Raw genomic sequence first — 118,705 nt, 5'->3', positions numbered from 1 at the left:
GCTTTTTTAACTTTTTTGGATTCGAGCGTCACTGATGAGTCTTTTGTAGACGAAACGCGCGTCTGGCGTATATACTAAATTTAGTCCTGGTATCTATGATGAGTTTATTTATTACAATATCAAAATCACTTAATATTAAACATCAGAACATTCCCTGTTGTAATTCTCATCTTTATTACATAATGTCATATATCTTAGGTAGGGAAGAGCTCAGCATATTCAGAAACGGTTCTGTCTGAAAACTATGCTCATGCTAGATTATGGTGCTATTTGTTACAGTTCTAATTACAAATGTAATTATCTTTTTAATAATGGTAGACACAAAATTCAACTCATTCCGTCTCTTTCCAAATGAATTACAAATTGCATATTAATGACAATCATTGCATTAAAATGTAAAAAAAAAATAAAATATGCCATAATTTCTAATTAAATAATAACGTTTATCTAACACGTAAAACATGTAAATGTATGTTAACTAATTGTTTGTGTATACAGTAGTATGTATCATACTTTTTATGTTTAACCAATTTCTTTTTTTTAGGCCTCAGATCATTGTTTGCATAGACAAAATATTTGATTTGAAGTTAGAAATAAATATATTTATACGTATATATTAATGTAGAATGAGACACGCTAATAAACATTAAAAAACAAAAATATTTTCTTGTGCTTTATGCTATTATTTCTGTCAAAATAGGTAGCTTCTTATCACAAGAGTATATCGTTCAAACTTAAATTGATTTTGTAGGTTTTTTACACTACACTTATTCTGTTTGTTATAATAAAACACCCATGCAACCACGCATCCCATATTGCAGATAGGACCCGACACAAATATCAATTTCGTGTTTCGGTAGTTAAGCTTGGGATGGTCATTTTAAGATGCATTATTTGAATATAATCAAATATGAAAATTATTCATGTTTATATTGATACATTTATATTTTAATTCTTCTTCAATATATCTAGTTGTTATGACAGATCTACCATCATCAGGGGTCCAACTGTCAATTTTATGTTACATTCTTTAACTTTGATCTACTAAGCATATCTCCAATACTTTTATGTTTGCTATACACAACTATTGGTGCTGTATTGAATATTTGTACACAGTCTTCGTCGAACTGTAATAAATGCCAGTGTTTCATTATACGTTTCTTTATTTTCCGTATATATGGATTATATTTAGTTATTAAAACTAACGGAATACTTTGCTTCTCTTTAGATTTGTTTTGTTGTAATAAATCAGTACGGTCAATTGATAAAGCATCAGTAATACTATCATCTATTTCAGCGTTATCATAACCCCTATCTAATAATTTCACTTTGAAATTAGTTAGATTGTTTATTAATTTGTTGTGGTCACTTGTATTTCTAATTTGCCGTATTGCTTCACCTTTAATAAATCCTCTGAATACATGCTGTGAGTGACAGCTATTTCTGTGCAGAAACAGATAAGAATTTGTTTCTTTAAAATGTATTTCAAGGTCAAGAATGCCATATGTTGTAAATCGTTGACCTTTAATTACATCAACATCCAAGAACGACATTTTATCGTTTTTGATTTCATAGGTGAACTTTAATAAGGGGTTATAATCATTTGCTAGACGAAAAAAATCTATAATTTCATCTGATGTTCCATCATATATTATGAATCCATCGTCTCTATATCTGCCATGATAGAATATTTTGTCTTTATATTGAAATGCAGAAATAATTTGATTCATTATTTCAAACATAAGTATGTCACAGATTTCCGGTGAAGGAACTGCACCAATTGCCGTACCTATTACTTGTTTGTAAATTTTCCCATCAAATTCAAATACATTGTTTTCTAAAATAATTCTCAACAAATGTATCAATACATTGACTGGCGGAGCATTGACTTTGAAGTTTGATTTGTCAAAACTGTCATAGGCTCGTTCAACCGCACCCAATAACGCTTCTTGAGGTAGATTAGTAAACATCTGTGTTATATCATATGAAACCAAAAGGCTGTTTGCCATAGGTTTTAATTTCTCAATGATATTAATGAACGAGGTAGTATCTTTTATATATGTAGACTGATTTTGAACTATTGGTATAAGAAAATAGTCAACGTAATGACCTATAAGTTCAGTTACAGAACCACACTGTGATATAATTGGTCTGCCAGGTGGAATTATATTTAATTCATTTAATCCATCATGTTGTATTTGTTTAAACGTCTCTGTTTCAAGACGGTGAATTTTTGGGAGAATATAAATTCTCCCTAATCGTGAATCTCTTAATTTTTGACCATTTGTTAAAAATTTAAATATTTTGTCGATTATGCCTTGGTCGTATAATGATTTAATATACTCAGTGACCTGGATTTTCAGTTCTGCCATGTTAAATGAATCTAATTGGCAGTAATGTTGAGTATTTAGTTGTCTTGTGACTTCTGTTATGTAGTGTAGCCTGTCTAAAATAACACAATTTGAATTTTTATCTGCCTTTTTTATTACTATTGTTTCATCATTTTTCAAATTGCGTAGCGCTATTCTTTCGCCCTTAGTAAGATTGTTTTTTACATTTCTTTCTATTGGTAGAAAAGACAATTCAAGCTTGGTTAAATCTATATAATTTTCCAACGTATGGCACGTAGAGGCAGGTTTATATCCTGTATTGCTACGAAATGGATGAAGGTCAGTTTTTTCTTGACTGAACATATACCGACATCGTAATTTTCTAGCAAATTCATTGTAGTCTTTTAGTATAGACATTTTTGCATTTTTGCTTGATGGCGTTGGTATAAATTTCAAGCCTTTCGCCAACAGGATATATTCCTGATTTGATAATCTGCGTTTTGATAGATTAATTACATGCTTTTTTGCATGTGCAGTTCTTTGCTGCATATTGTATTTATTCCGTTCTTTTTTATTGTAGAATCGGAATTTTTGCTTTTTAGCATTTCTATTAAAACGACGTGCCATTTTTGAGTTCACATTGGGTGATTCTCTTAGCTACGTGCCTTTGTTGAGCTCACATTGGGTGGCTGAAGAATTTTTAGGTTTACACATGTTATAAACCTTGAAAGAAGATCCGCCCACATTCACGTGGGTTGATAGGCGGGAATAAGATAGCAATGAGAAATTGTCCGTGTTGATGAAAGTCAAGGACTTATAAAAACCGACACAGACGATCAGCTATACATTAACACATAATAGTAAAGTGAAGACTGCTTATTGTGGGAAATGATTTAAAAAAAAAAATAATAATAATTTGCATCCTGTGTTAGTTTTCACATACAAAAAAAATGATGATCCGTTATTGCAGTATTGTTCTAGTTGTTTTCCGATATTCAAATTTTGTAATTAGATTAGGAAGAAAGACACAAAGGTAAAATCAGAAACAGAGGAAATAGAATGAACTCCAAACTCAGACTCCAAATAGGCGTCGTCTTTTGCGACGTACGCATATGTGAACAGATATTAAGCTTCAATCAACAAAATCAAAATGAAGACGTTTAAAAGATGAAAAAACACGTTAAAAAACGTCATGCGTTCAAAGCTTATTCTGGAAATATACCTTTAAACTCTCAAATCCGAAAATATAATAGCCAATGATATATAAAAAATGTTACTGTAACAGTTGAAGAGATAAATGACGAAAAGGGCCTAGAATAATTTCCAATCCAATTAAAGTCAACTTTGCTTGAGGAAATTGAAACCTAAGCATATTATCATTTCAAAATTTAATTGATATAAAAAGCGACCTTAATTTTATTAAGAGAGCCACCGGTTAAATATCGTCTGTATTCACTTAACGTTATAAAAAGGAAATCCTATTAAAGAATTAAATACTAGGAAAACATTTTCATAATGTAACTGTTGCTTCTCTATATAAATAAATTTAAGATGTGAAAATGAAAGTCACCGTTTTTGTAGGAAATACATTATTCTAAAAAGTCAAAATCAACCAAATTATTTATAAAAGGGTCTCCCATATCATTTGTGGGATATTACATTTATAGTTAAGGTATTTCATAGCAAATTCCTTTCAATTTAATGTTAATGTTGCATGTTGAAATGCATTTATTTACGTGAAGGTGGCGATTGGCTTTGGATGGATATATAATAATTTATATGTTAAAACAGTTTCTTTATGCCTTATACAACTTATCGATATGTGTCCACCATTACTAGACATCACAAAGATTCCTGTAAATAATTAACGTCATACCACAAAATGTCTGACGCCACAATGGAAAAAATATTGTTGAATGACGTCAATAGTTCAAGGGAAGTAGATTCTAGGGTCAACCGGCGCAGATTTTCATATCGCCATAAGGTGTATTAGATAGCCTCATTTAAAATATAATTCAAATAATAATTATCTGTATGTTTCATTACATGTTCTATTGTAAATGTTGTTATTATCATTATCGATGCAATCTAAATTATCATTAGCTGCCACTGTGTACTATTAATAACATTGACTTTGTAACCAACAGCACATCGCCTCATCAGCAGCTCTACCGCTGCAAAGTCATTCGGTACCTGTGTACTAATCAGCATCATGGAATATGTAACCAAGATGTTCTTTTGTCGTCTTATGCTTACTGACATTTGTGTAGCGGTGTCACTTTATATCAACTTAATATCTCATCCATGATAAATTCAGGTGTGTTGAGGTTATAAACGTCAATAAACTGTCAGACGTTGCAAATTGACAAATGGTGTATCTATATTGTAAAAGCAAAACGTCTTGGTTTGTAAAATAATATTCTTTCAGTAACATACACATAGGTAAATAAAAGACGCGAAACAAGACTTAAAAAAGTATACCGGATGTGGATTCTTGAAGACAACCTGAATGTGATAATTTTTTTTGAATAGCAGATTGTTACATTTCTCATGAGTTCTGTTAGAATATACATATTGATAAAGATACGCACTTGATAAAACAATCTTTTAGGTGGATGGAGGCAAATTTTTGAGAGTTGAAAAAATAGAATCTAAACTTATGTAGGTGACAACCCGACAAGAACTGCTCCAATTCTCCATGATCAAATCTTTCAATAGTATCATTTACAAATTAGATAAAATTTGTAAGTAGATGGATATAGGAAGATGTATTTATCTGAATACAATTTCAAAATTATACATATTTTTTTTTATTTAACCATCACAATGAAAAATCGAAGAATTTGGTTGAAAAACAGTGATTAACAATCAATACAAAAAGAATTCGGTACTTCAGTGATTTTGTACTTCTAATTTTTGTTCTTGTTGAAAAAATAAATTGGAAAAATAAGCAATGAACCACTCAATTAACAGATAAAACATTGTTCTTCTGAAGAAGAAAATCGCGACGTTATCATTGTTTGTATAAAGTCCAGTGAAAATACTGAACTCTTATACAAATTCTAAACGAAAAGTCCTCTATCAAATGGCAAAATGAAAAGCTTAAACACACTTCCTGACTTTGAACAGGCATGTCATTATGTAGAAAATGGTATTTTAAACCTGGTTTTATAGCTAGGTAAGCCTCATACTTACATAACAGTCGCAACAGTTCCATTATATTAACAAGAAATATGTGAAAATCTACACAGACATAAAAGGTAAAATGTCAAAAATAGGGGTACAACAATAATAATTGTGTAATAATCTTAATCATGATAAAAGCAAGCAAATAAGTAAACAAATAAAACAAAAAAGGCAAATAGACAAAGTACATAAGCGAAATGAAAGACAAGAACACAAAATGTCATCGGTATCTGTACAGATACCGTAAATTAGGGCACATGCACCTTTTAGTATTACATAACTTACCGGGTACATCCCCCATTAGATTAATTGAGACAAACAAGCAAAGGCCATGGGTAGCTGTGGTACGGTAAATATTAGTCATGTCTATCCGTCTTTTCTTTATGCATTTAGATTCTGCCAGATAACGTGTCTAGTGTTTGTGTGTACAGTGCTTCGTAGATCAATGTTTTCCTCTGCCTTTCGTTACATGGCCCACGTGGACAATCCTTTCATAAGACCAGCCGATAATACTAACGTCTGAATACATAACACCCCGACCTCTCTCCCTATTTATACCCCGACAAACACAAACGGGTTCAGTGTATCTATGATACAGTGCATAATATAGATAATGCCTACCTCTACCTATGTGAAAATATTCCACTTGGATAATCTGTGGAGAAAGCAAGCAGGTGATACTTATTTTGCACTACAGGATATAATGGTAACTTCCCCATGCTGTATGTAAACAAACAATTAACGATCTAGTGTAACTGTAATAAGATTCATAAAAAAGAGGTTATGCCTTAGTCTTACTTTCGAACCATATCCTACATGCAGAATATCTTATTAAGTTCATTGAGCAACTCTTATGCAAAGAGTCTTTCTCAATAATGATTTTAACAATGACCCGGATTTATTTTCTTAGTTTGTATATTTGAATTGGATTTAAGAGGTGAATATCGGTAAACTACTGTTGCTTTTTTCTTTGTCTACACACTGTCATTGATTCCAATTTGTAGGACAGGAATAACAATAGGAATGTTAATTATTTGCGTCGTATAAAAGTATGTATGGTGCACCTAATAACAATGTTGAGAATGTATTAATTCTTCCAGACAACTGTTAAAGTGTCCCCCACTTTTATCCCACTTGTGTCATCGTTTCATGAATTCTTGTAAAAAAAATGTAATATAATGTTGCCAATTTGTGGATAAACCGCTAAAATAGTTGTCCTTTTCCATAGAACTTCTTTAAAATATGAACGTCGATATATTGTAAATTGATTTAAACAAAAAACAAGGAAAAGGAAATATAAAAGTAAAATTTATTGTTTAAATAACTTTGAATTAACGAGCAATTCTTAAAAAAATGGGAAAGTCGGAAACAGAAATTTTAGCACTCCAAAAGGGAATGTCAACCTAATGTTTTCTTAAATTCAATATAATTTTGAAAATAATCACTTAGTTAAAATGTATCATTAAATGTGAATTACGTTATTTGAAATTATCATGGAGTTGCGTAAACTGATATACTCTTTTTGAAAAATTTGAATACTAGTATTGTTTTTATAATGTCGGTCAGATTATTTCATAAATGTCTAATCTATGTGTGGTATTCTAGCAGTTACATGTTGCATGTAAATATAAAAAAAATGTATTGCCATTCGTTTGATGTTTTTGAGCTTTCGATTTTAACACACTTGATATGGGAATTTTCGATTTGAATATTTTGGAGTTCGTTATTTCTGTTATATAACTTTCCGGTAATCAAAGTTCATAGTCAGATGAAATGTGGAAGTGTTAGGAATAGTAATAGCCTGGTGCCCTTATTGTTATGACACCAATATAAAAGATAAGAAAGTCAATGCACTTATTTATGTAGAATAACAAACATCGCCACTGCATGCGCAATTGGCATTACACCAAACATGTCAAATAAAAAATAAAGCACTACACAATATAGATATGTATGAATGTTTGTCTTACTTGTGAACTCTGGTGAACAGGATTTTAGCTCGAAAATTAGTAAGTGAGCTTATACGATAAAAACTAAATTAAGTTTTAATTATTTGATTGTACTTAATTTATCCAATGATTGAAAGTTCATTTGTAAATTTGATTCACTCATGTAGTATATATCGTTTAACATTTGATTTACAGCGTTAAGCCTATGTAGCACTTTCGCGGTAGTTTTCCAATTTTAAATTGCAATGATAGATATATTAATATCAGATTAAATAAATTGCATTCCTCTAACAATTGAAGACATGTATCCAACAATTCTGTGGTCGACATAATATGCATTGAAGGATGTAAATAAAATTATTTTTAACAAGTTTATACATTCAAGAAAAAAACTGTTTTTAATGTGTAGAAAGAGTACTTTAATTATTTTGTATATTTGCTAGGTCTATTAATATCGAGTCAAAACTAATTTCGTTTGCTACATTTTTAAAAGTAACAAAAGGATTATTGTAAAACCTATGTTGGCCAATATGGTTCCGTATTTTAAACAGGTATACAGTTTTGATAGTGCAGCTAACAAACAAACAAACGTATGTGTTATGCAAGTACGCATTCAAATAATCCAAATGTAATGCAAACATCATTAAAACAATTAGGGTAAGTAATACGGCCAGGTAAATACTAAATGTGTTGATGGCAATATCTTTAGTGACGGTACTTGAACTGTATCTAATGTACATGAATATTCTAGATAAAGCTGGTTTCTCATAAGTGTGTATAAGTATATTTCAAAGGGCCATTCAAATGCTGGTATATAAGTACATTTGAGAAAGTATCATTTAGATTTTAGTATAAATATGACAGTCATCCGAATTTGCTTAAAAAAAAGTAACTTTTGTAAAAATTATCAAACTGCTGTATGTTTCCTTTTGTAGATTAAAATCAGAATGTCAAGTAATGACAGTTTTAAAGATACAGATTCTGTAATCATGGAAAAGATGGAACAACCACCTGTTCTTAATACAAAAGCACGTGATGGTTGGCAAGGAAGAATGGATTTTCTCCTGACTTGCATCGGATATGCAGTGGGATTAGGAAATATTTGGAGATTTCCGTATCTATGTTATAAAAGTGGAGGAGGTTAGTGATTAAATACATTCATCCAGTAATGCATTGCCTAATTCACAACGATTATTTATTTGATATTATTTGTAAATAATAATATTCATCATCAAATAAGTCGAATACAAGAAACGCAAAAATTTCAACTGTATCAACAATTATGTAATGAAGAGATGAAATAGGAAAGAAAAATCACATGTAATATCCTTTTATATATATATAGGCAGTCGCCTTTGTTTATTGGATTGAGTCAACATTCGACTAATATGAATTGTTGGATAATCCTTTTACTTTGCGAGTGATAAAAAAATGCTAAATCAATCGACATTGATGTAATGAATGAAATATAGTATGGAACGCCACAACTGTCTTATGTGGACTTCTGATATTACTTAATGTTGTTTTATCATTACTTAATAATAGTTTGTCTTTTTGTATATGGTTTTGACATTACGTAATGATGTATGATAGAAATTATTATAAATTAAGGAATGTATCTCCCTCATGCAAAACTCTGATTCCTTTCACGGATTTGGCTATACTTTTTGGACCTTTTGGATTATAGCTCTTCATCTTTTATATAAGCTTTGGATTTCAAATATTTTGGCCACGAGCATCACTGAAGAGACATGTATTGTCGAAATGCGCATCTGGTGCAAGAAAATTGATACCGTTAATTTTATTAATATAACTCAATATGAAATAGTCATTATATTTCGATATTACACGATATGGTTTCGTATTGACTTGATATCGTTTTGTCATTACTCAATTTGGTTTGTCATTACTCGATGTGGTTTCACCATTATTTAATATGGTTGTGTTATAAGTCAATGTGGTTGTACCATTACTTGATGTGTATGTGACTTAACGTAATGTAGTTGTTTCATTACATGATGTGGTCTTGTTATTTCGTGATGATGATTTGTCTATTCTTTATATGGTTTTAACATTACGTAATGATGTTTCAAAATTTGACCATTTTACACTACTTGATATATTTGTTTCATTATTTGATGTGGTCTTGTCATTCTTTGATGTGGTCCTGTCATTTTTGATGTGGTTATTCCATTACTTGATGAGGTAAAACTACGTGACCAATTCGGAAAAACCTGTTCTATTTTTAGATAGATTTCCATTGTATGTGCCTTGAATGCGTTTGGCCATCCATCTTATTAGTGTTCAAATTAAAGTTCGGGTTACTGTTTGAGTTATACTTTGAGTTAGTTTTCGAATGAAAGTCATACTTGTAATTAAAGTTCTAGTTAGCATTGAGTTTCGAGTTGGACTATCGCGGAACAAGTTGCCGATATATGATTTCTTACATCCACTGCAGTTAAACTCTGGAGGATAGTTGTCTTATTGGCAATCACACCACATCTAACTTTATTTCAACTCCTATGTTGCGCTTTTTTTCCTGCAACATTGTTTATTTAGTACGCATATCCCGGAGCCCTCTTTTCGGAAGCCCGAACATAAGCCCTTGTTCTGCGATAGAAAATTTAATAACGAACTCAAAAAGACATATAAAAGCTCAAATTTCAACTTGAAATCTTAATAAATCTAAATGCGACTTAAATTCGAATCAAACTCAAATTCAAAGTTGTAACTAGAACTCTGCCTTTAAATGTTAATCAAACTCGAAGTCCAACTCGAAACTTCAAAATCATTCAATGCGTAGTGGAATTAACTATTTGTGGATTCTTATAAATTCTATATATAAATTTTGGACTATTTTAAATCTCGGGTCTATTTCTGAAATTTATTCTTACATACTTTTGATTTTTTAACCCTGTATGCTAACATTGCATATGAAAATTTTAAATTGTTTGTATGCACATTGAACGACAAATCTATGTGACGTATAAAATTTTCTGACGTCAGATACACAAATCAATGAATGAGTTTATAGATAGATGTTTTTGTGATGTTAAATTGTTCCTTTTAAAATTGTTATACGATGATGACTGATATACCCATATTTTGACTATTTTATGTATTGTGTCTGTTTAGTTAACGCATCAATGTAAATATAACGGAATTTGATGAGAGGGTTAGCGCTATAAAACCAGGTTTAATCCACCATTTTCTAATTTGAAAATGCCTGTACCAAGTCAGGAATATGACAGCTCTTGTCCATTCGTATTTGATGCGTTTTGTTATTTGATTTTGCCATGTGATTATGGACTTTCCGAATTTATTTTCCTCTAAGTTCAGTATTTTTGTGATTTTCCTTCTTAAACGAGAACAGAAGTGAAAATGTATGATCATACTGAACACTTATCATAGCTGGTATATATTAAAAATAGAGAGGAGAGATAAAACGCTAAATAAATAAACATTACATATCTAAAAAAAAGTTGTATCAGCAGGTCAAATTAACACGAAAGTAAGATTTGATAGTATTCACAGTTACTGAATTATATATATTTTTTAATCTTTATACTAAATACTTGTATTATCATTATTTTTCAGGTGCATTTTTCATTCCATATATCATATTTCTACTTCTTTGTGGATTCCCCCTTTTCTTTTTGGAAGTATCCATTGGGCAGTTTTCTAGTCTGAGCCCTGTTACGATATGGCGATTCTGTCCATTGTTTAAAGGTAGGATAGTATTATAGTGTAACAGTTCCTAAAACAAATGTCTTCTGAACATTTTATCAATCTTTTGGAACCACCTACAATCAATTTACTCACTAGAAACAAGTCTACTCTGACACATATCGATATCAAATGACGTCTTGCAATGTCATGGCCATAACAAAGTAATTGGATATGACTTTGATTTTACGAGGCAGATGATGTGTTTATATATCGTTTCTTGATATAGCCAAGTTTAGCGTCATTTAGTAATATGCACGTTACAATTTTGTGTTACTGTGAAAACACATAAAAAATACTAGGCTTTATATTTAGTTCCAAAGCTCGCGATTCATCTACATCAGAATCACTAGTTTGGCTCAAATCGAATAGTTAGAAAGCCAAGTAAAGTAAGAAGTTAAAGAACTTTAAAAGCCGAAAATTCCAAAAAATTGTGACAAGTACGACGATGTCAATAGTTATCATGGGTACCAGGCTTATAATTTGATACGCCAGACACTCTTTTCGTCTACACGAGAATCATCAGTGACGCTCAGATAAAATAAGTTAGAAAGCCAAAAACAAATACAAAGTTGAAGACCAAAACATTTTTTGATTTTTAAAAATTTAAACGTGTGAAAATTTTTTTTATGTTGTCACATTTTGACAATTGTAAGGCATGTTAGCATAGTGACGTCAAAAGTATAACGTTGTGCAAAAGAAAGGTGTTTTATAGGATATGTAACTGAATGAATCTTTTTATCTTTTGATATATGTTAACCATTGTATCTTTCACTTTTTGTTAAGAATTGAATTCTATGCATGTTCATTTATATTTTCATTAATGCGTTTTGTAATTTAAACAGGTGTTGGAATGGGTATGGTTGTAGTTTCAGCAATTGTCTGTATCTATTATAATGTGATAGTTGCCTGGACGATTTATTATTTATTCATGTCATTTAAAAATGTACTACCATGGAGTCATTGTCAAAATTTCTGGAACGATGAAAGATGCGTTGATGGGCTTGAAGAAGTATTAAATATCACATCATTGAATATAACAAGTGACAATCATACAAAAATGACAGCCAGTGAACAGTTCCGGGAGTAAGTTTTTCTGTTTTTAAAAGACACAATTAATTTTCTTGTCTTCTTTAAACGGATCTATAAGAGTTTTATATTTATTATTCAAGACAGACTTAAATTACAATATTCCCTGGAGAAAGTTTCAACCTATCTTCATTTCATAGCAAATTTATTTGTTTTAATCGATTACTCTTTTCATTTTTTAAAAATCAATTTTCCACATGTCTAATAAGATTTTCTAAAATGGAGAGGAATAATAGCAAAGGGACATTCAAATTAATATGTCTGACAACGCTATGGTTAAAAGAAGAAAAAGACCAACACACTAACCAATAAAGAAACTAATGACTGAACAACACGAACCAAATTTTAATACTTATCAATTTTAAGGGAGTTCGCTTCTCAGTTTCAAAATAATTAACTTTTCAAAACACTAGTTTATATTGATAAGGGATAGATAAAGGAATCCTAAAAGTAAAAAATATATATATAGGTCATTGTGCTTGTTTTCGAGATATTAGCCATTGAAATTTTGACAAGTTTAAGTTCTAAAAAACTATTAAAAAATAATTAAAATTTTATAAGACTTTTAAAGATGGCTTATAATTATACATGTAAAAGATTTACAATTACAAAATTGGGGGTCACCGGGCAAATTTTTTCAAGGCATTGAAATACATAAAACCAGAGGATTCCGAAAATCTGACAAAAAATCCAAAACATGACAAGCCAGCTTCCTTAAGATACAACAATTAGCTATTTAAGTAATAACTCATGTGTAAATTATATGTTTTATAGGAATCACGTACTTGCTATTACTGATGGTATTGAAGACAGTGGACGTTTAAGATGGCAGCTCTTTATTTGTTTGTCCCTAGCATGGTTATGTGTGTTCTTATGCTTGTTCAAGGGTGTAAAAGTTCTTGGAAAGGTGAGAAATAAATTTATAGTACAAATGAAGAGTTTATTGATCTCCTTTTAGTTTGCATATAGAGAGAATGATAATGTTCTTCTGCATAAACAAATTTACATATAAAAGTACTTAACGACAATGTGCAAAATATACAAATTATTAACTTTTCCATACAGATTAATAAAATCTACATTATTATGTATGACTTCATCAATTTTCAGTGAGGTACATTTCTTTCCCTCGTGGAACAATGTATATGTAGTAGACTATCATTGTTTTGACAGCTTAACTTATTTTTTCGGCAACTGTCAAGTAATCTGTTATGTTTACACTTGTATCTTAACACCAATTGACAGGAAATGATGCATCAGAAAGGTGCTTTGTAGTATCTTGATCATAATGTCATAAAACACTACTATGTTAGTAAGACCACAATCATGTCAGTAGTATAAGATATGAGAAGGTAGGAAAAAAGATAGTCGTGTTGTTTTCATATATGCTTCAAGACACTTGTCCTTCTAAAAATAAATTCAATATAGCAACAAGAGAAATATTTTTGTTGCATATTTGCTTAGTATGATATTGTCAACAAACGCGCAGATGTGTTCAATTTCTTACCTTCGAGATAATTCAAAGAAAGTAAAAAGGAATGTTATTCCGAATTTCCGAGAAAAAACAACAACATTCTTTTCAGAAAATAAAATGATTGATAAACTTTCCTAGATTGCTTCACACAGTTTTACATTTTATTTGTTGATAACACTATAACATACGCCTCGGTTATATATGGTTAGCTAAGGAAACTGCTAATGTCGATGTTAACTTACTATGTTGTTCCTGTTGTGCAGTCATACATTTTTCTCAATGCATTAGCTTTTATTCCATTCATGAAGACGTCATTGCAACTGACAAAACAAGGACAGCAATTAAAGTTCAGTTCTTTTGGAGGATTTATCATTTTCCAGTTTATTTTTAGAGGCTTGATGACTCCCAACTCATACATATCTTTTCCTTCTTTTTATTTTGAGCAAAAAGAAAAGGAAAGTCCTTTGTCGTCTTTTTATCAGATTATAATAGATCTTATTTATTTGTATTAACTTTTTTGGTATTTTTATCTTTGTAGCGCTACGTTTTAAAGACTTAAATATTTATAGTTCTAAGTGATAATATGTGTTTAATATGTTGACAATGGTATAAAATTTCTAAGTGTGCCTTTCATAAAATATTTACTTGTTTGTAGATTGAAAAGACACACCAAAATATTCAAATGTCTTCCAAACCTTATAAAACACTATGTTCTGATTTGTAAAATTATCTTCCACTACTTTTCTTTAAATAGATATGGATGTTCTGAAATATAAAGGCAACAGTAGTATACCGATGTTCAAACTCATAAATCCATGGACAAAAAACAAAATCGGGGTAACAAACTAAAACTGAGAGAAACGCATTGAATATAAGAGGAGAACAACGACACAACACTACAATGTAACACACACAGAAACGGACCAAGCAACAGACAAAATCCCACGAGAATAACAAATATAACATCATAACCAAATACATGAATTTGGGATAGACACGTCTTATCGCAATGTGAATTTACACTCAAAAATAAGAGAAAACAAACGACGCAACGTTAAAATGTAACACATACAGAAACGAACTATAATATAACAATGGCCATATTCCTGACTTGGTACAGGACATTTTTAAAGAAAAAAATGGCGGGTTGAACCTGGATTTGTGGCATGCCAAACCGCCCCTTTTAAAGCCATGTGAAATATAACATTAAGATGACAACTCAACACTACAGGACTACAATGAAAAAGATGTATCACGTTTTAACATTCTTTATACTTGAAACTGAAATTGATAAGTTATTTTTTTTAAACAGGTGATGCATTTTGCTGCTCCTTTTCCATATCTTGTTCTAATAGCACTATTAATTAGAGGCATACAGCTACCGGGAGCTGTAGAAGGTATCAAGTTTTACATTATTCCTAGATGGGAGAAATTAGCAGATTATCAAGTAAGTTTTCATGTGTTATTTTCATGTAGCAACATCAGTTTCCTTATTTTAAATGAGAGGTTTGCGATTTTATAACGTGGCCTGTCTTCCTTAGATTATAGTATTTTACTTTTATTAAGCCCAATGTGAAAAATACAATGGAATGCTAACTTAAGTTGTAAATTAAAGGTATGTTTTAACATAGCTAAGGTTATATCTCCCAAAGGAACAGCTGGCCTTAGAATATTTGTGTGCTGTTCTCTTAATCTCCCGATGGTTGTACTGACATTGAATATTTCTGAGCTTCTTTTATCTTGCAACAGTTTTAAAACATTGGACTTTTCTTCACTTTTCACAAGTGCATGTATTCCTTATTCTTAACTAAGAGACAAATTAAAAGAGTTGGTCCTGCTTTTTGGGCAACATACATACAACTATCTTGTCTGAAGGATATATACATCGAATTTTGTCCCAAAAAAATCACTGAAATTATAACTACTAAGATGATTGATTTCTCGATTGATAACATATTGTTGAACTCATCAGTGCCATCGAACAGAAAATGAAGGATACAAAAGATTCAGTTCAGTCCGAATCATATCGTGAATAACATCAATTAAGGTCGGTTTAGAACAAAATTTTACTACAAAAGAGATAATTCAGCTTCCTAATTGTTAACTTGGCATTTGTATGTTGCCACATTCCGGCAGCACCTTAATATGAAGTATGTATTTCCAATTTGATACCATATTAAAGGGCTTTCGTTTCCCTGAATGATTTCCAAACAAGCCAATTACTTCTTTCAACGAAGCTTTAAAACCTTGAGTTTCAAGTTGTGAAGCTTAATTTATCCCTTCGAAAATTTTGCAGACAAACATTAAAAAAAAACATAAATTGTTTGAAAATTTAGCGTTATTTTTTTTGTATGTAGACTAAAATTGGTATTGTTTGAATAATATTTGACTAGCTATATTGTTATGGCGATTGGTTATGTACTACACACTGTAAAACATTTGTCTATGTTTGTTGTATGTTGACCTCTACATAGCTTTTGATTTTGTTCTGTGTTATTAGTAGTATAGCTTGAATGTTAGATTTATTATGCAACCATATACATTTCAAAATATTACTTATAACAGAACTGCCAACATAAACTAATTTTGAATATTTTGTAATAATGTACTTTTAGGTATGGGGAGATGCTGCATTGCAGATATTTTACTCTGTCGGAATGGCATGGGGTGGTCTGATTACGATGGCCAGTTACAATAATTTCCATAATAATGCGTACAGGTAAACATCAATGGTTATTATAGGATGTCGGTCAAATATTCAAATCAATTAAACACCACATAATTTTTGTCACGCCTCAAACTAATTTTTTTATTAACTTTTGTTCAAGATGAAAATTCCAAATAACTGTAAAGGTCATTTACACATTAAGACTCGCAATAATGATTTAATTTACATATTACCTATGGTATAGCAAATTAATCTATTGCAATAAAAAATCATAATATCTTATAAAATGTGTAGATTTAGCTAACAAAGTCCGTATCTTTGTATACAGTCACATTCGTTTATAGTGGAAATTTGTTTTAACGTTGAATAAGCTACAATTAAAAATGGCTAGCTAGTCCCTCTATTTGATTACCATTAGATAACTCTGGTTCATTTCTTAATCAATCTATCATCAAGGGAAGATAAATAATTCGATTATCATTCATAGTCTTTTTCAAAAATGATGAACGGTTCTTTATATTGGTATGTAATCATTTTAAACGTTTCAAATTTATGAAATTATATTCGTACATCAATGTTTTTGATACACCAATAACAAAAACTGAGATATATTGAATTGATACATTTTGTAATTATTCAAAATTATATCAGAAACCTAAACTTAATTATAAAATAATGAACCTGTTAAAGGGAGACAATACTCGCATAAATTTTTCGAATTGGCACATAATACAACGGAATGTCACTCTTGCATACAAATGGCACATCAATATAATAAATTAACTGTGCAATCGTGTTCCACCTTCAATGATGATTCTAACTTATAAATATAACCAAAAGTTGTTAATCTATACTTAGTGAAGACTAATGAAAGCCAACCCACTGAAAAAATATTTCTTTAGCTCATAATAAACGTTTTTACACAATATTTGAATAAAGTAGTTAAAGATTATTCGCTTCTCAAAGTGTAAGACGCAATAAAAATCGTATGCTTGCACCATCTTACCAAAATACGGATTTAATTAGGTCCTGAACATTTCGACATTTCTTCGTTTGTTTTTATCGAAACCGGTTTTAAGGTTCATCATAACCTTTTGGCTAAAATGACCGTATTTACACCCCAAATTTTACTCTGAGTACAGACTAACCTATACACCTGAAACAGTTTTAAGGGATGGCAGGAACTAGATATATAAATTTTAAATGCATTTTGTGTTTCAGAAAATTATAAACTTTTCTAGATTTTGCTATCCATTTTTTTTCGTTCCTGCAGAAGGTGCAAAAATTAACTAAGTAGTGAAAACGATTGAGAAGCTCCCCTCATATAATCAATGTTGTGAGTAAAATTGATTTAAATGGACAATAGACACCTGTAAACAATAGGTGATTTAACAGGTTTAAACTGTGTAACTGAGTGGACCGTATCAAATGAAACTCGGGTGTTTGTTTATTTTGCTATCTTCTGCAAACTGGAAAAAAATGAACATCAAAATCCAGGTAAGTTTTTAATTTTCTGAAACGTAGACTTCATATAACTTTTATATATCTAGTTCCTGCCATGCCTTAAAACTTTCCTGGATGTACCAGTTTGTCTGTACTCATAGTAATTTTGGAGGTGTAAACACGGCCATATTTTTCAATTCCTTATGATGAACCTTAAACAAATCACAAGTACGTGTTAAGATCCGACTAAATACCTATTTCCCGATATGGTCAGGTAAATTTGCTATATGGTATGTAACAGAAAGTAGAAAAGAAATTAGCACAGTCTTTTAATTTCACCTTTCGGTATATTGATGATGTACTGTCTCTTAATAATAATAGATTCAGTGATCACTTACATTTAAAATATCCAAGTGAACTTGAAATTAAAGATACTACCGACACAGATAAATATGCTTCATATTTAGACCTTTTTCTCGAAATGACTACAGATGGTAGGTTGAATACCAAAATTTATGACAAACGCGATGAATTTAATTTTCCTATAGCCAACTTTCCATTTCTGTGTAGCAACATCCCAGCGGCACCAGCATATGGAGTATATGTGTCTCAATTGATACGTTACTCTAGAGCTAGCTCAAAGTACGTGGATTTTGTTGAACGAGGAATACTGCTTTCTCAAAAGTTGCTAAGACAAGGCTATGAATAAATCAAAGTAAAGTAAAGTCATCACTCAAGAAATTTTACGGTCGCCATCATCAGCTGATTGGTCATTATGACAAAAGTGTGTCAGAAATCATATCTGATATTCTTCCTCAGTCATAATTACCTTCCATCGTTATCGAACTGAACAAAAAATAACACGACGGGTGCCGTATACGGTGCAGGAAATGCTTACCCTTACGGAGCACCCAATTTCCCTCCCGGTTTTTAGTGGAATTCGTGTTGTTTCTTAATTATTATTTATAACTGTTGATGTAAATGTCCTTTGGTTTTGTGAGTCTTTGTTTGCTCCTTGGTTTTGATTGTTATTGTCTTTAATGCTGCAACGTTTTGTTTGTGTTTTCGTAAGACAATGTTTGCTATGACCATTTTAAATTAGTTCCATATATTTGCACTATAATTCAAATTTTTTTGCTGCATTGGAAACCCTTATTGGGTACTCACATATTGTTGTAACTATTAGTAACTCTAAATAACATGGTATCCAAAATCTATTTCATTGATAGCGTTTTATTCCATCAGCTTTTATGGACTTCCCGTATTTAAATTTGATTTGTGATTCTATATTTTTGTTATCTTTTATAACTTAATTATACTTTGATTTGATTCCATAGTTTGAATATGTCAGACTAATATATTTTGTATTTCCTTTTATATGTGTTCAGAGATGCTATGATAGTTCCCATTATCAACTGTGGTACTAGCATATTTGCAGGATTTGTAATTTTTTCTGTTTTGGGATTTATGGCACATACAGCGGGTACAACTGTAGACGAAGTTGTTAAACAAGGTATTTATAGTATATTTAAAATTTTCAATAATATCCATTTTAATTGCTTTATATTTGTTTTTAAGAGTATATTTGTTTTTATGCAAAAAATATTCACTTACAAGAAAAATACCACACTAAATAATTAAGGCTGTTAAAGCATAATAAAATCCCATTCAGGTTATTATGTTAAAGCTTTGTTGATGGTAGTTTATTTATCTATGAAACTCTGGTCACTAAACTATTTATAAGAAACAAAACTGAGGGAAAAGCAACAAAACCGGATGCTAGACAGAGACTCTTGCTATGCATGAATCACCTGCCATACTTATCCACATGTAAGGGGTCTCAATCGGAAACAAAATGCAGAATCGGAAATATTACAGATTAAAGGCATCGTAGTCAGGGAATCATCAACCAGTTTATACAATACATTTTTTTCAAAGATTTCCGTTGATAAATTTAGAAATTGTAAAGGTATCTAAGTTCCAACATCATCAAATAACTTGACCACAATCGAATTTATCTAAATATTTAGATAAATTCTGCTTTTTTGAGCTCCCGAAGCATATGTTCAACCTTGGCTTTTATTTTATTTGTTTTAGACGTTTTTGTCAACGTCGAATATAGAAAATTACTTCGGACGCACCAAAGTCATAAAGAATTATCTGCATTCATGTTATTTACAATATCGTATTTGACATGAATGTTAACTTCCTCGAATTATCCTTCTGTTTTACCATCCACAACAAGGCTTTCCCATACTTTTGGGGCCAAGATCTTTTTAGTTAAATTGTGTAGATTAACATCTTTTTAACATTATCATTTTATAGTAACTCTCTATTTTTTTGTAATTGATTTTTTAGGTCCTGGTCTTGCATTTGTTGCTTATCCTGAAGCTGTTGCTAAACTACCTTTCTCGCCACTCTGGGCAGTTTTGTTCTTTCTAATGTTATTCACCATCGGATTAGATAGCCAGGTAAGATTTGCATTTTCATCTCGCGATAAATGTCAAATTCTCAAATCATGTACGATAGAAATGCTGGGAAATATTGAGAGCAGGTCCATACTTTTGTATGAATCTTTAATTTATATAACATAAAAAAAACATCTTCGGTGTTATTTCCATGCTACAAATTCTGATTATTTTGAGAAAGACAAATTTTCATATGCCTTAAATAATGAAACTTTGAATTGCTATAAGTTACAAAAGTGTTTCGAACGTGTAAAATAATAAACCAATATGTGCATTTTGGAGTTGCGTCCCCCCAAAATGTAATTTTGACATTGTTTAATAGAAATGCTATGCAGCCCAGTAATTCACACTTTTGTGATGACTTGAAATAGCATTGATATAATTATATTTATGAATTCTTTGAATTCTTCGAAATACTATGGATTTTCTAACTCAACAATAGATTATTTGGCAAATCTGTTCTCCAATTACAAAGAAATCTACTGTTGGTTTTTATATGATTCAACAAAAGAAAAATTATTGGTCGGGTCACGTTATCTACATGCCAAAAATTACGCAAAGGTACTTTTATTGTGTAAGGGTGTGCAAAAAAACATGAGTTGGCTAGCGCTGAGAATCTTCCGTTTTTATTAGTATTGGCTGTCGCTTGTGTCCTCACACTATTACTATCTTGTTTAAAAGGATGAATTATTAATCCAGATTTGCATGTATGAAAAGAGCCGAAAAAGAAATCCTTTTCATTGTGGTAAATCTTATATTTGTATGAACAAAATAATCAGATGTTACGACTGTCATAAATGCTTTCAACTTTCCATCACGAAAAATTACTATCAATACGTTTACAAATGAATTAAGAAAGTGGAAATTTAAAAAAAGTTCTGAATAAATTAAATATCCTTTTTTATGATATTGTTCATATTTAGCTAGCTGAACCTGCCTTTGCAAATTGGAAAATAACAATGTCCTTGTAACCTTCATGCATGTGATCCTGTCCAATATGCACGTTATTGTATGCAGATATTGAAAAATGCATTTATTCTTATCTTTAATACTACCGAGAATTGTCAATGATTTAAATCCTTCTTCGCATCGTATGCTTATCCATACATTTGAAAAATCATACAAGGTAGGCGCTAACATCAATAAAAATCTGACCTGAAAATATTTCGTTTTTGATGGACATTTGAATAACTGTATTAACAAACGAATAACTTTCTAATTTTGAGCCAGTTTGAAAATTCTCGCAAAACACAATTTTGTCTGCCGTTGAGATTTTAAGAAAGCATCAGTAAAAGAAATAACCACTGTATATATCTAATAACACCAGAGTTCTTTTAAATAACCATCTTAGAATAGTTAATGTTTTTAAAAGCATTTATAAATTTGCAGATTTGTCACTGTATGGTGAAAAATCGACATAAGTAAAAAAAAAATCCTCAAAATTGCTTAATATTTTAAATTGGATAAAAAGGTTTAAAATAGAAATACGACATTTTTCAATTTCTCTTTTTCATTATTTTAATCTAATTTTTTTAATTTTTTCTTTTATCTTTTGTAAACGCAGATTAAACCTTAGAAACCTATATGTTGAAATGATTTTTTCTTAATTGTTATGAGGATATAAATCCGGATTAATATTGATCATGTTCTTAATTAATTCTTCAAAGACAGGTGAAGCAGACTCATCTATGGTACGTTGACTGACGACGGACAACAACGTCCCAAAAGTTTTTTTATTGTTGTGATGAGGTATTAAAATAAACAAATAAATTTCTACTAAAAATAAAGGTCTGGAAAATAGAAAATTTATACACTAGAGTTTGTCTTTTTCATTTATCAACGTCATTCGGACAATTATTGAACTATTTGCTTTTAATGCAAACAATTTTCCAGTCCTTACATAATACACATATTAGATTTAGAATCTTGATGTTATTTCATACATTTTTTTATACTGTCATAAACTCATCAAAGATACATATCATTCTTTGATCAATGTTATACAGAATGTGGTTTGCAATACACTATTTCTGTTTAAAGAATTATACTATGAAAACTTGTCCTGTCTATTTTATATTCCTCTTTTATCTTTAGATAAATTAACTTTTTTCTCTCGTTTTTTTCTCTCTCGGTTGTAATCTAGTACAAAACCAGGTCTGTGTAACATACATCAATAATGTAATGGACAAACATTAAGCCTAGTTTTCAGGAACTTGTACCACCACCCTCCATTAACAGTCTTTTTTATTTTACTGCCATAATTCAATCATTCATTTATATATGTATATGTATATATACCATGTTTTTAATATGTAATCAAGATTTAAAACTTATTCAGAGCTTTAGCATTATATTCTTTCCTTTTAATCTGTAGAACTAAGCATTCGACTTACACAGTTTATATATTTTTTCTGGTTAAATTTATATCAAACTGATCCTCTGCATATTGTTAGATATTTGTCATTTCTATTTTCTAACATTGGTAATTTATTTCTACTTTTAGTTTGGAATGATTGAGACTGGCATAAGTTCATTTATTGACGAATATCCAAGCTTACTTAGAAGTAAGCGAGTACTTCTTGCTGCGGTTGGGTGTTTCGTTGAGTTTCTTCTTGGATTACCATGTATTACACAGGTAATTTGACACGTGAGCTGCGCCGGATAGAAACTACCCTAATGCAAATGAATATCAAAACATCTGTTCACATATTTCGGGTTAAGGAAAACCTGTGCGGAAAGTCTATAACTATTTGAAATTTGAGTTGTAATAAGAACCATCCAAAAAACAAAAGTTATCTTTTATTTCCTATTTGATTGTTTTGACCTCCATCAAAGACTTATACATGAACATGTATATTTGCACTTGCATAATGTCGAATTCCATCTGACGCATCTCAGATTTCAACATATTATTGATAAAACTTGATATTCCTGATTATGAATTAATTTCTTGTGTCTCGTAATTATGTAGAAATTATAATAAATGTTCATGTAGGGGCTATCGAATTGAAAGATGCCATCAATATAGTCACCAATCTTTTGACCTCGTATGTTTTGCGGAACAAGATGATGAGGAGGGGAGCATAGTTGGTACCCATAGAAATATCAATTGTTTCTAATACTATTATCATATATCATGTTTACTGGAATAGATTTCTTTAAAATAACAATATTTTGTAAGTCTGATAACTGCTAAATTAGCATATGTTTATTTATTCCAGGGAGGAATATATGTTCTACAGATTATGGACTGGTATAGTTCAAGTTTCTCTCTGATGATGATTTCACTTTTAGAATGTGTTGTTATTGCATGGATTTATGGTAAGCGTACATTATTTATTCATATATCAGCTGAAAACATTCAGTGGTAACATTTTCTTTATAACGAAAGAAGTATCTGAAATTGAAAAAAAAAGAAGTATGTGATTACTTTTTCATTTATTACTTTAATGTCAATAATCAAAAGTGTGAAGCTTATATATTCAGAAATGAATAAGTGTTAAATCATGTATGTAATAGAATCCGCTGTAAAGTGCTTACATTAAAAAAAAAGTAAAAATAAATTAATTTAATTGACATTTTTCTTCATATCAATTTAGGAACAGAAAGGTTTTTCAAAGACATTGAATTGATGATTGGATATAAGCCACATGCAATCTGGCATTATATGTGGAGATATGTAACACCAGCTGTTATTTTTGTAAGTTAAGGGTTTCTTTCATTATTTGTTATTCTATTAAAACTATATAGACATAACCAACAAGGTCATTTCTTGAGATTAATATTTACTACCACGCTTTACTTGAAAAAAATAAAAACACAATTCGAATATACATGACCATTCATATATTATACAACGCCAAAGACATGTAAACTGAAAACACCTAGCAGTGAATGTAATCAAGACGGTCAATAACTAGAATGCCATTATTTTGGTTAAATTTGTAGACTGTGATTGGTGAAATCTATCCAGGTTCTTCTAGAACTGATTGGAAAGAAGGCTTTTTATTTCCAATGCTTTAAACATCTACCTTGAGTTATATATTTTTTTTAAATCATTTATATGATTATGTTTATTTTGAACATACTATTACTTCATTATTATTTATCAAAATAGGTTTGTCATATATCAACACTTTTTAATAGATTGGCATCACATAAACAACATTTAGAAGAAAATGACACATCTTTTTTTTATATCTACCAGTTTTAACATATATGGGTATATAAAAACTGCAGTAAGCTGTATTTGATATTCATTTTTTTTTATTATCATATAGGGAGTATGGCTTTTTAGCATAATAACATTAGGTCCAGTGACTTATGACGGAAAAAGTTATCCGACTTGGGCGATAGTGTTGGGATGGATATTAGGAATGGTTTCACTTGTCCCAATTCCTCTCATGATGATTATTCAAATCATTAACACTGATGGGGATACAATAGTTGAGGTAAGCTTTTTAGAACACATTAAAACATTTAAACAATAGTAAACAATTGTGTCATTATATTGTTGTAAAGAGAATGCTATTTAGTTATCGGTTTGTTATTTTCTTTTTTGAGATTGCAAGGCAAAAAGTTGAAGTCAATGTCAGTTAGACAGTTTCCACTTCAGTTAAACATTCTGGTAGTTTAAATGTTAACCAATAGCTATTTCAGTTATCCAAGTGTGCAGCATATTATTTATAACTTACATCTGTATTTGTTAAAACAAACGAATAAAAAAAACCCAGAAAAGTCACAATTTAAGTATATTGCATCTTAAACGTGCAGATATTCATAATTTTAAGAGAAATTCTTAATCAAAATTGTGTTTTTTAGAGAGTCAAAAAGTTGACAGTACCTGCAAAAAATTGGGGCCCAAGTAAGGAAGAGGATAGAGAAAGATACGTACAGTCATTGTCAAATGATGAATCCACATTTTCTAACATGAACGGCGGTCCAGTAGATTGTGAAGTAGCCTTATTACAACATAAACAAAAAATTGGTAATGATATATTCAAATACCTCACAAAGAAATGTTAAATAAGATGTATCAGTAAATTTTAGCTTGTTGATACTTACAACTTGGAATTTGATAATATAAATATTGCTGATCAATTCATTAGATATAACTATATATATAGTGTAATAATAGAAATATGTGTCCACATCGACTTCGATAATTTTTTTGTTGTTAATTTCTTTGGTTCGGTCACATACAATTAAGTGTTAAGCAAGCCTCACTTTTTTATGTTAAATATCTACATGGTTTTTTTTTCTCTATTTCAGAAATGAATGGTACATCCTTATAGAAGATAATGAGAATTACGTAGACATTCCAAAGAAGTTGTTGCAAGGTTAAGAAAATAAATGTTTTGATGGATTAGACGATGTTTGACTTTAAGACTGTTTCCATGAATGAATGAAGTAAATGTACTATTGTGTTGTTTTTGACTTATTGTTTTATTGTTATAACAGTATGACATTTAGTTTCATATCCTTTCCAAATCTCATTTTACTTTTTTTTAAAAAACTGTCAAATTAGTAAAATCGCATGTGAGATTTTTTTTAGAAAAGTGTTTGTTCTGAATCATAATGACGAATGTATATCATTTAAATAATTAACGACCGTACAAGACCCTCATGATAAGTCAAGGTCGTAAAAAAAATCTAGAAGAATTATAGAATTAATTAACAATAGATGAATTTGTTTTGTGAAATATTGAACTGTTTTAACAATTATACTTTATCATGACAATCATTAACTAGTTTTATATTTCAACTGTTTGAATCATTAGTTTGTTAAGGAGGGTCAAGGTTGATCTTGAAAATTTATGTAATTTTGATCAATTATTCCTGTCATAAATGAACGAATTGTATATCATTAATATGCATAGTTTTCTACTTTTTATTTGTTTGGCTTCCATTAGTTCAATGTCTTAACGAATTTTATGACAATCTTTTTACTTCATGGTGCAATAATCTTTTCACAATACTCATCTTTTGAGGAAGAATGTGCACCAATGGCCTTAATTAGTCTGCATTTAAAGCATTACAAAATCATGAACGTTTTGCAATATGATCATTGATAGATATGCGCAAGTTTTTAACTGTTGTATGAATATATATTACAAAACTGGCATGTTTAAATAATCTAAACAATATTTATTTGCGAGTGGAATATGATGCTGATCTAGCTACAATTTTTATTTGTTCATATAGACACATACTATGGTAAACTATTTAGTAAGAGCTTTTGAATGGTTTAGTTTGCCTTTCCAAAAACTAATTGAAATTTAGAATTTTTTTTCACAACTTTTGTATTATCTGATCTTTAGGAGAAACTTTGATATTTCATAAATAAAAAAACACCAAATAAGGCATTATATAGAAATCCAAACTACCAATTGCTTAAATATGTCTTTGAAAAGATTGTGTTCTAAAATGAAATTCAACTCAAAGTTATGAGAAATATAGCAATTGTAATTAAGGAACTTATATTTATTAAATATCAATGTTTCTGTCAATAAAATATATCTAATATGTATTTTCATGTATTTTTTTAAATTGTAATCAGGCAATCAATTCTCTTAGACTTCAGTATTTCTTAATTATATAAATAGTGGGCAATAAGCAGTCACACTCAATGTTATTTTTGTCCTAGCAAAATGATTGTTTGTTCAATTATACATATTCATTTCTTAATATTATACATTTGAACCTTTTTTTACTTTTCAAAAATATTTATGGTGTAAACAAGTAGCACCAGGACAATTGTACATGACAATATTCAGAAGTGTAAATATACACATATGTTTTATGAATTTGCATTACACACCACCTGCTATCAGTATTTTATTAATACTCTCTCAAAATGAAATTCCATTAAAGACGTAACTCAAAAAATAAAAATGTTTTATTAAAACTCATAAGAAAAGGGCTCATTGGCATAACTAACTCTATAACATGTATATTGACAACAACTTATTCATTATTAATTTTAAAGTGAAGGCAATTCAATTAATCCCTATTAGAATGCGTTAATACGTACTTGTATTACTTATATACATTTATCTATTAACTTAAGGTGAGTTTGCATTTTATGTAGATAATAGTGAGTAACTTTAATAACATGACTGGCATTTGTTGAAAATTAATTAAAAGGATAATTTCTGCCATATTTTTTTATATCTAGTAACAGAGAATGCGAATAACATACTTGTTTATTTTCTTTGGTTACATTTTCTCACATCAGACTCGGACTACTCTTGAACTGAATTTTAATGTGCGTATTGTTATGCGTTTACTTTTCTACATTGGCTAGAGGTATAGGGGAGGGTTGAGATCTCACAAACATGTTTAACCCCGCCGCATTTTTGTGCCTGTCCCAAGTCAGGAGCCTTCGGCCTTTGTTAGTGTTGTATTATTTAAATTTTAGTTTCTTGTGTACAATTTGGAAATTAGTATGGCGTTCATTATCACTGAACTAGTATATATTTGTTTAGGGACCAGCTGAAGGACGCCTCCTGGTGCGGGAATTTCTCGCTACATTGAAGACCTATTGGTGACCTTCTGCTGTTGTTTTTTTCTATGGTCGGGTTGTTGTCTCTTTGACACATTCCCCATTTCCATTTTCAATTTTATTGACCTGCAAGATGATATTTCTAAAAACTGTTTGTCAGCAGAATAATTAGCAGTCGTCAATAATAGAAACTCTGCAATATATGTTTTAATAGTTACTACTAGATAATTTTGATAAAGGGTAATTAAACAAAAGTGAAAACTAAGTGACAATTAAAGGCAACAGTATTATACCGCTGTTCAAACTCATAAATCCATGGACAAAAAACAAAATCGGGGTAACAAACTAAAACTGAGGGAAACGCATAAATATAAGAGGAGAACAACGACACAACACTACAATGTAACACACACAGAAACGGACCAAGCATCAGACAAAATCCCACGAGAATAACAAATATAACTTCAAAACCAAATACATGAATTTGGGATAGACAAGTACCGTGACACGTCTTATCGCAATGTCAATTTACACTCGAAAATAATAGAAGACAAACGTAAAATTGTAACACACACAGAAACGAACTATAATATAACAATTGCCATATTCCTGACTTGGTACAGGACATTTTTAAAGGAAAAAATGGTGGGTTGAACCTGGTTTTGTGGCACGCCAAACCTCGCACTTTAATGGCAATGTTAAATATAACATTGAAATGACAACATAATATTATAGGACTACAATACAAATAAATAGGAGAACGTATTAGACAAAGTAACACATGATTAATGAATAACAAAAAGCATCAGGTTTAAAATTTAATACGCCAAAAACGCGCCTCGTCCACACAAGACTCACCAGTGACGCCCAGATATAAAAGATAGAAAGCGAAAAAAAGTACAAAGTTGTACAGCACTGAAGATCAAAAGTTGAAAAAGGTTGTGTCAAATACGGCTAAGTTCATGTTTATATTATTCTAAATAAAATCTCGGGAACAAATAGGACAATTTTCAAGCAAAGTGATGCCACTACTGTCTCATATCAAAAATACCTACATCAATATGTATAAATGTTATTGCTTAACTTTTTTAAAGATTGAGTAGTTAAATCTTGTGATAGGTGTCTCGTTAGAAATCATACTACATCTTCTTTTTTATAGTTTACAGAAGTGAAAACAGAAAAGAAATGAGCATTCGTTGAACATTATTCTAATATAATTCAAAGTCCCCAGGAGGGGAATATGGACATCGTCTATCAAGTTCACATGCCTTTCATATTGGTGTACTATTAATTTGGTCAGGGTTTTTTACGGTAGATTGGGGTACAAAATTAAAGTCGATAGAATCTTTTTACTGTTTGAATTTTTTTTAGTTTATATCATGTTTTGAACAGAAAAGGTATGATTTAAGGGGCTTTTTGTGTGATAGAAACAAACCAAAAACTATGAAATTTTAATATAAGATATAGTAAGATAGTATGTGTAATGTGCTTTCAGAAAATTTAAAAAAAATCAGTTTACCGGCATCATTTTCTTGTTTTGAAACAAAATAATAAATTTATAACACATTTTTTTATAAAAGTTACATTTTCTGAATCCGAATCTTTGTTTTATTTCAAGTAAAAACAATCTGTATTCGTAAAATCTTAAAAGTTATGAAAATAAAGTAGAACACATTATTTTTGTTAGATAGACGAATTATTAAAAATGTATTATAATTCTCTCTAAATTTGCACATTTCATTAAAGATCTAGACTGATTGTTTTATGCTATTTTACCTTCTAAGAATACACCTGATCTACTTGGTGCAGAAAATTGGTACCCTTCATTGTATTACCAGTATTATCGAGGTTTTTTAATTTGATGTATTCTACCTCTTTAAGATATTTATCTCAAAGATCTTTTTATGTGTGTATATCGATGCATGAACTTAATTTTGTCAAGTCTAAGGTATATCTCAACAAATCCAAATACTTATCTATCTTTAAGATACGTCCATGTTAGAACATGGATTAAGATACTTTTTGTTACAGGGCTAGTTGGAAAGGTATTATTTCTTTTAGAAAACTCAATTTATTTAGTAGAAAACACTAACTTCATCTGCATCATTCACTTGCCAAACAAATTGTTACAAATTGTATATTAATGGTAACTGTTGTATCAAAATCAAAGTAAGATGTTATTATTTCTTAATCAATATGAAACGTGTATATTTGACATTATGTTAACAATATATGAATAAAAAGGAAATATAAATATAACATTTAAATGACGTATGGTCATCAATTGTTTGTATATATACTTAAGTAGTATGTTTACTATTTTTTCGGCCTGAGAAAATTCCCGTTGAAAGCTTCATATCATTGTTTGCATATTGAAGGTATAACTATAAAATTGAGAATGGAAATGGGGAATGTGTCAAAGAGACAACAACCCGACCAAATAAAAAACAACAGCAGAGGGTCACCAACAGGTCTTCAATGTAGCGAGAAATTCCCGCACCCGAAGGCGTCCTTCAGCTGGCCCCTAAACAAATATATACTAGTCCAGGGATAATGAACGCCATACTAATTTCCAAATTGTACACAAGAAACTAAAATTTAAATAATACAAGACTAACAAAGGCCAGAGGCTCCTGACTTGGGACAGGCGCAAAAATGCGGCGGGGTTAAACATGTTTGTGAGATCTCAACCCTCCCCCTATACCTCTAACCAATGTAGTAAAGTAAACGCATAACAATACGCACATTAAAATTTAGTTCAAGAGAAATCCGAGTCTGATGTCAGAAGATGTAACCAAAGAAAATAAACGAAATGACAATAATACATAAATAACAACAGACTACTAGCAGTTAACTGACATGCTAGCTCCAGACTTCAATTAAACTGACTGAAAGATTATGATTTCATCATATGAACATCAGGCACAATCCTTCTCGTTAGGGGTTTAGTATCATACCATCATAACATATATGAGAAGAACATAACCCGTGTCATGCCAACAACTGTTTTTAAAAAAATAATGTGTTTAATTCCGATGCAAAGACCTTATCAGTGACTCAATATTAACGCCAAAATATGCAATCTTTAATGACTTGACAACAGTATCGTAATTATATCCCTTCTTAATAAGTCTATTCAAAGGTTTTGTAAGTTTCTGAGGTGAATACTGACACCTTTGTGCTTTATAAAGAATATTACCATAAAAAATTGGATGTGAAATACCTGAACGTATTAGAAGTCTGCATGATGAGCTATATTTACGAATGATGTCTTTATACCGATGATAAAATTTAGTAAATGTTTTGACTAGTTTGTGATATCGAAAACCCTGGTGTAATAATTTTTCAGTAATACATAAATTTCTCTCGTTAAAATCTAAAACATTGTTACATACACGAGCGAATCGTACAAGTTGAGATATATAAACACCGTAAGATGGTGACAAGGGAACGTCACCATCTAAAAACGGATAATTAACGATAGGAAATGAAAAATCATCCCTTTTATCATAAATTTTAGTATTCAGCTTTCCATTAGTGATATAGATATCAAGATCGAGAAAAGGACAGTGGTCATTGTTAGTATTAGCTTTATTTAAAGTAAGTTCAACAGGATAAATTTCATTAATATACATACTGAAGTCGTCATTATTGAGAGCCAAAATATCATCCAAATATCTAAAAGTATTATTAAATTTGTTTATCAGATGTTGTTTCAATGGGTCTTTGCTTATTTTTGTCATAAATTGTAACTCATAACAATACAAAAACAGGTCCGCAATAAGTGGTGCACAGTTAGTCCCCATTGGAATTCCGATAATCTGACGATATACGGAATCCCCAAAGCGAACAAAAATGTTATCCAGTAAAAATTCAAGGGCATATATAGTATCAAAGCATGTCCAATTCACATAGTTTTATTGTTTATTGCTACTAAAAAATGACCTAAAAGAGTTTGAACATATATATTCACATTCTGATTTTTTGAATGCCCATTTAATTAGGTGTGTGAATTTTTTCTTAATGAGAATGTGAGGCAATGTGGTATACAGGGTAGAAAAATCAAAACTTTGAACTGATTCAAAATCACCAATATAAGCATGCAATTTATCAAGTACTTCCAACGAGTTTTTGACACTCCAAAAGTAATTTATTCCACTATTTTCGAAGGCCTTATTTGAACAATTTATTATCAGGTTTTTAATTGTACCAAGTGTGCTGGTAAGAAGAATAGACAATTTAGTAGTTGAACAATGGCTTGAAGACGAAATAAATCTATATTTGTAAGGGGTTTTGTGTAGCTTCGGAAGCCAATACATAGTTGGGACTTTCATTGTATTTGGCTCTGCTTGTAAAACGGTGGCTAAAAGTTTATGTTTGTTACAGATTTCGTTTTCTGAAAATGGAGTCAGTAGGAATGTTGGTGAATTGGTGATTTCCTTTTTCAGAACCTCAATGTAAAATTTACGTCAAACAATAATAATATTATTAGCAGCTTTATCTGCCGGGACAAAAACAAATTCCTTGGCTAGTTCTTTTAGTTTATGTTTGATACGAGAAATAGGTTTATTGTGGTTATTGTTTATAGTAAAATGTTCTTTAAAATGTTGAATACGTATATCAACTATCTTCATTACTGAATTAAAAAAAGAGTCCAAAGATTTTTTGTCAGCTTTTTCCCGTTTTATCCATTTCATACAGTAAGTATGGAGTGAGTCGTGGATGATATTACGACACTCATTCCAATTAATAATTGACGGGGGACGATATTTAGGTCCTTTACTTAGGAATGATTTTAACTCTCGGTCTTGAACGATGTTAAGATCTCCTGTTATAACATGGGAAATGGGTCCATAAATATATTCGGAATTACTGCAATTACATGAAGTAGGTGTATTTTCACTGATATTAACATCTTTACACAATTGACTATAATTAAACACAAATTTCCGGGTAGATTTCTTGTAAATATAACAAATAAGAGGTAGCTCAGTATTGTCAAAATATCCAGGAATTTGTTCTTTAACAGAATGGTCGTTAAATATACCGGCAATATTTACAAAATCAAAGCCTTTATTGACATACTTAATTTTAATAAAATGTTTTTTATGATCTAAAGGGCGATCAATTTTGGGAAATAATTTAGAATAACAATATGCCATAATAATTTGAACAATTTCATACTTAGGACTGCTATATGAAATTGTGTTGCAATCCTCCAAAATTTTATTTAACTTATTAACAGGTAACGAACAGAGTTTTGTTAACAGATAATGTCTGCCGTTGTTTTTTGAAATAGAAATTAGGTCCGAAATATTGGTATGATTGGCCCGAAATTTTCTTTGATTGCGATTTGTTCTACGACCGTGAGAACGTTTTTTACGAACAGTTTTAGAAACTATATCCAAAATGTTAACGGAATTGGTTCTAGATATATTACCAATTCCCATGGTATTATCATTTAGACCGAGAGGGTAAACTGTCTGTAATTTTTTAATCCAATTTAATTCAATTATTTTCCGTGATCGTACAAACTTTGAATGCGATTCACCAGGCTGCTTATTTACTACTTCTAAAGGTTGAACTGCTAAATATTTAAAAGGATGGTTGTGCTTCTTAAGGTGTTGGTAAATGTATTTTATATGATGTCAAAAACAAATAAATATATAAAAATAAAAGCTTAAAAGCTGTGCCGTATGTAATTGTTTCTGTTTAAATGAGTAGAAAGTAGAATAACAAAAATACAAAGAAAATACAAAACGGAAAGTCCCTTATCAGATGGAAAAGCAATCTCCAAAACTCCAAACAAATGGAAAACGACTGCCATATCCATGACTTGGAACAGGTATTTCCTAATGTAGAAAATGGTGGATTAAACCTGGTCTATAGCTAGCTTAATCACTCACTTGTATGACAGTCGCATATAATAGTAGATAATGCTTATACTATTCTTTGTCTTTTTGTCGTTTTTCTTTTTTTTTTGCCATGTCATTGTCATTTCGTTTTCAACTTACGAGTGTGAATATCCTTTTAGTATCTTCCGCCGTTCTGCTATCGAACTAGTATGTCTTATAGATTCAACTTTGTTTTTTTCTTAAATACAACAATGATTGTATTTGAACTATTTCGATTGTTCGTTTCATCGATTAACATTGAGAACATAATTTGGAAAGTATTAAAGGACATCCTCTTTCCTACTAGCATCTGACTAAGCACGGTGTGTCTCTATTTTCATCTCGGATCCCAAAATGGTTTGCATTCGTATAGCTGTATAAAAAAACCAGTCAAAGATACATAGGAAATATAGGTAGGACAGTTATGAAAAACACTCAAAGATACATAGGAAATATAGGTAGGACAGTTATAAAAAAACAGTCAAAGATACATAGGAAATATAGGTATGACAGTTGTGAAAAATTATGATACCGATGTCAGTGTGCATGGCAGATGTTTTCAAAAACAAAAGGTTTGTGAAGCCGAATTATTGTTGGAACCGTTACTTGAAAAAAGGTACAAACTGATACTGTCAGATCATCAAAAGCAGGCAAAGTTTATCCTGCAAATCTACTTAAATCACCATTTCAAAATGTGAAGAACAATAATTGTGTACGAAGTGTTAAATATAAATTTTAATTTTGTGATCAAAGTGTACGCTTAATTTTAAAAAGGGACTCGTATTCAAATGCACACTCTTTCTGTTAATGTGATACGATGTCATATTTAACATAATGTTAAATTAAGTAACATTATAAAGGACCTGTTTAAATTCCTCAAATAACAAATGACGATGAAACATTTTTTTTAGTTGACGAACTTCCTTGTTGTTTGAATTGTCTATAACACCGGAAATTCCTTGTTAAGCATGTCAATTTGATTTTCCTGTCATAATACAAACTATATACTTTCCGCTTTAAAAAAAATTACATTGTTGAAATTGCAAATGGCGTGTAGCGCACAGGTTCCTTTGTGTTGTCAGTTCTGTGATAACATTAATGAAATTAAATGGAAATGCTTTGATTGCTCGTTGTTACTTTGTGATAAGTGTAAAATCAAGCTGCATTCAAAAGTGTCATTTCAAAAAGAACACAATATCGTAGACATACGGAATGTAAGTCAAATAAAAGTTTCTTCAAATGAGAACTTGGAAAAATATCTGACATTATCATGTCATCTGCATCCGTCCAAATCATGTTGTCTGTTTTGTAAAACATGTGACAATCTAATATGTCCAGTGTGTCTTCTTAAAAACCACAAAGATCACGCTTTAGAACAAATTCACGAGGCTTTCGAAAGGAAAAGGACTGCATTGGAAACAATAGTAGATAAAATTGATAAAGAATGCCTTGGAGTTGTACAGAAAGAACAACAAACCTTCGATGAACTCTGGTCTAAGCATCAGCATCAACAACAAAAGACAAAAGAAAGCATTCAAGAACAAACGGAAACATTAACAAGTCAAATATTATCTTACAGTTCGAAACTACTAGAACAACACAACAGCTTCAACCATGGACTGAACGGCATGTTCGAGTCAAAGAAAAAAGTCTTAGATCAACATGAGCAGGATTTACTAGACAAAAGAAATAAGATTGAAACAATTCTAAATTCAACAAATTTGGCAGAAGTATTTGAACATTCAAAAGGTTTATCTAAAACACTAGAAATCACAAAACCAGATTTATCAAATGCCATGTTGGGCTTTCTTGAAGGACAAACTTTGGATGAGAAACATCTACAACAGATGTTTGGGTCTTTAGTAGAAATCCGTCCATTCAAAACTTACACAACAGACTTGCCAGATGTAGGAGTAATCGCATGGCATGGTGATTACTTATGGGTTGCCAATAAGGAAAGGAAAACTCTTCAGAAAATTAAGCCTGGTCTCGTTCTGGAAATTGAATCTTGTATGAATGACATAGAAATAAGTGATTTTTCTATTACAAAATCTGGAGATTTGGTACTAAAACTTTCAAAATCGAACAAACTGAAAATTTTATCACAAAATGGGAAACAAAAGATACTTCGAGATTTTTCCTCAATGAAACCAACGGCTGTCTATGTTTCTGGAGTTGGTGACGTCATTGTTGGTGTTAAAGAAAACGGACCAAATTTTGTTCTTTCTGGAAATAGCAGACGACAACTTGTTACCCTGACACCTAGTGGTAAGAATAAGACTACATTTGAATATGATCAAAATGATAAAAGGTTGTTCACCTACGTGTGGAATATTACGTCCACTATGTCAGGAGACATATGCGTCATTGATCGGCTTTCCGACGAGTTTGATGGAAGGCTAGTTATGATTGACCCCAACGGTCATTCAAAATGGGTTTATCATGGACAATCGAAAGATAAATATATAATTGATGCATTTAAGCCTCGTAACATAATTGCAGTTGAAGATGGGAATATAATAGTAACGGAGAGACTAAATCATTTGCTTTATGTTTTTTCATCATCTGGGCATCTTCTTGTTCGCATGGTGACATCGGGAATTGATATTTACCTTCCACAATCACTCTGTGTTGACACTCTTGGAAATCTCTGGATCGGCTGTGGTACTTACAGAGGAGAACGTAATCATGCAAAAATCCATCGGACCCAACTTTGTCTCTTAAAATAATATTTTACATTGTCATTTAAATGTGCATAACTGTGTAAGGCGATCTGTAAAATTACTGTTATATTTTATTATCAAATTTATGACAGAAAAAAAATTCTCCCAATATTACTGCCATCAGAAAAGCTTTTTTTTCCGAATTTTGAAATCTCCACGATCCACTCTTCCAAAAACTGATCTAAAAAACTAATAAAAACAAAAGAATGCTGAAATAGTTGTAGAACTGATGAGAAATGGGCATCTTTCTATATTAAGCCTAATATAAGTAAACATTTCGAAATAAAATCATATATTACTGTACAGAAACAGTTTGTTTCGTCGAACACTAGACTTCGTACATGATACAAGTACAAATGTAACAGACCAAATGTTTCTATTATTTCTGGCTTGATGTCATACGTTATCACAATCAGACAGATATGATTCTTGTCTTCCAACAAATGTTCATGTCATTATTGAACTTTGACTGATAATATTTGACCACATGAATACACATAAATAGAAATATGGCGTGTAGGTCAATTAGACAGTTATCCAGCGACAAAAAAGGGCATATTCACAGAGGGCAAAACACAGTCTTCAAAAAGTTTACCGGTGTCAAAATAATATGTCAGTGTTTTAATCGTCCCGAGCATTTAGAAGATAACAAAAAATTAAAAATCTGCAATCGATTCTAATTTCTCTAGGTAACAAAAGTACAAAAAGGTATCACATAACACAACGATAACATATATGTATGTTCAGGAATGCATGTACTTATGTTAAGGATACAAGTTCATCTTGTTATATTCCTTATTGATAGCTATCTGGTCTACTAAAATCGCTACAAATCCTACAATATAAAATCATTGTAATTAATACAAAATTTATGTAACGGTTCCTATCTTATCGATACAATCACTTATATAAATAATGTATCTATAGACCATTCCTCATACGATGTAAGAACATCATAAAAATGGGAAACCATTCTAGTTGGACATGTATTTGTGTTCTTTTGTCTTTAATATGTAAGTACATTTTGTTTTAAAGGCATTACAGTCCATATTTAATATCTAAAACGACAGATGGTGAGATCTAATTTCCCAATTTAGAGCTATTTGACACATGTTTATCATCACGACCTTTAGAATTTGGTTCATGTCGGGAATATGATTGATTATTTATGGATCTGTATGTAAAGCTACGTTTCAAACTTTGCCTTTTTGTCGGTTACTTGTACAAGGACTAAATACAATTCTTACATACTATAAGGACGATTGTGGGCGAGCAGGCTTTGAAAATTGTACGCGGGCGAGTAGGCTTTGAATAATTTTCACTGCAAACTTAGTTTAGCCCTCCATTTTAATGAAAAATTATCCGTAAGTAGAACAAGGATATGAAAGAAGTTTTCTATAGTTGTTGATATGCCAATATGTTTCAGTTTTCTGTGTAATTTTGTGGATATTGAACTATGACCTTTGACCTTTTATGTACTATATGCATATATAGTGCATTCGTTATTTCTCATGGTCTCTTATCATGCTTATCTTTATAACTTTGTAACTTTCAAAAAAGGTCAGTAAAGTTTTATCTTTTTTTTATTAAAAAAGTACGAAGCTACCAAAAGGGTAAACGATAACCAAAAATGTAACACAACCAATATCAAAAGAAAAAAGACTAGAACAAAAAACACGGACTATTGCACCGAATATTTAGTTTGTCAACTCAAAAACTTCAAATGCTAATAACAGTTTACTTTGTCTGCATCCATAGCAAATTGCAACTGTTTCGGTTCTTTTTCGTCCTTGGATTTTGAATACTCGGCTTAAAGCGTTCCTCATGATGATAAATCTAGAATAGTGTCCAGTACGTTGGTTTTCTTCTTTTGTCTTCTAATAACAGGTTAACTTTGTTAGTCTTGTATGATTTTTAATTTAAGTCTCTTGTGTATAATTCGGAGTTTAGTATGACGTCCATTATCCCTGTACTAGTATACAAATATTTTAAGGGGCCAGCTGAAGGACGCCTACGGGTGCGGGAGTTTCTCGCTACATTGAAGACCCATTGGTGGCCTTCGGCTGTTGTCTGCTCTATGGTCGGGTTATTGTCGCTTTGACACATTCCCCATTTCCTTTCTCAATTTTAACATTCTGTAAAAATATAATAGAGACAAAGTAGTTTACCTATATTCAAAATCTCATAATATGAAAAAAAGATAATGTGGTATGATTGTCAATGAAACAAATATCCACCAGGGGTTAAAATAAAGTGGTAGTAAGCAATAATAGGCAACCTTCGACAACTGTATTATTTTTTTCAGAAAAATGATTAAAAAACAATACCGTATTGCCGACTATGAAAGACCCAAAGATGTAAAAATTGAGAAACAAACAAAAAGCGAAAACTAACGCCAAATTGAGTAACAAAACAATTTATGAAAATCAAATATGACAGATATTATACCTCTGTTGTACAGGTTTCTGATTTTGGATAGGCACATAAAAAATTTGTTGAGTTTAAAATGTCTGTGAGCGCTCAACACTCTCCATAACATGAGAGAGCGGTGTAAGAACAAACATTTTAAGATTCATTAGATAGATACAAATCAAGGTAATACCGGTAATCCAAAACTAAGGTAAACCCATTAACTAATAAAAGAGTGAGTCTAGTTGCATAGGCAGTCTCCTTCGATGCATGGATCTCCAGCATTTGTGAATCCGATTAAAATGAACGAGGAAATGAAGATGTTTTTGTGAGATCGACAAACGGAACATGTCCATGAAACCGCCGGTTAAGTAGCGTCTTTGTTAACTTAACCTTCTAACAAGGATAACCTAAGTCAGAAGATATTATTGTGAGATCGACAAACGGAACATATCCATGAAACCGCCGGTTAAATAGCGTCTTTGTTAACTTAACCTTCTAACAAGGGAATCCTAAGTCAGAATTTCATACATTGTTACTTAAGAAGAAAATGTATTGTGCTGCTTCAATGCTATTACGGTACATGTGAATAAAAATGTACATGGGACAGTGGAAGTTGTGAATTTGGTTAACAAATTGGGGAGTAACTTTAACAAAAATTCTTGTTTTCCAACATTTTTATGTAAAAATTGATATAATGATGTTTGATCACTGTAAAGTAAAATTTCAAATGAAGTACAATAATCACAGTTAAAGTTCAAAATATAGTTGAAATCTAGGTTGAAACAGCATTATTTATAACCTATACCTCTGAACGAAGTTCAAAATCATATTCCTTTTTAATAGTGTCAGTATTCTTCTTGTCCAATATATGTTGACGATCTCTATCAGTGTTAAAAAAAAGTGTTCCTTCATAACTAGCTCATTAACCCAATCATATATTGATTTAAAAGTAGTGTGGACTTTTATTATTTGTAATAATAAGTACTTACGGTCCAGATAAAATTCGAAACAATTCGGAATGATCAAAACAAAACTTAACAATAAAGTATCTTACTTGGGGATTCTTAAAAACAAACTAAATATGATAATATTTTGTATTGTAGGTCCGTTACATGTCATAACATTTCTTGTGAGTTCTGGTGGTATGTAAATATTTTATATTCTTTAATCAAAAAAAAAATACTGATCGAGTGAATATAAATTCAAATAGAAAAAGAGATGAATGCATACGAACAGACAGAAAATCAAACAGAAAAACAGATTTATGAAGGCTACTATCCAGCGAGAACTGCTCCAGTTTTTTTTATCACTACTATGACAATATATTAAAAGTTATTTTTGGTTTGTTGAGAATAAAATTTACAAATATTAATTAATAAGTGTGTCTATGTAATGGAATAAATAAAATTTCACACTCAAAGTGTATTCATGCATGTCGGTTATACCAAAGCTGGACTATGAAATGAACAGGGTATCCAATATATATGTTGTCAGAATCGAGTGCTTTTACATAGAGTATATGTGTTAGTCATATAGGATAATATAGGAGAGGGCACCCCTACCTCTAAAAAGAAAATATACTTTAAACATCGTATGTGAACGACGCGCTTTTTGAGGTTGACCTTCATCCGAAACTCTCAAGGTAAAAACAAATAAAGCCAAGGGTATATGCATACCAGGACACTTAACGAGCTATATGACCAAACGATACTTTTAAGTAATAGCCAAGTCCATTAAAGATTAACTTTACTCGAAGTGGTTTGAACTTCAGTTTCTCAAGAATTTATGTTATCAATTTTATCTGTAACGACACACTGATTACTACTGATGATCTTGGCTGAAGTTTAAAATAAATTATATGGTCATGGCAGGTTTTGAGTCGCTGATGAATTCATCAAAATCTTTCTGTGTTTTATTTTTAGGACAGGAATTACCAGAGGAATGTAAATATTTCGGATCATTTCAAGGTATGTTTGGTCCCCTTTATAAAAATGGTTAAGATTATATTGTTTTCCTACCAATTGGAATTGTGTTCTTAACGTTTATACTACCCTCCTTTCGAAGTAGCCTAGTCCTGCAGACAGATAGATATGTTATCTGTCGGATTAGTCTACTCTAAAAGGAGGGTAGTTTACCTAACTTACAATGACTTCACGGTTCAGCTAGCAAGCAAGCTAACCAAAGATATAACCTTCATCTACATACTAATTGAAATCGGCTGTAAAACGTTTCATATATTTCGACTTTATACCGGAGTAGTCAATATTATGGACATTGGTATTCTATATTGTCTGCCTCTTTTTGTAGATAAGAAAATTTATTCTTCATTTCTCCTTTTCACATTTTTCTGTTCATTCCTGGTGAGAGTGATTTCAGAAATTAACATTTTGAAAGAACTAAGCAAGGTTTATATTTCGATATTTTGACTTTTGTTTTTAAGTCAACAACATATAACAATGCGACTAAAATTCGTCAATGATACTACGCTAATAATGTAAATATCATTGACGACCGTTTTTTCGATCTTGCAAGTACATAAAAGCAACAATAGTATACCGCTGTTCAAAAGTCATAAATCGACAGAGAGAATACAAATCCGGGTAACAAACTAAAACCGATAAAAACACATCAACTATAAGAGGAAAACAACGGAACAACAGAAACACTGAAGTGCAACAAAAATTAACGCCAACATACATATAAACGGACTATTCGAAAACAACTGTACTATTCCTGACTTAGCACAGGACATTTTACGAAAAAATGGGGAGTTGAAACTGGTGTAATTGCTAGCCAAATCTCCCGCTTATATGACAATATCAAAAATATCGCTGGAATGACAATACTTCGTTAATGTAGATTTGGACTTCTGAAATAATCTTGAAGTTTTCTGTGTGTGACTATATTGGTTAAATAAATACATTTATTTAGATATGTGAATTGTTCCTATTATGTTATATAGATGCAGTTGAAAGTATAAAAAGACTATTGAAAAATAATGAATATTTACGTAAGTATATGAATAATTTATTCATCACCGATTTGTATATGATTTTTTTAAATCTATGTTATTTCAAAGTTTTAATTGTCAAAAAAAAGTATAAACTGCAATTGTTATGTGTTTCAAGTACAAAATATATTCAGCTAACATGTCAACTTTATACCTGTTATAGAATTGTCGGACATACATGTTAGATTGTAGATTATACGTAAGAAATAAAAAGAATCCGGATAGAATAATATCATTTTATTAAATTTTTCAGAATTACAAGTAGCCAGTAACTTTGCAAAATCGCTTATAGATTTACCTTTAGGTGAGTGTATAACTATATAACTAGTCGGTCGAATCTTACGATTTGAAGGAAAATACTCATGAAACTCAAACTTATTGAAATAGTTCTATAAAATGAGCTAAACGTCAATTCTGATGAACTGAAACACAAATAGACTCACTGATAAAAAAAACTGTTAAAAAAAGTTGTCCATGCAGTTGAAGTTATACATGTAAGTTTGGTTTGTTCGACATTATTGTATGAAATTACCAAAAATTCGGATCATTAAGATAACAGACATATGTCTGTTGTCAATAAGATAAATCGTCTTAGTGAATCCGAACATTATAGTGATAAACCAGTTGAATTGAGCCTTAAGTATTACATTATAATATACATGGTTTGTCCAACTATGATAGAATGTGCGCAATAAGGTATACATAACAAGATATGATAGTACTTTATATTATCAAGATTACTGCTTAGTGTATTCATTCGTTCTTTAAATGAAAATATGTTTACTGTTGATTTGTTTACTCTTTGTAGAGACAGAAGAAACAGAGTACAACAGAGCAATTATCGGTATAGTACATTTCACTTTTGTTGCCATATATAAAAGAACACAGACACTTGTTAGACACTAAGCGGTTTTTTTTTCATTTTTTTTTAAACGTCACACTTCACAATATGATATTCCAGAAAAATATTGTTGATTGTAACAAAGATTGAAGTTGTTTATATATAAACTCATCATAGATACCAGGACTAAACTTTTTATATACGCCAGACGCGCGTTTCGTCTACAAAAGACTCATCAGTGACGCTCGAATCCAAAAACGTTAAAAAGGCCAAATAAAGTACGAAGTTGAAGAGCATTGAGGACCAAAATTCCTAAAAGTTTTGCCAAATCCAGCTAAGGTAATCTATGCCTGAGGTAGAAAAGCCTTAGTATTTCAAAATTCAAAATTTTGTAAACAGTTCACTTATAAATATAACCATATCAATGATAATTTATATATCACAGTTTACGTTGAAGTATGTATAAGTATTCTGTTTCATGTCAAGTGCCTTTAATTTACATTTTCACTTTAGATGGAAGTATTTAAATTTATATATTCCCCCTGTGGGGAAGTATTTAAATTTATATATTCCTCTTCATAAAGAACCTAAATTCACTTATTCTATCTCATTGGGTGTGTCTTTATATGAACACAAGGAAATATTATATGATTGCAAACTTGAATATCCAACAACATACATACCAATGACAGGGATTACACAATTGTATGTCACCGTTATGCCTGAAACGATGCACAAATCCATACTGTATGGTTACTGTATGGTTACGGTGGCAATATGTGATACAATACAAAAGAAGAAAATACCATTAACAAAAACAGTTATGACATGCTACAAAGGAGAAATACTAAACAGTTGGTTTTTGGTGCGGGACAGGCAAATAAACTTTTCAATAAATATAAAAAAGAAGATGTGGTATGATTGCCAATGAAACAACTCTCCACAATAGAACAAAATGACACAGAAATTAACAACTATAGGTCACCGTACGGTCTTCAACAATAGCAAAGCCCATACCGCATAGTCGGCTATAAAAGGCCCCGATATGACAATGTAAAACAATTCAAACGAGAAAACTAACAACCTTATTTATATACAAAAAATGAACGGAAAACAAATATGTAAATAGTTATCAAAGGTACCAGGATTATAATTTAGTACGTCAGACGCGCGTTTAGTCTTCATAAGACTCACCAGTGACGCTCATATCAAAATGTTTATAAAGCCAAACAAGTACAAAGTCGAAGAGCATTGAGGATCCAAAATTAAAAAAAAAAGTTGTGCCACATAACACATAAACAGACGACAACCACTGATTTAAAGATTGGTACTTGAACGTGATTCTAGGAGCTCAACCCTCCTATAACAGTGATGTAACAGTACAACATTATAACCAACTGTAAAATACTATTCTGAAAGAGCATGACTCATCAGCTCATTATTAAGAATAAAACAGCTAGTCAGATACAAAAGACCCAAGGTAGACATCTTAAGAGTACTAGCAATCACTGAAAGCTAGTTCGAAGCCATTTTTGATAAAGAAATGAACCATGTACATCTCCAACGAATTTAGTATTATGACGTCATAACAAGTATAAAAAAAAACATACGTTATATATGTTTTTTATAGGACCATTAGAATTAATAATTGAAGAAAAAAAATGAAATCAAAATCGATGTTAATACAGATAAAAGCGTACTACTATGCACATAGTCCATCTCATGTGAAGTAGCTTATATAAACTTATTCAGAGGCAACCGTGGACGAGCGATCTGTGTATTTCTACAAATATAGTAGTCTCTAGCCTGTCAAGACTGAAGTTGTTCGTTCGACTCGTATCTTTTTCGTCGAGGATTGCCAGTTTGTGCCAGTAAACAAAATAATAAGATATGACATCGCCTACCACGAAGAAGAGTTGGATATAGAATAATTCATCTTTCGAAACTTATAGAACCAAATTGACTTTACCAGTAAAGGCAAATAATTTTCATTGAAAGTACCAATTTTTAATTTATAACACATCTATTGAAGGTTCAGCTGCCATTGATTTCAATACATTAATAGAGGATATAGAGACTATCCACAATTATAGACATGATACATGTTTACGATTGCTAATAGCAGAATTGTCTGTTTGTAAGTATTAAATAAATGTTAATAATGTTTGCTAAGACAATTGTATGTCGTAAATAAAATACAGTACGTCATGCACTTTAGATGATGAAATTGTTTCATACAAATATCTGTCTTCTAGTCGCAAAATGTCTGTAATAGTGCATTATAATTCATTGACCGAATACAATATTTATTTTTTTTACTAAGAGGTTACTGTCGTATATGATGGTAATTATTACTCGTAGACCTCATAGAATTTTATGTTCGTATAAGGATGTTCATATCAGGATCAAGAGATTAAGTATAATGTCTTTACTTATGTTTTCTATTTGTAGATGTGAAAAGATACCAGTATGATATCTGCACGCAGTATAAAACAGAAATGTCTGGTTACTTTTCTACAGATAATATAAACTGTCTACCTCCAGGTAAATACTCAGTTCAAAGAGATTTTGCTGACAGACATGTCTTTTTCCAGTAAACAAAACGTTAAACAGTAAACTGTCAGAAGCATATCTAAACAGTTACATAAAAAACGGGGATAATTCTAAACTTCCAAAAACAGAGATTGCACATGGGACTGATCCTTTACCTATTGATCCGAAATTGCACGACCTCAATATGTCTTTGTAGTTTATATGAAAAAAATAAATTAACAAAAATACCGAAATCCAAGGAAAATTCAAATCGGAAAGTCCCTTAATAAATGAGAAAATCATAAGCCATAACACATAAAACGAATGAAAAAAATTGTCATACAATACAATCATTTCTGTGAATGTGGTGGATTAACCTGGTTTATAGTTAGCTAAATAAAGGCAACTGTAGTATACTGCTGTTCAAAAGTAATAAATCCAGAAAAACTTTCTTGGCAGTATCTTGTAAGTTTTAAGAAGGCAAGACAGTATGGTTTCATAATCATTAATGTTTTGTTCTTTTAAGAGTTTTATTTATCTTTATTATTAGTTTTGTTATGCTTTTCTCAAAGAAGAGTTTAACAATTTATTCGTTAATAAACACATATAAACATCGTTGTTTCATCAGTCTACACAACTTATCTAACGAATCTGTAATCAATTGGCAAATCCAGTGATTAAACACATCAAACGAATGGACAACAACTGTCATATTCCTGACTTGGTACAGGCATTTTCAAATGTAGAAAATGGTAGATGTAACCTGGTTTTACTGCGCTAAACCTCTTACTTGGATGACATTCGCATTAAATTCCATTATATTTATAACGATGCGTGAACAAAACTGACATAATAAGTAAATTTGTCAAAATAGGGATACAGCAATAATCACCATGCCATAATCTCATTCAGAACAAAAACAAACAAATATTTAACAAAGAAGTAAAAAAAAAAGGGTATATGAAATTTAACAACCACATGCATTGCTTACTTATATATGTATTTAAAATCAACCCAAATACTTGAAGTCCTGTGACTGCATGACAAGGTCCACATCAACTCTAGTTGTTAGAATGTTACGTACGCAGGAAGAGATGTAAAATAATTTTGTCGTTCAAAGTATTTTCAATATTATAATAGAACAATAACATAATGGCATTATAATAGAACAATAACATAATGGCATTACAATAGAACAATAACTTCAACTTAAACTTAAAAAGCCATGTCTTATGTACAAAAGAAACACAAAAAGTAGCACGTACAAAGCACACCATCAAAAATGAAAGATATTAAAAAGATATTACACATTGATGTAAAATATTTTTGTCATTCAAAGTATTTTCAAAAATATGCAGGCGTCGCAGATTGGTCAATAAATTTCATAAAGCTTACCTTTTGTAATATATCATTTACTATCTGAAATATCATTATGATGATTGACAAGAATAAGTGCAAATATGAATTATGAAATTCAAAACTATACTTCAAGAAAAACTGTTATTTTTTTTTTATATAATCTAGTTGATTCTGTTTTCAGCTTCATGTTCACAGTGTACATCCGGAGCTGATTGTATCAATGCATCCATAGCAACGCCGTGTACAAATGGTGAACGATTCTGTATAACGTCTTCTGTACAGTCAAATACAGAAAGAAATGTAACAAGGAGGTATAGGCATTATTTTCAGTTTTAAAAAAAACCCTTAAAAAAATACAATGATTATAAACGCTGCATCACAGACATCACAAAGAGCAAGATAATATACGTTTTACCAGAATAGCCTTGTGTACTGTAAATTCAGAACGAAATGGGTATCCTAAAAACAAACCAAAAAAATGTTATTTTCATTTTTTTGCATCAGAGACATATGTCTCTGTTTGCATGCAGCATTTACTGAAATCATAAAAATAAATGCCAGTAGAAAATTTTGAATTTACGGTATTTGTATTCCGTCTTGGTACATGGTACATAGGAGTGAAGGAAATGAAGAAAAAGTGATACGGTGTATTAATTCATGACACGATATCCACATGACAAATTCAAAATCAAAGTTCTTGTATCACTTATGTCTTTCCTTTTTTTATTTCCAGATGTTCAGATGAACCCGAGTGTAGACTTAACCATCTATTAGTACTAGATTGTCTCCTTATTAACACTGGATCTCAGGGGTTTTCCTATGACTGCCATTTTTGTTGTGCTGGATATAACTGTAACAAAGGGCCTCAAATTGTACCCCCAGCTAATACACATTATAATAGAACTTTGTAATATTAACAGCATTTTGTTTTTAAGAAAATTTGTAAAAAAAGAGCGTCATATAAAGACATTTACTGGATCTTTTTGTCTAACATTTTACATATCCAATGTAGTTACCAACAGCAGAATACGTATATTTGTTTGTGTATGATAACCACAAATGTTATTCTAAATCAACGAAATAAAGTCAGTGTGTTAAAGGCAATGTGTGTCAATGAGGAAAAAAACTAAAACATTAAAAAGACATTAACAGGTATATAGGTTGTCTTCAATAATACACCACTGTCTATACCATAAGCCAATCTCTAAATCACCCAGAAAAAAGACAAATGTATATCACAGAAATAGAGCAACCTATATCTATACCTTCTGTCAACGACAAACAGATTAAGAAAAAAACTCCTACAATATGCTGTAAATTCAGAAGTTATTGTGTGCATTAATAAATGCATTTGGGAATGGACAAAAATGCGAAGATTAATTATTGATGTTTCAGATAAATCTAAATACAGATATATGTATCAGATGTTTGAAGGTGTTTTACAGTTCTCACCTAGTCGAAGTATTCACATTTATTCATGAGTTTATAGTATATAAAGACCTCTATTAAACTAGGCTACTGATTTAGGAGTCATAAAGAGGTGTGTGCGAGATTTTTACAAAGTTGAAGACATCATTGTGACCTTGAAACTAAGAGCAGCAATATAAGTGCTATTCCATTTTGGTTTCATGAAGCACATATTAGGACTTTGTTTAATTTTGATATAACACCATATCCTTTTTTTCTGTATGTGTTCTCATTTATGATCACATCAACAACAAATAAATTAGATATAGCCATTAGATGTATACTCTGCATGATCTAACATACAAGAGTCATATTATTTATCTATTTATGTATTTAACGTCCATGGCATTGACATTCTGGTGCTATGTTAAAATAATCACAATGAAAACTTTAGCTTATGACCTTGAAATTAAGAATATTATTGTGTCTGGTATTAGGATTATGTCCTGTTGACACTGTCAGATCATCTCTTGTTAATGTTCATTTGACTTAGATAAACCACACAGTTGTTGATATAGGTCAGCAAACAACTTTTTGTTTTTAATTATATCACTAATCACAGCGGTGACAAACTAGACTGTAAAGTCAGCAATTTTAGTCTGATATCCATGATTTATCATTGTTTGTTATTGGCTTCGAACTAGGTGTCAGTAACTGCAAGTACTCTCAGATTTGTACCTAGTGTCTTGTTTGTTGTGGGGATGTATAAATATGCTCTATTTTAGTTTTCCGTTTCTTGTTTTGTGCTCTTACACCAGTGTCACAGGTTAGGGGATGGTTTGCCTGTAATACAGTGGTTGTTGTTAGTTGCTGTATCATTTTTGTTTTTCTTTCATTATTTTGTACTTAGATCAGCAGTTGGTTTTCTCATTTGAATAGTTTTACATTTGTCATTTCTGCGCTTTTAATAACAGACTCGTCAGTTTGGATTTTACTGATAGTTGAGAGCTGTACAGTGACATATAGTTGTTAAAAAAGAGGGACGAAAGATACCAGAGGAACAGTCAAACTCATAAATCGAGAAAAAAAAATGACAACGCCATGGCTAAAAATGAAAAAAGACAAACAGACCAACAATAGTACACATGACACAACATAGAAAACTAAGAATAAGCACCACGAACCCCACAAAAAACTAGGGTTGATCTCAGGCGCTACAGAAGGGTAAGCAGGTCCTGCTCCACATGTGGCACCCGTCGTGTTGCTCGTGTTATAACAAATCCGGTATATAGTCTAATTCGGTAAGTCACATTCATGAAAGGGAAGGGGATTGTAGTTACAACTTAAGGAACATATCCGATATCATTTGTTAAACGGCTATTCCATATCGGTCAACCAACTCGTGATGGTGTCCGTAAAATTTATGAAGAGATGATTTCAACTTCACCATTTGGAAGTCTTGGTTTAATAGCTTCCTTGTGAGCAGCAACCCTCTATGTTAACGTTTATGTCATTTAGTCTCTTGTTGAGAGTTGTCTCATCAGCATTCAGATCACATCTTCTAATTTTTATATTAAATAAATACATGAAAATGAAAGAACTAGACAGGAGAAACATTTGTAATATTGTGGCTGAAAAATTGTTGCCATGATTCTAAACAAAATACTGGTCTTACTAAACATTAAGGACCCCTTGCAAAATCTCTGTTTGATGATATTTTTGCTGAAATTAATGGTTAAAGACACTTGACAGAAATGGATGACTTTCATGTATTATCATTGTGATGTTAGGGACATCAAATGTAGAAGAGCAGTACATTTCTCAGCAATAGCTTGATAAACATTTATTTCTGTCACTTCATTTAGCCCTTTAGAATTTTAACTTTTCAGAAAGTTATAGCTAAAGGTTTCTAAAGATATCTAAAAACAAAATGGTGTTCTTGAAATCAAATCACTTTTGATAAACACATGATAAATCTATTCTGAACACCTAAATCAAATTGTTACAGCTTTTACCATTAACAATACCACATCTGGTATTCATCTACTTCAACAGCATACATTAACCCTTATAATTAAATTTATTTCTCAGTCTGTGAAATTGTGTTGACTTGGAAACCAATATAACTCAATAAGCTCAAAAATAGATGACTTTACCACATATGTAATAGGTGTTTCATTAAAAAATGTGTTCCTTTTTTTTAACCAACTAAAATGCATTCACATACTTAATGGGTTTTTTCATAAATATTACACTGGGAGGTATTTGGGACATACATTAGACGAGACGGTCAGCCACACTATACTGTACTGCTCAATAACAAACTGTAACTATAGTATAAAGTCAAGAAATAAGACCTAAACCCATGAGCTCTAAGCTTTTATTCTGGAATAGAAAACCACAATACAATAGTCTTGGTAATTACATAAATGGTCACAAGCTTAAGTGCTTTTTTTTAATCAAATATCTTTGGTTATAAACTTCATATAATTTGAATATCAAAATTTCGGAAACAGAAATGTATCACAGATTTTTTTCCGAAACCTTCAACTGTGAATTAATTATTCTCTTATTTGTAACACAAATTTCATAAGAAACCTCAAAATGGATATTTTGTATAAATAACAAGTCAATGTTTTTTTCCCCAAACATGACCAAAACATTAAAAAAAACCACTTGTTTTAATTGTACTTTACATATATCTTAAATGTAGGACTCTAAAGGGGAAGAAAATTATGGTTTAATATCAACATTAAAACTGTATGTAAATATGAAAGGTTTGCCTCAAAATTGGCTAAACCATGAAGCAAAAAAATCTTAAAAATTGTTTCTAAAATCAATGGTCCATTTACTGATGATATATAATAACCCCACAAACCACATATAAATTTTAATGCTATATTTTATGAAAGATTTTCAACTAAATAGATTTTCCTAAAACCATAAAGTACTATCCAGTACAATTTCTATTTTTTTACAACAAATACAACTTAAAAACAACAATGTAGAATAATCCCACAAAAGAACTTTATATAAAAGTAAGCACCCAATGTAGGAGACGTAAATATGATTAAGAAAAAAATATCTATTATGAACATTAAAATATCAACAACATTGATACAATGGCAAAGGATTAAATCTCACTACTTAAAAAGAGAAAGGATAAAAACTGTACCTTGCATTCATATATATCAGATTTCATTATGTATTTGTGTGCAAGAAGGCATATTTATTTCTCAATGTCCATCTCCCAGTAAATATAATTCAAGATAAATCTGAACAACATCCAAGGATAATGTTTTTCTTAGAATGATTATTAACAACTCTTATATAGTTTAATATGATTATCAAAATTTCTATCTGAGAATGAATATCAAGAATTCTATTATAAAACAGCTCTGCAATTAATGTTTTAAAGAAATATTAACCCTATCATAAAAGATTTTAATGTGTGTTAACTTTTTCACAATTCTATAAAAGACGGGTAAAAAAGATCACGTACATAATTTACACACTTTGAATATCTCTTTCAAAATTTGCAACTGATGGTACTTATTTTCAATTTAATAACAAAAAATTAAATTATTGAAAAGGCAATTCTGTCCATACAAACTGTGAAATATTTTTTGCAACATTCCACATCATTTGAATGGAAAACCCCTTAGTTCATAACCTTGTAAATTTGATAACATTCAATTAAATCTAGACCTTGACATAAGTTTTCTAAATAATTAGAAAATTACTACTACACAATCAAAGGGTACCAATTTTACAAAGTTTGTCAATTTATAAAGTGAACATATATCCTCTCTGTTGCCTGGATCTATGCCAGTCATACTTTACTTTAGCATAATGGATAGCTCCTCTCAAGAATACAAACAGACCTGTAAAAAAATATTTTTTAAATATACACAATGATAGATTAATAGCCATAAACTAAAATTTTGTTAGCTTAAACACTTGACTGAGAGAATTTCACAACATGATATCCTACAAAAGCAATTACTGTAGATTCATTTATTTTTCGGGTACAACTATTGTGGATTGAGGAACAATTGCATTTTCATGGATATTTGATTTAGAGGTTTTGGAAATGTCTGCATACATTCTTGTAGAAAACTTGTAATTTGTTGTTCATTAGAATTCATGTTTCTAGGGTAACTACAAAATCCACAAAAATTGGTATCCAACAAATAATGAATCTACAGTAAAATAAAAATAAATATAAAACATGAATAAGTAGATTGTTCTTAATTGATTGGGCACCTTTTCTTCTTGCATAACAGTACTCTTATGCTTTTTTCCCTTAATACATTTTTTTGGGCATATGATTGTAATATTTGGTTGAAATATATAACTGTTTGAAACAATAAATCATGTAAAGTTTTATATAATTTTTGCAAATAATTGTAATACTTAGTTGAAATATAAGTGTTTGAAACTATTAATCCTGCAAGGTTTTATAACTTTTTTTATGTAAATGGAATAACTTCAAATTAACATACCACATAACATTAAAAGCCACCAGATAAATGAGTCTTCCTGTGCATACCCCTCGGCCCATTTGTTGTGCTGAAAGTAATAAATTACAATAACAGATAATCAATATACTTTTTATTCATGCAAAAGTTGAACATATGTTAAATTTTACAATAAAGTCGGTAGAATTATTTCTTTTGTTTTCTGTCATTCTCAAATAAGCAGTAGATTATAAAAGCGTAAGAGTTATAAATAGAAGAGCCCTTCATTGGCAGTTTGGGAGAATGATGTTCAAATCAATCTTAATCCAACAGATTTGTCACTAGCTCTTTGACTAACTTATAAACTAACAGTTTTAAAATGTCATGTCATAGTAAAATTCAAAGTTGCAGAAAACTGTAGACTAAAAATAAATAAAGATTCAGAACCTATAGGGTTTAATTTAGAGCAAGTTTGAAGTATGGGTTCTGTCTTTTCATTTTCGACTACCTATTCTTTACACTGGAGCTTTACATAAAAATGTAGAATTCTTTATGTTGACCTTTCACTTGATAATTCAAAGGTCCTGCTGCAACTTTCATTATTTAAAGCAAATGTGAATCCCATGGACTGTATATACTAATGAAAAAGCAATCCAATACCATAATAGAACCAGAAAAGACATATTCAAGTTAATGTATTTGTCTATTCATAGTCAATTGGACCATCAATAAAACTAGAAACAATCATGTTTTATTTAATATTGAAAGCGTACAAAGGGAAGTAATCTTTGATGTTTTTTAATTCCCAGGCAAATTAATTCAGGTTTAGGAATGCATAAATTTCATTACAGCTTTTCTATAAAAGCATACAAAACAAAACTTTGGTTGCCTAGCTTGCTATGTTTGCTTGGATGTTTGCGAGTTTCGGTCTGTTTGATATATACTGGGATTTGACTGGACAATAAAAATTGAGATACAATGTGGAACTTAACCTTCAAAATTCAAATGAAGTTCATGTTTATTGTCCAATCATATTCCAGTTTATATTAAACAGACTGTCACAGACTACCTACCTGTTGTTTACAAACATCCAAACAAACATAGCAAGCAAGTTGATCAAATGTTTGCTTTACATGCTTTTATAGAAAAGTTGTAATTGAGGTACTTAAGTTGGTTTGTGTGCACTTGAAATCATTATTTAATTATGAGATGAGACAAAAATACAAATTTCATGTAACAGTAGATTTAGCTGTGAATTTCCTCAAATAAATAGGATACTGGTTGTGTAATTGAAGAATTTAGTCAAGTTAGTGAGTCTGTCGCATGTCAGGAACGTCTATGATCATGTATGTGTTTAAACCTTTCCAGAATAGAGCATTGGTGGCAGTTCTCTGAAAGACTCATGTACTCACACATTTTCTGAACACTTAGTGATTTAGACTTTGAGATATGGTATTAACACTTTTTAATCATTGAAGATTTTATGCTAACTTCTTCTTATCTTAAACTTGTTGTTTTGAGATGCATAGGTAGATAATACTTTGCAGTATAGCTAACTTCAAATCTGTTACTTTCTAAAATTCCATTTCTTATTTTGTTAAAAACTAAATGTCTCAAAAATTAGACAAACCTTGAAAATTGCCACCCATTTAACAATGGAAAGTCCTAGTCCAGACAATGCTCCACATCGTCCTGCTATGGTGTTGAAGAAACATATAGCAAATAATAGTCCAATCCAGTTAAAGAAGAAGGCCACTGAAAAAAGTTTTACGATAAGGTTAATTATTTGCTACACAACAAACAAAAAACACCACTATTTTTTAAATAAGTTTCATGATAAATCATATGCTGTGATATAAAATGTAATCTTAGTGACTATAAAACAAAATCTTTAACTTCCCATTATTGAACAAAGTAGTACTTACAGACAAATGCACAAAGGAACATGCTATCTGTGCCAATAATATCTCTGGAAACCTCCCTATCACTGAGAACTGGCCGAGATTCACCACCAATCTGTAAAAAGGAAATTACAGCAAATTGAACAATCAAATCAACTTTTACCAATGGAAAAATCAGTATATAAATATTGGGTTTGAAATTTAACCTTTTTTATGGTATTGATAATGTCTCCCAAGTACTGTAAATTTTGAAACTTTTGCTTGCCTTTATTTTTGCGATTTTGTTATTTAGAATAAAATACAATAGAAATTTTTGGAGAAAAAACTTGTATTTATATGAAAAATTCAAAATGCGATTTTAACTGTTGCATTTAACTCAAGAATTGATTGATTGTTGGTTGCTTTAAGCCGCATGAGCACAAAAAGGCTATATCGCGGCGAGAGCTAATTCGAATATTTTTACAATTTAATTTAACTCAATAATAAAAACATCACAATAATTACTGAATTTACAGTACTTGACAGTGAAAATTAAAGAAATATATATCTACCTCTGGATCTGGGTGTCCTTTAGTTCTCTCTGCCTCTTCATAACTGGGTAATGAAGTAGCTTCTACGTATGTGGGCAGTTTCATATTCTGTGCTGATTCAGCATGGTCTGAAATATATAGCAGTATTGGTTTTGTTACTTTAGTATTTTCCATTTTTTTAAATATTAAAAGACCAAAACAATATATACATTTGTATCTGAAACTCCCAAAGTAAGCTCTTAATCAAAGAGCAGAATTGCTCTGAGGGATACAATTGCCATTGTTTTCATTGAAACATGTATTAGTATTATTTTCAAAAATAATTCAACTGCACGTGTAAAATACTTGCAGTGGTCTCGCTAGCCCAAAATAGAAGGGCGCCGCGCCCTGGGTGCCCTCAGCTGCGCCCTGGGTGCCTTCATCCGCGCCCTTCTGCCCTGACGTCTTTTTCCAAAATTATCTTGTGCCGTTTTGGTAAAATTTTGTTTCATCGATTTTTGATCTCCAAGTTAATTACATATATGACACCTGTGTGATTGCCCCCAGGTTAATCATGTCATTACAATTAATTACAATGATAAAGACTTCAAAGGTGTTAATAACTAGGTAATTTAATTAGGACAATGTATCTTTTTGTCATACTTTTGATGAATGTGTCAGCGAGTGTGTTTAGCTTGGGTCGGCATTTTCGATCTCCAAGTCACAATGGAAGAGCGTATATAAATGAAGACTTTTAATGACTTTAGAATTGAATTTAAGTCATCAAAATAAAACTATGCCTTTACAGAAATGCCTTCCATCTCAACTTGTTAGCGACAAGCACAGTTTTTAATTAACCCAAACGTGGTGGAAATTGATTTTGGAGTTACTTCCCCTGTTTTAGCTTATTACAAATTTGTGCTCTAAAAATATTATCTAGTATCAAAAAATGGAATAAATTACCAATTGAATATATAATAAAATAATAATGTTACCTTAAAGATATTAACTGTCTTTGAACATATTAAAAAATATATATTGCAATTTCTACTTGATAATTATACTTTTAGCAATCAATGTTCTAAACATTGTTAAATTAGTAATGCTCTAGGGTTTACATCAGTTGGTGTATTAAAAGCTATAATTCCTATATAGATAAAAAAAACAACACATATTTTTGATATCGGGTAGAGTGAAGTTAAACTGTAAAAACATAATATGTTGATGAAGATGTACTATATCATTCATAACTACACAATCAATGAACTAAAGACTATAGTTGAAAAGCATCTTTATTTTTAAAAAAACAACATATACAGTAAATAAAAAAAGAGATTCGTTAACTCGTGATACACACAGAAACATAGACAAAAAAATGAGCAGTGCCTTTTCTTATCATAAAAAGTGCCATGCCCTCCACTGGCACCATGCCCCTTTTGATTTCTAGCTAGAGCACTGACTTGTAAAATGTAATTTACATAATCTTAATCATTATTCAACTTTAAAAATAGCCAATCCTCGAAACAAGTGTATGAACAACGTACTTATTGTGTTTTATTTTTGTACTATCAATTCCAAGTTGACTTTCCACAGCAGTCACTGAGAGTGAGAGAAGGTATTTCACTTCGTACCTTATCACCTATTTTCCTATGTGAATTCTAGGTGGAACACCATTCCTAACTCTTTCAACATTTAATTTCCTTTGGGTCAGTGGGCATGACTCCTTTCCGTACACATTCCTGTGTTTAAATTGCGATCAGTTTTAATATAATATGACGTCTATCGACAGAACAAGTTAATTTTTCTTGACGTATCGTCGCTTGACAAAAGTTACTTACGAAGGGAGACAACTCGAAGCTATAATATGGAAGACTCCATTTTGGCTGAAGGGGTGTTCTAGTTACACCTTTACGTTGTGGACTACATTTATTTTAATTTAAATGATGCATATGATTTAAAATTATGCAACGACAATAACCCTCAATAGCAGACAGACATACAAAGGATCTCGTGAGTTTAAAATTAATCAATGGAGTGGGGAATCCAGAGCAACCATTCAATCTGATACCCCTTCAAGTCAAGAAAACTATACGCATGCGCATACTAACCTAAACAATCCCTAGACTTGAGATTTGTAGCAAGGATGTATATTAAATGTTAATTAAACGACCTCCATTTCTTTATGGAAGTACATGTACAATATCAAATATCAGTTTCATAACGGTGACATATGTGAAAACTTCACTTCAGTTCTTATATGACAGAAATAGATTTATCAATCGGAATTCAGAGAACTCTCTCATGTTATCAAAACTGGGGATTTCCCTCTGACGTGTTTCAAAATTTATAAATAAAAAACACTTAATATAAATACGGCTTAATTCTGATTTTCCGTGTTGTTAAAAACACGCATACAAGTCAAGGGAGATATTGAAACATGTAGATTATGAGAAAAACATTATAGGGCAGTTGTTTAAATTCAATCCTTTTGTATTTATACCATTTAAAGTAAGACAATCTCAAGAATCTGAGATGTTCCTTGATGTTTAGAATAAAACGGTTGACGTGAGGGCATGGCCCTGAATCAATGGTATAAGTCTACAGATTGCTTAAAAGCAATCGTATCCTGTTGACAGGAAGACAGCTATAATTTTTTTCATGATACATTGATTATTGCCTGTTGGTTTTTAAATATATTTTATATGTCTGTCTCAATTTCTGGAGCCAGTAGTCCAGTGTTCATTGTTGTACAGCTTTTTTATTCAATATGTATCAATAAATGTTTTGGTATGGATCCTTCTTCATTGATTACTTTGTGTTGATTTTCTATTGTGAAAAATTCACAAACCTTTTATTTATTCTTCTTTGTATAATTTTGACATACCTGATGAAGCTTGATGTTGATTGGTTCCAGGATAAGCTGGAGGGGGTTCCACCATTGTCAAAGTCACTGGTTCAGCTGGAACCCTTTCATCTTCACCAACCAACTATAATATAGATACATGTACATGTACATTTGTATTTATGGTAAATGGACAGAAAGTCACAGGACAAAAAGTCACAAATTTGATAGGACAAAAAAGTCACAAATAATTTGTTGACAATTGTTTGAGTATATGAGAGAAAAATATTGAAATATTTTCTTTTTTGTAACATATACATTTATTTTCAAGTTAAAACAATTGTTCATCATTGTTCATTAAGTCCTGATAAATGAAAAATTTGTGCCAAAAGATATAATATTATTTCTTGGCAAAATGAAGCCATCTAAGTGCCAATTCACTTTGACCATTTGTTTTCATTACAATTATTTGATCATTATTGATATTTATTAAATAAATTTTAATTACAAAATTGCTTCATATCCAATGTATATGATAGTTCAAGAAAAAACAAACAAAAAAATATAAAAATTTATAGTGTTTTTCTTGTTCAAAGAAAAATAATCTCAAAACTGAATTGTCACTTTTTGTCCTGTGACTGTTAATTTTTGTCTGTGACTTTATGTCTGTGACTTTTAGTCCTGTGACAAGGCAATCAAGATGGCATATAAATTCAGTACAGATTCATGTACATGTATAATCTTCAAAATGCATGTAAATTTAAGTGTCAAAGTTTATTTGTTTTCTGTTACTTTAAATTTGTAAGAAGTGATTTAAACTGAAAACCTTTCAGCAATAAGTATAGTGAAAGGATAAACCCTTCTCATTAAGCACAGTTAACATGTGCTACAAGGTCATTGTGATAATATGTATCATGTGACCTCTGATTTTACCCAATTCAGAGGTATAACTACACATGCAGTTTCAGAGATGAAATGGATCTATAAATAATAACGTTAATACATTATTATGCTTTTATAAAAGTAGGGCAATACCCTTCATATTCAATAACTTAAATTTTTTACCTGCTTCAGGTGAAAAATGTAATGTAAGGTTATACATGGTACATTGTATATGACACAAGTCGAGGTGAGATAGTGGGTAAACTTTCCACAACATATAGTCTTTGAAGGGAATTATAATGGATTCTGAGGGTGGCAAATTCAGAAAATAGCTTCAACAACTAATAGGCCAGTTCCGTGATACGGTTTTCAGACGAATCTGTCATGTGACATCCATCACCATGTGACAAAAATGTATGCATAGAAATTTCCATCACGTGTTCAGCAAACGGGTGAAAAAGTTTTATATTATACTGCACAAAATATTGTGGAAATTAAAATCTAAAAGGATGGTCACCCTCCCTCACTCAGTCATACGGCAATCACGATTATTTACTTACTGAACATTAATTATTTCTATACTACCCTACAGAATGACGATTATCAAAAGTGCTGGAAACTTTTAATGAAACAGGGATACAGGCGCGCCTTCTATCTGGTAAATGAAGTCACAAAGGTGTGTGAAATTGACTTTTCCGGTAAGGACATGATTCCATAGGCGGTTCCAGGGGGCCCCCCGCTTTTGTGGGAAAAATTTGATTGATTATATAGGGAATCATTGAAGCATGACTGGAGCCCCCCCCCTTTTGGGTCAGTCAGCGGGCCCCCCCTTAGGAAAAGTTCTGGGTCTGCCACTGGATTCCAGAAATGACCTAATTCCTATTAGTAAACACCCATCTTTTCCAAAATAACTTCATAAGTTATTTCTCATTTTCTGGCCAAACTGGAAGCTAATTTTGATCATAAAGGTTTATTTAAATATGTATCAGTAACAAAAGTTATGATTTGTGTAACTCATACTGCTTAAATTAATAACTCAAAATTTCATTAGCTAATTTTATAGGTGGATCTTGTCAAACACAACTAAGTCAACATATTTATCGACTGCACAACATAAAATAAAACACAATAAAGTGTAAAACATCGAAATATTTAGGCACAAGGACACATACTACTTCATAGCGGACGTTAGAGCGTTCCATTGAGACGCTCGTTTATGTATTTGTTCTGTTTTTATCTGCTGTCAATTTGTCAGTATCAGTGAAAAATGGCGATTTATAGCGAATGAAAACATCCGAGAATTTCGGATACGTCTACTGGTACTGTATGTTTACATTTGTTTTGAAAAGAGTAAAGCTATTGTAGGAACAATACAGGTGTAAAGAACCAGTAATTATGTTCGACTGGTTTAAAGTGATCTGGTAACCGATGAATTGACAGCCAACAAACTTTGAGTTGTCAGGTGCTGGGAGAATGCACACATTTATTGACCTAGATCTACATAAAATATGCCACTGTTTTCAGTAAGTAACCCAAATATTTGCAGCTTTTGTTGTGCAAAATATTTAGGAATGCAAGATGGATAACTAAAACAAAACAAAATTTTTTTACAGGTCAGAAACTGTGCAGTCAGCTGCTTTTTAAAGGTTAACATATTTTTTATACATTTAGAAGTTGAAAACAGCTGATATCTTCTTTGTCACGCATTGAACATGCTCCTATCACAAAAATATGTATTTTTTTCACTTGACATGAGCTGCTACAATGGCTATAATAGATGAGGCTGTGAGTATGTTTCTGCTATTTATATGTACAAATATATTTTTCAACTGCAAAATGTTTTTTAAATTTAAAAGGGTTTATTATGATTGCCAGTTTGCCATTTTGCGACATAACAATTTGTGACATAATATTAGTTTACTGTTAAGAATCTGCTGAAAAATTATAAACATTATTGACTATTTATCGTTGTTGCTTCTGAATGCTAGATTTTGAGGTTAATCATATTTTAAGATCTTATAGAAAACAGGAAAATCTACAGCCTTCACCTTGTTTTCATAAATTTGACAATTCAGAGATAGAGGATTACTCAATTTACTGCTACAGTGCTAGTACTGATTTCATTAAGCAAGTTTTTAAATAAAAGATATTAGTTTAACAAGTACAAATATGGACCTATTCAAGTAAAAAGTGTACATGTTATGTGACTTTTTAAGGTGCGCTTGACTTTAGTGACCTAAAACATGATGTGCTTATTTTTTTTATGGTAAATGTTGTTTATGTCAACAAATACAAGGTACAAAACGTGTAGTGTAACCTGGACAAACAAGTGAGTTTTTATATGTTTAAAATTTAAAAAAGAAAATGATCATCACTCATCTCTGTAACAAATTCTGTGGATTAACTGAAAAATCTTGGCTTGGTTTGCTACTTTTTTACATTAATGCAAAGAAACCATTAATATTATTGCTGTGAATGATGTTTCCCCTTGGTAAATATGTTTTGAAAATTGACTTTTCCCTTTTATTTGGTATAGATGTGGTTTATTAAATATTATTGAAGTATTAAAATTTTGAAAAAAAACCACAGAAGGGGTCTTCACTTTGTCTCATTGGCAACCATACCACATCTACTTTTTTTTATGTAAATCTTTATAATCAGACAGCAAGTTCCAAATCAAAATATATTCTGTTTTCTGCTCTTTGGTTGATTTGTTGTCTCTTTGACTTATTCCCCATTTCCATTCTCAATTTTATGCAGATATTTTATGGGTAATTTAAGAGATTCCTTTCATTAACTGGACTGTTATCATCCTAAACATGTTTGAAATATTTAATTTGCCACTGGCTGTTATTAAGCAACAATCAATCAATCATTAACAAAAAAGATTCAGTAGTTTTCCATAAAAAATAGAATATTTTAATTATTCTGACAGCTATTTCTTCTTTAAACTATTATTCAGAATTTTTTTGAATAGTCAACATAAACATGATAAATTAGAATATATCACAACAGGTTTTGGGTGCTAATAATTTGATATCATCCCATTAATCGTGCAACAATTACTGGATCACCTGTAATGCAAGATTCCTTGAAAATTGAATGTTTTCTGTAGGATCAATCTAGCATTACTTTTATTTTTTGCTGAAAATCCAAAATTACGATATTTTGCATTGTAACATTATAGTTACTATATATTTATCCCATATCATCATGATGCTTGGAACCTTGTCTGTAACATGTACAGTATTCCATATTATCATGTCCCTTAATATCCCTTTTTGTCATGTTTATATCCCAAACAAGACATTTAGTTGAATGGTCCAACATATGTCAAAGTAAACTTTATGACAACTCAATAAACAGATCAGCATTATTGATACTTTTTACAATATTAGCTAGGGTGTTAAAAAGCTGTGGATTTTACAATTTAATAACTTCTTAAGTTAGTACTTTGTGGTAGCTTAATGTTTTTATAATAGGTTGCTCTTTTTTCATGCTACATGTAACAACCTTTCACATACTGGTAAGCAAAGGGTAAAACTTTACAAAAGTTGGTCACTATATGAAGAGATTATTTAAAAATGCAACTTGGAGAATAATTTATAACTAATAGCTAATCTTTTTTTTTATAGGAAGCAGACTCATCATGAGCAGGGAAGACATAAAATCTGACATCCATGATCTGTTAGAAGCCATATGGAAAGACTCATTAAAGGATGTCAAAGATTTTATATCCAAAGGGGTTGATGTAAATCGAGCTGCAATCATTGAATATGAAGATTTCATGCCCCCACTTAGCTTAGCATGTCAAAGAGGCAATTTTGAAATAGCGAAATTTTTGTTTGAAAATGGAGCAGACTTATCAATACCTGGTTCAGATGGAAAAACTGCATTACATTATGTCTGTGAAGGGGACGAGCATAGAGAAGAAAAAAAGGGGGAACTTTTTAAAATCTTAAAATACTTAGTCGAACATGGAGCAAATATTGACATCAAAGATAATATGGGATGTACTCCACTATTCACAGCATGTGAAGTGGACGATATTAATATGGTGCGACTACTTATTCAGTCGAAATGTGACATAAACGTAAATACTGTGAATGGTTATTCAGCTATGAAAGTGGCCTGCAGAAATGCTAAGTTTTGGTCATATTGGCATGGCAGGGCTTTGTGCAACACTGCTACCAAAGTGGATCCAAATGAGTTCCCACCAATTCAGATTACTAAAATGCTTCTTCAGGCAAATGCTAATATGACTGATGCCACCTTATTACCAACAGCAGTGCAGTTTGGAGATCCAAATCTAGTCCGAGAACTGATAGGACTTGGTATGGACGTAAATATGCTTGATGATAATATGTGCACTCCTCTTGGCTCTGCTTGTACATCTGTCAGTGTGAAATGTGATGTAGTTAAACTTTTACTGAGTCTTGGAGCAGATGTCAATAAAGGCGGAGGGTGGAAAAAGCAAAAGCCATTAATCTTTGCGTATGTTCACAATTCAGTTGATAAAATTAGAATTCTTCTCTCATATGGTGCTAAAGTTACTCCAGAAGAAATGACCGAACTTGTTTCCTTGAGCTTCTCCAAATCAATCTTAGAAAACCCTGAAGTGATTGGACCAAATAGCAAAGAACTGTTGTCATGGCAACTACTTCTTGCTGCTGGTTTCAAACCCATCGTAAATGGGACACAACTAGAGGAGAAGGTATTCCAGCTTCAAATGTGCAGTAGCTATGATAAAATCTGTCCCTGGATTACGTCTCTATTGTCTCCGATGCTCTCTCTGAAAGAACATTGCCGACTAGCCATAAGAAACAGCATTCCTACTAGTATAGATAGTCATTTGGATGATTTGTTCCTTCCAAAACATTTGAGAGATTTTCTTAGCTTTCAAGAGTACTCATCTGTTGAAAATAGATGAAATTGATGAAATCAATTGTGTACATTATATATGCCATATGAAACTTGTTTATGATTAAGTTTTAAGCATGTGTACTTAGTATAAGTGTTATAAGGTGCCATATTGTTAGAGCTGTAATGTCAGTCACTATAGTGCTATGTTTATTATACAGAATGCCATGTTTGTTTTTATGGTCTCTCATGCAATGAGTCAAAAGTTGCAAAGACTTTTTTTTCTTAATTATTTTGCTGCAGTTGAGGCCAAGCCTAGAGTTTATTTGTTCATATACATTGTATATATATATTCTGAATGGTTGCAAAGCTTTAAGTGTAATCTGTTTGTTGTTTTCATATTTTGCCTGATAAATATCAGTCATATGTTTATCTGCACGAGTACATGTACATGAACACTTCCTTCAAAAACAACTGAAAAATACAATTATTCAGTCTTTTATAAATGGTGAAAACTTTTAAGTTGAATTCATGTTCACAAGAAATGGATAAATGTTATATAAAGAATATTTTAAGTTTTTCCCATTATAAGAATTTCTACGTAAAACATACAGGCATATGCATGTATCAGAGGATATACTATGTTCAGAGGAAAACATATTGTTTTATTCAATGCTGCATGGTAGATTCTTAACATTTTGAGCTATTTCTCTTTTAATATAAGGGTAGAAACAACATAATCTGATGGTTTTTTGCATCTTTTCATATTTAAATGAAAACAAAATGATTTGCTTGTTGATTATCTCTAAATTCACAAACTGGCTATTTACAAATTGATTTACGTAAAACTCGAGTACTACTGATTTCCTTAACAAAACTCCTCTGCGGGTATCAGTATGATAGCAAACATTTAACTATGCAGTATGGGCTTTGCTCATTGTTGAAGGGCGTATGGTGACCTACAAATGTAAAGTTGTTAACGTCTGTGTCATTTGGTCTCTTATGGAGAGTTGTCTCATTGGCAATTTTACGACATCTTTTTTTATAGCTGTATAGCAGGTATCTGATTGACAGTGTATACCCATGTGTCTAAAGGTAGTGTTAATATCTGTACTAATCATTTTGCTTATGGAACAGTTGAAAGAAATCAACTTTTATTAGCTTGTCCGTCAAATGATGTTTCATGTCAAATCATTTTTTTTTTAGAGCAATGGCTATCCCACAATCTTATATACATGTATACTATAGCTTTCTTTCATACAAAAATTTGCCCCCTAAAAAATTGTGTATTTCATAATTGTAAGCATGCAAGAAGATAGTTTTTGCCCATTAGCAATACATATCTTAATAATTGCATGATGTTGCTTTGTTAATGGATGATATGTGTGATTTGTCTCGCTTTAAAACATGTTGTCATCTTTAAGCACATACTGAGGAAAAAAATTGTCATAATTTTCACAAAAAAATGTTTTTACCCATTTTATATAGAGCTGAAAAAAATGACATACAATCATCATGTGTGTCATGGTAAAGATTCATGCACTTAGTTACCTGTTAGCTCAGTGTATCACTACTGAATTTTGTGATGTAAGGGATTGTCCACCATTATACTTTTCAAGAAAAACTTAGAACAAGTTAGGGTCACTACCCTTTATCACATGATGATCACATGATATAAGTTTCCATCATCATGATCATATTTAAAGGTTTGTTTTGTTTGAAAATTTATTGACTTATTTTATGAACTTGCTTTGAGGGGAAGTATTTAGTTATCATTGATAAATATTCTAAATTCCTCCAGTTATAAGTTAAATTTTGTCAATGGTGAATTTTTAAAACAAAATAAAACCACAAGGATGAAATTTTATAAAATATAATGAGCCCCTAAATGTTTTGGTGACTTTTTATTACTGTGGAGATGGGTGCTTGTATTTTTCCTGAGATTTTGCCTGTTTAACAATGTTCATATTGCTGATTGAACCTGGCAAGAGAAATTGTTAACTTTTTTACAAATATTTATTAGTGATCATCCTTCTTCAAAACAAGAGATGACATTTGGTAACTACATTTTTGTGAACATTTTAAATATGACATTTTGATTTTTTTTAGGGGATTGAAAAATATAATGTTTACATTGTTAGAAACAAGGAGGGAGGATCGTGAAGTGTGAACCCCCCTTTTTCTTCCCCTTTTGATCAGAAATTAGATGCCAATAATCAGCTTCACTTGCTGTTAATTTTAGATAATTTTACAATTTCTTACAATTATGGGCCCGTTTCCCTAAACCCTGGATCTGCTCCTTGCTTGCCTGTATAACATGCTTATAACATATAAAATTCATTAGACAATCTGTGTTTTTAAGTTGAATGCATCTATTTACTATTTATTAGGCAGAATATGATACATGTACATGTATATCTGAATATATTCAACATTTGTATAACAGAGCCAAAAATTGTAAATATTACAAATAATTGTGATGTGAATGAATCAAAATATAAGCAATTATACTGTTGTTTCTTTTTATATTTAATGACTTGAAGACAATGTTGGCTGTTGTAGCCCACTAATTAATGCAGATGATGACACTATACCAGGGTATTTCTATATTTTTAGAGATAACCCTGGGAGTAGTTTCTCCTTTTATTTCCCTCATGAAGAGAAGTTTGCTTAAGACCTTTGTCCCCATAGCAGTACTACCTACTTTTAAAGATGACTATCTTTAGTTCAAGAAGGCCTTTGTTTGATGTTTGGTAAGATGCCAGTTTTGATCAAAGGCACTATTGTGAAGAAGAGTTAACCATCCTGGTTACAATTTTAGTGTTGTTACAACTTACAATGACAGCTTGTGAAAGCAAGTCTTCTGGGTCTGTTTTACAGAAAGCTCTTCTACTTGGTAGGATTTTTGCCATGGTGTGTAGTAAAATATTGTATTGCCATTTTGATTCTACTATTTAAACAGGAGATATTGGATTTCAACGTTTTATGGAGTATTAAATTGCGACCTCAAAAATACCTTGTGAACACAACTTCTCTAAGACCATTTGACAGAAAACCTTCATACTTGGTACTCATATCTTACTATTATTTGCCATCATGTGTTGTTGACCATATTTTACTGTCATTTTGATCCAAACTTGGTTAAATTGTTTGCCATTATGTGTAGATCAACAATCAGCTTGAAGTCTGTACTAAATAGCACAATTTCAGTTTTGATGATCTACATGTGTAAGAATATAATCATTAATGTACAATAAACCCTTATTCATGATAGTATATATGCCAATAAAATCCTAGATTCTCATCCCCCACCATGATTTCAGAGCCAATGGCTATTTTCTTTCCTTTTGATGGAGGTTTTCACCAAAATGGTATAAAAACAAGAGGCTGTCAGATAAACTCATCATAGATACCAGGATTCAAATTTTGTATTTGCACCAGACCTGCGTTTAATCTACAAAAGACTCATCAGTGACTCAAACCAGATTTTCCTGCATGAAAATGATATTTGCAAATCTGGTTTCCCTAAACATGATCAAGTTAACAAGAGTGCACAGGCTGGAATGTCTCGCCTTATTTACTAACCATTGATTTTATGTTGATAGTCCTAAATATGAAGCTTTACTACAACTATCACACAAACTTAACATGATCTAAGAAAATGAAGTGAAGGTCAGATAAACCAAACAAGAAATACATGTACATCTTAAAATCATTCAATACAGCAAATATAGTTGACCTATTGCTTAATAGTTTTTAAGAAAGACTTTACCAAGAAAACTAAACATTGACCAATGAACCATGAAAATGAGGTCAAGGTTAGATGAACGATGCCAGGCAGACATGCACACCTTACCATTAATCTATGCATAAAATATAGTTGACCTATTGCTTAAAGTACCTAAGAAACAAACTCTCAACCTTGAAAAATTAATATTGACCAATGAACCATGAAAATGAGGCCAGACAGACATAAAAAAAACTTATAATCCGTTTATACAACAAATATAGTTGGCCTTATTATATATATATATTATCCCTTTCCTCCATAATGACACCACCCGCTTTACTCCATAATGACGCCTTTTGATGTCTGTGTAGTGCCTCAGTTGAAACGTTTTGACTACATAAAATCTGTATCGAACTTGATTAAAATTGGATCTAATATAAAAAGGATATTCATAAACTCGCTGGAATTTCATTGATGAAATGTTTTTTTTTGCAATGCATTAATACTTTAAACCTGATGATTTTTTTATTGAAAAAATCCTATGCGAATCAAGTATGTTAAAACAAAAATTCCAAGGAGGAAAGGGTTAAAAGAAAATAAGACACAAACAAAAGGTTAAAATTGAGAAAAAAACGTGAAAATCATGTCGTGGTCAAATGTACATCATAAAAAATTTCTATACACAAAATATAGCTGACTTATTGCATATAAATTATAATACTATAAAAAGACAAAACTTCAAGCACTTGACTTTGACCACTGAACCATAGAAATTGGTTCAAGGTCAGATGACACCTACCAGTTGGACATGTATACTTTCCTATCATTCCATACACCAAATATAGTATCTGACAAATTGTTACTTGGATGGAGAGATGTCTCACCACATCTTCCTATATCTTTTGACCATAAAAATTCAACCTAGTTTATTGATCAATGAAATGAGGTTGAGGTTAAATGAAAACTGTCGGGCATGAGGACCTTGCAAGGTACACTCATGCTAAAAATAGTTATCCTATTCCTCATAAGAAAGAAATTAACATGACAAAAAATCTTAACTTTTTATTCAAGTAGTCACTGAACCATAAAAATAAGATGACAATGTTACATAAGGAATCTGCATACAAAGTATGAAGCATCCTGATCTTCCACCTTTTAAAACTAAGCTTTTAAGAAGTTAGTAAACGCTACCAGATCACTTTCACTATGTTTAGCTTTCTGCAACAGAAGTTTTTGTGTTTTAATTTTTGTTGAGAAAGAAGTCACATCTACCTTCAAAACACACAAAGACTTAAAAATAGTTAATTAAAAAAAGAATTGTTGACAACTGCTGACTAAAATCAATTGAATGGTTACAATCATTGACTAGACTATCTATCCATATCCATTACACCATTTATTTTCAAAGGGAAATGATAAAAAATAAATCCTTAATTGGATTCTGCTAAGGTCTATAACTCAACAATGATAAAAGCTAAAATCATGAAAATCGACCTTGACCCTTATTTAGTCACAGGAAACAACATATCACAATTTAAAAAGATTTTGTCAGTCTTATCAAGTTATCGCACAGACACTGTTTGGCAGCAGCCTTTCCACCATACATCCTGAAATTAATAACGGATTTTCCCTTTGTAGATGCAATCTAAGATATGAATAAAATATGCACCCCCATTTTTTTTAAAAGAATTTGGCTGAAAATCTAGGAAGATTTTTATAAAGCCTCAACATACATTGGATGTTGGATGTGTACGGATTGATAGTTTAGTCTTAGATGCATGATTTTTTTACTAGTTGTTAGTGACTTTGAACTAGCTGTCAGATAACTGCGAGTACTCTTAGATCTGTTCATTATGTCTTTTTGTGTCAGGATGTATAAGTACCCGGCCACGTCCACTTGTATTTTTGTGTATCTGATGAGTTAAGCCTTTTTCAACTGATTTTTATAGTTCGTTCTTATGTTGTACTGTTATACCACTGTCCCAGGTTAGGGGAGGGTTGGGATCCCGTTAACATGTTTAACCCCACCACATTATTTATGTATGTGTGTCCCAAGTCAGGAGCCTGTAATTCAGTGGTTGTCGTTTGTTTATGTGTTACATATTTGTTTTTCGTTCTTTTTTTTTTACATAAATAAGGTCGTTAGTTTTCTCGTTTGAATTGTTTTACATTGTCATATCGGGGCCTTTTATAGCTGACTATGCAGTATGGGCTTTGCTCATTGTTGAAGGTGACCTATAGTTGTTAATGTCCGTTTCATTTTGGTCTTTTGTGGATAGTTGTCTCATTGGCAATCATACCACATCTTCTTTTTTATATTTTCAGATGTGGATTCTTCACATTTTACTTGTGTACCATTATGTTGTGATATAGCAAGCTCATTTTTGTATAGTCATCAATTATAGCGAATACTACATGCAGTATCAGGATAATAGCATTTTCAGGAGCTATAAATAATCTGCTTTGTACTAGAAAAACATTTCATAATTTCATTGTTTGTTGAGAGGATAACAGTTTTCAAGAAAACTGACACATTATATGGTACTAGGAGAGGAGAAACTACAAAATGCCTAGTTTTTGCAAAGTCAATGGATTTTGATCCCTCCACTCTATGCGAGTTCTTTCATCTATTAAGGAACACAGATTGTTGTAAAATAGTATTTTATTTGTAAACATATTTCACGGTATCATTCAGGTGACAGGACTTATTAATTGAACATATCTCGCCTGTTGAAAGAACATCCTAAAGTTTGAAGCAGCTAAACAAATTTTAGCTATTTAATTTATTCAGGAGTATATAAGCAATCAAACATTGGTGGAATTGTTGACAAATGTTGTTATCTAATATGTTCTTATCTAATTAATATTGCATAAAGAAAGTGTCTTTCAAAAACTAAGATTTAAAAAAAACGTTCATTTATTAATACCCAATTCCTGAATTAGTCCAGAATAAAACTCTGTGGTAATTGGTTGGAGATTGGAGAGGCCCCCCCCTTCTCTGAATAGACCCAACTAGTAAAGTACATGAAGAATGAAATTCAAGGTTAATATGCATTTGTGTGAAGAAAAAAACAACAGCAACCTAAGTTACCCAACCAAGAATAATACAAAAGCTGTTTTGAAATCTTTATATTCCTAAATAATTGTAAATATCAGTTTTGTTGGAGTTCTTGTTATTGTAATCCCTTATTGTTTCTGGGTTGTTCTTTTCAAATTATTCTGTTTTGTTTCTTGTATTTTAAGTCAATTTTCTAAAACTTAACATGGTAATTGAGACCAGATATCATTTTCAGTAGCTTCATGATAATGATAACTGATTAAGTTAGTTTTAAGTTAATATTCAAATATCATAACAGCACATTTTGTAGTGCTAAACATAACCTACTGAAAAATTCAGTATCTGAAAATAGGAGTTACTGTAGGTGTCCAAAAGTACTCGCACATTACAACTTATTACTGCTTAGCTGCTGACCAAATATGAAGTCTGCTATTCAATAGTCCTGTAGAAATGGGTGACTAATTCCTTTCAACATATTGAAACATTCAAAAATCAGTAAACAGGAAGGAGGTGTCCATCAGATCTGAAAAGTGCCTATGTGTTACCATTTATCACTCTCAAGCGGCATAGGTCAATCTGTCAGTCCCTTAGAAATGGATGATGGAAATATTCGTTTAACAAACAGATGACGATCCTCAAAGAGAATGCAATATAGCCCCCACTCCTAAGTGGGGGTACAAATAAATAATATCAGAATGCACACAAAAAGTTTTTTCTTCTTCTTTTGTCATTGAATTTTTTAATGGTATGTACCAGTACAATCTAGTAGAGCACAGAGCTGTTCCAACTACATAAAACGTAGATAGAATTTGACATGTACTATTATAAAACATACCTACACATATAAAACCTACCACACAATTTAATTAGGAAGAAAAATCAATACTGCATAGTTTCAAAATAGATGCAATCTGACACAAAATATGTGTACATGTGAGAGCGAGTGTGTGGGAAAGGGGGGATTACTCTATAAGATAATTTCACATTAGGTTGGGAAAACTAATATATTTTAAAATATCAAATAACTGTAAGAATGCTTTTCATTTGCAACTCCAATGACACCATTAAGCATCCATTACCTTTTTGGCTATAACTCCTAAATTGAAAGGTATTTTAACTAGCCTAGTCAGAGTTTGTATAGTTTTACGAATGAATACTTTCAAATTTTGTGCATCCTTTGGATTAAATAAAAACTTTCTAAGGAATTTAAACAAATCAAATTCATGATTGCAGTGCAAGTATAAAAAAATATAAGCTTACATGTATTAAAACAAAGTATTTGTCAATTGTAGGCTTTCAGTATATAAATCTTCAACATTTTTAAAAATGTTCTTTCAACTGGCAAATATGATGCTATTTCTCCTAAAGTAACTACATTAAAAATTTTCGTCATGATTTTAATTAACATTATAAACAGATATTCATCCAAGAAGAGAGATTTACACTAAACTAAGAACCTGGTATTCATTATTTATTAAAGTATTTTCCCTCGTTGTCAATCATATTCACCAAGCAAGCATATGAACAGAAATGCTTGATGATGGGAGGTTACGCTTTCTATTCATTAAAGGCATTCTATAAATTTGTATACTGTAAATTTAAAAATCATTGCATGCATTTATTATTGTGATTTTTAGAATACAATGCGATTTCAATTTTTAATATTGAGGACATTGAGAAATATCCTGTTTAATTCATATAAAGAATTTCAAAATGCGAGTTTTAGTTATTGCAATAGTAACCCTGTAGCATTTTTCGCATTAATTAAAACATCGCAATAATTTCTGAATTTACAGTACATGGCCTTGCAGAAATAAGACAGACGGATTTAGTTTTGTTTTTGCATAAACATGAAATAATATCAAGGTTTTAATTTACGATCACAGAAAACATTTCTGCTTGAAATGATCATAGCATTACCACAATTTTAAGGGGATGATAGAATTTGACTGTTTTTAAACTTGCCTGGACAAAATTGAATGTATTTTATCAAACCTCCTTTTATATTATTTTTTGTATAAATAAACAACTAGTGACACTTTAAACTTTTATGTTATTTAGCCCAATTTCAAGCCTCACAACCTTGTTATAAAGAAAATATAAATGTAAGAGATATTAAGTATGGTATTATTAGAAAAGTGTGTACGTCATTCTTACACATGTTTTACAATTGATTATAAATGCCATGAAATCTGAAGAAGCAAAAATGAAGATTGTTAGTACCGGTAATTGTAAAAAAGTTCTAAAAATGTTAACCTATTAACTTTGTGTGACTGACTTATGAGGGCAGCCGTATTTCATTGCTCCATTCAAGCTATACAGGCACCACTTAATTATTTTTATATTTTTTTTTTATCAATTTCTTCTTCTTCCAAATATACAATATGATAAATATTCTGGTAATTGCAAATTACAGACAAGGTTAAAATTGTAAGTTTAAGAGATTCTGAATTCAATGATCTTAAAATTTTACATAAAAGCAATGTGTCTAATGGTTTGTACACTAGTTTCTTTTAACACTGCCAAGATGTAACTTTTATATTTTTCAAAATCAATTAAAATAAAAGCAGACAATCTTTTTTTTCTTTAGACAGATTTAAACATCTCCATATCACACATGAATAATTACATTATGTATGTTTCATAACATCTGAACTTCTGATTGGCTGATAATTGAATTAATAACCATTCCGAAATTAAATTTATTTCCCAATGATAAAGTGATTTCAATGCATAGGAAAACAAACAAATTTGATATAACTTGCTTTTTCATGATTGTAGTATAAAAATTTAACATAAGAATTGAATACTTCTTTTTGTAATAGCGTTGATTGTGCATTTAATAATGTGCTTTAGTCAACACTTTTACACCCCAATAAAATTCAGTCAGGATTCTACTTTGTCAAAATTATCTCCCTATTAGGCAACCTTATCTTTTTTCATACTGAAAATGCAAGCTATATAGGGATGATAGGCTGTCAATTTAGCTCTTGAAAACTTGATAAATATCTTCTCTAAATAAGAGCTAATTTTCTTTTGTTTGATTTCAATTGGATATCAGTCTGAATTACAAAAAAGAAGTATTCAATTGTTTAACAATTTTCATCTAACATGACAAAATTCAAAGTGGGAATAAAGCAGACAGGGACGAGAATCTAGGAATTCATTTTATATGGCCTTTTTTCTTTTTTTAGGGGGGTTAAAAACAGCATGACCTTTTGCTAAAAGAATGATGAAAAGGAAGAAAGTTATTTAATATAACTCCGTTCACTAGTACAAGACTGACCATGAAATATAAAATGTAAAGAGGTACACTGCAGTTTTATAAAAATGCTGGACAAGACATAGTAAATTATAAATGTCAACAGTTAGGTTCCAAGCTTCACACACACACACAATAATCCATGCATATCAAGTATCTCTTTCTTCAACTATTTGTTCAAATGCATTTTATGCCATTAACTTTGAATTTCAAGTCTCTTGGATTTACTACATTCAGGAAAATTCATTTTGATTCTCACTTTTTCTCTATTTCTAAAATTCAAAGTTTTTTTTAAAGCACTATCACAGGATAAATAAATGACACTTGATGTTTTTTTCTTTCTCTCTCTCTCACGATGCATTCCCATTGACTTGGTCTGGTTGATTGCTGGCAGGGATGATAAATGATGGAGAATAAGGGAAAAGTTTATGACAGTCAGCTTGGTATTTCTGTGCCGTCGTCTCACATTTTCCAAAATCACCTCGACACATTGCTTCAAGCACTTCTATACAATTCTACAAATGTAAATGAAAACATTTTAATATCAGCATATTTTTTAATGCGAGTAGAACAGTGTTTTTTTATGATTACTAGATTTCATATTGGAACAACTTATGCATGAAGCCAGGTAAATATATATATTGGTTCATGGTTAACAGATACACATGAAATCCACTAACATGTGCCCTCCACTAATAATGATGTTATATTTACCTTAAACTATAAAAACAACAAGATATGTACATCTTAATCACTTTAAACACAGCTGATATTGAAAGTCAACTTTAAAGCAAACTATATATGATGGTTTCCCCTCTGCTTTTGGCAAATGAGCAGAAATTTTTCTAACTTTTAGGGTTGAAGTATTTTTTTTTTATTGTTTCCCCGTGTTTAAAAGCAAAACATGTTAGTTTTGCTCATTGTTGAAGGTTGTAGGGTGACCTATAGTTGTTAGCCTCCATTCTCAATTTATTGTTATATGGTCACTTGTCAGAGATTTGTCTCATTGACAATCATACCACATTCTTATTCTTATAATTTAAATGTTTTAACTGTAAATATATACATTACTTACATTAAGAATTATTCCTTGTAACTTCGGTGAAAGACTTGTGGCAATTTTTAATGCTTCCTCTTGTTTCTCTGGTGTAGGTGAAAGTTCATACATCATTCTGGCCCCTAAACCACAAAATCATAAGTTAGTGTTATTGCAAGAAATGTTTACAATATAAATTAGTTATCATTTTTCAATAACATTAAGATGACCCTAGCACCATTTTGAGTAGAGTAATGTGCATGTGCATGATGTTGATGTATCATTTGTATATATGCTGGTTAGTATCAGAAAGTACTGTCTATAATGGCATTCTTCAAACACTGTCACAGGCTGAACAACAACCAACTGAATAAGCTGAATGCAGACAGAATTGACTAACAAAGCAGGAAAACTTTAGTTTATTATGAAGATGTATATTCTAGAATCAATTAAATAAATATTAATAAAGAATTGAGTTTTTGTTTTTTTGAAAGATAACAATTCACTGGTTATAAACCTTTTGCAGGCAAACCATACCTCAACCAAGCTCATGGGCCAAATAATACCTAGAGGAATTGCAGAATTATGAAAATGGTTAGGTTTACTTTTTAAGCTGGAATGTTACATTGTTTCTCTTTACTTTAGCTACATTTAGTTTCAGGACAAGCAACTTGAGTCATTTTATATTCTTAAAATCTGAGACTCATTTCAATTTTTTACTTAGATGGTTTCCTTGACAAGTACACATTCACATCATTTTGCAAACTCATTGTAAATGTTCACTCCCCTTGGTTTTTTAAATGCATACAAAAAAAGATACAGAATACGACTGAAAAAAAGCTAACAAGCCAGTGACTATAGGGTTACATTTGTGACAGTCCAATCTTTAACTGAAAATTCCTCTTTGCAAAAAAATAATAATCAATGCTTTTGTTTGTTTACAGAATCAGGCTGTTGGTTTTCTGGTTTGAATTGTTTTACATTTGTCATTTTGGAGCTTTTTAAAGCCATCTTTGCGGTATGGGTTTTGCAAATTGTTGAATGCTGAAACTGTGACCTACAGTTATTAACTTCTATGTCATCTGCTCTCTGGTGGATATTTGCCTTATTGGCAGTTATACCATATCTTCTTATTTTGATAGTTATTAAAGTATTAAATCGAATCTCTACACATACCTGCTAGTCTATGCAATATGGAATTATTATTTTGTTCTAGGTATTCTGTATTAAGTGTTAAAGGGTCTTTGTGATTGTAAAATTTCTCCATTTCTCTTTGCAGAAGTTTACTAACAGGTTCTGGTAAATCTGTTTTCTGTTTAACTGAAAAAACAAAATAACAAATAATATCATACACACAGAAGGTGTTCTTGCTAGATTCATAGGGCAGAGGGACAAAATCTATTTTAAGGAACAAGATATTTTTCTTTCTAAATAAATATTTTTTTTTTTTTTCAAAAGCTATCATTTTTAGGACTGTTCCATAAAAACATACTTGGGGCACTAGAAAGAGACTGAAATTGTTTTAATTTGATTATTAACACTATCCCTGATTATTATGATTGGTTCCCTCTATGTTCTAAACGTATGTGATCTGTTTGTGTTGCACTCTACAATACAATAACATTTGAATTGATGATTTACCTTTACACACAAAAATTAGTATACCACAAATAATAATGAATTCAGTTTTTTGAATTTGATATGCAACTTTTATTGAAGATCTCAAAATAAGTTTGAGAAGCTGGACATTTCAGTATTTAGAATTAGTGAGTGGTATTGTGAAGCATGTTGTTAAAAAAATGTAGTCCAAAAAATGTTTTTGAGAATATTCTGCCATGCTTGGAATCCAGCTTCCTGTATTTTAAAATCACTTTGATTTGCTTGATGTGTTGGGACAGTGACAACATGTCAATCCTTCAATGTGATTTCGTTAGTTTATACGCCAAAATCAAGCCTCATTTTTGATCTTTTGAGCAAATTAATACTTACTTAACAATAAAAATCGTAACAAACAAACATGTAATTGTGGATTATTTCTTTCTACTTGACATCCCCTCTTTAATGACTGTAACATTAATAATATTTTTCCTACAATATAAAAAGATACAATATAATATCTGCAAAACTAAAATTTTATGATCTAATAAATCAATTCAAGACCGTAAGTTAATATCAACTAATTATATGAAATAAAAGAATATGTTCATGAGACACAGATCGCTTATACTGCATATTCAGCAATTTTTCAATTTATACAAAGATGCCACTAACAATTGTAATTCAAGCTTGATGGTAATAAGCATTGTGTACAAGTTTTCTAACATTTGGTTGAGGCAAAATAAAGTTAGAGCATGGAAATGGGGAATTCAGAAATTTCCAATTCAAAAAGGGATATAACTCCAGAACAGTGATTGTGATGCGAATTTGAACTTGATCTGTGTTTAGTTGTAATAAGCATTGTTTATAAGTTTCATTACATTTGGTTGAGAAAAACTAAAGTAAGAGATCAAGACATAAAGACAGACAAGGATAAAACTAGTAAAACTGAATGCCCCCTTCCCCTTAGCTGCAGGGTCATTAAAAAAAAAGCTTTTCATGTTCCTTCTTTGTTTTTCAGAAAGCATTTCATCTTTTATATAAAATTACAAAGTTATTATGTATGTTACCATTTGCCACTAACAAAATAAGTGATTAAATTTACATATTTATAACATTTCAGTTTGTATTTAAAACTATCACTATATGTGAGAGATTTTATAAATTACCTTTCCTAGAATAAATTTCATAAGCTACTATATGTGTGTGTATTCTATGTGCTGCATGCATCTGTAAAGGTTTCAGGAATTTCAATGATTGCTCTAATGGGTCATCAGGCTGAAAAGGAAAACAATATTTTGAACAAAAATTCTTTTGTTACTTCAAATACAAGATTTTTATTCAACATAGATGATTAGTAATTATCTTTATTTTATAGATTAGAAATACATGCTTACATATCCCATATGATATGGTTTCCCTAGTCTAACACTATGCATATCTAAGAGTTCACATGTTTAATCTATAAATCAAAATCTAGGTATAAAAGAAATATACTAGAATAATATTTCCTGGCAAATTTTTGGATGAAATGTTAACTTAAATGCAAATATGCTGCAACAAATTTGCAAATCTAAATCTAAAACTAATTCCTAAACAGTTGGGACCATAACCCCCAAAATCAATCCCAATCTTCCTTTAGTGGTTACAAACCTTGTCTTAAAATTTGATTGATTTCTATTTACTTATACTAAAGTTATTATCCGGAAACCATTTGTCTTTGGACTACGACGTGATAGCAATATACAACCAATTTATTTTTTTTATTTTTGCGGTCATATAAAAAGACGTACCCTGCTTAATTTATCTGGAACTAATTCCTCTTCTTTCGGACCGTCTAATTCACCATCCTGAGCTTTTTTATTATGAGTTTCTTTTTTATCTTGTTCAGCTTTCTGTTGTGCTTCTGCTTGTGCTCTTTTCTTTGCTTTCCGTTGCTTATTCTTTAACTTTCTTAATTCACTAGGAGACAAATTTTCTGAAAAAAGTTTTATATTTAAAAAAAAACAAATCATCTTTTAAACATCTTGACTCTAAATGCTTCTGAAATATGGATTTTTTTTTACACATTTTATGTTTTTCAAATAAAAAATGTGAATAGGATTTAATCATTTCCATCAAATGAAACAAATGAATTGGATCTTGACATTTTGTTGTATTGATTTCCACTACACAAAATATTTTTCTACAGAATAATGGAAGGTCATGCACGGTCGACCTCTTCCCAAATAGGTCATATTCAGGTATTTAAATGGTGTCTTTGGCATTCTGATCTTTTCCCCCAATCTGCCTTGAAATTTTGGCTAGCTGTTTAATCTATATTTGTAGAGTAGAATTATGAAAGAAGCAAGATCATTGGATAGATTAAGTCCAATAAACCTCTTTACAATATCTTTTCACTTTCTTACTACCTTTTGTTCTCATCTTCCATTCGCAATTGATATTATAAGTTTAACAGTTCGCTACTGACCCCCTACAGATCCAGAGGAATAGTAAAATCCATAGAGTGTGAGGCCAAAGATGGAAACTCCTACGGATTTTACTCACCTGATATGTTCCATAGGGAGTCAGTAGTGAAACCTATAACACCATTAACAGTAGATGTAAGGTCATGAACCCCATATGAAATTTACTTAACCAATGACATCATAATTTACCAGCCGTACAATAAGATAAATATGTTTGATTATATATTAAATTTTACCAACCTGCATCAAGAGCACTATCCAGATCACTGTCTGAGAGAGGGTGGTCATGTAAATGTAAATAAATCTACAATAAACAAAATGGGTGTGTTACTTTTACTGTGATTAAAGCTTATAAAGGTCACATTAGGTAAATCAAATTCCTATTCGGCTATTGTATTGCAATAAGGTTCAAGATTAATGTTAATCTACCTGTACAGCAAAATACAAGCGTTCTCTAAAATAACTTGTTTTGACATCCATTTTTTATTGAATAGTTTTGAACAGGTATTACAATTGGTTTTAAACCAGGAGTTGCAAAAAATGCAGTGTGAAATATAACATCACTCCTGTCATTAACATTAAGTTCAAGATCAAATGTCAAATTATTTCATAATACAGAATTTCAGGTACATGTAAATGAGACAGACAGTTTAATGATAAAGCTGTATTCTGTGCTTATTATGCATCATTCTACTGTTATCTGCAGACCTATTTCTATAAATTAACCAAATATTTTGATGAGTATTTTCTATTATAAGAATATTACCTCTATAGCAATTTTCGCTGCTTTAAAATAGAATTGGTGGTGTTGTAATACATCCTCTAATCGTAATAATCCAACGTAAGCTCGGAGAGTCATCTTCCTCATACAGTATGTATGGAAGTCAAACTGATCCTCTATTATTTCTGTAAAATGCTGAAATCATAAAAAAAGTTTACAATTTATAACAATCATCACAAATTTAATGTATTTTCTAAAGTTTTGAAAATGCCAAGTCAAGCTTTCACAAAATTAACTACATTTATATGAAGTCTATTAAATTAAAATGCATTTTGGGGGAAGCAATGACCTTTGAGAATACCACCACAACCTAACAAAGTTTATTATATATTTTATATATATATAAAGGTGTAATGATCAATGATGAGCCCCAACTCATGTCCAAAAATAAATGATCCCTTCCTCCTCTCCCTCACTGGAACATAATAACTCCATTGGATAAATAATTTTAAATAATATAGTGTTCAGAACCACTTTTTATCTTACTACTTGGCTAAGTAAAGCTCAGCAAACAAACATCAAATATCATAGTTTAATTGACGACTGCAGAAAACCTGTACAAATTTCCTTAAGGCTTGTATGCAGACTTGCACCACAAACCTTATTCAAATATCAATTTTGTTTAAACAATGAAAAATAAATGAATCTGCAGTACCTTGACAACTGTAGTCATCACTATGCTTGAATGATCTTAGTGACCTACCCTATCTATTTCGTGACACTTTTTGAGTGCATCTCCCCATTTTCCCATTCTCTGGTATGCAGCAGCACTTTCTATCTGAAACCACATGCACTGCATTTCGTTCAGATTATCTACTGCTGATACACCTTCCTATAAATAGAAAATAATAGAAAATTGTTGGCTATTAATAGGCAAGTATGTAATACACCTTGCTATAAATAGATAACAAGTAGAAAATATACCTTGCTAAGAACAAAACAGCTGTTATATTTTGCTTGATTGAATTTACATGACTATATTGTAGGTCAACATTTGTGTCAAATCATTTTTTTATTAGTCTTTCATGCAGACAAGGACTATTTCAAGACTTACATATTTTCTATACATGCCCAAGTTGGAAACATTTATAAAAGTGATTTTGTGAAATAATATTTTGCTATTCAGTCAGTATGGTTCAATTATTTCAAAATAAGCTCAAAATATAGTTGGCTGAAATTTTGGAACATCCACTCTAGGTCTTTTTGTGATTTGGATAGACCTTAAAGTATGATATAAATATGATAAACATGAATTTGTCATCTAATGTCCCTTTAAGCATGCCTACCTACCCTTGTAAATTTTGAACACATTTCAGCAGACTCTGCTATTAAATTGCCTCTTAACATGTACTTGGCACATTTGGAATTTATATATCTGTCAGCTGTATCTAAAGACTGAGCTTCATCCATCAACCGGACAGCCTCCTCTATATCACCAGCATGCTAAAAAAGAAGTAAATATATAATAGATTACTATTGGTTACTTCAAGAATACAGCGTAATGCAACAAAAGTCAATTAAACAGTAAATTTATTATAACCACATATAAACATTTTAAAATTAGATTCCTTATAAAACTTCCTTAAGATCTAATTTATTATGTCATATCTTTCTCCAACAAAATTGATACATGTACAATGTGACCAGCAAATCAGTAAAAATTGGGTACCATAATTTTTAAATTATATTGCACATGATCAGCATGCACATTTTACTTTGCCTTTAAGCCTTATGATTTGAGTGTCGCTGATAAGTATTGTGCAGACAAATTCACATCTGGTGTTCAAAATCATAAGCCTAGAATTTTGAATGAGTTTATTTGTAGACCTCCATTCAAAAAAAGATTGTAACTGTTGTTTCATGCATGTCAGTTCATTCCAAATTTCCCATTTAAGGTCTAACCCTAAGCCCTTCATTTTTTTTCTTACTGATGTTGTACAATTATTAAATCAACTTTCTATAATAAATTTATTTATAATAGCTTTGACTTACTTTAAATATTTTGGCTTTGAGTACATACAACTCTATAAGAAGTGGTGTGTGTTTTAAGGCTAGATCTATATACTCTACAGATTTGATTGTGTCACCCAGGAAATCATAATGACACGCCAGGAAAAAATACACCCACAATAGTGTTGTTGGAGACTCTAATTCACCTTCGTCTGCAAAATAAAATCAATGGCTCAATTTTAAAATAAGATTTGTTTTTTAACTACACTTTCTTCCTACTTTTATTTCTCAAGATAATTATTATTACTTCGAAGCTCTATGCTTTAAATAGTACAAATAATCATTGAGTCTTTCAAAGGAAATGTGTGTTACCTTCCGTCTCACAGTAATATAAACAAAAATAGCCAAGTCTATTTCCTATAATGAGAAACACCTAAATTCACCCATAGCAACATCTTAAATAGCAGAAACAAAACTTCATGTCTGTTTGAGTTTGGTTAAATTCTGGTGTTTTCAAGGACTTGTAAATTAACATAAAGTGTGAGGTGGAAGATGAAAAGCACTAACGACAACAGAAGTGTTTCTATGTGTTGCTTAAGACAGATGAATTCTGCCAGGCGACATAATAAACAAAGTGTATTAAAAAGAACATTATCCAAATAAAGCTTCCAGTTTAATTTTTATGTACAAGGACTTTCTGATGTTTAAGTGTGAGAATGAGATTCACAAGCAATATGTTGTTGGAAAGTTTCATTTATACCTACCAGACAATGCAAACTTTTCGTGAGTTTTTAAATTTTCAGCATACCCTAGAACTAAATCTTCTACGGTTCGTTGCTACAATAAAAAAAAACCAATATTACTGTCTTCATTACAGGAAATCTTCAAGGCATTTCAATACATTTACAATACTTCTGATAACATTTCTATCACAAATTATCTATTGATAGTCTTCAAGGAACTCAAAAATTTTCAAATCATACATACCTACATTCTTATTTCAAATGTAAAGATAAGTGAGATTGCTTAAATTCATTATTTGTAATAAGTTTCTTACTAGTATTATGTTTGAATTTGAACAATATCTTCTTCTCATTTTTCATAAATGAGGGGATATGTGGTGGGTATACATGAGATGACAATGCAATAAATACCAAAACATAAACAATGATGAAGAATGTTTCCATGGGACACAGGTGCCCCATGCTAGTATATATATATATAGGTAAAATTCAGCAGAAATTTTCAATTTCCAAAGGGACATAACTCAAGTGAAAACTGAAAGAAATGACATCCAAAATGTGTGACTCTCTGGTGGTGGTAATAAGCAGTTTATAATTTTTTTGAAATTTGGTGAGGCAAGCTGAAGTTTAGAGTGCCGAAATGGCAAAATTGATCAATTTTTGGTTTTTAAAGGGACATAACTTAAGAATGATGGTGATTAGTTAGCCATCATACATCTTATTATTTTACTGACATAATTTTTAAATATAAATGTGTTATTGCTGTTTGCAAATGGGAAATGTACAAAATGTATTTCTTCAAAACCAGACAATTATAATATTACAAACCTTCCATGGATCTGAATATAATTTCTTTACAGTTACAAACAAAGGTGGTACACCCTTATGAAAAGCTCTCCTAAAATATGTATCCATCAGTCCTTTAAAATTATCCCCTGAAATAAAATTTTAAACATTAAAAGGATTTAAATACACAATACAGTTTTTGGCAAGAATTGATACATATGAAATTTTCTAAATAATGAATATTTCCAAGGGCATAACTCTTTTATAAAATATTAGTTTAGAACTAATTTTTTTGTATTTTTGAAACTTTACAGAAATCTTCATTTTACTTTTAAATTATTGATATTTGTTTATTAATTATGTGGTTTACTTGTGCTTTTCCCTATTAAATTACATTTAAACACGTCTCCTTCTTTTCTTAATATTTAAATACCACTTGTTGAAAAATTTACGCTTGATGTCTTTGGAAGAGAATGCCTTACAGTTCTTCTATAAAAGCATGCAAAACAAAACATTGATCAACTTGATTGCTATGTTTGATTGGTTGTTTGCAAACAATAGGTAGGTGGAGGTTTTGTCTGTTTTTAAATATACTGGGATTTGATTGGACAATAAGAATTGACTTGAAATTAATTAGTGTTTATTGCCCAATCATATTCCAGTAAATAGTAAACAGATTGAAATAGACTACTTACCTGTTGTTTACAAACATCCAAACAAATATAGCAAGCAAGTTAATCAATTGTTTGTTTTGCATGCTTTAATAGAAGAACTGTAACCTTGTTCTACTTTTCTGAAAATGGATATGAAGGTAATGTATTTACCTGTTGTAAATGACAGAGGTATTCTCCTGGGAGCTGATGCACGTGGGTACTGTTCTTCTACATCAGTGTACAATTTTAATGTTTCTTCTTCTGTCCCTGGTCATAAAATAAATCACAATGTTTAACAGTAATGAAGTTTAATTATTATACATTCCATATTCAAATGGTTTCCTTTTCAATGCAAACCACATATATTTATTTCCTAAAGTAGTAAATTCTTCTAGTATCATTTTTTATTATTCTTATTTTCAGTTAACTTTTTCCGTAAAAATAAATTATTAGTTACCTGGTTTGATAGCATCTTCTAACCCTTTGTAGTATGCCCAGTTTTCAGGATTTCTGGTTATTAGGTCTTTATAAATATCACCTACTTTTTCCGATCTACCAAGTTTCATTAGCAGTTCAGCTGAAAATATAAATTAATTCATATATGCAATAAACCAAACATTTGAGCATTCCAATATAAAATGGTTCCAAACCTTTCTACATGTGTTTGGTGTAATTTTTTATAGATTTCTTACATTTCTTGAATGCTAAAGCTTTCTTCATGTCAATTGTTGTATAATGTACTAAACAGTGTTAAAAGTTCTGTAAACATGTAGAGGTGACAAAATTTTATAAATCATGTTTTTTTCCCTTTTTCTCATCAATTTTACTATTAAAAATATTCATTAGATAAAATTTTACTACTTTGATAGTTGCATGCTCTTTGTTACAGGCAATCATTTAATTCAAAAGAAAGAAAAAACATAAAATGAAGATGTCTCCATGATATTAAAAATAACTGAAAAGAATAATATGGTTTGAATATTCATTTGGTATTATGCTAATCCTTTTTTAACTGTCAAGTACATGGATGTCTTAAAAGGCATTATTTCAAAAGCCCCATCCATCATTCATAAAAATATTTCCACAAACACTAAACTTGTGCTTAAAATTTTCTAGTACAGTAGACTCCGGCCAATCGGATACCCAAAATATCAGCTAAAAATATCTGATTACCTGATATATTCAATTAGACAATGAATGTATATTGAATATTCTGCAATAATAAGTAAATCTAATCCCGAGATGTTACTAACCCTGTCAATTGCTTAATATGTGAAAGGAATGGAGGATTGATGGAGTGATTTTTATCAGTTACATCACCACAATGTTTGCGTAAAAAATTATCAGCTGATTATGTAATGATTAAATTTGTTTGCACTGGCAGTTTTTAAATCCTATATTTATTAATAAAATGTCCTGAAATATTTATGTGAATTATTATCTTCCATCCATAGTTTGTCTTTACTTGTTTAGTAAACAAATTAATATCCATTATTTACATTTTCACACAGGTAAACTAATTTTGCTATAAATAGATCAAAGCATGTCTGTGTAGAATCTCTAACCTAAAATCATAATTGTTATAATTTTATTTCTTTAAATTATCAGATTTAAATTTATGAAAATTATCATGATTGGTAAAATAGTATTGCATAAAGTTTATGTTTTCTGAAGACTATTCATGTTTAGGTCATGGTTCTAGAGGCTTCTTCACAAATTTGTAAACAAAACAATATGGCCGCCACACATGATTACCTTTGCACATGTGAAAAAAATATTTCTGACAAAGTCAGATTTCTCTTGTCAAAAGGGATTTATATTTATATTGCAATAAATTATTCAGAAGGAGGTACATTCAGTTTAGATTATATTTCTCATTCTATGAGCATTTAGAGTTTAATCAAAATTCTCCCGACAGGAACGTACTGCTCTTGTCTACTGAGTCTTGTATAATTTATAAATAGATTCAAACCATTTGAAGTAAAAGGGCATCTAATTCACATGACACAGGAACAATGAATAAAGACAACAATTTAATGAGAAATAGATCCTTTTTATTTATTAACAAGAATGTGTCCATAGTACACGGATGCCCCACTCACACTATCATTTTCTATGTTCAGTGGACCATGAAATTGGGGTAAAAACTATAATTTGGCATTAAAATTAGAAAGATCATGTCATGGGGAACATGTGTATTAAGTTTCAAGTTGATTGGACTTCAGCTTCATCAAAAACTACCTCGACCAAAAACTTTAACCGGACGGACGAACGAACGGAGGCACAGACCAGAAAACATAATGCCCCTCTACTATCGTAGGTGGGGCATTAAAACAAAATCTTCTTGTCTGCAAGGTTGCAAATTCGTAACTTCCGGGTCCATTTCCTGTCAGAGAAACATTGTAAATATCCGATTGTACATGGTTTTTAACCAAATTACCTGAATATTCTTATCCGATTTGCCGATATATTCTTATATCCGATATTCCATTACATGCTAAAATCAACATTAAACATATAGGAAAAGGTTTGATATTTTGAAAAAATATTACAATAGCCGATAAATTTGTTTAGCCGATATCCGATTAGGTGGAGTCTACTGTATCAATAGTCCATAGAAATCATGTGCACATGCCTTTAAAGATTACTAGATTTCCCCATTTGCCATCCTTACCCCTTATCTCCTGTAATGATAGTTTGTCTACAATTTGACTTTCATATCTATCTAAATGATGTAAAGCTTCCTCCAACATGCCTGCCTCCCTTACCACCATATTTTGATACATGAGTAATTCACTGTGCTCATAATCTCCAGCTTTCGGCTACAAGTAAAAACATTTTCATTAGACATTGTTCAACATAAAAGGTTCAAGGTTTGACATTTAATTTAAGGACAATGAGTCATGCTAAAATTGAATGATCCTGATTTTGTTGGGTTGCTGTTTCACTGACATATATATTCTCTATCTTTCCTTCTACGCAGCCATCCTATCAAGTGCTAAATCTCAGACTTAATACATTTTATATCAAGGTTAAGAATACAAGTAAGCTACATTTTTTTAAAGAGAGTAGATAATTACAATCAATTTGTTTCATGTATTTTTTATCAAATGGTAAATTTTCAAAAAGATTGGATGACTTGATCATGATGTCTTTAATAGTAAACTACCTACCATCTGTGTCTTTCGGAATTCTTCTAGAATACTTAAAGCCATATCAAAATCCTTCATCAAATGATAAGACATGGCATAACCAATCCATGAAGCTCTTTGTCCAGGACGTAACACTAAAAGCTGGTACCTAGTCTCCTAAAAAAATACAAAGAAACAGCAAATTATTGTCAGATCAAGATCTGGAGCTATAATATGCTCTTTAATCTTTATTCAGATATTGAAATAGCCCTATTTAATTAATATTAAATTTAACACCTAAATGAAATATTTAAGAATCAAGGATGCTTATCTACACAACAAATGGAGAAGATAAAATAAGTTTGGACAAATTCCAGTCAGGTTTTGTGAGCAAAACAGATTCATGCTATAAAGGTGTCATTTGAACCCCATCTCAATTGTTGTGCAACCAATATAATAACTAGTAGGCGGCATAATCAATTTAGAGAACACTTAAACAACCATATTTTTATTATTAATCTTAGCGATTAAATGTATACTTAAACAAGAATGTGTCCCCAGTACACGGATGCCCCACTCTCACTTTCATTTTCTATGTTCTGTGGACTGTGAAATTGGGGTCAAAACTCTTATTTGGCATTAAAATTAGAAATGTATCATAAGGAACATGTGTACTAAGTTTCAAGTTGATTGGACTTCAACTTCCTCAAAAACTACCTTGACCAAAAACTTAAACCTGAAGCGGGACGAACGGACGTACAGAAGAACTGACGGATGGACGAACGGACGTACAGACCAGAAAACATAATGCCCCTCTACTTTGTAGGTGGGGCATAAAAATAATTCATGGCAGCAGTCGATTTATTTTCATTTGACCATGGGACCCAAAAATGAACTGTGACGATAAAAGAAATATCAACATTAATGCTTGCTGAATACATAAGTAGGGTAACAGGACGCTTTTTTTAGTACAAGTACAAATAAAAGAAAAACTTAAATTACAGAAAGGGTGGATGTGTAGTTCCTGAGAAAAATGTAACGAAAGTTTCATGGGACGGACTGACTGACGGACTGACGGACTGACGACTGATGGACAGACTGATGGACGGACTGACGGACGGACAGACAGAGGTAAAACATTTATTTGTACAATAGTTGGCTGACTGCAGGACAAGAAAAATACTACAATGCTATGTCATACAAAACAAGTGAAACTGCGAGCTACTGCTCACTGATGATACCCCCGCCGCAAGTGGATAATATTAATAGTGTAAAAATATGCAAGTGTTCGGTAAACAGGAAGTTGTCGAGTGATGAATCTGAAAACGCATCACATGGTATAGCTGACTTATAAAAATCCTGAAACCAAATTTCAGAAATCCTTGTATTGTAGTTCCTGAGAAAAATGTGACGAAAATTTTCAACTTGGCTATCATGTGTAAATTCATACAAGTGTTCGGTAAACAGGAAGTTGTCGAGTGATGAATCTGAAAACGCATCACACGGTATAGCTGACTTATATAAATCCTGAAACCAAATTTCAGAAATCCTTGTATTGTAGTTCCTGAGAAAAATGTGACGAAAAATTTCAACTTGGCTATCATGTGTAAAATCAGACAAGTGTTCGGTAAACAGGAAGTTGTCAAGTGATGAATCTGAAAACGCATCACACGGTATGGCTGACATATATAAATGTTGATACCAAATTACAGAAAGGGTGGATGTGTAGTTCCTGAGAAAAATGTGACGAAAGTTTCATGGGACGGACTGACTGACGGACGGACTGACGGACTGATGGACAGACTGATGGACGGACTGACGGACGGACAGACAGAGGTAAAACATTTATTTGTACAATAGTTGGCTGACTGCAGGACAAGAAAAATACTACAATGCTATGTCATACAAAACAAGTGAAACTGCGAGCTACTGCTCACTGATGATACCCCCGCCGCAAGTGGATAATATTAATAGTGTAAAAATATGCAAGTGTTCGGTAAACAGGAAGTTGTCGAGTGATGAATCTGAAAACGCATCACATGGTATAGCTGACTTATAAAAATCCTGAAACCAAATTTCAGAAATCCTTGTATTGTAGTTCCTGAGAAAAATGTGACGAAAATTTTCAACTAGGCTATCATGTGTAAATTCATACAAGTGTTCGGTAAACAGGAAGTTGTCGAGTGATGAATCTGAAAACGCATCACACGGTATAGCTGACTTATATAAATCCTGAAACCAAATTTCAGAAATCCTTGTATTGTAGTTCCTGAGAAAAATGTGACGAAAAATTTCAACTTGGCTATCATGTGTAAAATCAGACAAGTGTTCGGTAAACAGGAAGTTGTCAAGTTATGAATCTGAAAACGCATCACACGGTATGGCTGACATATATAAATGTTGATACCAAATTACAGAAAGGGTGGATGTGTAGTTCCTGAGAAAAATGTGACGAAAGTTTCATGGGACGGACTGACTGACGGACGGACTGACGGACTGACGGACTGATGGACAGACTGATGGACGGACTGACGGACGGACAGACAGAGGTAAAACAGTATACCCCCCTTTTTTAAAGCGGGGGTATAATAAATCCTTACTTTATTATCAGTAATACATGTAACTGTCCATCCATTAATATTTTTTTCATTCATTACCTACTCAAACTGTTTTAGTACTTACTCGATAACCTTCCAGGTCTCTCATCTGTATTTGCAGTAAAGACAAGTCCCTCAAGATCTGTAGATTATCCTATGTAAAATATATACAATTCATTTTAAATGCAATGTATTACAGCTAATTTCCTACTGCATGTAAAGCAAGCTGTTGGTTAGCTTGCTTGCTTTGTTTGTATACTTTACAGTTGTAATTTGGATAAGGTCCAATCAAATTAAGATATAATGTATACAGGTTAAATTATGCCTATATATATTGTTTGAAGATGTCAATCTTAATTACAAAGATTACAAGGTATTACCTACCAAAGTTTTACTTTACAAGCATTAGGAAATTAGCTGTAATAATCAAATTTCTCTATCTTGTTAATATGAATAAATATCAAAGCTTGTCTCTATTTGTAAACATATCCCCAGAAGCTTGTTGAACTTCACATACATGTATGAAAGAAAAGTTTAAAGATTCTGTTATCTTTATAATTTACTGCAACTGCTCTTATGGAGGATTTCTTTCTATTGTGTTTGATAAACATCAGACATTCAGTTTAGTAAAATTTCTTCGAAAGTTCATTTTTGTTGCCACAGTCAAGACTTGTTTTATAAATACTTCATCTCCGAACAAATTTATTCAGAAAAAAATCTGTGTGGTTCCAGTTACATGTCTAACCCTTAGACGTACTATACAATTCTATATAATGTTTTGTGGACTTGTCTTTTATTCGCCATCTTTTGTTTTTGAAATCGACCCATCATTTTTCTTCTACTTGCAAGTTTTGAATGACCTGTTCATTTTATGAACCTGTTTATTATGTGACTAGGCTTCCAGTAGAGAATTTACGAACTTGTTGTAATAGATAACTGGTTTTCATACAAGACTTGTAAAACAAATGTTTCAAGCTAAATAATTACATACCTTATCCCATTTTAAAGCATTTCTGTAGGCCTTTATAGCTTCATCATACTTTCTTTCAGATCTTTGTAAAAGTCCAAAAACATGCCAACCTGTTGTTGGTTAAGGAATAACATGGTTCTCCTTGGCATTTTTAAATGGTTGAGTAAAAAATCCCTATTTTTTGCAAACAACATACAAAGTTTAAGCTTTAAAACTTCTCTTTATCACAAATAATTAAATAACAAAGACCAGAAATGTTATCAAAATTATACTAGTAATTCTTTATGTTAAAATTTTAAAGTCAGTTGTTCTGCTAGACGTGCATTCTGCCCCCCCCCCCCCCCCCCCCCCTTCCCTTTACAGTAAATTATGGTAGTTTTAAGTATAAAGCACATCCCCTTGGAACACATGGAACACATAGTATTTTGGTACGTGTGTAGTATTAAGTTAGATTGTTTAAATTGATTCTTTGTTTTATCTATGCTATTAATGATTATGTTCATAAATGAGCTTTCTTTAATAAAATATTTCGTCTTTCGTTTTGTATTTCTAAAGTTTAATTTGTTCTTTAATTAAAAGACAAAAGGATACAGACATGACTTCGTAGGTCATTACGTAAACCTCTCTTTACATGGTCTAATGCTTCTTCTTTCCTCCCAAGGCAATTAAGAGTCAGTCCTTTCATGGCCAAAGTTTCTGGAATGAAAATATGTAATTCCTTATCATATCATAAAATCTTTATATCAATTTAAATATTTTTCAGTGAAAGAGGTTAATGGTATCCCTCAAGCAAAATATTCAAGATGATTAATTCTCATTATTGTTATTTTCTAAAATCTATATATTGACCAAAAGGGACCTGTTGGGGATGACAGCTTACAACCTAGTCCCCATCTAAATGACAAAGACACCAGACTAATCCTATTTTTCATAGGACACTGTTTGAGGGTGGGGCATAGCAAAATATTATATGTGATATCAGACACTTCATTTAATACACTACAAATATATTACCTCCATGTTCATTAAATTTAGGATTGCTTAAAATCTGTTTAGCAAACTTCAACCCATTTTTGTACTGTTTCTGTTCATAACATTTCTACAAAAAAACAAAACAATATTATGGATTATAATGAATTTAATTTATTTTCAGCTAATCTGAATAGTTCTCAATATATCTTTTAAAAGTTTAAGAAAAAAGATGTGGTATGATTGCCAGTGAAACACTTCTCAACAAAACACCAAATGACATAGTCACAAAGAGATTAACAGCTGTATTTCACCAGACCAGAGTTCTCAAAAAAGTGTGGTCCGAGGATTTGACCACCAAAATTTGAAAAAGACCGACACAATTTTGGTATTTTGTAATAGAAATAGTAGTGAGGTCGAACAGTTTTTCTTCAAGGACTAACAGGGAAAAAAAGATTTCAAGGAACCTGCTGTATAATCTTAATCAATGAGCAAAGCCCAAACTGCATAGTAAGCTATAAAAGGACCTCAAATCACAAAGGTGAAATTATTCTGACAAGAAAACTAACCGCCAAATTAATGTACAAAACAAAAGGCCTGTCTAACAATTCAGAAAATCTTAACCAAGATTCTAGGACCCACTATTGCCAGTCAAGTCCTACTTTTACAGCTTTTACATTAATGCTAGCAAGACAAATCTTTGTTTGGCTTGCTTGCTTTGTTTGTATCAGTGTTTGCTCAAGCATGGTAATTAAGATAGGTGGGGCTTCAGCTTGTATACATCATACTTAGATTGTATTGGACGTTATGTCTGAGGTTAAGGACACTTAATTTTAGAACATCACATGACAAATATTCTCACATGTTTTCTCACCTGTAAAAATACAATAATTTGTCAATGAAAGAAAAATATAAACTTTTTTCTTGTATGAGGCTGAGAAACTGGCCTTCAACATTAATTGACCTAATATTGTTTTTATAACATATCAATCTATTAGTTCAGTCAGTAATTTCCATGCCTTTCCTTCGATTATGCAACTCAAGAAAATATTCCAAAATGGGAAACAATTGTATCGAAAAGAGAAAATCGAGTGCACCTTTTTTTTATGTTAGGGTGTGTTTGAGATGAATATTTTGTCTTGAAAATGTACAAAACAAGAGTATTTGATGCACCATCTCGCTATCATTTTATATAGCAAAGCTACAGGTTGACTTTATAACATAAAAAAAAATCACAGTACTAAAAGATGAAATATAGGGTCAAGTGAAATACCTATCCAATGGATCACAAAATCAGAGTAGGTGTGTTCGAATAGCTATTTTACTAAAAGTGCTTGACGACAGTCTTTAAGTTGGATCTCTGAAAAAAAAAATTGTCTTCCGTTTCTACGATTGTGAAAATGAACTGGTGTAATAGGAAGATAATTTAGACGAAGTAGAATCCTGTCTGTATTGTATATTTACAGGTAAGGAAACATGTGAGAATATGTATCTTGTGATGTTTTAAAATTTAGTGTCCTTATACCAGGCAGTAGCCATAATAAAATAAGTGTCTTCCAACGGATGTCAGATGTTAACCAGCTAATTTTTTAGAGCAATTTATAAGGTAGTATTAATGCCACAAAATGGTCAAGTAAAGGCTAAACGCAAATTAAAGTATCCACGAAAGGTAGTTAATTTACAGTAAAATCTACGAAGGCTAACAATTATGTTGCCCTAGACATCTGCCTTCCCTTTAAAGAAACTCCAGGGAGGAGTTTATATATGGCACCTTTGATTTTCAGTAAAATTCCCCATAAAAATAACTGGTATCTGTTAGTTCGGTCTTTTTAGTGCACTCACATGTACATATACAATTTTCATTGTTCAGCAAAATCAGAAACTTTCTTCTGACACCGAATCCCTAATGTCATTACAGAAAATATACAATATAAATAAAACTAACATATCACAATCATTTATCTTGAAGACCTCAGGTAGCAAGTGAATAGGGGTATATTAGACTAATTAATGATAATCTTCAATATTTGATGTGATGACTTGGTAACTTGTAAAATTATAATCACTAATGTAGTTTCTCCTTTAGTACTTAAATATATATTGTATTAAAGTGGCCGTTTTGATGTAATAATAAAGAAAAAAAATGAACTGAAAAAAAAATTTAATTAATGGATTTCCAGACCTGTTCCAGTGTATGAAGATTCCCATCTACATAATCGCTGCTGGATAACTCGGACTGAAACAAAATCGGCCCATAACAAACTCGGGACTATAACAAACTCGGCCTACCATTATTTATATGCAGAAATATATTGAACAAACTCAGACTACGATTAGTAGATTGTTATTTTTTTACTTTAATAAAAAAAACCTTTATATATTAAAATTATAGACGAATTTATGAGATTGTAAAGAATATTTTTGAAAAAAAAGACCATATATATAGAAATGTATAAAATATTTAATATACGAGTTGAATTGGTGTTTAAATGAGGACAATTAACTTCTATTGGAAATATCATTGTGATTTATTATGATTATTGACAAAAGATATTTTAATGATTGGTGTGTGTTCATGTTTTTATTGTGTTTAATCCTAGGTGTTTATGATTAGTATATAAACAAAGAGAAATTTGATTGACAGTGAATGGCTTCTTAACAATTTCACTAATCTGTAGTTCTTTACTAATGGATTCAGCAATTGAAAGGTAATTATATTCAAATGGTCACATCAAACAGATACAATGTTTTTAGAAAGGCAAGCTGAGGCAAACATTTATTATACATGTATATAAATTTGTTTATTAAAGTGTCACATGTATCTAGAAATATATTTGGAGTAAAATTGAAAAAAAACAAGAGATTTCTTTGATCTTACCAATTAATACTTCTATAAAATAACATGAAAAAAAAATCCAAATGACTAGCTGTTAAATACTCCAGCCTATGTTTATACTCGTGCTTTTGCCTTAACAACATTCATTTTTCATGTTATCTTAGATATGACTCAGATGTGCTATATGTATGTTTTGTATGTGCTATGTTAGTGTTTTAAATGTGCTATGTATGCTTAAAGTGTGCTTTGACAATGACCAATTATATCTGCATGCTTTCAGTCTTAGATGATGACAAAATGCCTTTTGAGTTTAAAATGTGCTTTATGTCATGTATGTGTTTTATATATGCCTTATATTTTTTGTAAGTAATATTAGATATTGTTGAATGACGAAATCATTGTTATGTTAATTGTTTGTCGACATCTACTGAAATAATATTTGTAAACCCTATGTGTTCTTCATTAAATAGTATTACATTGTACAGATAAATCACACCAAGAGTCCACCATACAAAATATGATCAGAAACCAGAAAAACTAAAATTCACTAAATTGTCTTAATATAACACAAGTTATGTAATAAAAAAAACTGAAGTTCAGTTATAGACAATACAAGACATATTAAGTTGGATTTATAGTTTTCAATTTCGTGCAACAACAGGTAGTTTTGTCCTGACTTGGGTGATTAGATAGGTGTCAACAGTACATGTGCCAGTTGTTTGTTTAAATGATGGTGATTAAAAAGGTGTCAACGATACATGTGACATGATGTCATAATTAATTAACATATGCATATAATATTATTTAATTAATTGTAGATAACAATTCATTTTAAATTAAGAATTGAGAATTAATTTCCAATAACAACAACCAACATTATACTTATTTTCTTCTAGCTAGTAGTCCGAGTTGGTTATAGTCTGATTTTGGGAGGCCGATTATCTTATAGGCCAAGCTTGTTATAGTCTCTTCTTCTTCTTCTGATATACAGTTTCAGCTTCATTATTATTGAAGATTACGAACTGTTGCATGCGCGGAGTATATGATTAAAAAATATGAACAAAAATTTATCTTTAACTTTATAGTAGAATACTTGGTGATATTTACATGAAAGAAAACAACAAGTGATTAAAAAATATGTACATTGTTATTTATAGAATTAAATTATGTTGTGGAGAACAGTTGGTGTCAACTGATCTCTGTAAATTTCAATGGTTTGACTTTCTCAATTTTATATTTGACTTGCTACCACAACTTGTGGCAACATGTTCCATTGAATTTTGATTTTGTTATAGTCCGATTTTTATATAGGCAGAGATATCATGGATTTCTACATAATGAGTCCCTCTATATAGATTAATCATTCTTCATACATTGTTACGGTCTACATCTTTTTTCAATCCTTGTTCAAAATATTCCTGGCATCATAAACATGCAAAATCATAATGCACAAAAAAATTGCATGGGATATTTAGCAGGGGCTCTTCAATCCCTGAATTACAACTTGCCATGAGCAACACTTGTGTAGCAAGATGACCTGTGATGGAACAAAACCTGTTAAAAAACTAGACAAGTAAGCAACAACACCAGTTCCCCTCAAGTTTTTTAAGGGAATTCCTGATGCTCAAACTTAGGTTAGTCTGTTGAGGTTTTATTCTAATGTCAGAGAAATATTTGTCTTTCTTTAAATATCACATTCTTAAATTTCTTGATTGGCCCCTTGGCCTTGGTAACTTCCCCCCTTTTTGTGAAATGTGCAAACTCACTCACCAATATTCTTTTAAAAAGGGCATTTTCTTTAGGAGGTAGTGGATTGTTAGTGGGCATTTTGCTCTAGGGTTCTGTGTTTGCTTTATAACCAGCTATTTCCATAGGAAACAGGATACACAACCACGAGGATGCTATCCAACATGGAGGAAGCAATATTTCCGGTGTTCTCGCTGTTTCGTTATTGAGATTTCGATGCTTGAATAGAAGAAAATAATGTACTAAAATGTTATATTAAGTCAAATTTTAGAAATAAATTAGTCTCTAATGTCAAATATTTTAAAAGGAAAGGAGCATGGAAAATGATATCGTAAAAATCAGTAAAACGCTTTTGTTAAGGAATATTCAATACAATTTTCAAGCTTTTATTTGACATTGAAGAAGCTACGACGAATAATTGGAATGTGTCAAAAATTAAGGAAAACAGTAACAAAACAATGAAATATACAATTTTCCAATATATATAATATGTTACACACATGATTAAATAACCATTGCAACATGATGGAACCATTATCAAACTCTAAGGCTGTTGACAATACACACGAAGAACAATTTGAATCATCTGTTACAGTTATTGAAAAACAAGCACAAAAGAGAATTTTCAAAATCATTGTTATAGGAGACTCTAATGTTGGTAAAACATGTTTGACATACAGATTTTGCTGTGGAAAATTTCCAGATAAAACAGAAGCAACTATTGGTGTTGACTTTAGAGAGCGAATGGTAGAAGTTGACAAGGAACAAATTAAAGTAAATAACAATAAATGAGAAATGACATATCCTTCAAGTTCAGTTACCTATAATTTCGCTGTTTCAGAATCTAATGTCTTTTTGGTAATATTTTCAAAAAGTCTACACCAAAACATTGTGATTGGTTTAAAATGCCATAAACAATGGATATTTGATATGTTAACTAATGTCAATGATGTGACTAATATTTACAATTTTGGATACAAACAATAAAACTTCCCATAGACATTTAGATTCCAAAGGGATGATTAACTGGTCCCTTCCAGTATCTTGGAGAATTTGAAATCTAAGATATTTTTTGCTTATGACAACATTTTTTTGAAAAGATTTCTGTGTTCAGAAATAGAACACTATCATTCATTTAGCATATATGGTTAATATAAATGAGGGATAAAAGGCAAGTTAATTTGTGCTAAATGGCAGCCAATATTCCCCATTTAACTGACATCAGGTAACATAACTCGGCAACCTAAGAAGAAAATTACTTTTGCAAGGTGCTGGAGTCAGTTTCACAAAAAAAACTTAAGACTAAGATTGGTCTTAAGTCATGAATAAATCAGTATACTTACGACCAATCTTAATCGTGAGTTTCTTTGTGAAATCGACCCCAGGAATCTAATATCTGTTCTAAATATAGAATGATGTCATTGTTAAAAAAAAATGAAGTTATCTTCCTTTGTTCAGTTTTGCTGTTAAATCAACTACAACCAATGCAATAATTAATTTTACTTCTCACTGATAAAAATTGAAGCAATCTTTACCGTTCAGTGCTAACAAGAACTTTGATTACAAGATTCACACCAAATGTTTGTCTTCCAGGTCTCCCTTTTTTATCAAATGCTGGATCCACACCTGACAAAAAAATTAAGTAGTGAAAACGGTCAATTTACTCCTTGTTGGGGCTTTTGTCTATAATTGACATAACCTTTATTTTAACTCTGAATTAAATCTGTGCCATTTTATAAAAACAAGATTTTACATTGTATGTTTTAAATACTTTCTTTGTTATTTTAGCTACAACTTTGGGATACGGCTGGTCAAGAAAGATTCCGTAAATCTATGGTACAACACTATTACAGAAATGTCCATGCTGTTGTCTTTGTTTATGATGTCACAAAAATGAGTTCATTTGAGAGTATGCCATCTTGGATAGAAGAATGTGATCGTCATAACCTGAATCAGGAAATACCGAGAATTCTAGTGGGTAACAAGTGTGATATGACGGCTAAGGTTGCTATAAATACAAATTTAGCTCAGAAATTTGCAGACTCGCATAGTATGCCTTTATTTGAAACTTCTGCAAAGGATGATGAAAAGGCCAATCATGTTGAAGCCATCTTTATGACACTGGCTCATAAGCTGAAAAACTCCAAACCCATGATGACACCTTTCATTGCTCCAACAAATTTACCAAGTAATGTTCAAGTTATCTCGCTACAGGATAAGAAGGCCAGTGAAAAAGATCAATGTTTTTGTTAAAGTCAGTTGTTTTAGTGATCATTTAATTATTTATTATATTATTGACAACATAAAATGATGGGATTGCTTTATATTTATAGACTGTTTTTCTTTATTGAAATTTTTTTTAAACTTGGACAATATCAATAAAAATCATTGTTGATGAAAGGCATTTAAAGCGTGACATATATATGGACAAACCCCATCTTTATACCTATCAACTTCTTTACCGGTACTCACTTTCAAACTGAAAGATTTGAAGAGTTACTTACTTGTCTACCTTCAGATCAGCCTTCAGGAAAAAATCCAGAAAATTACAGTTGTCTTCCCTTTGATACATATGAAGGAAAGTTGATCTCTGATAAATATAGGTATTTTAAAAGATATGTTGGTATTTTAAGTTGTTTTCTTTTTCATCAATGTATAGTATAGATTGTTTCACTGCAGTTTGAATACCCTTATGTTTTGTTATTGAACTAATGTTTAAGAAATCTGACCACTTTAGTTCTACAAAGTATTTCTCTAGTCTTCACACTGGAAAGAAGATATATTTTTTCTAGTGTTGTATTTTGATAGACTATCAACATTTCGTTTAATTTTTGTCATATGTTCAATCATGCATAACATGTTTATTGTATTTACTTTATATTAATACAATTACCCATTACAGTTAAACGAAGGAGTAAATGTATCTTCTCTTCGATTATGTTTAACATTCCAAAGACAAAAATAAAATCACATTTTGGGTTTTCTTTATGAGTTTTATAGATTTCACCTTGATAGGAATTCATTTCTATACAAATTATACCGGAAAAATTCGTCAATAGTACTTTTTTATCAAGAAACTTGCAAATGAAGCCGAAAAATCCGCAACACGTAAAACTAGGGAGAGATGTTTGAGAAACCAGAGCACTATAAACGTCTGCTTCTTGCTTGGTTGGGTTCCTTCCATGTAATACATTATTTGTTACTAAGAATTTTCAAAAAAGAAACTTTTATACTTGAACTTGCCTTGATCCTTTTTCTTTGCTTCAAAACTGCCACCCTGCATCAAGCATAGCCAACACCCCGCATGTGGCGTTCAACACAGTGTAGATTTTAAGTACCCGATTTTTGTAGAACACAGATTTTTGTGGCAAAATAAATTAAGTTTTAAGAATAAGGTTTGTATTTTACTATTAAAAAAAAAAATAGATGCTGAAAAATTATGTACTTGAATACCTGTTTTTATATCTTTATAATGTGATGCACATATTTGAAATTTTCATCATTTTTCTCAACAACTGCAAGTCATAGTTTCTTTATATAAAGGAATAGGTCCGGTAAGAACCGATTTTGGCTCAAATTTCAGGTTCATCTGACGAAAGATTTTGACCACTTTTCAAACACTTAAGTGGCCATTTCATTTGATTCAATTAGTTTATGTGAAAGATTTTAACTGATTTATTCATTAAAAATGATTCGATTCTAGCTCAAATATGAAAAATCTACCAAATATGCCAAAAAATGTCACTTTTCAGATGGTTTTTGTCAAAAATGAAAGTGGCCACATCCGTGTTCATCCTCAACCTTTATATATGTTATGTACTATCATCAAATACAACTTACATTTCAATATTAAGGATGAACACGAATGTGGCCACTTTCGTTTTTTACGAAAACCGTCTAAAAAATAACTAAAATGCTAAAGGTCACATTTACACATATACATATATATTTTGAAATATAGACATGCTTTATTTTGAAGGTAAAGATTATATTCATACAATCAAAAACACTAAATGAATTTTCCAGACTTAATCACTATTTTGACATTAACAAAACATAGTGCATTGAGCACAACATGTTCTTTCCACTACTAGGGGTGTTTAACATGGTAAACAGACAGAAAGTCACAGTTTTGATAGGACAAAAAGTCGCAGGACAAAAAGTCACAAATAGTATGTTGACAATTGTTTTAATATATAAGAGAAATATCTTGAACTATTTACTTTTTAATACATATATTCATATTAATGTTTAGGAAATATGTCATTATACTTGAAAAATGAAGATTTATATAATTCTAATCATGCAAAGGATATATTTCTTGGGGGCGATATCTTTTTGCGCCAAAAAGTAACTCATTTGCGCCACAACTTAATTGCGCCAATACCTCTTTTGCGCCACCTAATTTTCAAAACTATAGGTATCATTTGCGCCAATAAAATAATCATCTAATTGCGCCAATTTTATATTTTTTTATTTATATATAACAACTAAATTATTGACTAGGTACCAACAGCAAAAAATTCCTCTGACATTGTACACTGAAATTTCAAATTAGCCTTGCATCCTTATAAAATTATACCGCTTGCTGGATCGTTACACAATACAAACTCATCATCTTTGTTTGTAACAATACCAATATCATCCAATATTCTGTGAAATTCTGCTCGATTTTTAGATTAAGCCGGACGCAGTTTTCTTCTCTCTCTATACACAGACTGACACACATATTTTAAATCTTTCTTTTCTAAATTCTCTTCTTCAATTTTGAAGATCTCTGAATTTATTATTTTTGAAGGTGGCTCTGACAACACATTGGTTGCTTTTCTTTTACACGCAGTTCTGAAAAATTGACGTTCTGATTTCTGGACACTGATAATGAAAAAATTATATTTCTTTTTAAAAATGAAAATATGGTATTTTATACTGCCAAAACCTGCTATGAAATTTGAATAAAGCGAAAATGTATTTTATACTCGTGACAGTTGACTTGTATTTGCATTATAATTTTAAGAAAAATTGTTTTATAGTCTCTCAAAACTCTTTATAGAGTGGCTCTTGTTAACTTGTATTTTAAAAAGCTGTATATTTTATATGTAACAAGTGGCGAGACTTTAATAAAGTATTTGTCTTGTCTTGTCTTGATTTAGGTAAAACATATTAACAGGTAAATGTGGCGCAATTCCATTTCATTTATTGGCGCAATTAATACCATCAAAATAAAAGAGAGTGGCACAATTAATACCTTTTCAAAACTGCAATTGGCGCAAATTGATTCTGCCCTTTCTTGGCACCATGAAGCCGATTGATTAACTGCCAAGCCACTTTGACATTTTGTTTTTTTAACAATTATTTGATCAATTTTGATATTATTTGATAAATTTTGTTTACAAAGTTGGTTTGTATACAATAGTTCAAGAAAAATACAAAAATATTTTTGTAGAAAATAAGCGTTTTTTACTCAAAGAAAATAATTAGAAAAAATGAATTGACTTTTTGTCCTGTGACTTTTTGTCTGTGACTTGTTGTCCTGTGACTTTCTGTCCTACATTCGTTTAACATCATTCCCAAAAAACATTTAAATCAACCAAATAAAATATATAATCTGATATTCAAGTTAAAAAAATATGTGATTGAGTTGAACCATACTCATAAAAAAAATACTTATATTGTGCATGGTGCATAATGTAGTATTTAAAATTGGAGTTATCTTCCTTTGTCCATAATTTTAGTTGGACAATTCATTGCCTGCCAATGTTGAGTATAACTTCCCAATACAAAATGAATGTAATCTTTATCCTTCAGAGCTCACAAGCCCTTTGATTATGTGTGTCATGTTGGGTTAGTCTGTCATTGCTGTATACCCCACATTAACTTTTCTATATATTTCTATATATTGCATATATTTGAACTAACTGTTGATGACAATGTAACATGTGTAAGAACATTGTAATGTTTATTTTTAATTTGCCTGTTAAAGTGTTCAAGTGTGAACACTTCTTTTCCTGTGTTTTGCATTACATGTATCATGTAAATTTGTTTTTATAATGTGAAAATTAAGCACTGTATTCTATTCTAGCATGAACATAACAAGTGGGCATTGAGAAGGGAAGTGAGTCCGCCAATTCCTTTTTAGTATTTTTTATCCTGGTTGATAAGAAAGAAGTAATATTATTAAACTACAGGTTTTAATTATATTGTTATATTGTTATTATTTGCCAAAAGAAAATATGTGTGTTTTCTGTCCTGCACAAAATTGTTATTTCATTTACGTTTGGTTGTTAATGTATCAGCTCTTTTATATCATCAGGTATTATAAGAGAGATCAAAAGATGCAGAAATTTAAAACTATAGGTCACTATATGGCATTCAATATTGAGCAAAGCCCAAACAGCATAGTACATGTAAGCTATAAAAGGCCTGAAATGACAAATTTATGTAAAACAATTCAAACAAAAAAACTTGTGGCCTAATTTATGTACAAAATAATGAATGAAAAAACTTTTAAATTAAACACTTAAATATAAACTCTATTGTTCTCTTTTCAAAGTCAACTAAAATGGGAACAAAAACAAACTCGAAGGCTTACATGTTTCTTCTCAGCAACTCTCAGAGTGGTGTTTTTGATGAACATGTCAATTTTTGCACATAATTCATTTTCACTTATTTTGCATTTATATGTGTGAAAAAATCCTTGTGAATGATTTGAAGAAAGCAAAAACATTGATGTGAAGGGTGTACCTATATTTGATGTGCAAATTTGAATCCAGCATGAAATGTTTATGCATGAAAATTGAGAAAATAATAAACCAGGAAACCTCTTTTTAGAGTACCTTCCTTTATAAGTACTTATTTCTAATTTTAAATAGGCAACCTAACAAATTTATATATTTTACTTCTTGTAAATGTTGCCTTTTGAGTTTCAGTATTTTTATTGATATTTATACTTATTTATGCATAATCATCAATGAAGTATTCAGCATATATAAGTGCTTTTTTATTATATTCATCTAGTGATCATCTATTTTTTTTAGACAACTAAGTCAGAGATATTGTAGAAGTATTAGTTTTGCTATTTTTTCACTACCACCACAACTCAATTTTTATTTACTATAAAATGCCCCTGATTTATTGACACATGAAATTATAAAATTAAAATACATAAACTGCTCATTTGAATTTTGAAACAAATTTTCGGTAATTTTATTATGCTTTTTCGTCAATGTTTGCAAAATTGAGAAATAGAAACCAGGAATGTGTCAAAGAGACAAAAACCTGACCAAAGAGCAAAAACACCAGCCCAAGGTCACTGATGGGTCTACAACACAGGGAGAAATTCATGTGCATGTCTGGCCCCTAAACTATGATGCCTATTGTTCAGTGACAATGAAGGTCATTTAAACAAGACTTTTTCCTAAACAATCATCAAAGGATTTTATAATTTGTCTATCTTGGTGTATAAATATAATCAATGAGGGATTGTGGTCGAATCTATATTTATACAAAGATGATGAAATGTGAGTGTACTTTATAGTTTTTATACGACCCAAAAAAAATTTTGGGATTGTATAATGGTATGATGACGTTGTCTGCGTCGTTGTCGTCCGTAGACAAATCGGTTTCTGGATAATAACTTCAGTTTAAGTGAATAGATCTTTATGAAAATTTTTCAGAAGGTTCAATACCACAAAAGGAAGGTTGGGATTGATTTTGGAGATGATGGTCCCAATCGTTAAGGAATCAGGGGCCAAAAGGGGCCCAAAACAAGCATTTTTCTAGTTTCAGGATAATAGCTTGTGTACAAGTATTTCAATTGCTCTGAAATTCTACTGCAGTGTTTAAAACCACAAGTAGAATGTTTTGATTTATTTAAGGGGTTATGGGGCCAAAGTTTAGAAATTAAGGGCCAAAAAGGGGCCAAAACAAGCATTTTTCTAATTTCAAGACAATAACTTGTGGGTAAGTATGGATCTCTCTGAAATTGTACCACAATGTACCATATAAAAAAGTGGAGGCTGGGATTAAGTTTTGGGTTAATTGCCCAAAATATGTAGAAATTAGGGGCCAAAAAAGGGCCAAAAAGAAGCATGTTTCTAGTTTCCAAACAATCGTGACAATAACTTGTGTTTAAGTGTATGGATCTCTCTGAAATTGTACTACAAGGTTCAATACTACAAAGGTAAGCATGGGATTGAGTTTAAGGGTTATTGCTCCAAGGGGGGTTTCAAAAAGTTGGGAGGGAATCTATTATTTACCATTATTTTAAGGGTTCCATTTTTTTCAAATTTCGAATTTTGAAAAGTTTCAAGAAGAAATCTTCAATTGCACAGTATTGTGCAATAGGTTTGTTAGATCTTTGACCACATAATTTTTTTTACAAAAACCTATATTATGTCAAAAATTTGATCACAATCCAAATTCAGACAGTATTAAGCTTGAATATTGTGACCAAATTTGCCCCAACTGTTCAAGGTTCGACCACTGGGGTCGTATAAAGCTGCGCCCTGCAGAGCACCTGGTTGTCAATTGTTAGTCCTTATGCTTTTCTGACAACAACTTTATATGTATTTAATTGATTGGGGTTGATCCAGAAGTAATTTAATTAAATTTATTTTCAAATTAAAAAATACAGTATGCAATCTATTTGTCCACCCATTGAGTTTTTGTGAATAATTTATAGTACACAATTGTTCTATTACACAATGTCTTAGCCCTTTTAAACATCAGTTGTAATTTTAGTCGATTTGAAATTACGGTAAGTTTTAAAATCTGTCCTGTTATAGATTGGACATTGATGCAGTTGTTACTGAGTATTGTTCAAGGATTTTGTTTCTATGTTGAAAAATATTAGAAATAGAGTACTGCTGAAACCAAAAGTTTTGAGCTTTAAGACAATACTGTGGATGTATATGTCATTACAAAATATAGATATTTAATGTTTTTATGTAGTAATTCATTGCTTTTTGATATATTTTTTTCAACTCTCCATTATACGAATGACCTTTGTATAACTGTACCGAGGTTAGCCTGCTATGGGTTAACTTATTGTAAATAATAGTTGATGATGAAAAAACTGTAATGTTGATTAGGATCTCTGTTAAATCTTACTTGTGATTTGTAAATGTTAAAAGTAAAATGGCATCTTCAGTAGTCTAAGGTTATGATCTGGGCCCCTTCTCTTTTCTTCAGTAATGAGGAGGGGACAGGATTGTAACTTTTGGCTTGGAAAATATAATTTTATGGTTGTATGTTGATTATCTGTTGTTTTCTTCCATCCTTGTGGTTTCTGATAAAGTTTATCAAAAAAGCAAAAAAAATAAAAGTATTTTTCTAAGCAATATTTTCTAATATGTTTCAAACTTTGAAATTGATGCTTTCATTTCTTAGTTGATGTACATTTCTATTATGAAAATTTGTGTTATATACATATAGTAACATAATCAAAGGGGAACTTATTATTGTATGAAAAATGTTTGTACATTGTATTGTTTAATGTTATTATTAATTTTTGCATATTCATTGGTTAATCCTGATCTCAGGTTTCTAAGGTCAAATATGTCTTCCTGTTTTAATTATTTTTTGGCAGAAGAGATTTTATTTGTTTAAAAATAAAGTAATAATATTTCAACAAAATGAAATAAAAAGAAATAAGGTTATTGATGATAATGCAAAAATTAATAAGTGGTGATGTTAAAAAAATGTCTTTCATTTGTAAAGGATGCCCCTGATAAATTTCTGCATTCTATATTACACTATCTTTTTTCTGTCATGCCTAATAATGATTGAAGACACTAGTATGGAGTAGAATGTAGACATTTATTTGAACTGGCATTCCTTAGGTTTGTTTGTTTAAAGGAAAGAATAATGTACGGCAATGTGCAATAGAAAAAGGAATATTGTATTTATGTCATATCATCTGCTATGTTCATTAAAATAGTACACCATTTATTTGTATCAGATCACTTGGTGACGGTCAAAAGAAAATGATGGCCACAAAGGCTGCAGTGGTCTATGTGGATCATCTACTGTATCACTAAATAAGTTGTGGTATGATTGCCAATGAGACATTTCTTAACCAGAGACCAAATGATGTGTAAGTAAACAACTAAAGATTACATTACAGCTTCCAACCATGCATAAGAATATGTTAACACTGAGGTTGTGAGTTCTTGCCCAGTGTTTGACATGTGTGCTAAACTCCAATCTTAATTGACTAGGATTGTAAGTTTTCCTGTCAATAGTATGGTGTTCTCTTCTCACATTTAAGCTTCTAGTACGAGATTACTCTGAAGTTGAACAGCTGTTTTGCCAGACAAGCTGGGGCGGTGGCAAAAAAGCTGTTGGACGTCAGAGTAATCTTGTACTAGAAGCTAGACTATCCAGCTTCCACCACGAATACAAACTGGACAAAATAGCTAAGAGTGCTGAGAGTTGCATATATACATAAAATAATCAATCAAAAGCAAAAATTTTATTCCTTATTTTAAAGTGAATATTTCTATTAGTTGTAAGAATTACAAATGATACTTTGCTCAGAATCATAAAACTGTTTCTGTATTTAAACAGATTACAGCTTCCTGTAATGTTTCTGTGTCTTTTTAGACCATTGACAATAGAGTGTAAGATGACATGATTTCATATCATATGATTTCAAATCAGCATGTTTAGTACCCCCATACTTGGTTTATTATGTAAGGTTTTTGAAAAGATTGGAAGTATTGTTTCCTTAGGCACTAACCACCCTTACTAAACAGAATTTAGCCAGGTTATCTACTAATTCTAGGTCCCGATTATTCTCATGTCTGTGTACATATGCACAAATTTGAAAAATGTGAGTTATATCTTTAGAGCAGTTCTTTCAAGTATGCACGCCTTTAGTTTTATCAATTTGCTGTCTTGATCAACAAATAATAAGAGTTGAGGTCAAGGCTGGAGCTCCGATGGGAATACAGAATTTTGAAAAAAGGGAAAGAAGCTTAAGGACCCCCAAACTAAGCAAAGTTTGGATTTGATCAGGTAAAACGTCTGGATTAAGCATAGATATAGCCCCTTTAATCACCCACATGAGATTTTATTTATCCTAGGAGAACCTGAAATCGAATTTTTGAGGAATTCAAGATTCCCTCAAATACAATATTCTTTACTTATTTTGTATATCATGCATCTTCTTTTGTTCTTATAAATTCAAGATTCCCTCAAATACAATATTTTTGACTTATTTTGTACATCATGCATCTTCTTTTGTTCTTATAACACAAAGATAGTCATGATAGCAGGAATTACGAAAAAATAATGGACATTAACAACAGACCAACTACCAACTGCTCTGAGAAAAGAAGAAGTGCAAGGACAAAAATCAATGAACAACTCTGGTTCAGTTTACCCGATTTGGAGTAGGCATATAAAATGTGAAGGGATTATTTGACATGCCTTGTGCTATCTAACCTTATGTTGGAATAGAAAAGCACACAATTGAAAACCTTGGCTGTATTCAGTGTTTCAATTTCAACAGGATGATCACTTACTTAAACAAGGAAATAAATGACAGCCCTGTCAAAAAACGTTTTTGGTTGGCAAGGATTTAAAGAACTTCTACGAATAAAAAATATGTTCCTGACATAGTAAATCTGAGAAGTGATGTTACTATTTTAAGTGCTCATCAAAATGGCCATAAACAGGAGGCTTAATTTAACAACAGAGTCTATTGAATGAATATAATGATATAGAGAAATATTCTTGGGAAAAGACAGAAGATACTAAAAGGACTTAATCAAAATTTAAAAGTTAAGGAGAAACCAAAAAAAACATTACATGAAAAAGTTAATACTAAGCAACAAGAACTCAACGAGAAACCAGGGGTAATCTAAGGTGATTCGGATAGGTAGCAATATCGTGTTCCACATGTGCCACCTATCTTGTTGCTTATTGTACGTAAACATTCAGAGAAAAAAAGAATGGAAATGCGGAATGTGTCTGATATATACAACACCTCGGCCAAATAGCAGAAGACATGCAGACCAAGGCTACCAGTTAGTCATTAACACGGTAAGAAAATCCTGCACCCGGAGGTGGGCTTCAGCTGGCCCTGAATCATTTATAAAATGAACTAAAAATTAAAAAAAAACAATGAATGACCAACAAAGCCAAGAGGCTTCTGAGGACCTGCACAAAATGCGGCAGAGTTAAATCGGACTGTTTTGTGGTATATTAATCCCCCTATTATATCTCCAGACAATGTAGAATATACAAACACACAGCAATACGCACAGTAAAACTCAGTTTATAAAAAAAGTCCGATGTCAGAATAGATAACAGAAGAAACTAATTAAAATTACTGATACATCATTTAACAAAGGACTATACAACCAGTTACAGACATGCCAGAATTAGACCTCAATTAAACTGATTGAAAATTAGGTCTTCATCGTATGAAAATCAAGCACAATCTCGACCTTTAGTGGGTTAGTAGCATACCACCATAAAATATACGAGAAGAACATAACCCGTATCATGATCTATCATCCCAACAACTGAATTTAGAATGAATTTGTTTATTTCCGATTCAAAGACCCTATAATTGAATCAATATTAAGTTAAAAAAAATTTAACGACCTGACAATAGTATCGTAACTGTATATCTTTTCTGAAAGAGGGACGAAAGATATCAGAGGGACAGTCAAACTCATAGATTGAAAATAAACTGACAACGCCATGGCTAAAAGTAAAAAGACAAACAGACAAATAATAGTATACAGAAGACACAACATAGAAAACTAAAGACTAAGTAACACGAACCCCACCAAAAACTTAGGGTAATCTCAGGTGCTCTGGAAGAGTAAGCAGATTCTGCTCCACATGTGGCACCATTCGTGTTGCTTATGTTATTACAAATCCAGCAAATAGTCTAATTTGGTAGGTCATATTCGTGAAAAGGGAAGAATATTGTAGTTACGACTTAAGTAACATATCTGATATCATCTGTGACACGGTTATTTCATAACGGTCAACCAACTCGTGATGGCGTCCGTAAAATTTACGAAGGGATAATTTCAACGTCAACATTTTGAACTCTTGGTTTAATAGCTTCCTTGTGAGCAGCAATCCTCTATCAAGGAATCATGATAGGAAATACAAACTCGGGAATATCGTATCAATTGGGAGACATATATACTCCGTATGCAGGCGCTACTGGAATGTTGCTACATAGAAATGGAAAGTTCACTATTGGGAGGCTGAAATCATCTCTTTTGTCGTAAAGTTTTGTTTTAAACCGACCTTCATTGTCAATTTCTAGATGTGAGTCAACATATGAGGCAGACTTAACTGTATCTGAAGTATCATTTTATCTCTTGTCTCAACATACTAGTGTATTATTTGGTGAGAGAACATCATCTATATATAGCGGAACGTAAAGTTAAAGGATATTGCTAAATTTTTATCTTTCTTCCTAAGAAGTTCCTGTATACATGAAATCAGCTTCATAGTAATAATGAAACAAGTCGGCAAGAAGAGGGGCACAATTGGTTCCCATTCCGACAGTCTGTTGAAAAACACGTCCTCCAAACGTAACTTAAATATATTGTCAATCAAGATATCAGGCATCTTGATAATGTCAGTTTCAGATAATTTTTTGTTTGAATCAGAGTGATTCTTTACAAAGTAGGATTTATCCCTCCCCAATTTTTAAGACAAGATACTTGTATCTACGTTCGCCATTCTTTTTAATGAAACAAAGTAATACCAACTCTTTAAATTTGTCATTTAGTTTGGAATGGGGAATACTTGTGTAAAGTGTAGAAAAGCCAAATGTTTTAATACTATTGCAAGATGAGATAGTCTATGATTGTATGTACTCTAAAAGATCTTTGGAATTTTTCAGTATCCACATTTCATTCACACCACCTTTAGAATAGGCAGTTTCACAATAAATTTGGAGCCCGGCTTTGATTGCTGATAAAATAGATGTTAATAATTTAGAAAGAGGTTTCGTGGAGCACTTGGAAGACCCAGCAATATACCGTTGTTTGTAAGGACACTTGTGTATCCAATACAGCTAGTGATGGATGATCCAGTTCTTCATCTTTGGTTGAAATTCCAAAGAACATAGAACAAACCTATGATTATCCAGGATTTCCTCTTTGGTAAGTGTCGTGAGGGTATATGTTGAGTTTCCAAGTGAATTGTTAATACCTTATTCATTTATCAAGCAGTTTATTTAATGATACTTACACACAAAAATGATGTTGTTTGGGGCTTTATCTGCAGAGACAACAACCTATTTGTCATGGAGATAAAACAAGTGTTTTGTAACATTGTTTCTACGTCTTCTTTCTCGCGTTTAGTCCATTGCCTGGCATAATCCTCGACTGAATCCATCAGTATTTTGAAGCTGTATTTCCCATTGATGGATTTAGGCTTACGATATTTCGGACCTTTGGATATCAAATTTTGCCGGGAACTGTTATTGACAACGTTGAGGTCTCCGGTAATAACGTGGCTAGTCGGGTTACATGTGAATTGGGAACTAGCACAGGTGCAATCAAGAGGTTTAGCCGGACTCGAAGTCGTCAATGTTGAGATCCTGCAAAACGTGTTTGTAATTGAAATTTTTAGTTGCAATTGGTTTAGTATAGGTATAAGAAATTATTGGTACAGACTGATCTTTGAAAGTGGGTCTCATTGGGGTCTAAGCGTGATGCGGGATTGCCGATTTTTCGTAAGCGTGACGCGTGAAAGTCAAATTATTGTGCCCTGAAAACGCGAAATGAAGTGTAAGCGGGATACGGGAATCTGACAAAACAGTAAGCGGGATCCGGGATCAGAACCCCCCAATGAGACCCCCTTGAAATAAGGAGGTATTTTCGACTTAACTAATTTATGATCTAGAAGGATTTGCCTAAGTTGACGCCATCGAGACATGAATAGTGTGTTTTTTATACAAAATTGTAAATCTTTTGAGATGAATGACTACGTTATTGTGCTTTGAATAGAATATTACTGGAAACAAATGATGTGAAACACCTGAATTTAAATTTATAATGAATCATTTTTTCAAAAGCTTCCTTTATATATTAGTACTATATGTAAAACATATATCAAGGAAATCATGATAGGAAACACACATTCCTTATATACAGCGTCAGGCTCTGTTGTTACTATAACATCAACTGGGAGGTACTGCTGGAATGTTGCTTCATAGGAATGTAAAGTTGACAATTGGAAAGATGAAATAATATCTCAGTTTGTTGTATAAATTCTTAACAGCCAGTCTTTGTCAATTGCAAGATGTAAGTCAAGATACGAATCAGACTTAACTGGTAAGTTCGATGGGCTAGATAGTACACACTTAGTCACCAATTTGTTATTAACTGAAGTGACAGTATGAGATTTTTTCAAAATTATCACGGTGTTAAGGAACTCTTGAAATATTTCTTGACCATCTTAAAACGGAATCCGCGCCATTATCAATAAATCATGAACTCCATAACGGATCATACTCCTAGATTTTGGATATCATTCTCGAATATTTAAGAACCTCCATTATTCAATTGTCATGATATCCTGAATATATTTACGACCTCCACCAATAAGTTGTCTAGTTTGCTATATATCAGAATATCCTTAATATTAATTGAGAACCATAAGGATATATTTCAGGATCTTATCCACAACTGCCCACAATTAAACCAAAGTTTCAATAAAATTGGTAAACCGTTTTTGGTTTAATGTCCAAATTGTTTTCGGCGTACATTCATAGTACATATAGACGGATGATAATGTACCAAACGTTCCTTTTTAAACGACTGGCTTCATTTAAAGTAATACTTATTTAAAAACCTAATAAATTGAATTGAGCACAAAACTAATTAAGATTTTTGAGGAATATTCTAAATAACCTTTCTTTTACAGCTAGTAAATATAAAACTTATAGTAATCTGTTTTACATTGAATTAAATTTATATCGCATACAAACAAGACTTTATCATAAAAGGTAAAATGTTCCCGGTTTAAGGAATGAGAAACACACTCTTTTTCATATTTTGAAACTACGAAGTTTCACGTTACAAAGTTCAACTACATGTGTGTCGTATTTAAAGAAAGGTCGGTGATGAATTCAGTGGGAGGGTGCACTTTGTCCCCATTGAAAAATCCTAAATCCGCCCCTAAAGATAAAAGTACACTTGAACTGTGGAGTATAACCTGGGAACAGTATATTTCAATATATATGTTCCTGGTATATCAGAGGTAGATAATGCATATCGTAGCTGACTGTGCAATACTCGGAATATTACACAGTTAGAACTAAGACATTTTGTCCATAGCATAATTGTTTTATACTTTATTTTAACTTTATCCGCGCCTTATCTTATATTAAACTTCAGGTTTTGTGGATATGACCGTAGACGTCATGGACAAATTCAGAAAAAGTTCCTACCTTTCTTGAGTACCATATTTCTTGGACCTGGATTTAGAATGGGTTCGTGTTCCACAAAATCAAATGATCTGTGTACTTGTTATGCAATTGGTTGAAATATTCTTTTCATCTTTTTTGTCAGAAGGCGAAACTTAACAATCCTAAACGACGACCGACGACGAATGTATATATTTCGTCGTCGTTTTTCTTCAACTTTGGGTGAGGTTAAAGTTTGTTATGCATCAATGACTATTTTTTTTTTTATTTTCTTGGAATTTTTCACGAAACTTGAACAAAAGCTTCCTCAAGATCACTAGATAATTTTATACAATTTCGGATTCATTTCCCCAAGGATTTGTATACTAGTAGTTAACTATAAAAATCCTTGATTTCCCGTACAAAACAGATTAATTGGATGACTTAGTTTTTTGTGTTTTGGTCTTTTGTATTGACTTTATATTCAGTGAGTCTGAGGATAAAGCCAGTGTTATTCGAACACAAAATTGCCCAACCATCATGTAATTTTACTGATGATGAAACTAAGACCCCATTTAGAATTGCAAAACACTGAAAATAGAAATAATCATTTTAAGTTGTAATTACTGTTCTGCCTTTTTTATTTTTCACTCTATTCGGTCCTGCCTTTTTTATAAAAGGTTTATCCAAGGGTTTGTACAGTCTAGTAAGATCTTGCTTATACTAAACCTTGGTTTATCCTGACTTTTTTTAACATCATATATTGTTATCCTTTTTTTTAAACTCAAAACTCCTATCATGGCCTCTCGTAAAAATCAAATGGTAGCTCCCTGAATACATTTTTCATCAAAATTTTCTTGATCCTCCAATGATAGATCATGATAGAAGATCATAGAAAATTTGTATGTGTGTGTGTAATATTTTGAATTTCCCGCCATAAAATATTTTACATAGTTGTCTCCCATGAATTGTGGTTGCTGAGACTGGTGGAAACAGAACATCAGACAAAAAACTGTTTTAGAAAATTAATTATGTGTATATGATCCTTAAAAAGTAAGAAATTGTACAATGCTATCCTTGGCCATTAGATAAAGGAATTTAGTGAACACTATCCTATGAATGACTGTGAATGTGTGGTGAAAATAGGGGGAGGGAACGATACACTGTTTAAAAATAAAAGCGAGGTTTAAAATATTACTGGGAATGTTGAGGATAGTGTGAATTACTGTATGAAAAGAACTCACAATAGATAGATATGCTGTAAACATAATCATTAGGGGCATCCTATCATTTTGATATATTCTATTGATGCTAAGGTGGGCTTGTGAAAAACATCAAAAAGGGGGGTCCCAGATTTCTACTAGTCCAACATGCAAATAATAAGAACGTCTTGAAATGCTTTTTGGATTTTTTTCTTTAGATGATACTGTATAGAAGAAGAAGATATTTTAAATTATTTCCAATTATGGGCCCCAAAGGGCATCAAGAGGGGGGTTAAGGATCTTTTTCTGAACATCAGATCAGTTGTTTCTTAAAGCCCGGGATTTCAGGATTGATCCTTTCCAGATTAAGGATTTTTTTTTACGAATTTCAGGATGTCAGGATTTAAATTTCTTTAAATTCAAGACCTCGGAATTTCATGTTTTTGACCCTGGGATTTCAATTTCAGGACCACTCCCCCCTTTCCATCAACATTACAACATCAATAATTTTCATAACACATTGTACAATACAAACAATGAGATAAACCATTTTTTTTTATTAAGGACAACAATTTTAGTTCTTAATTCATATGTAGATAAAGAATCTATAATATTAATGCAAGTGTGGTCATGGTGGTTGATATATAGAGAACAAACAAACAGCCAAAAAAAGAATAGATATCCATATATATATAGTACACAATAAGATGGATCAATGGATTATGAAACATAGGCATGTTAAATGTGTGTAAATGTCTCGTTCCTACCTGTATCAAAAGCAAACAAGGAAGCATCATAGTTAACTTGAATGCAGTTGATACCAGGGGATGATGTCCATAAGCGGATCCAGGGGGGGGGGGGGGGGGGGCCCTCCCTTTCGTGGGAAAAATTTGGTTGATTATATTGGGAATCATTGCAGCATGACTGGAGCGGGCCCCCCTTAGGTCAGTCAGCCCCCCCCCCCCCCCTTAGGAAAAGTTCTGGATCTGCCACCGATGTCTCAAGGAAATAAGAGAACATATGAATAAAAAATGTATCTTAACAATTACATCTTTTTTTTTTATAAATCAGCTAGTAAAAGTATGTTTGTGATATTCAGATGAATATATATTTCTATGTCCAATTAAATGTACATACACACATAGATTCCCTTTATCTTATTCACTAAGGAAGGTGTTTGTACATAAAATTACATATAATTTTGAGTAAATTAACATTTTCTACACTAAATAACTAGATGATTTTGTTTTGACTGATCGTATGATTAAACTAAGTATTACATTTTGCTAGCTTACACAATTTCTATCACCATGATCCCCCTCAAATTTGTTGCAATCAAATAAAAAATGAGCCTTGTCTTCAACAGTATTGGAAGAACATTTACTACATATTCTGTTAATTCAAGTAATATCCTGATATCTACCTAGTTCTATTTGTAACTTATGAGAAGATACACGTAACTTAGTTAAACTTCTTAGTTCAAGATTCTTGATCAATGCACCATTATTTTAGGAAAGGAGAGCGTTAAATCTCCTATGCTGTGGTCAATACAGAATGCACTTTTTATTTGTGACATTGTCTAAATACATATTTTGAAAAATTACTTTGGTAAAATTGTAGTAAACAGTGGCGAATCTAGAAATTTTCATTAGTGGGGGTCCAACAGCACTGACTGCAGAATATGGGGCCTGCTCCAGTCATGCTCCACTCTAACCCTTCAATCTGCCTCTGTTCAAGATATATCAATATCTGGAAGTCGTTGCAATACTTTGTTACCCTTCACTTCAGTCTGGTTATTAAGTCCATTCAAACATTAACATACATGTATAAATGTCAATTATGCCACTGGTCTTATACCAGTAAGGGTCTTGTGTGTTACACATTTTTAATAAAACAAGTATTAACTCAATAACAGCATTGAGAATAAGTAAGCAAATCAGGATTTTAAACCATAAACTTTTCAAGAAATTTATAAATGAAACATACATATATACTTAGATATCAAGAACAAAATGATGTGTATACGTATCAACACACTTGTCAAGATAATTAATTACATAATTTGTGCATGGTGCATCAATTTTGGTTCTTATGCAAGTTTCAATGAATTTATTGTTAAAAGTGATATTTAATATTGTAGTTATCCTCCTTTGTCCACAATAAAAGCTTGAACTATGAAATCCAATGCTTAATTCATACATGTACCAGTAGTACTGCCTTCCAATGCTTAATTCATACATGTACTGTCAACGTATATTTGTTCCGCCTAACAGAAGTTCCACTGGAAACTTTGTTATAAACAATGTCATAATACCTATTCCTGTTGGAACAAATATTCTATACCATTTATTCCGTTAGGAACATATACTGTAATATTTATTCCTGTGGAAATAATATTCCAGAATATTTCTTCCTTTTGGAACTTATATTATGAAGGAACTTCTATTCCGTGACAGTACTAGTAGTACTGCCTTCCAATGCTTCATTCATACATGTACCAGTAGTACTGCCTTCCAATGCTTCATTCATACATTTATCAGTAGTACTGCCTTCCAATGCTTAATTCATACATGTACCAGTAGTACTGCCTTCCAATGCTCCATTCATACATGTACCAGTAGTACTGCCTTCCAATGCTCCATTCATACATGTATCAGTAGTACTGCCTTCCAATGCTTAATTCATACATGTACCAGTAGTACTGCCTTCCAATGCTCCATTCATACATGTATCAGTAGTACTGCCTTCCAATGCTTAATTCATACATGTACCAGTAGTACTGCCTTCCAATGCTCCATTCATACATGTATCAGTAGTACTGCCTTCCAATGCTTAATTCATACATGTACCAGTAGTACTGCCTTCCAATGCTCCATTCATACATGTATCAGTAGTACTGCCTTCCAATGCTCCATTCATACATGTATCAGTAGTACTGCCTTCCAATGCTCCATTCATACATGTATCAGTAGTACTGCCTTCCAATGCTTAATTCTTACATGTACCAGTAGTACTGCCTTCCAATGCTTAATTCTTACATGTACCAGTAGTACTGCCTTCCAATGCTTAATTCTCATACATGAACCAGTAGTACTGCCTTCCAATGCTTAATTCTCAGAGTAAAATGACTGCTGTCTTTATTCTTCAGTGCTCACACAGGTTTGGCTTAGTTGGGGTGTCACCAAGTTAACTCTACACTCAGCCTGCTGGTGAATGATGTCACAATGTCAGCACATTGACAGCATTTTCTTTTCTCACAAAATCTTTTGAATCTTAAAAATACCTTTACAAAACTTGGTTTAAAAATGACCCATAGGATGAGGAATGCCCTGTAAATTTTAAATTAAAAAGGATAAAGATTAGGGTCACATCAGTTAAAAGATTAAAATTTATTGCAATTTTGGTTGGCAGAGATTATCTTTTAAACCATATGTCCATCTTTTCACAACTTGATTTATTAATGTCCAATGAGAGGAAAAGAACATTGATCAAGAGGTCACTGGGCCAAAGTTTATTGTCTCATCAGTAATTAGTACACTTCCCTTGGGGCAAAAACATGGTTTTCACTGCCAGATGACATCTTTAGCATTATATGTCACACCATCACCAAACTTACAAGTAGCTGGACAATAAACTTTGGAAAGATCAAGACCCTTTTGATTGTTTGGTTAGCAGGTCAAAAGTCAATGTTCAGGATACCATCAGCAGAAAACAATTTTGGACCAGGAAATACAAATTTGTTTTCAAACAGCAGATTTTGAGCCTTAAATGAGATGGTTGTTTGGTATCAGTAGATATTTTTAGCATATTGATTTTTAGGTTACTAGTTCAAAGGTCAAGGTTACTGAAGTAATTAATAAACTCAAATTCTTTTTAATTCTTTCATTTTAATTTCCCCTTCATTGAACATGATTATTGTACAAACAAATTTGTGACACAAAAATCTGTTTCTTCTATTATAAATCAATAAGGACAAGGAGGTATATTAGTTATGTTAGTTATACGTCCTTGATAAGGATCACAACTCTTAGGTAACCATGGTGTTTCTCTGTAATTTTTAATTTTGTTTCATTGAGGTTTTTTACTTTTGGTATTTTGTATTAGAATATTTTGTTATTTTAGTCATATCATCAACTGATTATTACGTTTAAAGACAATTAAGTACAAAATGTATAGAAGAAATTTGGAATTTTAAAAATATTTGCTTCCAAAATCCACTATTAAACTGAACTAGACATTTTTTGATTTGTTTACTAAATAGATGGTATAAATAATACAGGATGAACCCAACACTATCATGCCCTTCAATCCCCTCATAAACCTTTCAAGGTCACACTGATCAAAGGAAAGGACAGAATAGTAGAGATATGTCTAACCTAAAGTGTGATACTATCATTGTAACTGTAGGCTAATTATGTAGATGTAGATACTGATTACATTTTAATGATGTTTTATTTTCGGTAAACACATGGTTATAGATTTCACAATCGTGCAAGTATCATTGCAGTGTGATTATAAGAGGTTACTGTTTAACATGTAACAGACTGCAGGCTGGAATTTGTATGTACCACTTACATGTTAAAGTATTTTGTATATTGATGGATAAGATAAGCACAGAGCCTAACCATATTGTACAGAGTAAATAGCTTTGTATATCTAATTTGAGTAAAATAGGTCTGGGTTCAATGAGTATGCAATTCAAAGACAAAGAGACATTTTATTTAAGGTAAATATAAGTCTTCAACAGCAGACATAAGTGCAAGCTTTAAATTGCCACAAGTCTAAAAAGTTGTGAATTATTTTTATAGACACATTCATTGATATACCTCCAATACCAATGTGTCTTTAAGTAGTTTGTGACTTGCTTTTGAACATATATTTAATTACCATTTGTCTTATAAATTTGGGGGCCTCAGTGACAGAGTGGTCTTAGTAGCTAATACTGAAATCACTAGCCAGGCAACACTGAGGTTGTGAGTTCGATCCCCTCTTGTGCATGTGCACTCCACTTTAATCATAATCCACTAGGATTGTCAGTTTCCTATCAAAGGTTGAAGGTTTTCTCTGGGCACTCCAGCTTCCTCCAACAATAAAAACTGGCCACCATGAAATAGCCTAAATGCGGTTTTAAAACACCAAAAAATCAATCAATCTTATAAATTTCTTTAATAAATGTAAATTATCAATTCTCCTTGCATTTGTAAATATTGATCTTTCGACTACATGTATTACATTTGCAACATATGTAATCCAGCTGTCGTCTACAAAACGGGAAGTCACTTAGATTTTGTTTCTATGTTGAAAGCTCAAGAAAAATTATGCTGAGGTTTAT

General features: G+C 31.3%; 7 protein-coding genes across 14 annotated transcripts; 5 read left to right on the top strand and 2 right to left on the bottom strand.

The window, feature by feature from the left end:
• Positions 1-7,398: 7,398 nt before the first annotated feature.
• On the top strand, positions 7,399-25,837 carry LOC139485196 (sodium- and chloride-dependent glycine transporter 1-like). Of its 4 annotated transcripts, none has more exons than XM_071269448.1 (15): positions 7,399-7,525; positions 8,401-8,605; positions 11,063-11,194; positions 12,037-12,277; positions 13,055-13,187; positions 15,067-15,201; positions 16,370-16,473; positions 19,254-19,378; positions 20,224-20,336; positions 22,837-22,968; positions 23,555-23,654; positions 23,933-24,033; positions 24,614-24,784; positions 25,155-25,320; positions 25,605-25,837. In XM_071269448.1, the coding sequence occupies exons 2-15, from the start codon at positions 8,413-8,415 to the stop codon at positions 25,625-25,627; spliced, it is 1,869 nt and encodes a 622-aa protein (XP_071125549.1). In that variant the 5' UTR covers positions 7,399-7,525; positions 8,401-8,412; the 3' UTR covers positions 25,628-25,837. The 4 variants fall into 4 exon arrangements, with proteins under 4 accessions (XP_071125549.1, XP_071125548.1, XP_071125547.1 ...); XM_071269447.1 differs by having other exon boundaries at positions 23,933-24,037; positions 24,618-24,784; XM_071269446.1 differs by lacking the exon at positions 7,399-7,525 and having other exon boundaries at positions 8,233-8,605.
• Positions 25,838-34,733: 8,896 nt separating this feature from the next.
• LOC139485194 (E3 ubiquitin-protein ligase TRIM71-like) lies at positions 34,734-36,750 on the top strand. Its single transcript, XM_071269442.1, has one exon. The coding sequence runs from the start codon at positions 34,778-34,780 to the stop codon at positions 36,458-36,460; it is 1,683 nt and encodes a 560-aa protein (XP_071125543.1). The 5' UTR covers positions 34,734-34,777; the 3' UTR covers positions 36,461-36,750.
• Positions 36,751-37,363: 613 nt separating this feature from the next.
• LOC139485195 (uncharacterized) lies at positions 37,364-47,761 on the top strand. Its single transcript, XM_071269444.1, has 10 exons — positions 37,364-37,467; positions 39,970-40,008; positions 40,789-40,833; positions 41,829-41,876; positions 42,130-42,180; positions 42,685-42,720; positions 44,750-44,854; positions 45,169-45,261; positions 46,790-46,919; positions 47,342-47,761. Exons 1-10 carry the CDS (start codon positions 37,416-37,418, stop codon positions 47,517-47,519), a joined length of 777 nt encoding a protein of 258 aa, XP_071125545.1. The 5' UTR covers positions 37,364-37,415; the 3' UTR covers positions 47,520-47,761.
• A 2,620-nt stretch (positions 47,762-50,381) lies between these two features.
• Positions 50,382-60,096, bottom strand: LOC139485231 (NEDD4 family-interacting protein 1-like). Its single transcript, XM_071269519.1, has 7 exons — positions 59,782-60,096; positions 57,770-57,872; positions 54,928-55,034; positions 54,401-54,491; positions 54,106-54,230; positions 52,521-52,587; positions 50,382-51,899 (listed from the first exon to the last, which is right to left on the bottom strand). Exons 1-7 carry the CDS (start codon positions 59,809-59,811, stop codon positions 51,802-51,804), a joined length of 621 nt encoding a protein of 206 aa, XP_071125620.1. The 5' UTR covers positions 59,812-60,096; the 3' UTR covers positions 50,382-51,801.
• Positions 59,956-65,984, top strand: LOC139485221 (ankyrin homolog). Of its 5 annotated transcripts, none has more exons than XM_071269503.1 (2): positions 59,956-60,132; positions 62,245-65,984. In XM_071269503.1, the coding sequence occupies exon 2, from the start codon at positions 62,259-62,261 to the stop codon at positions 63,537-63,539; it is 1,281 nt and encodes a 426-aa protein (XP_071125604.1). In that variant the 5' UTR covers positions 59,956-60,132; positions 62,245-62,258; the 3' UTR covers positions 63,540-65,984. The 5 variants fall into 5 exon arrangements, with proteins under 5 accessions (XP_071125604.1, XP_071125605.1, XP_071125606.1 ...); XM_071269504.1 differs by having other exon boundaries at positions 60,116-60,255; XM_071269505.1 differs by lacking the exon at positions 59,956-60,132 and adding an exon at positions 60,154-60,394.
• Positions 65,985-69,843: 3,859 nt separating this feature from the next.
• On the bottom strand, positions 69,844-96,124 carry LOC139485212 (N-alpha-acetyltransferase 15, NatA auxiliary subunit-like). Its single transcript, XM_071269491.1, has 22 exons — positions 95,806-96,124; positions 91,245-91,329; positions 90,822-90,926; positions 90,252-90,340; positions 89,346-89,414; positions 86,706-86,840; positions 86,207-86,354; positions 83,990-84,109; positions 83,704-83,799; positions 82,922-83,028; positions 82,115-82,187; positions 81,393-81,562; positions 80,691-80,843; positions 80,104-80,232; positions 79,386-79,535; positions 78,860-78,923; positions 77,945-78,129; positions 77,321-77,429; positions 76,545-76,643; positions 75,732-75,875; positions 74,595-74,698; positions 69,844-74,034 (listed from the first exon to the last, which is right to left on the bottom strand). The coding sequence occupies exons 1-22, from the start codon at positions 95,860-95,862 to the stop codon at positions 73,870-73,872; spliced, it is 2,556 nt and encodes an 851-aa protein (XP_071125592.1). The 5' UTR covers positions 95,863-96,124; the 3' UTR covers positions 69,844-73,869.
• A 37-nt stretch (positions 96,125-96,161) lies between these two features.
• On the top strand, positions 96,162-98,990 carry LOC139485230 (ras-related protein Rab-33B-like). The gene is made up of 2 exons (XM_071269517.1): positions 96,162-96,555; positions 97,570-98,990. The coding sequence occupies exons 1-2, from the start codon at positions 96,304-96,306 to the stop codon at positions 98,032-98,034; spliced, it is 717 nt and encodes a 238-aa protein (XP_071125618.1). The 5' UTR covers positions 96,162-96,303; the 3' UTR covers positions 98,035-98,990.
• Positions 98,991-118,705: the final 19,715 nt, after the last annotated feature.

The sequence above is a fragment of the Mytilus edulis genome, chromosome 8 (assembly GCF_963676685.1).
Source record: "Mytilus edulis chromosome 8, xbMytEdul2.2, whole genome shotgun sequence".
Lineage (NCBI taxonomy): Eukaryota > Metazoa > Mollusca > Bivalvia > Mytilida > Mytilidae > Mytilus > Mytilus edulis.
The sequence above is the reverse complement of the archived record's forward strand: the minus strand, read 5'-3'. Positions and strand labels throughout refer to the sequence as shown.

Coding starts and splice junctions, on each gene's coding strand:
- LOC139485196 (XM_071269448.1), top strand. CDS start 8,413: ATGTCAAGTAATGACAGTTTTAAAGATACAGATTCTGTAATCATGGAA. Junction 11,195..12,036: donor ATTCTGTCCATTGTTTAAAG/GTAGGATAGTAT, acceptor TAATTTAAACAG/GTGTTGGAATGGGTATGGTT. Junction 19,379..20,223: donor AGACGAAGTTGTTAAACAAG/GTATTTATAGTA, acceptor TTGATTTTTTAG/GTCCTGGTCTTGCATTTGTT.
- LOC139485194 (XM_071269442.1), top strand. CDS start 34,778: ATGGCGTGTAGCGCACAGGTTCCTTTGTGTTGTCAGTTCTGTGATAAC.
- LOC139485195 (XM_071269444.1), top strand. CDS start 37,416: ATGGGAAACCATTCTAGTTGGACATGTATTTGTGTTCTTTTGTCTTTA. Junction 37,468..39,969: donor TGTTCTTTTGTCTTTAATAT/GTAAGTACATTT, acceptor TTTGTATTGTAG/GTCCGTTACATGTCATAACA. Junction 46,920..47,341: donor GAAAGAAATGTAACAAGGAG/GTATAGGCATTA, acceptor TTTTATTTCCAG/ATGTTCAGATGAACCCGAGT.
- LOC139485231 (XM_071269519.1), bottom strand. CDS start 59,811: ATGGAACGCTCTAACGTCCGCTATGAAGTA. Junction 57,873..59,781: donor CTAACGTCCGCTATGAAGTA/GTATGTGTCCTT, acceptor TCTATATTATAG/TTGGTTGGTGAAGATGAAAG. Junction 52,588..54,105: donor AATGGGTGGCAATTTTCAAG/GTTTGTCTAATT, acceptor TATTACTTTCAG/CACAACAAATGGGCCGAGGG.
- LOC139485221 (XM_071269502.1), top strand. CDS start 60,374: ATGGCTATAATAGATGAGGCTGTGA. Junction 60,399..62,244: donor TATAATAGATGAGGCTGTGA/GTATGTTTCTGC, acceptor TTTTTTTTATAG/GAAGCAGACTCATCATGAGC.
- LOC139485212 (XM_071269491.1), bottom strand. CDS start 95,862: ATGCCCACTAACAATCCACTACCTCCTAAAGAAAATGCCCTTTTTAAA. Junction 90,341..90,821: donor TGACCTACGAAGTCATGTCT/GTATCCTTTTGT, acceptor AACCAACAACAG/GTTGGCATGTTTTTGGACTT. Junction 80,844..81,392: donor TCAAAGCCAAAATATTTAAA/GTAAGTCAAAGC, acceptor CTTCTTTTTTAG/CATGCTGGTGATATAGAGGA.
- LOC139485230 (XM_071269517.1), top strand. CDS start 96,304: ATGATGGAACCATTATCAAACTCTAAGGCTGTTGACAATACACACGAA. Junction 96,556..97,569: donor TTGACAAGGAACAAATTAAA/GTAAATAACAAT, acceptor TTGTTATTTTAG/CTACAACTTTGGGATACGGC.